Raw genomic sequence first — 111,632 nt, 5'->3', positions numbered from 1 at the left:
CTTTAATTATAATAAAAGTCTTTTAATGGTATAACTAAAATGACAAATAAAATATACTTTTGGGAGCCTTTTTGGAATCTTAATCTTTGAAGTGACCTAAGTGACAATGAATGACACTTTTGGGTAAGACACTAGTTTAAAAACACTCACAGAGTGTGATTAAAAGAAAAAATGAAAATAATATTGAAAAATAATTATACTTTTTTTTAATAAAACCTATACTTTTTACATTTTACTTGAATTAAAAAATTTATTTTTATTTTTATTTTTTTTTATTTCTATCATGTAAACCTAACACCCTAGTCCTTGAGAGTAGTCACAAGACTCATTCACATGCGATGCCAATTTCCAGTTGAAACTTGAAAGAGAAGGATTTGCGAAAACAGTGTATTATTTTGCGTTGCTAAAACCCTGTAACCCGACTTCCGTTTGGGTTTTTCACTGTGCCTATGGCGGCGGCAGCGGTGGCGGAGGTGAGGAAGGCCCCACGGCCGGGCAAGGGCGGGTACGAAGCGCACGGCCTGAGCGAGGAGGAGGCGCGAGTGCGCGCCATCGCGGAGATCGTCAGCTCCATGGTGGACCTCTCTCACAAAGGCCAGAACGTGGACCTCAACGCGCTCAAGTCCGCGGCGTGCCGCAAGTACGGGCTCTCACGCGCGCCCAAGCTCGTGGAGATGATCGCGGCGCTCCCCGACGCCGAGCGCGAGACGCTCCTCCCCAAGCTCCGCGCCAAGCCCGTCCGCACCGCCTCCGGAATCGCCGTCGTCGCGGTCATGTCGAAGCCGCACCGGTGCCCGCACATCGCCACCACCGGCAACATCTGCGTCTACTGCCCCGGGGGACCTGACTCCGATTTCGAGTACAGTACTCAGTCTTACACTGGTTACGAACCAACCAGCATGCGCGCAATTCGTGCGAGGTAGGGTTTATGTTAGTTTTGTCTTCTGTGTTAGGGTAAATGGAACTGATTTTAAGAGTGAATAGTTGAGTCAAATTAATCCCTATATTCTGTTGATTTTGTTAAGAGTGTATTGTGTTAGGATTTTGCTGTGAATCCTATGTTGTATTTTGTGTTAGGGTTACTAATCAGGCTTGAGGTTCGTAAATTGCCGATTGTGTGTTTCGTTCGGTAATTTGGTTGTTACTTGCGTGTTTCATCATGAAGAATAGTTGATAGAAATTAGAATGCACGTTTGGAGACACTAGACGATGTTTTTGTAGTTAAACTAGTTCGTGTGTATTTTGTTGCTCAAATAATTAGGGGTGTCAGACTTGAATTTTTCGGTCAAATGGATTTTTGTTGTGAAAACTAATTTGGCCATGCTTAAGGGGCATTAAACATATTTTTCATGTCATTTGGGATTAATTTGACTATTTACTAAGATAATAATTACATTAAGTACCAACTTACCAACTTAGTGCGGCATGGTTAGTAGATAATCTTGCGTTGTCTTAACTGTGTAGTTGGGGTTTGATTCCCATGTTTGTGAGTAATAAGTGTTGTTAAATAGTGGCCATGGCGGAATGCCATGGTGGGTTTTTGCCAACTTCCGTAGGCAATTTGTGAAGGGAGACCCACCATAAGGCGCAATTGTGTGTTTATATGGCGGAATTTTGGCCTTCCACCATGTTCCACCAACTGCCATTGATAACTGGTGTGTATGAAAAAAATATCAGTTGGGAGAGTTTGGCTCCTCAAATAATTTCAGCATCTCGCGAGATTAGTCGCTGCCTCTTGGTTGGGAGATGCCTTAGTTTCTCCAGTTTTTTTTTTTTACAATAAGTGATGATTATACTAGTAGTTTTGTAAATTTAGTGACTTAAGCATCACTGTTTGTGAGAAGGTTTTGTGCTAGTCTAGTTTTATTTTGTGTACAACCATTCTTTGAAGGGTATACATTGTGCCTTGTGCTAATTTTTTTATCATGATATACTTATGGAACTGGATTTAGGTATAATCCATATGTCCAAGCGAGGAGCAGGATAGATCAGCTTAAGCGTTTGGGTCATAGTGTAGACAAGGTTTGAAGCTCATTTTATATCTCTTGAATATTCCAATCCAAGTACATGAAATGAGAGTAGATTTACTGTGTGAAGTCCTTGTAACTATGGTTGTTGTTTTCAGGTTGAGTTTATCTTAATGGGAGGTACCTTCATGTCACTTCCGGCTGATTACCGTGATTACTTTATAAGAAATCTTCATGATGCTTTGTCTGGACACACATCTGCTAATGTGGAAGAGGCTGTGGCATACTCTGAGCATGGGGCAACCAAGTGTATTGGTATGACGATTGAAACGTAAGTTGTTAATATTTGTGAAAGTTTGGAGCCTTGGTCTGCTGGTCAAGTACAGTTACGTGTCTGTTTCTTTTTTTGGTTAATAAAAATAATGCATGGTAGATCAACAGCTTGTGATTAAAACAATATACTTCATATAATCTAAAAAGTTATCGCTCCGACATAGATTGGTTTAGTTATGGAATTTCTTGGGTGTTTCTGCATTTTTTTGTTTGAGCTTATCTATAATTAATTGATTTAGTGAAAACATTCTGGGAAATTTGTGTGGCAATAGCGTGGTGTAACACATCTATGATGAGCTTATCAAGTTCTGCACTTTTAAATTTATCAGGAGGCCAGATTATTGTCTTGGGCCTCACTTGCGCCAAATGCTTTCTTATGGTTGTACACGATTGGAGATTGGAGTCCAAAGCACCTATGAGGATGTTGCTCGAGACACAAATAGAGGACACACTGTTGCTGCTGTAGCGGATTGTTTTTGCCTGGCTAAAGATGCTGGTTTCAAGGTTTTTTACTCTTATCTCAATCTGCACACTCAGTAGAAAACATAACTTTTTCCTGACCAACCATTATCCTGTGTGTCCCTCATGCTGCATCTTTTTAGATAAAAATTTATTGATACATATTCCTGCACATATATCTTTAATGAACTTTTTTCCATGTTTACTGCATCATCATATTTGTATAGGCTAGAACTGTAGCAAGCTTTAGATAGATTTATCAGTATATAAGCCAACTTTTTGTATGTTTAAATGTATTGCCTGTAATATTTTTACATTTCTCTAGTTGTATTCCCTATAGAATATGGACTAGGTTAGTACATCTCATCTTATGAATGTTATCCCACTTTCTCTTTCTTCTCATGTAGTTTTTGCTTAATTTTTTTGGCTTTTGCTTTAGGTTGTTGCTCACATGATGCCTGACCTTCCTAATGTTGGTGTTGAAAGGGACATGGAAAGTTTCCGGGAGTTTTTTGAGTGTCCCATGTTTAGAGCAGATGGGCTTAAAATATATCCTACACTTGTAATTCGTGGAACTGGGCTTTATGAGCTCTGGAAAACTGGCAGGTATATATCAAATGTTTTCTTATTATTGGACTGCTTTTTCCTCAAACATCTCAATTTTCATCTTAGTATTTATTAGTTTTTTTTAATGTCCTGTAGAAATTAAAAAAAAAAAATTCATTAATGTAATTGTAGGTATAGAAACTATCCACCTGAGCAACTTGTGGACATTATAGCAAGGATCCTTGCAATGGTACCCCCATGGACACGTGTTTATAGAGTTCAGCGGGATATTCCCATGCCTCTGGTTACCTCTGGGGTTGAGAAAGGAAATCTGAGGGAGCTAGCATTAGCTCGAATGGATGACCTGGGATTGAAATGTCGTGATGTTCGGACCAGAGAAGCTGGAATCCAGGTTATTATATAGAACTGGTTTTGTTTGGGAATTTTCTGTAGTGGTTTTGTTTGGGAATTTTCTGTAGCAAAGATTGCAAATGCTTTGAAATTCTGCTGACACAATTTGTTCACTTGATACCTTTTTGGAGCACCAACAAACATTTTGTATTTCTCTTTAGGATATTCACCACCAAATTAAGCCAGAAGAGGTGGAGCTTGTTCGGCGTGATTATATGGCAAATGAGGGTTGGGAAACATTTCTATCATATGAAGATACACGGCAGGTAATTTGATCTTTCTTCCCTTTTTTTCTATTGCTAGTGCCTATTCTTATGTCTACTCAATCACATATTCTCCAAAATTTTCCAGCTTCTACAGTAGTTTTTTTTTTTTACATGTAAGGAGCGATATAGGACAGTATTCAAGAGTGTTCCTCTTTGCAGGGTACTTCTAAGAAAAACAAACCAGGATTATTCCTGTACTCTCTTGATTAAACTAAGTTGCTCTACTAGGGTACTGTGGCTGTCCTACTCAGGTTTCAAATGCTCTCAGAACAAAGGAAATGCCAATTATGCTTAAGTCTAAATTACATTAGCCACTTAAAGGGGATTCATAACCCAAATATAATAAAAAGTATAGATAAAATCTAATTAGATACGTAATCTTAATAAACATAAATTACTTTAAACTAAACATCTTATCCAAGATAAAATCCCCCAAAATAAGGAAAGATATCTATATCTTAAACAACACAAGTATCTATTTATCTCCAAAATCCATATTTTAAAAATAAAATAAATAATCCTAATTAAAAATTGTGACTTGTAAATGTAGTTCATAACTGGCCTTGTTCCTTCTTTAATTGCAAATCAAGAGGGATGTGTCTCAAACACAGCAATGACCTTGTGTGAACTCTCTGCTTGTAAACAGGATATCCTTGTTGGTTTGTTGCGACTGCGAAAATGTGGCCGCAACACTACTTGTCCAGAGCTTATGGGGAAGTGTTCTATTGTTCGTGAACTCCACGTTTATGGAACTGCTGTACCAGTTCATGGACGGGATGCTGACAAGCTACAACACCAGGTAACACTGTCTTGCTAATATGGAAATGACATAAACATGAATAGAAGTTTTCACATGATTTCATTGGATTAAATCATTAAAAAGTCTGATTAAATTCGTTGACTTTTTTTTTTGGATTCTGGAAGCTGCCTGCCAAGTTTTTGTATATAAAATTCTTTAGACATGTATAATAACCGAGAAAAAAATGCATTCTGATACTCATACTGTGGCCTTCTTAATAACATGTCCCTTTTCGTATCCTTTTTCTATTCTTTTACTTGACCTGCTTTGGACCAAAATTATTGTTTTAACAGGGTTATGGCACACTTTTAATGGAGGAGGCAGAACGTATTGCTTGCAGAGAACACAGATCAACAAAAATAGCTGTAATTTCAGGGGTTGGCACACGCCATTATTACAGGAAACTGGGATATGAGCTTGAAGGACCTTACATGGTGAAATATCTAGTGAAATAACATACTAGATGTTTCTTATGTAGTTTTGTCGCATTAGTTAATTATATGTTTTATATGTCAATCACAAGACATTCGATTGTGCTGAAGATCCCTAACGCTCCCTCCCCCAATGCTCTCGGCTAGATTGGTATTCATAATTATCTAGCTTTATTATGAAATTTAATAAACATATTTTTGGTAGGTTCCTCTTAAAGTTGCATCATCGATTGCACTCATGTTTGACTTGCATTCACTCTCTTACACAAGTTGCCCGTATGGGTTAATGCGAGTTTGTCAATTTAGAAATGTTTCCACTTGCTATCAATTCATCTCTCTATTGGTGAATGGACAAGACTCAATATTTTTTTTTATTAGTCAAGACTCAATAGTTTAATAACGAGGAGGCTGTATATATTTCGGTAGAGGGAAAATGATTTGTATCCTCTAAAGCAGCTCCCCAACCCCCTTTTGCCTAAAAAAATTAACCATTTTAACTTATAAATTCATAATGTCATTAATCAATCTTGTCGAATATTTAATCAAGTCCATCATATTATCATTGGCCAATCTTGTATGTGACTAACCAAGCATAAACTGATTATAGTTAAGATGTTGGCTAGAGAGAGAATGGAACTTATTCGAGAGGATCTAAATTTAGAGGTAAAATGACGAGTTCAACCTAAAAAAGTTAACAGGTATTATTCAGACATTAATATTTATATGGGTTAATTGTTACAAATATAACTGAATTTAACATATCATTTCTGTAAATATTTTAAATTGTAAAAAAAGTTTGTTTGTTAGAAGAAGATGAAAAAAACAAAATTGTGAAATACCTAAATTTTTAATAATTGATATTTGTATATGCTACAATCATGGAGGGGGGAAGAGCTATCTGCTTAGTACTTTTTCGCTGTGCCTGTGCCAGCCTGATGAATTCGTAGGACACTAGTAGTTATGTTTGGATCGTAATTTGTAACTTCTAGTCAATAATGGGCGTAACTTAATTATATTAGATGTTTCTATCGCAATAGTAATTTAGAGAACATTGGAAATGCCAGTTAAGATAATTTGCAATAGCATCATATTTGAAGTCCTAAATTGATCAAAAAATATTTGAGGTCCTCCTAATCTATGCTCAAAATAGTTAGGAATAGTTCTTACTTCTGTATTGCCCTTTCTTTAACTAGGAGACATACTGCTTATCAAGTACATGGTAATTTAGGATAAAATTAATTTTAAAGAATCTATTTTAAACATTAGGATTTGTGAGAGAAATTGATTACGAGCGTTAGATCCCATACATCATTTTACTTAAACTAATTTTTCATTCACCAAAAAAACTTAAAACTATTTTTTTTACAATAATATAGGTTAAGAAAGATAAGAAAAATATCTTGTCAAATAATTTAGACAATAAATAATGTGAGCCAGAAAAAATTATGAAATGTAGAATAGAAAGTTATTAAGTTAGACTCTATATATCTCAACATCCTCGTCATTTTTGGAGCCCTACACTCGTTGCTGTCGTGCATAACACAACGTACCTCGTCGTCTCTCTCGTTCATTTCCTTTATCAACATCAAAATTTACGTGCCCCCAGATTCGTCATGCTTAAATCAACCTTCACTCCCATTTTCTGGGTACTTACCCCCAAACCCAAACCTCCAAAACTTCCCCCCCAGGCAATCACCAACACCTTCTTCACAAGCAGCACGACACATGTTCGACACAATGCCCCTCTCAACCCCACCACCCCACCACCCCCTTCTTCAGCCTACATTCACCTCCCTTTCTGCCGCAAACGCTGCCACTACTGCGACTTCCCCATCGTCGCCCTTGGCTCCGCCTCGACCCAAACCAACGACGACCCTCGTGTCTCCAACTACATCCACTGGCTCTGCCGGGAAATCAGTGCCACCAATGTGGACCAACCTGCTGATGCCAGCACCATCACACCCCTTAAAACGGTCTACTTTGGAGGCGGGACACCCTCGCTGGTGCCTCCTAGGATGGTTGCCTCGGTTTTGGACACTCTGAGGTTGAAGTTTGGGCTTCGTGAGGACGCCGAAATATCGATGGAAATGGACCCGGGCACGTTTGATGCTGAGAAGATGCGAGAGATGGTGGTGCTGGGAGTGAATAGAGTGTCCTTGGGAGTTCAGGCGTTTCAGGAGGAGCTGTTGAGAGCTTGTGGGAGGGCACATGGGCTGAAAGAGGTTCATGAGGCTATTGATGTTGTCAAGTTGTGTGGAGTTGAGAATTGGAGTATTGATCTTATATCTTCATTGCCTCATCAGACGAGTGAGATGTGGGAGGAAAGTCTAAGGCTCGCCATCGAGTCACAACCAACTCATGTCTCGGTTTATGACTTGCAAATTGAGCAAGGCACGAAATTTGGACGATTGTAAGTCGCAGTTATGTTACACTAGCAGAAGCAAATTTTTAAATTACGGTTGTGATTGCAGTTTCATTGTGATCTTTGATATTGTGGGAAATTGCTAAGCTTGACATCAGATGTCAAGGTTTTTTGGCTCTTCATGATTTGTCTGTAATTTTCCACAACGTCGATGCAACTGCAATCTAAAAACTTGACATCGGATGCAGCTGTAACTACGGTTGCAGAGACCCCAAAAACCTTTACATTGCAGCAGCAATCACAGTTGCTGAGACCCTAAAAATCTTGATGTTGCAGGCACAATTGTGGTCTTTAAGACCCTAAAGATCTTGATGTTGGTGTCATCAAATGTTTTTTAAAACCTTGACCAGCATTGAGGGCTTTTTTTTTTAAAGTAATATAATGATTTGGAATCTGAAGGTGAAAATGTTTACAGGTACTCCCCAGGGGAATTCCCAATGCCTTCTGAAACACAATCAGCTGAGTTCTATAAGATGGCTTCAAGAATGCTTTCTGATGCAAATTACAACCATTATGAAATCAGCAGCTACTGCAAGAGTGGATATGAGTGCAAACACAACTTTATCTATTGGAAGAACAAGCCTTTCTATGGCTTTGGCCTTGGCTCTACTAGCTTTGTTGGTGGGTTGAGGTTTTCAAGACCAAGAAAGGTGAACGATTACATTAATTTTGTGCAGAATCTAGAAAATGGATTAGTAAATAGCTCTGTTAAAGGCCACATTAGTGGCAAGGACACAATCATGGATGTGGTGATGCTGTCCCTAAGAACTGCACAAGGCATAGACTTAAAGAGTTTCCAAGAATCGTTTGGCAGCTCTGTTGTTTTGTCTTTGCTTGAGGCTTATAAACCTTATGTTGAGAGTGGACTTGTGGTTTGCTTGGACGAGCATAGGAGAACCATTAGAATAGATGACCTTAATTCTTCTTTGAGCAAAACTAATGCAGAGGGAAGGGTGGCTTATATAAGGCTAAGTGATCCAGAAGGTTTCCTTTTATCAAATGAGTTGATAGCCCTTGCTTTTGGGGTTATTGACTCTTGGAAGGATATGCCTCCGTACAAGGAAGCAGAAGCTACTTGAAAGCATGAATGAATCTGTTAAAGCAACACACAAGTTATAGATGATATTATCTAACAATTATTTTGTGTCTATTTATACAGAGCAAATATTTGTTGTAATTCGGGGATGGAAATTCAAACACTAATGATGGGCATCCTTACATTCTATTGACATAGGTCACATGATGTTCATAACAAAATAATAGTTCATGAAATGGGATCAATTAAGATTATACTTAATTACACTTTTTACTTTTAACTTTTTTTTCTTATTAATTTTACTTTTGACAAATTAATTTAGCACATTTTATCCTTTAACTTTTTTAAAAAAACTTGCACATTTTACCTTTCCTTACCTTGTGCCCTGTACGAATGTTGGGTTTAAAATTTATGATTTTCTTATATTATTATATTTTTCTAATATATTTATCAATTTTTTAAAAATTTTATATATGTTAGTATATATATATATATTAAAATAGTTTTACGTGTCTCATTGAAATTTTTTTCCTACAAAAATACATATGAAATTAAGCATAGGAATGACAGTGGGTGGAGCGGACGTAGGTATCCATTAAGTGGATACCTGTGAATTTATTTAATATTTTAGGATATCCGTGGGTACTCATGGATATTTTTACAAAAATAAAAAATAGTTTAAAAATATTTCAACAATTTTTATTTATTTTAATATTTTCTTGAAAAATACTTTTAATTGTTACAACTAAAGTTATTCAAATATTCTACGATCTATATAATTAAAAATATCCACCAATAATTCTAAATAAATAAATTTTGTGAACTCCAAATAAAATCATCTAAAAATTATTCTCCAAAACATAAACTCAAATAAAAATGCACTGAAATATAAGTCCAAAAAAATATAGTAAAACATAAGTGCAAACAAAAAATGTATATAAATAGTATTTACGTATTTAAGTTTGGTAAAATAAAAAAAAAAAAGAATATTTGAGTATTTAATATGAATAAGTAACACGTATCAACATTTACGGCTCTCATGTTCATTAACAAACGGATAATAAATAACACATGTACCCACTAAAGATAGATACTCATTTAGTATCTACTGTGAATTTTTATTCGCGAATATGTCCATATGGATTTCATTATAATTCCTAGTCATGCATACTATTTTTAACTAAATATAAAACAATTTACTATATATTTATTTTTATAATATTTTTAATTAAATGATAAAATATAATTAAATGGTTTATCATAAATAAGTGGGATATCTCCTCACTTTAGTGATGTTTTTTGTATGTTTCTTTGTTATGGTTTTCTTTACAAAAAGTTGATTTGTTTTTTTTTTCTTTTTTTGTGATGTCATGCTTAATTTTTTTTTATCCATGGAGATCGCTCCTGCACACTTGATTCGGGCTAACAAAAGTTGAATAAAGTTATTTAGTTACAATAGAATTCTTTGTTTTATTTAATTTATCTTTGTAAGCTTTAATCTTCATCTAATTTTGGTTGAAATTGAAGGAAAAATTATATTAATGTTAATTATTTGAACTGATACTTGATAATTTGTTTAATTTCATATTAAATTATTTTGAAAATTTAATTTCAAATGTATTTTTCCTTTTAACTTGAATTAATATATTAAGCCATCTATCTACATAAGTTTTGCTTTTAGTTTTATTAAGGTTAATTGTGTTTTAAATTAAATTAGTTCCAAATAAAACCTGTTCATTAAATGTTTTTTTAACAAATGTCATAAGAAATGAACATTTATTAAAATAAATAAATATTTTTTTATTAAATTTCAATCAAATATTAACACACGGATATATTTTCATCAATGATAAAATTTTGTATAATTTTCATTTCAAGATCTAAATTTTTATAATGTAAAAAATGTTATTAAATAATTTTTTATAATTATTTTATTATAATTCATTAAATATTTTCATGAATAAATGTCATAGGAAATGAAAAATTATTAAAGTAAATGAATACATATTTTTTCGTGATTAAATTTCAATCAAATATTTATGAAGGGATATATTATCATCAATGGTAAAATTTAAATTTTGTATAATTTTCACGTGTAAAATCTAAATTGTAGTATAATAAAAAATTTGTTAAACAATCTGTATAGTTATTTTATAATAATTATTATAAAGGATACAATAATGTCATATTATTATCGAACTAAAATATACATCAAATAAAAATTATATAAGAAAATAAAATAAACATTAGATTCATATAGTTAATTCATATAGTTAGTGTAAAAATTTTGCTGCAAAGTATTGTTTATTAATTTTTATCAATTTGACTGAAACAAATATATTATAATTAAGGTAACTATTTAAAAAGTAGTTATTATTAATAAATAAAAATGATATTGATTACTTTGGAGGGAATAGATATAATGTTATCACATGATATTATTCCATATTTATAAAAAAAAATTATATAAAATAGATAGATAATAGATTTATTGATTTAGATGCATTCATTCATAGACTCAAGTTTCTTCCGTAGAGTTCTAGCATGTAAATTATTAGCATTATGAATCAAAACATAATCTAGTCACTACCAAATAAAGCCGCAAACCATCTCATATGTTTTTTGGATTTTGACAAGCATATTCTTCATTTTACCTCTCTACTTATGGTAATTAATGTCATTCAAATATTTCATTCTTCCGTAATAAGCCCCCATCATTCAATCAAGCAAAACTGCAAAATACCAACTCTGATGTCACTTATTGAGCAGGATGGGCATCAATGGAAGTACTACAAATACCAAGGGAGCAAGTTAACCTTTCTTGCTTGAAAGAATCCATGAGGAGTGGAGCTAATAAACTGTCACAAAACTATTATAGCAACCTAAACAAAAATCTGAATGTTCAGATAGAAAACCCACAATCTTGTGATAATAGCTCTGAAGTTTTTTTTAAAAAATGGAGCACAACTGAACACCAAAAAGATATATCTCACATTGAGTAAAGTTTCTCCTACCAAATACAATTGCAATGCCATTGCTCACACAAGGAAAAGCGTTGCACACTGCAAACGCCAAAGAAAAGGAATACACCTTAATTTGGAAAGTGATCTCACCTTGTTGCACATCATGATCCCTTAAGTGTGTTTGAATCGATCCAGTGATCTGCATCATATTCAAATACTCTTTCTCCACACATAACATCTATTGGTTGTGGATCTGTTTCAATGAAATGTGAAAACAAAAAGTATTGTAAATGTTTTTTTTTACAATGATCTTGTAAGTTCACATCTAAGATTTTTACAAGAAACCATCTAAGATTTTTAGATACCTAAAAGCTTATTTAACACCTAAAAAAATAGATGAAGGGGGGGGGGATATAAGTATGACAATTGTAAGAAGGAGAAGAAAAAGAGAGAAGTGCACGCAAGTGAGTTACTCAGGTGTTTGAAAAAGTAGAGTGACAAAATCATTCACATTATTTTATTGTGAGAAAAATAGGGAAATGCATATTTAAAATATATTATGAATTAATCTGTCATTTGATCTTTATGTTTACACCATCTTTACATTTCAGTTTGTATACTTAGAAATTATTCATTTTAATATCTACACATATATATTTTTAATATGTTTCGCTTATTGTACCTACTATCTTTAACATGTTTTAATTTTTATAATTTTGGACGAAATTTCCTAAAACGAATTAAAAAAATACCTTTTCATCTTATTAAAATTGTGGTCCCAGATTATTTTACCCAAACCAATAAAATATAATAAATAGATAAAAAATAATAATTTTATGAAATTAATCTTATATCATCGTTAATTTATTTATAAATTTTATTGTCCATCTTTAATATTGTAAGAAATATAAATAAAAAAAAATAATCAATATATATTTATAAAAACTAAAACAAATTCTTTAAAAAAGCTAAAACAAATAGTTTTTCAACCTAAAAACTAAAATGTCAGTAGTAAATTGGTGCATAAATGAAATAAGTAATTAAGCCCTAAATTATTAATAGTGTTGAACAAAATGAAAGGGTCTAAGCAAGGGAGGGAGGGCACTTTGATGCGGCGCGGGGTTTAGACTCTAGAGAGAAGATGGGGAAGAAGACGAAGAAACCCGGCAAAGGCAAAGAGAAAACCGAGAGAAAAACCGCGAGAGCCGAAGAGAAGAAAGCTCGCAGGGAAACCAAGAAGCTCTCTCCCGAAGACGACATCGACGCCATTTTGGTACTCTCTCTATCTCCGATCTCACACCTCAAAACAAAACATTGAAACTTGTATTTGACACAGTTGAGCATTCAAAAAGAGGAAGCTAAGAAGAAGGAGGTTCACGTCGACGACAACGTTCCCGCGCCTTCTCCTCGCTCCAACTGCTCCGTAACTTCACTCACTCACTCACTAACATCTCACCATTATGTTGCGTTTTCCGTTTGTTGACGCCTTGTTTTGCAGCTCACCGTCAATCCATTGAAGGAGACCGAGTTGATTCTCTACGGCGGCGAATTCTACAACGGGAACAAGGTTACGTGTTTGAATTGTGTTTATTTGTTGATTGAGTGATATGATATGTACCGAGTGAATTGTTGTTGCCGCAATGTGAATTTGTGCAGACATTTGTGTACGGCGATCTCTACCGGTATGATGTGGAGAAGCTGGAATGGAAATTGGTTTCAAGTCCGAATAGTCCTCCTCCTCGCAGTGCTCATCAAGCCGTTGCGTGGAAGAATTATGTTTATATTTTTGGTAATTCATTTTACTTTGGTGTTTAACCGAGCTAAATGGCGTCATGTGAACCATGTAGTTGATCTCACCTAATGGGATAAGGCTTTAGGTGTGTTTGAATTTCTGTTTAAAGCATTGTGAGCTCAGTCACGTTCAGTGGCCTTGGAACGTATGAAAACAAACACACAGTTGTTGATAATTGAGTTTACTAGCTTTTGCTGGCTGCTCCCAGTTGAAAATTTCGTGTGGTGATCGTTATTTTACTTTTATTTGTGCTCCAGGTGGTGAGTTTACGTCTCCAAACCAAGAGCGGTTTCATCACTACAAGGTTTAGCTCACATTCTCTTGCTTTTGTTATGTGACGAGAATGTGGTTTGGTGTATTGGATTTTGACTATTTGGTGATGTTTATGGATTTTTATTTGTTTAGGATTTTTGGATGTTGGACCTGAAAACAAATCAGTGGGAGCAGCTTAATTTGAAAGGGTGCCCCAGTCCACGTTCAGGACATCGAATGGTATGTTCACGTTCATGAGAAGTGATAGACTCATTCATTTACTAGTAAGGGTGTCAGATTATTGAATCTTTTATCAAACAGGTTTTCGGTATGTTTGTTTCTGAAAATGCATGCTATTCTGTTCAACTTGAATATACTATTGTCTGGATTGCATTGCAAATGTGAAAATAGAATCACAACTTATGCAAACATAGCATGTTTACAGTTCTGTTAGAACATCAAAATTAGGTTGATCCACATCACAGCTTGATTTGGTTCATTTCAATGTAATATTCCCATTTTGAGAGTGCAGTACAGGCATGTCAGAAATTAAATAACAAGAACAATTTATTATCTTGTTGCTGAAGCTGATTTAATTGCTAATATCCTTGTTGTTGAAGTAACAATTACCCAATAAATTGTGCAAGATACTGCTAATGGGAACACAGATGATTTGTGCTGTTTGGTCATTAAACACCTGCAAGGTTGGATTACTTGCATATCTCAATTCTTGGTCAACTGCCCCCATTTAATGGATTACTAGATTGCATGTTCCAAACAAGAATATCCATTCTTGCTGTGTCTGACTGCAGTAGCCAAGAGCCTATTTCATGCATCTTATTTTGCATACTTTAAGGGTGGTTGCTTTGCTCATTCTAATTGCTAAAAGCCTGAAACCTTGCAATATTCTCCCTTCCTCTTTTTTTCATTTGAATTTCTTAGATTTTTACAGAGAAATCCATGGCATGTCCACTCCTACTTATTTGGGCTTATGTGAAATTTTGTTCTTGTTGCTATGAGTAGGAACCTGTTTGTGATATCATAGTTATGAATTTTTATTTTAGTAGTTAATCACTGTGTGCTCCCCCCCACCCCCATCATATGGATACCCATATTAATCCAGTTTTTTTTGTCTTCATCATATATTTGTTTGTTCTAATGCTTTATTTTGGTTAATTAACAGGTATTGTACAAGCACAAGATTATTCTTTTTGGTGGCTTCTATGACACTCTTAGAGAAGTGAGGTTGTTAATGCTGCTTGATTTTTTTTGTTGATAATTATATGTATGTGATTTTCTTTCTCATTAAAAAAAATAAAACTCCACAGCAGATGAAAAGCTTGCCATAGCTAATAGTTAAATTAAGATGTTTTTGTTTTGAAAAGTGAGTTCGAATATATAATATCCATGATTCAACATAAATCTAATTAAGTCTACAGTCACTTTAATTCAGGGAGAATCAGAATTTGAGCTTCTAATAAACTCAAGTTACAGGATTTCTTTGGATTTTTTTTCTGCTTGTGAATGTATTATGTATATAGCATGTCAACTCAAGTGTTATAAGGGAAAGGAATTGTTTTTGCTTCTGCCACAGTTTGTTTGTATGTGTATGAGTATGACTATTGCTTTACAACAATTGGAACTGAGTGGACTCACATTGAATTTTCTTTTGTTTCCATACCTTATGGTTAGTTAGTTTTTTTTTTTTTTTGAGTGGTAAATTTGGCCAATGGTGATTGAACTTTGAGTTTGAGGTTAATATGGCAGCAATCATGATATGAATAAGGGTCATGAAGGTAATTTCACTTGTAACCCCCTTGCCCTTGCACATGAAGCAAGTAGAAATGAGAATTGAGGAAGGTGTAAGGTAGCATTTCTGTTGGATGAAATATTTAAAAGCAGAGTAAAGGAGGGAAGAGTGACAGAGATGGAGAATAGTTGGTTATGAGTGGGGTAAGTCTCTCAGGCTGGGGGCTCAATCTTTGGTTATGAGTGGGGTAGGTCTTTTTTTTCTCTCTCATAAATTTCATTTTTATTCCTTTGTTATTCCAAGAAAATCTATAATCACTGTTATGAAGATAGCAATACAGATTATACCCAACCAGATTCTCTGTTTTATTACCATTTTTATTCATTTCTTTAGTTCTGTTTACTGATTCTTATCAGGTTACTTTCTTTGCTTGCTGTAACATCAAAGTTTTATCTTGAACACTTTGATATTAATATACTAATGTGGTAATTTTCAAATGATTTTTGGATTTTTATTCATTTTTTGCCATTTCAGTGGCCTATGAGTAAAGTAATGAAGAGTGACATCATACACAGTATCATTGAATAGTCACATGAGGTTGTTTTGTGAAATCAAATGTATTAAGCCCTCTGAATTTTATCCACATTAGTTGATTTTATGGAATTTTGAGAAAATGAATTTGATGTTGTGTTTTAATAGTGACATACAGATGGAGGATGAATCAGTATTCAGAAACTTATTGTATCATAGTTGTGTAATATTAAATGTTATTGACCCTATATATTTTAGGTTTTGCATCTGATGTTCTTTGTGTATAAACATAAACGACGTTCTTTAAATTTTAGATTTTGGTATTGATTCACTTAATAGCATTTCTATGCCAGGTTAAGACTTTTCAATTGATTATGCAGGTACTACAATGATCTATTTGTATTTGACCTTGATCAATTTAAGGTAAATATATCTAAATACCTGGGTTATTATGTTAATATGTTATTTACTATTCAAGTTCAGCACCAAAACATCAGGCTGCTTGATTTAATGTAATAATGTTGATTTTGTGTTCATTAATTTTGATTAATGCCAATGTGATTTTATGCTATAGTGGCAAGAAATAAAGCCTAAGCCTGGAGCAATGTGGCCAACTGCACGTAGTGGTTTTCAATTATTTGTTTACCAAGATGACGTGAGTAAAATACTGGTCTCCCTTACATGAAGCTAATTTTTGTTTTAAATTACTTGTATTTATGTGTTAGAACTGGTATCATAAACAGCAAGAAAGATTGAATTTTATTGACTGAAATGGGGAAAATCTCTCTTGAAAAGTCTGGATCCACTCCTTATGTGACTCTGTATTCACCAAAAGTCCATAATTTGAAGAACTTCAAAGGTCTGCACCTCCCAATGCCCAAAGGCTCCAATTCTCTCAAATTCTGACAAGAGATCTTGCTTTCCACCTCCCCTCTTATTTATAGGCAACATGCCTTATTTCTTTAACCGACTATATTAACTATCTAATATAACTAACTAATGGGCATCTATCATTATGTTTATTACTGTAGTAAAGTTTTCCTCTATGTACTGTATGATTAATTTGTGTGGCTCTACAAAGTAGTTTTGAAGTTCAGAATATTGTCTTCTTAAGAGAGTTCCTTTCACATTGCAGATTTTTTTGTATGGTGGCTATTCAAAAGAAGTTTCATCTGATAAGAGCAACTCTGAGAAAGGAATTGTTCATTCAGATATGTGGTCCCTTGATCCTAAAACTTGGGAATGGAACAAGGTACTTTGGAGTTAAGTTTAATATTGAGTGAATTTGTATATTCCTCTTCTTAGGCAAGTTTGAGCCTTCTTATATCTTATAGTTTTTCCTTGCCCACTAACTAAAATGACTTTAGTCAGTGTTCAATAGCTGCACAAACTTCTTTGTTTACGCTTCAATTTGATTATGTAATATTTTTCTACAACTGAAAAATAGGCTCATACACACTGAAAACCATGCATTTTATTATCTTTTTGTACAACTGGTTTATTTTCATCATCTTTTCTCCCTTCATGACAGGTTAAGAAAAGTGGAATGCCTCCTGGTCCTCGTGCTGGGTTTTCCATGTGTGTTCATAAGAGAAGGGCTCTGCTATTTGGTGGTGTTGTGGATATAGAAGTTGAAGGTTAGCTTTTGTATTCATGATTATTATTTTTGCAATTTGTGACACAGCTTATATTTTTAAAGCAAGTGATTGGAAAGTCATCTCTATGACCTAATGTTTGTAAACAATTAATAAGATCAGACAGTCAGCTCAAATTCTCTTTTGAGGGGGTGTATTAAATGGTTTATGCTTAGTATCCTAATTGCACCAACAACTGTGCAGGTGATGTAATGATGAGCTTGTTTTTGAATGAGCTTTATGGATTTCAGTTAGACACCAATCGCTGGTGAGTCCCCCATTCCGTTGGCACTTAATATGTCATTCTAAATTTTCCGTTTATGAACTGAAACCTTCCGTTGACTCTTGATTCTACGTCATTGTAATTTTGCATTTTGCTCTGTAATTGATCGTTTTCTGCATAGCATAGGTGTGCTATCATATTTAATGCTTCTTGATTAGCTTATCTAATCTTGTTTGGGTAATAGGTATCCTCTGGAGTTAAGAAAGGAGAAGTCGACTAAAGATAAGGTAGATTGGATGTCATGCATATATACTTCTGATCTCAAGAAAATTGTTCCCCATTTTAAAACTCATCCTATGGACTGTTCTGCATGTTATATTTCTTCTTAATTAAATGGGTTTTGCAGCTAAAAAAAATTGAACAAAATTGTCCTGATGATGTCAACAAGATAAATCCAGCATGTACAACAAGAGAAGAAACTGAGGAGTCAGAGGATGAAGAAAACAACATCGACGATATATCCAAGAATATAGCATCAAACATGTCTATCGATGATGGTGAAACACTTACCAAATCCGAAGGAAAGGCCGAGGAATCCAGTGCTAAATTGGACATTCAAAGTTCTTTGCCTGAGGTTGTCTTTTTGGGCCATCTTATGACACCACTCCTATTTTTACCCAGATATTGATTAATGAGTTTTTTTCCCCAAATTTTTTAGGTAGTGAAGCCCTGTGGACGTATTAATGCTTGCATGGCCGTTGGAAGAGATACATTATACATATATGGTGGCATGATGGAGATTAAAGATCAAGAAATCACTCTTGATGATTTGTATTCTTTGAACCTTAGCAAACTTGATGAATGGAAATGCATTATACCGGTTTGTTATTTTTTCTCAAGTTGACTAGCTTTTTACCTATACATGCATATGTTCTATACCATAGGTATCAATCATGAACAGTGGTATGTAGCAGCTGACTCCAAAAACGCTATAGTGGTATAGCCCATAGCGGGATGCCCATTATTTTCAAACATTTTATACAGTTTATATAATTTATAATAAATACATATAAATGCTCAAAATTTAAAAAATAAAAATAATACTAAAAAATATTGACATGGTCATAATTAACAAAAACAGGTTATAGATCTTAGCTGTTAAGCAAACATACAAGTAAATAGTAACAAAGGATACCATGTCTAACTAAAGGGACAGAGACTGCTATGTCTCATAAAAATTGGTTAAGTAAAAAATAATTTCTTAGTTGTTGGCTGATAAAAGTCTGCTACTGCAAAGTTGGTGAATGTTTGTACCTTACCCAGTTCCAAGAGTAAAACTAGGTCTTTGAATATGAGCCATGCTGAATTGCTGATGCTGTTAATATAGCTTTTGTTGATTCGGCTTATTTAATCTAAGAATATATTGTGATTGTAATTTCCTACTTATATACACATTTTTACCTTATTTGCTATAACTTTACTTGGCTTTTCTTCAACCCAGGCATCTGAATCTGAATGGGTGGAAGCTTCAGATGATGATGAAGAAAATGAAGATGATGATGAAGATGAATCCGATGGTGATAGTCTGACTGATGAGGATGAAGATGACGAGGAAGAGGAGGAGGAAGAGGTGCAGATTCTAACTTTGTAATTCAAACAAGAAAAAAAAAATGAATGAATTACTCCCTCCTCTCCTATGTTTAACTGTTATGTCACATACTGAGAACCTAGTCAAAACCCTCATTTTTATAAAAATAAATAAGGCTACAATCAGCCTCAAAATAGTGTTAGGCCTTGCTACCTCGTGTATGTTATGGTCAAATGTCATCCCCTTATTTAGATTTCAGTATTTGGTGTAAGCTGAAATACTGAAATTAAGGTTCAAATGGCTGGCCATCAAATTGAATCTTTAGTGTAAGTGTGCAACTTCTCCAAATGAAGGGTTCTTTCCCTTTTCTCAATATACAAGGTTGAACAAAGGTAAACTGACATTTGACCGCACAACATCCATGAGCCTACATTTTTTATTAATTAATATATAATGTTCAAACATGTGTGTGATAAACTCTCCATAACCAGAAAGTTTAATTTTGTCCAAAGCAAGTTTTCCTACATTATTAATTTGGCTTTACCTTTTTGTCAGTAGGCTCAGAATGCATCCGTTCAGGTGGGAGATGCCGTTGCTTTAATCAAAGGGGTGGGAAAGAATTTGCGGAGGAAAGAAAGGAGGGTACGGATAGAGCAGATTAGAGCTAGTCTTGGCTTGTCAGATTCACAGAGAACACCCTCGGTAATATATTGATATTTGTTAAAGACATTTTAGACTGTTAATCAATCATTGAAACCAGTGAATATATTAATGTTTAATTTTTTTTTGAGCTTATGATTTCTTGTACTAGTTAGTACCTTTGTTGATTGATTGTATCTGGTTGTCATGTGCCTTTAAACGCATCTCTGGGCTTTCAATTAGTATTTTTCTTGTCCCACTGTTTTCTTAATTGAATTCTTGTTGCATCCAAAGCCAGGAGAATCCTTGAAGGATTTCTACAGGCGTACAAATATGTATTGGCAAATGGCAGCCCATGAACATACTCAACACACTGGAAAAGTAGGTTTTCTCTCTTTTCTTTCTCTAGTTATGTGATTCTCTTATAACTTCCCTTTAATATAAATTTTCTAATTCTCTAAATTAATCATTCCATTGTTATTCCCCCCCTATTGAAGTAACTGATCCCCTCTACGGGAGGTCAAATTTTGTGAGATTGAACGTAAATGAGTTATACCATAATAAAACTGTCCTTTGTAAAGTGTGTCTACCAACCTGTTTTTATTTGAAGTTCTATCCCCCCGATCCGTTTATTTTTTCATATAGACAAATACATGCGTTCATATAGTTGCACACTAATGAATGTGTCCTGTATTGTGGTAAATTCTGCTGGATCAATTCATCATAGGAACTCCGCAAGGATGGTTTTGATCTTGCTGAAGCTCGGTACAGGGAGCTAAAACCTATTCTTGATGAGGTAATGTTCTGTTACACACACATTTGGAGAGTAATTTAAATTTGAACCTAAAAGCCTTTTGCACCGTCACTACTTTCTTTTAAATAAGTTCGAAGTTATTTTCTTTGAACACTGCAGCTGGCTCTATTAGAAGCTGAGCAGAAAGCAGAGGAGGCCGAAGGACCAGAAACTAGTGCAAAGAAAAGAGGAAAGAAGAAAACTAGAAATTGATATATTTAGCACATGACGTTTGGGTGCCGTCGAGAATGTAATATGCAATTTTGGTTTAGTTTGATGTCATTATCTGCGAAGATTGTGCCAAGAATTTTGTGCACATAATTTATGTCGCATGGTCACGTTACATGTAATCAGTAACAAGCACACACCCAAAATTCAGTTACATATACTACACGAATTCCCTCCCTGAAATAGAGTGCAGAATGTGCAATAGAAAAGAGAAGAGTTAAACGAGTTTGTATGGCGCCGAATTTATCTATGCCCGAGTGAATTTAAAATTTCTGTTGTTTAATGGCCTTTCAAATATGTGATACATTACGCTTGCTCTCCCTCTGTCTCGAATATATGCTAATTCTCTCCTTCATAAGGGGAAAAAGATTCCAACTAATTAAAAGTTTGATCGAAAAATAAATAAAATTTGATCAATAATTATTTTTATCAATGATCGAATTTTGGTATTATTTGAATAAATTACTGTTCATTTTTGTGTGTTGATTGGTTAAGACTTAATCTAATGATAAAATGCTGATTGGGTGCTATATCGATGATCGAAAATGTATGTTGAAGATGGGAATATTCGGTTGAGTATAAATGAAGTTATCACTGATTATTAAATATTGCAAAGTATTAGTTGTTTTTAGTAGTTATCTGTAGTAACTTCAAACTTCACTTTATGAAGAGAGAAATTATATTAAGTATTTCTTAAAAGGAAGTAATGACATTTAACATCTTTTTATTTAAAGGCTGTAAGCTATTAGTATTTTAAAATAGTGAATTTATTAAAATGTTGCTGATTTCTAAATGTTGGAACAGATTGCATTTCCAAGTCCACTTGCTTTTATTTATGTGAATAGAAGCATGTGCTCTACGAAGAGGGAAGTAAACTAAGCACGTAAAAAGAAGAGCCTAACAAGACCACTGCTTTCTGCTACATAACTGTATTTCATAAAGCTCTTTGAAAAATTCCTTGGATTACCGTATCTTAAAAGAAGAACCCACCGCAGTCTCTACACTCTCCAAGGGTCAAGACCATACACACATTATATAAGAAACTATCTATATGTGTAAAAGTATAAATACAAATTTCTTTGCGCATGCAAGGATTATAATTTTATATAATTTCTTTTGAAAATTAAAGCTACCTTATGTTTACAAAGATAAAAATCCAAAAAGGGTATTTTAGTATCAGCTGCACGCGTGGCTTTGTTCTGCCTCTCTATTAGTTGTAGTAGCCATAAGACAGGCCCCAAGTTGGAACAAAATTAAAGGCAAAAATTAGCGTACATATTCTTAAAAGTTGAAACTTTATTTGCCGAAGTGGAATCTCACAAGTAACGAGAAAGAAGGATACTCCTAACTTCTGCACATTCTTATTAATCAGTGTCTTGAGAGATTATTTAAAGAATTAATAATAAAAAAGTTTATTAATCTCGTTTGAAATTTATTAAAAATCATAATAAAATATATTAATAATATACTTTAATAGAAAAATTCCACTTTTAATCAATTAGAACTTAGAAAAATTCCACTTTTAATCAATTAGAACTGGAATTTAAGAAGAAGAAAAAAGAGGAATGTTAAAACTTGTAAGTGGCATGTAATGGCTGGGATCACGAAATTATGAAGAATAAATTTATTTACTACCGATAATTATGAAAAAAAAGAGGGATGTTAAAACTTGTAAGTGGCGTCTAGTGGCTAGGATCACGAAATTATGAAGAATAAATTTATTTACGACCAATTAGGCTTATTTTTACTTAATTGCTCAACCAAATTAGGGAATTCGAACTCTTTCGTCTGTATTATAACTTTTTTTAAAATATGAATGATTATCATTGGGTAATTAAAAATGATTTAATTATGTGAACTGAAACTGATTGACGAGAAAAGAAGAAAACAGTACTTAGATAACTCAGAACCAACTTAAATAAACAGATTTAACGACTAAGGATTTAAAAGCCGAAAATACCCAAAATTTTAATATTGTCTGTAACTTTCATCAGGGTTTTCATATTTGTTTTCATGCATCATGCGCCTTGCTAAATCACTTCATACTTGAGAGAATTTTCCTCCATTACCTCTTCCTCTTGGATTCTGCATCACTCTCTTGTCATTTTTCGTGTTTTTGCCTCAACTATATATACATTTATGAATAAATCTTCACTTAATGTTCTATGAATTGATTATTTTAGTTCCCAATTATATCAAAATTTTATTTAATATAAGATTTTATAGAATGTTATTCATGATAATTCTTTTTTTAAAGGCCAAAATCAATTCGATTCATATTATGTATAATAAAATATTTGTAAATTATCTTTAAAATTAATTTTTATTCTTTCAAATAATTTTTTTATATTTAAAATTAAAAATTATTAATATATTCACCACATGAAATAAAAGAACGTTACGAAAACAAGTAAATAATATATATTAATAAAACGGTGATAGTTTAAAATATTTTTAAGTTTTATTCTTTGAATTAATTTAGATTTCATAGTTTTCATTCAATTTTATTTCTAGTTAAGTTTTTAAACTTTAAAATTTTAAATACAATGATGTATTTATTAAATAATTTTTTGTATTATTTATTAAATACTATTCAATATGTAATGATATTACTAAATTCTGTTTAAATAAATTATTTTTATCTTCTAAAAGTGTTATTCAACAACAATATAGAAGTTTTAAAATATTTTATCTTTTGAAATTTAAATATTAAAGAATTATTTATAAATCACATTTAAATTATTTTTTATTAATTAAAAAATTAATTTATAGATTTAGTACTATTATATATTTTTGCTATAATTAAAATGATTGTACCCAAAAACTAATTTTACATTGTATTTTTTTATCAATATATTCTTCTATTGAATGAGGTTTTTAGTTTAAATTAATTTAATTTCTTAAAAAAAATTAACTACTTTTATCTTTAAAGGAGTTTTAAGAATAAAAAAATGAAAATTATCTAACTTTTACTTTATTTTTAAAGTTCTTATGTTTATTATCTTGCCTTATGATGATTATGATAATATATGGATCATATCATTATCAGGTAAGGAATGGAGATTACGAAAATATTAAAAGAGTAATTTAATTTAATAATATAATTAGAATATGATGATGATTGAAGTTATTTTAGTTTATCAAGTAATTTTAAGCTCAAGTCCATATATATAGTTTATAACAAAAAATACAGATATGAGTCTATTACAAAATAGTATTTGTTTTAGATTTGGATATAATTCTTAACAAAATCAAGGAAGAGCGCGAGCATTTTATTTCCTTTTTTTAATTCGTGATTCTGACATATCTGTTATTTTAATATTCGATTGATTCTAACAAATTCACAATAAGACACACACTATATATGAATCAGGCTCATAAGATTCCCAGATGTGTATTGCCAAAATAGTCTTTGATTTGTCAAAGATTTTTATTTTGGATTTTTAAATCTATGTTCTTGTCTTTCATGTTAATAATTGGAAACAAAATCAGAGAAGAATCGAGCACGAGTATTTTATTTCGTTTTTCTAATATCGTGGGACTTCGTAATTTAAAGTACAGGCTATATTATATTGGAAGTGGATTGATTCTAACAATTTGACCCAAAGTTTGAACTTAAACGACCGACTGCATCATTGTTCAACATATGCTTGTATGATCCTCTTATCAGTTAAATCAATGCCATATCTGAAGTCTTTTGCCTAGGTACAAATACAATGATCCCAAAATTGTAAACTTAATACAATAACATTATAGGCGAATAACAAGAGTTGTAAAAAAAAAAGTCTAATTAACGAGAGTTTTAAAAATACTAAAAAGCATTTAATGCATTTATTAAATATTTAATTACATAAAAATAAATACTAAATGACTTCATATTTTTTATGTAATTATTTTTATTAAATATTTTAACTTTTTTTAATTAATATTACCTTGGTAGTTAGTCCTATAAGGGGAGGGGGGCGGGGATTAATTAACTTTAATAGGTAAATGATTATTTTTGCCAAGGTAAAATGACCCAAAAATTTAAAATGTGGTAAAAAAAAGTAGTAAAAAGTATTTAATGCATTTATTAAATATTTTTAATTACATAAAATAAATAGTATTAAATAACATTCATGTTTTTTATGTGATTATTTTTATTAAATGTTTTTTAATTAATATTCTCAATATCTTGGTAGTTAGTCCTTTCAAAAAATAAAAAAGGAAAAATCAATTAATTTTAATATGTCAAAATTAATTTTGCCAAGTTACAATGAACCAAAAAAATTTATAAAACTTTAACAAATTACATTATTTTAATCCAATTGACTTATAAGCTAGTTAAAAGACTAAATATTGTAAGTAATTGGTCAGAATTAGGGGTGGGTAAATGAGTCCAGGTCCATAGACTGGCCCGCGGGGTTCGTGGTCCGCGTGGGTTACAGACCAATTTTTTTAAACGGTCCATGATTATGTCATATTTTTGGGTCCGCTCTACTTAACCCGCGGACTAGGCGGATTTGGCCCACGGGGTTCGCGGGCTGTCTGCAGCCCGCATTAGGTTTGATTTGTGTGACCCTGACCTAATTATATTAGGTTTGATTTTCTCTTTTTCACTTTAAATTCTTTTAAAATAACAGATAAAGAAATATATTAGATAAGATAAAGATTTAAAGATAAAATTAAAACATTTAAATTAAAAGATGATAAAGATAAAAAAGGATAAGATAAGAAAAATAAAAGATAACATAAATAAAAGATTAAGATAAAAAAAGATAATTGATAATATGCTAAAAATCTTCTTTTTTATATTTTCTCAGTCTTTTTTTCTTTCGATCTATCCTTTTTATAGCCATAAATAATAAAAATATCAATTCTTATCATTTAAGCTAAAAATAATTGTTAAATAAATATTTTTAAAGATATTTTAATATATTGTTATTATAAAAAAATAGTTCACATCATATTTAACAGTTAAGCTAAGAACACTTTTTCTACTTACGGTTTTTCTCCCATCACGCAGTCACGCGTGCAAGTCATACGACTCTTTCCCTTACAAGGAAAACAAAACGCGACTCACACTCATGCAGGCATGCGACACACCACAGTGGCACAGCCTCGACCCATCACCGCGCCATCACGCAAAGTACATCTCTTCTGTTAGGGTTGATTCATTGTTGTTGTACTCTTAAATATGGAGATGGAGAAGACTCAAGTTACTTCAAATATGGAATCATTTGTTGTTGGAGATGTTTAAATTTCATATTTTAGATTTATTGCTTGGATTTTCTTTTGTTAAGATATTGTTTATTTTATTGATGTAATTGACTAATTATTGAGATTTTATTTACATTTGTATTGAACTTAATTTGATTGTATTGTATTTTTATTAAAATTGAAATTCTTTTAAAACTAGGCCTGCAGATCGGCCCGTTTAACCCGCGGGGCAGGGACAAACCAATTTATTTTGTCCGTGTAAGAAGCGGGGTGGACTGGCTGGTTCGCTGCCAATACGGACTTATGCGAACGGACCTTACGCGAGACGAGCTGGCCCGCTTACCCACCCCTAGTTAGAATAGTATTAAAGTATCCTTAAGTAAGATTTAAAAAATATAATTAAAACGAAAGAATGCTACTAAAAATGAATAAACAAGTTTTCTAATAGAGATTAATCTTAAGACAAATAAGGTACGGGTGGCTTCTATTGTGCGAGGCCTTCGTAGGTTTTGCACGGTGAGAAAGTTTTTTGAGCCGTGTGATTAAAATGAAGGATCAAATATGTGAGGGTACACCAAATGGAAAAAGTATCATGTTCACTCTTCCTTCCCCTCTTAGATCTCGTCGGCGCCACCCACCTCTAACGAGAGCACAACACTCCTCTTTGAAGTAGACTGATCTGCAACCGAGCGTGTTTGCCGCTGTGACAACAACTCCGTAATCAATGGTCTCTCTGTTGCAACCGTTTCTCTCTCCATCGCGCCTTCTTTCATTTCATCTCTAGATTTGGTCATAGACGCATTTTTTTTGTTATATTTTCTGTTTTCTGGCTCGTTTGAAAGTGACGAAGGGGGTATGTTGGAGAGCGTGAAAGGGATCCCTGCAATTGCGCAATAGTCGGAGAGCGTGACGGAGGCAACAACTGTGGTTATGGGAGGTGTGTTGTCGTAGAGAAGAGGAAAGAGAAAGAAAAAAAATTGATCCAATATAGATAGTACATAATAATTATAAAAAAAAACATCAGGCAAAAATACTAAATGGGATTCCTTTTACAAATTATTTACCTAAATGAGTATGTTTTGAAATTATTTACCCTGTGGGTCTATTTTTTTACTACAATGTGCCTCCCCGAGGGACGCGTTCCCCGTAAAGGTGACACGTGACAGACTAAGGACGCGCCCAGCGTACAGGCACGTCGGGTCGCGCTAGGGACCCAGTCGCGTCCAGCTGGCCCGTGGTCTCCCCCCCTCCCAAGCCACTCCTTCCCCCCTAGCCACAGCCAATGGTTTTTGTTTCATTTGAAGTTCATTAGCTTTCGTAGACTAGACAAGTTCAACAATCTGTATTTAGAAGAAAAAAAATTAAAATATAAATCAATTCATTGTCTCCCGAATCAAGTCAATGTCTCTTAATTGTCTTATAAGCTATTTAACACGTTTAATTTAAATTAATAAGAAAATAATATAATTTTTGTAATTTAATAATTTAATATTTGAAATAGTAATACAATTTTATTATTAATTTAAATTAAACGTGTTAAATAGCTTATAAGACAATTAAGAGACATTGACTTGATTCGGGAGACAATGACTTGATTTAGATCTTATTTTATTTTTCTTCTAAATACGGATTGTTGAACTTGTCCAGTCTACGAAAGCTAATGAACTTCAAACGAAACAAAAAGCACTAGTTGTGACTTGGGGGGGAAGGAGTGGCTTGGAGGGGGAGACCACGGGCCAACTGGACGTGCCTGGATCCCCAGCGCGACCCGACGTGCCTGTATGCAGGGCGCGTCCTAAGTCTGCCACGTGTCACCTTTACGGGAAACGCGCCCCTCGGGGAAGCGCATTGTAGTAAAAAATCATATCCACGGGATAAATAATTTCAAAACAAGCTCATTTAGATAAATAATTTGTAAAAGAAACCTCATTTGATATTTTTGCCAAAAACATCATATCTAACTGTCAATGTTCGTTTCTTACAATGCTTGACCTATGAAGATCAATAGAAAGCACCATAAGGTACTTAATTGGCTTACTAAACACTCTAGAGAACAAGAGTTGTAAAAAAAGTTCTAATTAGCTTTAAAACAGTAGCTAAAAAGTATTTAATGTGTTTATTAAATATTTTTAATGAATTAAAATTAAATATTAAATGAATTTTATATTTTTATTAATTAACTTTATTAAATATTTCCTATTTGCATTTAATTAATATTCTTAATACCTTGGTGGTTACTCCTTGAAAAAAAGAGAGGAAAAAAGTAATTAATCTTAATTAATAGATGGAATTATTAATGTGGTTAATATTATTACAAGTTTATGAAATGCTGATTATTAACAACTTGTGAAGCAAAATAAATTGCTATTGAAATGTGGTTAATTTTGCTAACTTATAGATAAAAGTGTATATATTGACTGAATAATGTGAGAGGCCTAACTTAACCTCAAAATTAACTGAAAGGTAAATGTTACTTCTCATTTCTATATTCTAATTTGATTTTATTTGTAGACGATGTGAGACTTGAGTATTTTTCAAATACACCTCATATTTCTTGGGTTTGATACATGAACAATGAATGGTGGATGACCCATTTGAATTGATATTGAATTGAATATACTTTGGTATCATGAGTGAGAGGTCTACCCCAAAAGCCAGCTAAAGGGGTGAGAGTTGCTTCTCATCTATATATTCTAATTTATTTTTATTTTTAGAAGAAGTGAAACTTGGATATTTCCCACTAATGAGTCAATAATTATATATGATTATATTTATTTGCTTTTAACCATTTATATAATGACATGTTTGGGTCTACACCAAAAGATCGATCCACGCTTTATCTTGTCAAAACGTTCAAATCGACACAAAAACAAAGAAAACAGTTATGTTAACCACTATTTCAGGTAAATTAAATGGTGATTATACGTAACCCAATGGCACGTTTCTCTTTTTTAATTTTTCCTATAAAATTCATGATAAGAAAACAGTTAAATGACCAACAAAGAAGGAAAAAGAAAAAAAAGAAATCGATATCATAGAAACCTACCAAATATTAATTATTTCCCTGCATTCTTTTGTTAATTGATAAGCACAAAAGGAGGTACCAGTTGGCATTTAGTGTATACATTTTTTAAACCAAAAGAACAAACCATATAAATAACTAGCCAGGTAAGCTAGGAATGATGAAACCAACCACCCTCAAAGTTGAACAGTTTCTTCTCTTCTTCATAACATAACCCTCTCTATTTGGTTATTTCCACACGTTAACATCAGTATATTCACTCTTGCATGATATCCACTTGCCCACAGAATAAGAAGAAGAAGAAGAAAAATCTCATATCTTTAAGCGTTACCCAGATATACCGTAACTTCATTCACATATTTCTCACGCAAACTCACCAAAAACAACAGTTTTAAAAGCTTGAGAAAAAAGTGTGAAAGATGGGAAGAGATCTTTGTGCAAGTGGGAAAATGGAAGGGTTGAGAAGCTCATGGTCCCAAATGGAGAAAGCCTTCAACGAAGCTGTTTCAAAGAGCTTTGTTGGAAGGTATTTCAAGTTGGAAGCAAGGAAGAGTTGTTTCACGAGGGAGCTTCGCGCTGCCACAGCCACTTTCCTGACCATGGCCTACATCATCACAGTTAACGCCACCATCATTGGGGTCTCCGGCGGAACCTGCACCACAAAAGACTGCTCGTCTATGGACTGTAAGGTGAAATCTGACATTGAGTACCAGAGTTGTCTGGCAAAGACAAAGAATGACCTTGTTGTGGCCACGGCTGTTTCAGGCCTTGTTGGGTCTGTTGCCATGGGCCTATTCGCCAACCTCCCTTTGGGCCTGGCCCCGGGAATGGGGCCCAACGCGTACTTCGCTTTTAACTTGGTTGGTTTTCATGGTACTGGGCCGCTCTCATACCAGACTGCACTGGCTGTGATTTGTGTTGAGGGGATTGTTTTTCTTTTGGTCTCAGCCCTTGGGCTGAGGGGGAAGCTTGCCAAGCTCATTCCTCATTCAGTGAGGCTTGGTTGTGCTGCTGGGATCGGGCTTTTCATCGCCTTCACGGGCCTGCAGGCCGGCCTCGGTGTCGGGCTTATTGGGCCTGATGCTGCTAATCTGGTTACCATCACTGCCTGCAAAGTTGTGGACCCGGAAACTGGGGCTTGCGTGGGTGGGAAACTGCAAAGCCCAAAGTTCTGGCTGGGCCTTGTTGGCTTCATCATCACAAGTTATGGGTTGATGAAGAATGTCAAGGGAAGCATGATTTATGGCATTCTGTTTGTGACTTTGGTGTCTTGGTTTAGGCATACTGAAGTGACTTATTTTCCAAACACCCCACTTGGTGATGCAAATTATAATTACTTCAAGCAAGTGATTGGCTTTCACAACATTGAATCCACTGCTGGGGTTCTTAGGTATGTTATTATATCCGTACATTTAGATTCTCTTTCATTTTAATTTTATTCTTTTTTAAAAATAAATTCCAATCTCATTATTTATCTCATTTAAAAGGTTTTAAATTGCAGTTACAATCATTGTTGCTTTTTCATTGCCAATAGAAAAAAACTGTTAGCATTTTCATTTCACTTCTTGACATTGCAAAAAAATTACAAACAAATGTGGTCAATATTTTGATCACAAACACTCCAAAAGCTTTGACATTATGGCCGAAATCGCGGTTGCAAACCGTATTTTAAAACATTTCATATCTATTAGTCTCTCTTTCATTATTTTTTCTCTCTATCTCTCTCCTAATTCCACCTTACACTCTAAATGGGGTGTATGTTTAACTTTTTTCCTTTACAGCTTTAGTGGTTTTAACAAAAGGGAAGTTTGGGTGGCCTTGGCTACCTTGTTATATGTTGATGTGCTTGCCATCACTGGCACTATGTACACCATGGCAGAGATTGGTGGGTATGTGGACGAGAAAGGACAATTTGAAGGTGAATACGTGGCATACTTGGTTGATGCAGGTAGCACCATTGTGGGTTCTGCATTAGGTGTGTCAACCACAGCAACATTTGTGGAGTCATCAGCTGGTATGAGAGAAGGTGGTCGCACAGGACTAACAGCATTTTTCATTGGGTTTTTCTTCTTTCTGTCACTGTTTTTCACTCCTCTATTGGCTAGTGTTCCTCCTTGGGCTATAGGACCCTCACTTGTGATGGTTGGGGTGATGATGATGAAGGTGGTGAAGGACATAGATTGGACCAACACAAAGGATGCAGTGCCTGCTTTTGCCACCATGCTCCTCATGCCTCTCACTTACTCCATTGCAAACGGGATCATTGGTGGGGTTGGACTCTACATTGCTCTTAGCCTCTATGACTATGCTGCAAGCATCGTAAATTGGTTGAGGAAGATGAGGAGAATGGTGGCCAAGGAACAAAACCAAGTTTCTGCTACTGCAGGTGTTGACTCGGCAGTGGAAATGATATGAATGTTATAATTTTGGTTATCAAACGTGGACTTATGGTGTTTAGTTTTAATTAGTAGTCCTTGTTTATAGATTTTAGTTGATAATACATGGGTTCTAGTCTAGAGTCGCAAGATGAATTGTATTCATATTTCACAGTGTCATCCTACATATATTTTAGCATAGTAGTTTGCTTCATGAGTGGGAACTTGATACTTGTGAGGGAACGTTGTTTGTATTTATTTAAGTTGGAGAGTAAAATTTGTGGGTTGATATTTGCTGTAGTGCCTTATAAGAGGATGTTTGGTTTTTCGGTGACTGGTCTCGAACTTTTGTTTGCACAAATTCCAAGACAAATTGGAGGGGCCACCCCAACACAAAGGAAAAGGGGATTCTCTTAGTGCACCATACATATTTCTTATACACTCAACAATTTATTGAAAATTTCAAAATTATCCCTGATTACTTCTTCTACGTTAGTTGTTTTTTTTCATACACCATTCTCAAATCCTTTCGGTTGTGCTCTTCCTTCCGTCTTGTGGTTGGTTTGATTGAGGTGAACTGTCGTGGTGGTGATCGGTCGTAGTACGTGATTATTGTCATCAGTGGCGGACCTACGTTTAAATGAGGGGTGCACTTGCACCCCTCATCTTTTAAAATTTATCAAATTTGTAAATAAAATCTTATATTTTTGTATTTTATTTTATCCATATTTATATCATTGAACTCATTGATTTTATTTTTTATAATTTGTCCCCACTAACTTAGGGTCTTGGATCCACCACTGATCGTCATGGTGACTGTTGCGATACAAAGGTGGAGGAGGTAAGTTTTTTTCATCTGCAAGTTGAATTTGTGTCATAATAAACATACGAATTATAAATCCGTAAGTTTCATATGGATGCGTATAACCTAAATATTTAAAAAATAATTAAAAAGAAAAATATTTTTAATGTTTTTTTTACAAATTTAGTTATACTTTTTATAATATTTGTGTAAATATTATTACACTAACTAGTTTATGCAAGTGTATAAAATATGAAAATTTAGATATAAATTTTTATATATATGCTTATCAAGTTTAATGTAGTAAAAAAATAATAAAATTGTGATCATATATGTTAAAAAACATATTTGTTGATATATCAACGTACTTATCTAGTGTAGAAGATTTTAAAATAAATTTTAACATTAAAGTTTTTAAAAATAAATAGATTTATTTATACAATAAGTTTGGGTTTTTGACTTTTACCATTAGGGCTAAAGGCCCGAAAGAAAACAATATTAACTTAGAACTAGCATGTTTGGATTAGAATCAATTTTCAGAGAATTAATTCCAAAATCATGTTGAAAGCTAAAATAACAAATAATTACTTCTATTTTTTCTATTTTTCATCAGAATTTTAAGTGCGAGAATCAACTCTAGTAGTGGTAGGTGTCGATCACAGTGTTTGTTTGAATTGCATATTCCAGAGGTAACGTTTCCAGGCTTGAATGCTTAGAAGTTTGAACTACAGACCAATACAAATGTTCGCGGCACTCATGCATTCCAAGCTGGTAGCGATAATAAATTTTAAAATATGTTTATGCTTTATTTATTTATAATCATAAAATGAATACCAACTAAAACAAGAACAAGAATAATAGAGGTTTCAAAATAGAAGCCAGTTTTTCATTGCCGCGAAGTCATTGTGGTATAGGAGCCTAGGATGTACTGTAGGCAAAAAAAAAAAAACACTGCAATGCATCTCTGTACTACTAACTAACATCATGACTTGTGGACTATACTTACAGCTAAGATACGTTGATACCTGCTCTCAGGGTCAGGCTCAACCTCAAAAATACACTCATCTTCAGGTTGAATGTTATTAGCTCTGCTAAAATCTAACCATCCATGTGTCAGTAACCGAGGTTGTTCATGGTAAAAGACAGGCCACAATCTCATCTGTGAATCCCGAAGTAACACTACCATCTTCTTATGCGTGAATGGTTTTACCCTGCGAGTCAAAGGCAGGTATTCGGGCAATTTCTGCAGTAAATACAAACTACAAATGGTCATCAAAACACACAAGAATGAGAAACCACATGTGATAAAGCTAATTGAGAGAAGTAAAATTTGGCATTCAAAATACAAAATGGCTCTAGGCAAGTGTGTAGCTATCCTATCATTCAGAAGCTGTAACCATAAGGATAAAACATAGATACAGTATTATAAATACTTTTAGTGTTGATCTCCAATCAAAATTAGAGTTTCATCTTGATAATCCAGCCAATAGAAGTTGGCATTAAAGGTCGGCACAGACTAAATCCATTGGAGAACAACACTAAAAGTACTTATAGTATTGTTCCTAAGTTATGTGCTAAACATAATCCCAGTTGGTAATGCAAAATCAATTTACAGCATAAACTATATAATATAACAATGCATAGAGACAAGTTCAATCAGGGCCGGTTAACATCGTACAAGGGAAACATTATCATTATCATTGGTCACCACACAGGAGAGAGGGGGTGCAGTTTTAAAGTGGCTCTCATCATCTTGATTAGATATGTCAGAGTCCTTAATCTCCTTTGGCAACTCTACAATGACACAAAAAATTATCCATGAGAAAGAATTTGGTAATACGAGTATAGAGAAGTGCATGCACAAAGTGAGTACAAATTTAAAACAGAATTGGGGGGGGGGGGGGGGGGGGGGAGATTCAACATCTGTTGCTCCCAATTCATCATCAAGAGTTACAAGCTCTTTCTTTAACTTTTCAGGGGTTTCACCTGTAATCATAGTGGTTAATCAATTAATTCAGGTAAATCAAGGGGCTTCTTACAGAACATACTTTAAACTGAGAACCTGTTAATGTACATTATTGCAGACAAGTGCATGTACCCATGAATAATGACTAATGACATATAAAGTGATAACAAAATTCAACAGAAATAGTGGAAAAGAAAACACCTGTTATATTCAATTTATCCATGGAACCACACAATTTGGGAGTCATGTCCATAGGCAATTTCTTCATTTCACCTGGTAATCATAATCACTGATTAATAATCTGGCTAAATTAAGGGCTTGTTTGAGAAAATAAATATAAACTGAGAAGATGAACCATTGTAAATATGACCATCTAAGTCATTTGAGATTCCATCGAAGTTCTGTTTGGTGTCACTAAAACCACAAATATGCAAAGCAGGTTCTTTTTTGGATATTGCTGCTTGATCACTTTCTGAAAATAAGCCAATGTGAAGTAAAAATAATAAAAAGCCAAATCTAGGAAATCATCACATGCATTACAAGAAATAAACATAGAAGCCTGAAACACCACAAGCGTGTAAAACAAAATAAGTTTTACTAGGACAATATTATCTGATCCAGTAACCAATTTAAATCTGTAGAAATGAAAATGAATCCACTGTTGACTGTAGTACCTAAGCCCTCAGAAAATTGGCACTCTTGAGCTTCCCCGTTGGACATGAGAGGAGGTGCAGTTTTAAAGTGACTCTCATTATCTTGATTAAATGGGTCAGAATAGTGATCCAACTTTCCCTTAGTCTCCTTTGGCAACCCTACAGAAAATTTATCCATCAGACAGAATCCGGTTATGTGGGTAAGTATAGAGGCGTGCATGCACAAAAACTAACAAATGAGTACAAAGTTTAAAACAGAATTGTGGGGTGAAAAATTCAATGCTTGTTGCTCCCAATTCATCAAGAGTTACAAGCTCTTTCTTTAATTTTTTAGACATTTCACCATCGATCAATTCAGGTAAATCAAGGGGCCCCATAGAGAAAATACATATAAACTGAGAACCTGTTAATGTACATTATTGCAGACAAGTGCATGTACCCATGAATAATGAGATTTAAAGTGATAAGAAATTTCAACAGAAGAAGAAAACACCTGTTACATTCAATTTATCCACGGAACTGTACAGTTTGGGAGTCTTGTCCACAGGCAATTTCTTCATTTCACCTGTAATCATAATAACTGATTAATAACCTGGGAAAATTAAAGTGCTTGTTTGAGAAAATAAATATAAACTGAGAAGATGCACCATTGTGGATATAAGTATCTAAGTGATTTGAGATCTCATTGAACTTGTTTTTGGTATTGCAAGAACCATCAATATGCAAAGCAGGTTCCTTTTTGGATATTGCAGCCTGATCACTTTCTGAAAATAAGCCAATGTGGAGTAAAAATAATAAATGCTGAATTTAGGATATCATCACATGTATTACAAGAGATAAACGTAGAAGCTTAAAGCACTAAAAGTGTGAAAAATAATGAAGATTTACTAGGACAGTTTTTATCTGATCCTGTAACAAATTTAAGTCTCTAGAAATGAAAATGAAGCTACTCTGTTAACTATAGTACCTAAGACATTGGAAAATTGGCACTCTTGAGCTTCCCCGCTGTACATGATGGCTTTGCTCTCTTTGTTTTCTTCAATATTCAAAGTTGAAGTCTTGTCATGTGTGCTTTTGTCTGCCTCACCTAGAGAAGTACTTCTCCCAGACATTTCAAATTCAGATATATCTAAGGCAGCTGCCATACTGAATATCCCTTCAAACATAGTATCTTTACTACATACGATTGCATCATTTTCAAATATGTGAGATCCGTAATCAACATTAGAAACTTTTAAATCTCCATTCACAATTTTCATGGTCCCATTAACACCATGGCTCTGGTCAAATTCTAGGCTTGTCGAATAACATGGGTCTTCATGGAGTTCTGATATGCACATAAGTTGGCCACTCTCTTCACCATTTTTTCGTACTACTAAGTCAACCTCACTGCGCTGGCTTTTCATTTTCGGCACATAATGTTGGGTGACAACTAAGGCATTGGATTCTTGACCAACCAACATACAATCTCTAACTGGAGAGCCACTTCTCCCCCTACTTCTTTTCTTCTGATTTCTTGTTTTAGGAAAATTAAGCTTTTCACAAGCAGATGGATCATAGATCTTGACATCAAAGTGCAAATCCTTAACGTAATTGAATACCAGAAGATATCCAACTTTAACCCCATGATTCAATGAAAAAGTACTCCATCCTTCCATGAAAGCAAAAGAACCATTAAACCCTGATACTTTTACATTCCATTGCCGCTCACTTGAATCATTGAGAGCAATTTTCTTATTAACCAAGTCTGACACAGTACTACTAAAAGCAGGAGGGATATACTGCAATTTAAAAAGATGTTGAGAAATAGTATACAAGATCAGAACCCATGGTCAATATAGAGAAAAATATGCCAAAAAATGTAGTGCAAAGATAATGGATGGACCAAAGCAAAACCCAGGCTGCGGTATCTGCTTTAGGCAACACAAATAATATGAATGAATGAATGATGTACCAAGCTCTATAAAAAGAAAAAAAATCACTTGTATATTGTTACAGAAGCAGAAAAGGGAAGCGCAATAGAAATGAAGATCAAGTATATATTGGGAAGAGTTCAAACCAAGATCTTATTTGGTCAAAAGGGATCAATTTTTTTTTGGTCTATGCATATTTCCTCAGCTAATAAAGACAATTCCGAGGGTCAGGAATTTTGGATCCTTTGGAAGAATCAGTATAAACACCTTAATAATAGATCACAAACAAATACTTTATCAAGTATATATATGTGTGTGTTATATGCAATACTTTATTAAGTTAAATAGATAAGTGGAGAATAAGAAGCTCTTCTCTAGTACTAACGTCATAATAGTGTGTGCACCATCGTGTATGCATCAACACTCAAATATAAATGGGACTGAACTTTGCACTTTGGTTGCAATGTATTTAATCCCTCGTCGCCGGAAAAAAAATGTATAGAGATTTCAAAATATGAAGAGAATCCCCAACTTAGAGCATTTAAGAAACAAAACGAACAATGAAATGAAACACAAAGCGCAAAGCAATTTGCAAATATAGTAGCATTAAGAAACAGAATTAAGATCAAACAAACTGTTAACGGCGTCATGGTTCAAGTGCAATTTACTGAAAAACAAATGTTTTCTCTTTGAAGAGTGTTTGGCAACACACTCTCTTCTAAACCATTTCTCTGTAACACTTTTCTCTTAACACACTCTACTATCAGATGAAATTTATTGAAAAGTTCAAAATCACCAGAAAACATTAAATAAATAAGATGTGAGACCTACAATTTGTTGTAAATTTCCCAAAAAAAAATCAACAAAAAAGAAAAATGTTCAAAATAGTTATGTGTCGTTAACATTTATCTTCTTCTTTTAAAGGAAGAGAAGCCTTGTGAATATGGGAGAGGGTTGAGAAGACACAAGGTTGATTAGATTAAAGTTAAACAACAAAGAAACCAGCTTCGAATCTAAACACAATAATAATAAGTAAAAGAGAAGGAATAAGAATGTTTGAGAAAAGGAAAGTACAAAATGTAGGAGAAGATGAATATGATACGAACCAAAGTTGTTAAATGTTCTCGTTTAGTGATGAGCTTGAAGAAAGAGGTAGGTGAGGTTTGTTTTGTTTTGTGGAACAGTAGACAGTTGTTGGTGCAGGCAGCACAAGCAGAAACTCGTTGTCTCTCGCCACACATTATAGTTTCTCTCTTCTCATCAACTCAGTGCTCAAATTTTCTCTCCTTCACACAAAAAGCAAAGCCCCAACTTAACACTTCGTGTGTTTTTTTAAAAAAAAAAAAAATTGCAGGAACAACAAGCAAGCTAGTAGCTAAGCACGAGAGAAGCTAGCAGAACCCAAAGGAAAGGAGAGAGAGAATGCCCTGCATGTCAATCAGCAGTCACGTTACCTTCTTTCTCTCAACACGTGACGCGACGAGCTAGATATGGCAAGGTCCCACGGGTATTCTCTTAACACTTTATAAAGTGCTTTTGGATAACACGTGAATTAATTTTACTCTACAAAATCACATGAAAATCTAATTTTTATGGTGAGAAATAAATAATTAAATTTTTATGATGAAAACAAATCTATAAATATTTTTTTATTTTTTTATGATATAACCGTGATTTTTGTAGATTAAAGTTGATTTTTGTATGTTATTTCTTCTTTTCACGTTTCTGACTTGACGTGCTGATTTGTTTGTCGTGTACGCTTTCTCTCACTCTCCATGGCAAGTAAGGTGCACGGTAAAATTGTTAAAATATCATTTGAATTTATTATATTTTTTCTTTTGCATTTTTTGTTTTTGTTCTTTTATGTTTTTTAAATTTATATTTTAGATGTTATCTAAAATGATTCTACTTTTTATTTTACGTTAACAAGTTTTGTTTGACACATGAGTTTATTTTAATAACTTTTAATTTATTTTCATAAGTTACTTTAAGTAGTTTATAGAAATAAAATAGCTTATAAGTTTTTAATTTTTTTCTTTTCATTTTTGCTCTCAATAATTTATTTGAGATATTTTTTTTATCTTTTTAATCATTTAATTAAATTCTCTAATGTTATTTTGCATTTATCATTTATCTTATCAATTAATCTTATAAAACACTCTCAATTTAATCACTTAGCTTATTAACTTATAAGCTAGTTTGACCAAATATGCATCATATAAAAATTCATTGAAATTGTCATACATGGTCTTTGAACCTAGATTCTTTTAATAGCCTAAAATATTGACATTGGTACACCAAAGTAAATTCTTAATTTTTCTTTGACCAATATAATTTATACACCATACTCATATTATAAAATTGAAATATTCAATATGTACCGATTCATGTGATTTAATTAGTAAATCACTAGTTTGATCAACAACTCATTAATCTAGTATCTTAACCTAACCAAGTCGATCACCAGTCCGATCATTATAAGAACATTGATGGAGATTGATTTAATGCATTTTTTGGGTTAATGACCTATTTGATCCTTGAAAGATGTACTTAGTGTCAATTTAATCTTTGAAATTTGGAAATCTCAAATTTAGTCTATAAATGTATAAATGTTGTGATTACTTAGTCTTCTTGTTAACCTATCGTTGTTTCTATTAACGTGAGTACACACATGACACATTGTTTGACAATGTGGCAATCCACCTGTGGAGGCGATGTTCTAGGTTAGTGCGCAATGACTCAAAGTAAAAAATAGAGAGTTTTTTCTTCTATGATTACAGCATGTTGGTCCGTGCGATTATGTGATCCATGTTCAATGGGTGGTGGGTCAGACTCAACCAAAGCTACATATTTCAAGAAAATGAAAGGTGAATGTGAGTTTGGTTATCTTTCACACAACAATGGTGATAATGTTGTTTATTGTCATTATGAGAAAAAAGTTGTGATTCAGACTTCAAAAACGAGTTGGAACCTAGGGAAACTGTTCTTACATGCCCATTGCCAAAAGTTGGGGAATTTTTGTCTAAACGTCTTTGGTTACCTCCCCTGTTTTTACATTTTTGTTTTATAATATTTTTGACTTTTTTTTTTACAGAATAATGGATCATGTGGTTACTTTGAATGGGTTCATGTCGGCGATGATGAGCATGGAAGGAAGACCTTATAGTGAAGATTAATTTATTGGTTGCTAAAGCGAAGATTTTGAAGAACTATTTTTTTATGTGTTTGATAATGATATATTACTTATTGTGGTTGGGTGTACAAAATGTGTTGTAATTTCATAAAGAATGTTATGTAGCGTTGTATTCATTTAAATACCAGTGATTTCAATTTCAAACTTTAAATCCAATTGTAATTGTAATTTTAATAATAGTATACTGTGAAGAAGACCAAAATAGAATGAAATCGGTTTGCAAAAATAACTAATATTTGTGACTAACTGACAAAATGGTCCCACACATTTGACACTTAATGTCAAAATGGTCCCCAAAAAACATAACCAAGTGTCAAAATAGTCCACGACGTGAATAATAATGTGCTTGCATCATCATTGCCAAAGGATTTATTAGCTTCTTCTTCAACATCATCATCTTCCCCAACATATATTTGTTCCCTCTAACTGGACACAACACATGCAATCCACATTTGACACATAGATGTGCCTTGTCAGCAACGACACGGCGATTAACGTTAACTCAAACAACAATGGATATCGACAAGACTAAATTGTTGCAATATTTACACATTCATAGATTAATTTGGTGATTTTCAAATTTCAATGACTAAATTGACATCAAGTGCAACTTTTAGGGACTAAATGAGTCATTTGCCATTTTTTTATTCTATAAAATTTTAACATAAAGCAATAAAGCATGTATTAATAACTTTTTTTGTCAGCAAAATATAATATAATATATATATATATAAGGGTATAAATAATACCCAATTCTGTTACAATTGAGATACAACTTTATTACATCATTTGGACCAATAGTTGGTTACTAATTACTCGGTAGTTTACTGCCACTTAATAAAAATTAACCAACTCATCACCATGAACAAAAATATAAACTTATGAAATTTAGCAAAGATTAAACATATCAATCCATCCATCCCTTATAAGTACAAATACCTTTCTCAACACTAGATCATTTGTAAGGCTCTTCACCCCAAAAATGGCCCTTCCCCATCATAGCACTTGTCACCGAGACCAACCCCACCTGCTAGGACCTTAGGTAAATGCACATCCCTAGATTAACATGCCATTATGCAAAAGAATATTGAAACTCAACAACTAATCTCGAAAGCTAGGACCATGCTGATAAAGTACCTTTTGAATGATATTTTGTGTGAGTTCGTGTGTCATTTTGCATATATTTTTTTGGTAGAACTCATATTTGGACACTAGTTTTATATTACAAAAGTACAAATGTTCAATTGAGTAAAAAAGTTAGAAATTGTATGATTTTATGAAGATTTGAAGACTCTGTACTTGATCATACTTGTGGTACATTTACCACGACTGGGATAAGCAGCACGATTACAATAAAATGATAACAATCCTCCAAATAGCATCAATGATCCAATAATTATTGTGGTAAGTTCACCACAATCGTGATCAATTCATGAGGGTTATGGTCAACCATGAGGGTCGTAGTCAATCCACAACATCCCAAAGCTTTAGTGTCACTTCCGATCACGACCATCATATATTTTATCATAGTCATAGTGTCCTTTCTCTGACTGATATCTTCAGGAAGCTATATATAGGTCTCTAGACTTTGTAAAAAACTCTTTGGTTCACTTTTATCTTTTTACAAATTTGAGAGAACCTTGATGGCATTTGAGAGTTGTGAAGCATGGACGACACCGTGGGGACGGATCATGATCATCGCTCCTACCTTATTGGTATGTCTATGTCTATTTTGCATAGGATTACTAGTTTTACTTTGATCAAGAGTGGCTAGTCCCCCTAGTTCATAGGTTATGATGTAATTGTTCAACTTTATTTTTTTCCCTATTCTTAATGAAATTCTTCATTATTTGGTATTAATTAATTCTCTTTGTTATCTTTATTGTTTATTTGGAACGAAAAATCTAATACTTAATTGATTGCATATTAGTGGTCATCTGCATGTAATTGATAGATCCAGGTAGATAATATTTTACACCAAAATGCACGATCAAACTGTGTGGATAATCTTCAATAGATTAACTAATCTTTAATTGATCATTTCTAAAATTCAGTATATCCTTTGATTTAAATTGGTAGACCTACTGTCGCAATGTGGGTCATGACGGAATGACAAAATAAAAAGATAAATAAATTGTTTTCCAAAAAATGGAAAATTTGGGGAGTTGGTATCAACGTTTATCTAAGGAAAATGTTTGAAAAACCAAAAAAAAAAAGGAATGATCTACGGTTTGAGAAAAAATATTTTGGAGTCGTTTACACTGGGAGAAGGTGTTAGCACCCCACGCATCTGTCATGAAGACGAAAACCTTCAATCAAACGTGCTTAAAATAAAGTGAATTTTAATTATTTATCTTTCCTTTAAAACATGAATTGTATTTTGTTATATTATTATTATTTTATTTAGAAGAGAAAATCAAATTTTTATTTTTTTAAAAGAAAAAAAAGGATAATATTTTTTAGTTTTTTTTTTTTGACAAGGGATTTGCCATCGCTACTATGTATCCCGAGGTGCAATGAGGAAATCAAACTTACATAGTTCTTTGTAGAAAAAAAAAGCACTTATGTGTTGGGTGGATTTTATTTTATTATTATATATATGTGTATATTGGTTTTGTGATAAAATTTGTGAAGTCAAACTAGTCAGAGACCCTACATGATAATTCGTAAAATTTACTCACACTTTATTGAAACATTGACAAGCAAGTCGAAGACCTAGCATGGAGTGCGTGTGACATGAAAAAGGAGAATTGAGTGATTATTTATTTGAGAATGTTGTCATTTTTAGAAAAAACTTTAGTTTTGTGGTAAACCTTGTGAACTCAAGCAAGTTAGAGACCCAACATGTCATTCACAAAATTTACTTACACATTATCAAAACACCACCAAGCAAGTCGAAGACCCAGCATGGAGTGCACAGAGCGTAAGCGTGTACTAAAGAATGCTAATGCGAATTTGAAAAAATAAATAAATAATTGGCATAGTGATAGGAAATCAAATAAATAGAATGAAAATAGTAAGAGATATAATAGAAATGGAGAATACACTTAGTAATTAAGGATGTGAGATTAAAACGTGGAAAAAATAAGATGAATAATGAGCTATTTGCAATACAATAGTAATTAAACTAACCAAGACAATGATAAAAAAAATTGCATTGAAGAATAAACGATAGAGACAATAAAGAAATACAATAAAATAAAGAATTATTCACTAATATGTATAATTTTATATTTTTTTTTTATATTCTTTACTTTTTATATTATATTTATTTTTATTATTATTTTAATGAAAGGCTTCACAATATGTTATTTAGCAAGGATTACCACTACGTTAAAGTTGTATTTTCTCATGGCATATGAACAATGATATTAAAAGGCCAACGGGTGGATTATATCAAACTCGTGCAAGCAATACTTTACTCTTTGGAACTTGTTAGGCCTACCATTTTAAGCTTGTTGCGATCTTCCTTGATCCTCTCCATAATGGTGCCCTTGACATCATCATTCTTGTCTTGTATTTTCTGGTTGTCACTATGTTTGAAAAGTGACATCTCTTTTCCTTAGTAACAAAATTTGTGCTTGAAGCTTGGTCGGGCGGCAGCTTCCAATCCTTGTCATCTTCCTGGTGAAGACGCTTTTGTTGCTCCCAACGAGTAATTTCCTACTAGTAGCAGTTTATGGTAGCTATGGAAGATGGAAAAATGGGGTAGTGAGTGGCGCGCCACCACCATACACCACACTTGTGTGTGGTTTTCTCCCTTTTTTTTCATGCAGCTCCTCTTTTGCTTTTATGCTGTGCTAAAGAGTGTATTTTTTTCACGTTTTTTATTTCTTTTTTTTAATGTTTTCTTTCTGTTTTACATTTTCTTTTTTTCCTTTTTTTTTGTTTTTTACTCGTTTTTTCTTCTTCTTTTTTTTTTCCTTTTTTCCGTTTTTCTTTTTTTCAAGTTTTCTTCTTTTTTATTTTTCTTCTTCCCTTTTTTTGCACTTTTCTTTCTTTTTTTCTTTTATATTTTATTTTTTTATTTCTTTTTTTTTTCTTAATACTTTTTCTCCTTGTTTGTTTTTTTGTTCTTTTTTTTAGAGAGGGGTTCAGACATAATTAGGGTCTGATATCTATGATCATTGGAGAATTAAATTAAGGCAAAGAGTATCCTCTAACCTTGATCATAGACTTTGGTTGATTTTGGAAACAAGTAATTAATTGGGAAAGAAATTTCATTGGGACTAGGATTAGGAAAAAATTGGTACTAGTGGGTTATAACCTTTGGTCACTCTTATCATCTCTTAAATCTTTTTTTGCATTAATTTGTTTGTTTTCTTCTGAAAACCAAAAGCATAAAAATATTTAACTTTTTTTAATCACCTCGATTGTTAGTTTAATAAACTTGACTAATTGAGAATACAACTAGTCCTTTGGATTCAATATCTGAACTTTCAAGTCTATTGTTATTACTGTGTGGCGTACACTTACCCTTGTGCAAGCCTTATATATTTTACTCATCAAGTTTCCAACATTGTTGTCGGGGATTAGTTGCGAAATTCCCAACTAATTTAATTTTGTTAAACCAAATAATTTTATTTATAGAAATTCTTTTATTATTTATTTAATTTTCTGTTATTTATCTTTATTTTATTCTTTTATTTCCTGTTGCATTTGATCTTCTTCTCTATTTTGTAATGCAAGCAAACTAGGTTCCAAAATTCACCACTGCAATACGAACTTGATATTATCTAGCTAATTCAAAAACTTCCTGCAAATATTTGTGAAGAGAGAGAAAGAACAATGACAACTAATCAAGCTCAGACACTCATGGACTACCTCACCCTTACTATGGGGGAAGCTAATATCATCTAGCTCCCTGATTTACCTGAGGGAGTCACATTTGACTTCAAGCATGAGTTCTTACAAATGCTCAAGAATAACTTGTTTAGTGGTGGTGCCCATGAAGATCTTGTGCAACACCTAAGGAAGTTCATCAAGTTGACCAACATGGTAAGACAAAATCGTGTACCAACAAAGTACATCAAACTCTATCGTTTCCTTTCTCTCTTAATGGGAAGGCATGTGATTGGTTGTGCTAACTACATGAGAACAACATCAATACATGGAACCAGTGCACAAGTTCTTTCTTAAGGAAGGTATTTATCTCCTATGAAGATGAATCGGTACATATGGAACATTGGAAACTTTGTGCAAAGAAAACAAGAGAGTCTACTTAAAGCCTGAAAAGGTTGCAAGAGATTTTTAGAAGTTGTACATGTTCGAATGACAATGTCGACAAGTGTACTGATTTGCACAAGTAGTATATAAAATGGTAAGACTGAGTATCGTATCCACAAGGAATTTGTTTCACTTAGACATTGTACATTCAGTAAGCAAACATTTGTATAAACTAAAAGCAAACTAAACATCAAGTTGAATTTTGTACTACAGTCTATTTGAGTATAAACTAAATATCTAGGATTATAGAAGCGAAAACAGTCACGTAAAAAGTGTTGGGTTGTTCTACTGAGTTCCTCTTGACGTTATTATGTATTTTTCTCTATTTAACATTATCCTAGTATTCTTATGCCAAGGAATTACTCAAACCAAGATCCCTCTAGTGAATGATCCTAACTCTCTTTAAACTTCGTCCTTGATCCCTCAACAAACTTAGCCTAAAAGAGTTGCAAGAGTTGCATTAAGTCTACAACATAATATGAATTATATCTCTGCACTTCATTCCAAAACATACAAATTTCTAGCTTGCTCTATCAAGTTCTAAGGATTTAAAGCATTTTCCAATGCTAAAAATCCTAAGTATACATACAAATGGGTGATCAAGCCATAAACATGTAAAAATAAGCACAGATAGAAGCAATGAACACATAAAAACAACATTAAATAGATAGTGAAAGAATATTACATCAAAGGTTCAGCAGAACTTCCCAACCAAGAGGCTTAGCCTTCCATTACAAGAAATATGCTCTCAATACAAGAAAGGAGTATAGCTTAGTGAAAGAAAATGGCAAAGAATGGTTGAGGATGTCTCCTTCAACCTCTAAAACCCTAACTTCACTCCTCTAACCTAAGTTCTTTTAGAAGCTCTATTTCTGTCACTTTAGCTTCTCCTTGTACTCTATTTTTCGACTCTCTCTCTAGTTTCCGCCAACTTCAGTGTTTTAAAATCTCACTAAGCGAGAGTAAGTGAATTTTGGCTTAGCGAGCTGGGCACTCTAAGTGCTAGAAGGGACAACGACCTCGCTGGGCGGGCTTGCGGCGCATTGGGCGAGCACATCTTTGACTGATCCTCTTCTAGGATTTCCCAACATGCTAAGCGAGCTGGATGTCTCGCTTAGCGGATGCCACTCGCTAAGCGGATCTGCCACACTTAGCGAGACATCAGCTACTTGAACCTTCTTTTCTTTTGGCCTGAAAACTGAAGTGGTTTCAACATTAATTCACAAAATAAGAGTATCTACTATATAAAATCACACCAAACATAAAAATATGTACAAGTCCTACAAAAAGAACCATAAATTGGAGGTAAAGTGCTAATTTCGTGCAAATATTCAATACAAAACTAAGTCGTGAATAGTGACTAACAGTACACACTATGACATTACTCAACAGAGACTGGTCCATATATTATATGGTAGAGTGTCCTCACATAATAGGATAAGCTTGGATGCTACTTATGGGAGCAACCTCATGCTAAAGCCCCTTGCTGATGCCATCAGAATCATTGAAGACATGTCTCTAATTCTTACACCAACTCAAAGGATAAAAGGATTGTAAAGAGATCTGTCAACTTGGTGGAGACAAATGAATTCCAAACTGAATTGGGAAAGCAGATGTTGGCTCTAACATTGAAGATTGAGACACGTATGAGAGCTAAAACTCAAGTCTCTGTTATTACACCTTCATTCCCAATCTGCGATAGATGTGAGATTGTGCATGGGATAGGAGAAAACATTGTTGATGATGGGTTAACTACAACCATGGATAAGATCAATTTTGTTTGGGGAAGAAACAACTTTTATAATCAATACCCCAACAATTTCAATCAGGGACAAGGCTTTAGGTAATGTTTAGGTCTCAAACCATGAAAAATCAAAGGCCTAGAAAAAAGAGAGACAACCTAGTCTTCAATAAATCATGGTTTTATATATGGTCCAAAATGACTAGAGAATGAAGCAAGTCAAATCCTAATTGACATATAATCTCTCTTGTCATAAAGACAACTTCTCTTCACAACCTGAACCAAATCCTATGAGGGAGAATGCCAAAGTTGTGATGACTAGAAGTAATAGAGTTTAAATAGACTTTGAGGAGAAAGAATACTCTCCTCCAAAAACTACAAATGAGGTTTTTGTTGAAAAAGACCAAGTACCTAAGAAGGTTGAAGCCTTTACTGATGGGAACTTATTGCTAAAGAAGGAAGGAGATAAAAAAAAGGAGATACTGACATCTCCTCGAGTAAGTCTACCATTTCCTTATAGAGTTAAGAATGACCAACGAGATGTGTAATTTAAAAAATTTCTTGAGGTTATGAGAAAAGTAGTTTATCACACGTGTGGAAGATAAATTTGCTCCATAATGCCTCTTTATCAAAATAAACATTATTGAACATGCAATGATTCCTTACGATCCATATAGACCAAATCAAAGCACACCAAGTAATACACCATCTATTAATCTATGAATATGATTTCAAACAAGAAAGATGTTGTTCAAAATGATTATCAACAGTAGTTGCATGGACATAGCAATAATTTAGCCATAAATCATGAATTACTTTACATTCCCAAAAACATGTGATTAACATATCCTTCTTACAACACACGAAAGACATAAAAGAGCTTATTTGGAGATAGTTGTATGTTCCTCTTTCTTAAATTATCTCTCTACTAGATCCTATTTTGAAATACTTTCCATAGCATAATTAGAACCTTTGATGGAACATCCAATTTCCATACTTGAACCATCTATTCATCCACCTCATCAACCCATCTTAGGTCATGTAAAACATTATATCTCGAGTTAACAGAGAAGCAACCTGGATTATGTTTTGACTATATCCACCTATCCCTTTCTTCTCTAATTGGTTTGCATCACTCCAACAAACCTCCCAAGTGTGCCACTTGTTAATGCTCCTATTTAAACCATCCCCTTCTCCATTTCAAATTCCAATGCCAATACTCATCTTCCCAAACCCCCATGTCTACAATGCAAGTATCTTGAAGTAATGAGTTATTATATGTTCTTAGAAAAAAAGATGTCAAATTTTCTTCACTAAACCAACAATTTAACCAAAACCTCGTCGTACTTCCATCCCTAATCCTTCACTCTCTCATTTTTTTCTAACCATTTATCATCATTCTCTTGACCCCCAATTTTTCTTAAATCACTCCACTAAGATGAAGCATATCTATTACACTCCCCTATAAGACCCTTCCAACCTCATACTTTAATTCAATGACAAGTTTCCATAGAGAATCTTTGTCATTGAACAAAGCCCAACACCATTTTGCAAGAAGAGACTCATTAAACAAACCTAAATCTTTAACACCTAACTCACCCTTTCTTTTAGGCACACACACTTTCTCCCACTTTACCCAACAAATCTTCTTCTTCCCACTCTCCTTACCCCATAAAAGCTCTTTGTAGCCTCATCGATTTTCTCTCAACCCGAGGAGGGAACTTAAAGAACAAAAGAAAAAAAGAGGAAGAGAAGATAATATTGACTTGATCAGGCACACCCTCATAGCAAATGATAAAATTGTGTTTCCACGACAACAATTTCTCCACATACACTCTTTTCTTGGATTAGCACCCACAGGTAACCCTAAATACATGAAGGGGAAGAACATCAATCTATAATGTAGAATCTCTGCAAAGCACTTAAGAGTCTCTCTTCCAGCCCCAATGGCCCCAAATGAACTTTTTAAAAAATTGACTTTTAGGCTGGAAATGAGTTCAAGGCATGTTAACATACTTTTGATTACCACCACATTTTGATTTGTTGCCTTCCTAATAAAAAGGGTGTCATCCAGATATTGAAGGAGGTTTACCTCAATGTTGTCCTTACCATTTGGGAATCCATCAAAAAGTTTTTTTGCAACGACCTCTATCATCATTCCACTCAAGCTTTCTGCCACAATTGTAAAAAGGAATAGAGCTAGCATATCTCCTTGCCTTAAACCCTTTTGAGGAACAAATTCCTCTGTCATATCTCCATTTACCAGTACAAAAATATGGGTTGAAATTAAGCAATGCCTAATCCACCAACCACTTGTCCCTAAAGCCAAGTTTTTGCATTATTAACGATAGTATTTTAATTTGTAGGGTCACGATTAATCAAATATTTAACATAAGTTTATTAACAATTATTAATGGCTAATCATTATATTTTTCTTTTATCATCCAATCAAGTTAAACAAAGATTACTAAAAATAATGGAATTGCAAGCTTTAAATTACTATTTCTTAACTAGTGAATTTGATATCCAAATTAAATAGGTCAAATTTGGGTAGGTTGGAACCAAAGAATAAAAAAACCCAAACTAATTACAAAATTTGGGTTTGATTTTTGAGTTCAAGTTAGGTTTACCTAGAAAGAGAGTTTTATAGTAATCTTACCAAACATAATTAAGATTGTTTCAGGTAAAAGATATATGTTATCTGAAATAAAACCACATATAGTGGTGCAAATTAATTTTACTCAACCTAATCAATAATTTGGGGTTTAAAGAAATATGCACTAAACTATTTTAAAGTCTATTTCATTGTATACTAGAAAAATAAAATATTACATTTTACTCAATATTTGAAAACAAAAACATTTATCCGTCATCAGAACCTCAATATTAAACTTCGTAAAATCCTTCAATTTGATGAAAATTTTTGTTTTTTAAAATTTTTTTTGAATACTTTTTATATTCCAAACCCACCTTAAATTCATAATTTCTTAAATTAGAAAAATAAGATATCGATTGATTTAAGTTAAAATATAATAACAAGTTTAATTACAACAATTTTGAAAAATTATAAGATTAAATTTGAAAATACTAAAATTTTTAATCGTTAATTTATTACAGTAAAAAAGAAAAATGATATTAATTAAGCGTGTTAAATAATTATCTAAAAATATTTAATTCATTAGAACTCACTTTCTACATTAAAGAATATTTCATTCCACCTTTTTTAGTTTTTAGTTTTTCTTGTGTTCATTGGGCTACTCTTCTTCACTCTATTTTTATTTGATATAGTCTTTAGTTTCAGATCGTATAGACATCATTTCATTAAAATGGAGAAATAATTTTATCCTTTTTGATAATTTATTTGACTCAATGTATTTTAAAAAATAATTTATTTTCAATTAAATCTTCTTTTAAAGGGAAAATTATTATTTCTCTTAAATATCATTATCAAATTTATCTAATATGAAAGGATTTGAAACAAGATTTGATAGAATAGGATATTTGTATATCTAACTCATGGTTTAAATATATAAATTTATCTTGAAAAAAGAAAAAATGAAATGAATTGATCTTAAATTATTATAAGATTTTACAAATTTTAATTTTGTTAAGAAAAAGATAAATAACTGTAGGAAAGATTGAATCTTCACATTATTAAATATGATGAAAAATATATTATTAGTCAACAAACTCATACCAACTAAGACATGAGTTTAATTCTTATTGTTAATGTGAATATTTTATTAATAAATAATTTGTAAGTATTATTGTAAATGGTGTTCCTAGTGGGTGAGCCTTTAAAATCAACTTATTTAATTTTTTTTATTATAAAAAAATAAGTTACTAAATTAAATTGAATTTTGAATCCCTGATCAAGATGTTTATGAAATCCGTGGTTGTATGAAAAGAAAATAAACGTTCGTTTTTTGGACAAAAGAGACCCAAAGGGGAATATATAAAAAAAAAACCGCGTTTGGGTATATACTTGTCCAATTCAATCCTCAAAATTTCAAAACAAGAAAACGACAAGCAAGAAAGAGAGAAAGAAAAAGTAAAAAAGAGAAAAAAGGAATGGAAAAGCCAACTACGCACCTGCTACGTTGCCATTACCCTCGATCCGCGTCCATTTCTCAAGCGAAACGGAAAAAGAAAACCTTACTAGTTAAGTACTCGTTATAGAGCAAAACCTTGGCAATTCCAATTTCAAAACCCTCGTTATCGGAAACGCGCAAACACACATACACGCAGTGATCGAGTTCGAAGAAGAGAGCAGGCGGCGCGAGCAAAACCACCGCCACCATGGTTAGGGCTCGCGATAACTGGGAGAAGCTGGTTCGCGCGACGCTGAAGAGGGAGCAGCATAGGAATGCGGGCCAAGGCCACGCCAGAGTCCCCAGCGGAATCGCCGGCGCGGTTCCGCCGTCGCTAGCGCAAACCACCAACATTGATTTGATCTTGCAGGCCGCCGACGAGGTTCAATCGGAGGATCCTAACGTCGCCAGGATCTGTAAGTGTTCGATTATTGCTTAACCGGAATGGAATTGCGAGTTTCGATGCTGCGTGCGGCTAATGTTGTTAGTGTGTGAATATGAGATCTGCGTGTGCATTATAGTAGCCTTGGAGTTAGTTTGATTATGCTCTGGAAGTTAGGCTTGTTTTTTTTTTTTTTTTTTTGATTTGTTGATTTGTGAAACTGGTATAATTGAGGATTGGGGAAAGTTGTTTCTTGCAGGAATTCGAGTTTAGTGGTGGCTGAAATGAAATATATGTTGAAGATGGAGCTATGCTGAGACGAGGGTGGGAAATTGGATGTGGTATGATAGTCATGTTTAGTGCCGAAGAAACTGGCTGTTATACAGTGTGTGAGGTGACTTTAGTGGATGTGAAAATGGAAGGGGGATGTTATGAACTGAAATGATGGAAGGAGGAGATAATCTGTAAGTGTTTAGTAGGATTTGGCAGTGCTAGAAGTGGGAAAGTTGTAGTAAACAAACTGAGGTGACTGGATGTTAGTATTGTTACGGTTGAGCTTTTTTGCTTGGTTATCGGATATTCATAGTCAATTGGGAGCCTAGCTTGGCAATCACTGATCAGGCTAAGGTCATTAGAGTCATTACAAGGGGTAGGGTTTGTTAGTCTAATTTATGAATACATTGCAAGATTTTGCAATATTTGTTACACATGCTCTTTAGAGTTTCCTTCATTTTTCCTCCTCCTTTTTTAGGTGGTGTACCTGCTTATTATGGGCTCATCTTTTCTTGTTTTAGCACTTAGTTTGTGTTCCTTGTCTTGTCTCTCACTCTTGGCTGTGTTTAGCAAGAGTAAATACCTAGACTTTGTTGCACTTGAAATCAGAGAGTGTGCCAAATTGTGTGTCTTAAAATTCCACCTAAAGCTTTAGTGTTCGCATGGCGGCTAATTAAGGATAGATTACCAACAAAGTTGAACCTTAGTAGGAGGCAAGTGGTGGTGAATGACACGACGTGCCCATTCTGCAGTAGTCATGAGGAGGATGCTGCCCACTTGTTTTTTCACTGCAGTAAGATCCTACCTCTATGGTGGGAATCACTATCTTGGATTGGAATAGCCACTGCACTTCCTCAACACCCAACGGAGCACTTTATGCAGCATGGGCATCAGGTTACTGGGACCACAAAGTCTACAAGGTGGAAATGTTGGTGGGTTGCAGTAACGTGGACCATTTGGCAACAAAGAAATAGAATAGTCTTTCAAAATCAAGGTTTCAACAGCAGCAAAGTTATGGATGATGCTCTGCTATTACTTTGGTCTTGGCTCAAGTCCAACGAGAAAGATTTTTCAGTTCACTTTAATCAATGGTCTTCCAATCTAACACTAGCTTTCTGTACTTAGCTTGGGAGTTTGGGGGCTGGACTCTTGTAGCATGGGTTAGGTAGCAGGGTGTTATGGTGCTGGCTTTGTTCCTTCTAATAATCATAGGAACCAGCTGGCCCCTAAAATTTGTAATTTCAGTACCACTGGTACTCATTATTAATATATCATATCTATGTTTGCTGAGCAAAAAAAAAACACTATGGTATATTTATGCCAGTTACATGTTAGGTACAGTCATAATTATAAGAGAAGTTACCTGGTGTTAATCACCCTGTAAGAAGACATTTTTTTTTATGTCAAGGCAATGACGATGCCTGCATTAAATAATAGCCATGGAGAGAAAGAGATGAATTGACACAGCATTAGCAGCCTGAGAAAGTATGATAGGTATTGAGGCATAAGATTTGCTTTCTTTCAGCCTAGGGACAAAATATAATTTCACTCACTTGCACTAATTAAAAAAATTTGGTTAATTGCTCCACACTATAATCCTCTGTTTAGTACTGCAGTGTTTAGGGTTTCACTCACTAATATGTGGCTTAGTTATTCTGTTACATTCTTTTTGCTCATACATTTATGCTTTCAAGTTTTAACATAACTTCCTTAATATTTTTCTCATGTATTGGGTAAAAATTTATGTATACCATATTACTATTTAAGCTTATGCCAATGTTCATGGCTTTGTCTTGTGAAATCTCAAGATATAACAATTTGTTGCATGGTAAATATTATATGTAATATGTGTCGAGCTTGAATCAATTGATAGTGCTCTTTTTGGTATATGCATCAGTATGACCTTTTACTTCTGATCTTCAGTGTGTGAGCAGGCATATAGTATGGCTCAAAATCTTGATCCCAACAGTGATGGTAGGGGAGTTCTACAGTTCAAGACTGGTTTAATGTCTATCATCAAGGTATTGGTTGTGATTGGTGAACTTTGAGTGATACATTGAACAGGAAACTTTTTGTTCATTTGATTTTTTTTTTCCTTTTTTTTTTCAAGTGACTTTAATGCAGTGTTATCAATGGCGGATGGCCAAAATTCTTCCATATAGACATGCCATTGTGCCTTATGGCGCCTTATGGCATGCCTGGTTGGCAAAAAATCCGCCACACCCTTCCTCCATGGTCGCTATTTAACAACACTGCTTTAAAGGGATTATCAGCTCACTTGTTTATGATTTTCATTTTGCCATCTTCTATAGCAAAAACTTGTTAAGAAGGATGGGGTACGGATTGATCGCAATCGTGACATTGAATACCTGTGGAAGTTTTATCAACACTACAAGCAACGTCATAGAGTGGATGACATCCAACGCGAAGAACAGAGACTGCAAGAATCTGGAACTTTTAGCTCCACCACATTGGGAGAGTATGTCCAACTCAGTGTTTTCTTAATTAAACCTACAAATATGTAGTTTATTTCTTCAGTACGATTGATGGAGGTTATTTCTTCTTTTTCGTGTGACTATAAAGCTTGATGCTTATTTTCAATTATTGCCCTAAGTTATTTTGGCCAATGGATAAAATCATCAACTTGTTTCATCAGAGTTGCTTGTATATATCAATGAGAATTCAAGGCTTGGTCTATTCATTCTGATTAAAAATTATTTTAAAGGAAAACTGAAAGCCTATGCTTGTTGGTGCTCTTTAATGAGTTTTATTGAAATGCTTTTTTGCTTTATTGGTTGCTAAAACTGGTTAGAGGTCAACATTTACCCTTGCATATTTTTCTTTTCTTGGGTGGGTAATTAAAATGTAATAGAAGTTTTCTGTGGCTAAGAAGTCATTGTGTTGAAGGTGGTGAAAAATAATATAATATGTTACTGTGTTAGTATGCAAAATAATAAGCTATTAGTGATGTGGAACTGCTGAAACAGGCAGATAGACTGTCAATCTACTTTCCTTAAGTCATATATGCGAATAATTATACTTATCCATAATTTTTAAGGTTGTGATATTGTTATTGGATGACCACTCTATTCTAACTAAACAAACTCTTAAAATATGCAGAAAGACTTTCTCATTTACTTTTTACAATTTTGTTGATTAAAAACCTAAGTTTATTTTATCAAGATTATGTTTTGCCCTGGTATAATATTTGGGTGAATTGTGTTAATGCTCTAGGTTGAAACTTAGATCGTCAGAAATGAGAAAGATAATTGCCACTCTACGTGCTTTAGTGGAGGTCCTGGAGTCACTTAGCAAGGATGCTGATCCCGGTGGAGTTGGTGGGCTCATAATGGAGGAGGTACTCTTTTTATGTTAAGATGTTTATCATAGAGCAAATTAACTTCACTGATTATGCATTGGATGCTTATTTTTTTTAAATATTTATTTTATTATTGACCATTAATTTGGTAGTTTTTCAAATTTATAAGCAACTAGTTTTCATTTTTTTTTGGATTAGTAGTTGACAACTTACTGATTGCTATTTGCAAATAGCTCATCATATTTGTCTTTCTTGTTTTCTTAGTTGAGAAAAATAAAGAAGTCAAGTGTGACGTTATCTGGAGAGCTGACACCATACAATATTATTCCTCTGGAAGCACCATCATTAACCAATCCTATCAGAATTTTCCCTGAAGTAAGTTGAACGCTTTAGAAGACTTGTGGTATCCTGTCTCTCCCATTTCAATTGGCTTGGACTTGATCTGTTTCCTTTATTGACAATGACTAGGAGTTACTGACATTGACTCATCTATTTATGGTTGCCTGCATGATTTCCGTAATATTATCCTGGAATTCATGTACTCTTTGTAGTAGTTTCTATAACTGTGAGGTTTGTTTCTTAATATCAGGTTAAAGCAGCAATATCTGCAATTAGATATACTGACCAGTTTCCTAGACTTCCTGCTGGATTTAAAATATCTGGACAAAGGGATGCAGACATGTTTGATCTTTTGGAATTTGTGTTCGGTTTCCAGGTTTGTAATGATTGTTAGAAAATTTTAATTTTCTATGTCGTTGCTGTTTATATGGCTAATTGTGTGGTAACTAATGCATATGTTTGAAGGTTCCTGCTGGATTTGTCATCTTTTTAAATTTTTATCAGTGAATACTGGTATAAAATGGTGGTTCATATTCCCAATATTAACATTAACAATTAGTAACATACCAACATTTACTACTACTGAATAACAGGGGAATTTTGTGGCACTAAACCTATGACGTGCACCTGTTCCAATAATGCCAAATACTGCTCTCTCTAACATTCAAATTTTTTTTTTTGCTCAGCCTCTAACATTCAAATGATTGTGGAAAAAGTCTGAAGAGTGATTTTTGAGGTTTGGGGTCAGCCACTCCTTAGGCTGGCCAGTGGGCACTCGATGTTCCATTTAATGTGTGCTTGGTTTTGTTTTTTTTGGAGAAGTAATTCCTTATTTTTGTCAATTTTCTCATAAAACTTTGTAAAAAAAAATGATTATTTTCTCTAGAAAAAGCTAAAGCATGTGCCTAGTCATTTTATCTCCTCTTTCTGTTCTGTTATTTCTTTTTATTGTGTTTTGAATTCCAACAAATCTAGATTGAATAATACAAAGTCGTTTTGCATCTTTTCTTCTGGTTTTCAAGCTCTAGCTTTCATTCAGTTTCATACTACACAATACATTTTTGTGGAAGTGTTTTAGATTATATTTGAAAGACAAGTATAGTTTAGAATTTTAATTTCAATTCCAATTCTATCATAATTGTATTTGTTCAGAAATATGGATTTATGTTTGGGTTATGTAAATAATAGGGGATTAGAATTAGAATTTTAAATTCATTTCCAATTCTATTATTTAGATATAAGATCTAAAATTTCAAAACAAAATTAATTATGAATCTCATATTTAAAATTATTTAAGATACTAAGTGTGTGGTTTGCATAGTCTTTTTTGTGAAGGTGAACTTGGGAAGTGAGGTTTTGATGCTTTTTACAAGCTTTAAAAAATATTCCTGGGTGTTGTTTGATTTCAGGAGAGTAGTATTTACCATGTTTAGCTTGGATCCCATGGTGAGGGGGTGGGTATGTAACTTATGTTGCATTCCCATGGGAAGTTAGTTTCTAACCTAACTATTAAATTCCATTTTCATTCTTACTTCTTTTTATTAATTTTGGACATATTCTCAGGAATATTAAAATCTAACCAAACATATTCCTTGAAATGCCATATCCAAGAATGTAATAATACATGTTGAAACAAATGTTACCTAGTAATTAATTGGGACTGGCCACTGGGTTGGGTTTGGGGAAAAATTGGTTGAAGCCAGTTAGTTGGGTTTGGGTTTTTGGGAAAGTATGTTCAGCCTGTACCTATCCAATTCAATAATATCCAGCTTGGTTTGGGTCAGGTTATATTCAAATGTATCTGATTTCATTGAATAAGGTAAGTCACAATAGAGAAGCATTACAAATATTTATACCCAACAGTCTAACCAACTGTCTTAGTGACAGTTGTTGACAGTTGTCACAGCTAATGCTTAGCTGTCCTTATTACAAGGAAGACTGACTAACCCAACCGAATACATCAGTTGAGTAATATACTCACACAAGGTCACACAAATTTAAACTTTTTAAAATACATTAAAAAAAACTAAAAATAGAAAAATAAGGGTTTGGGTTCGGTTGGAAACGTTTGAATTTATTGACCTGAGACTCAAACTAACCTGATTTTATTATTTTTTACTTGATGTGGCCTGATCGTGTGTGGAGGTGCGGAGCGGAACAGCACCCATCCGCTCCTGAAGAATCCATCTCGTCACACCTTGCAGTAATGGCTGTTGTAGTGGATATCCTGCAAATCACGCCCAAAAAGTGGATGTCGCAGCCGCTAGAGCTTTTTCAAGATGATCCTAAAAGAACTTTTTGTTTTGCCCTGAAAGGAGAGGTCTCACTTGTGGTTGTGGTGCTAGCCAACAAGGAAGTGTGGGTCGGGTCCTAGTTAGGGTTCTCAGGGTGTGTTTTGTTTTTTGATTTGTTGGGCATTAGAGAAGTTGTGCTGGTGCAGCGGTAAAGTTGTGCCTTGGTGACTTGTTGGTCATGGGTTCGAATCCGGAAACAGCCTCTTTGCATATGCAAGGGTAAGGCTGCGTACAATATTCCTCCCCCATACCTTCGCATAGCGAAGAGCCTCTGGGCAATGGGGTACGGTAGTTTAGAGAAGTGATGGATCGGTCCACTGTTCTCTTAATTTTACTATCTAATAAATTATAGAAGAATAATAACAAACAATATAATGGTATTAACAAAATTTAAAATTTATTTCAAGTATAAATCTATAACATAATAAACTAATTAATAATAAACAAAATAAAGCACAATATATAATATAATAAATAATAGTAATTAAAATATAATAATTACCAAATAAAACATAATATATGATATGATAAGCCAAATATTAATAAACTAGATAAATCATAATATATGATAATAATAAATTAAAAATAAAAAAATATAATCAACTAAATAACAACAGTTATAAAAACCAAATAATATATAATATAATGAGCTAAATAATTTTTAAAAAATCTAAGTAATATAATAATAAAAATATATATAATAAGTAAAAAAGAAAAGAAAATACTATTAAACAAGACATATATTGTTATTGTTATATAATACAAAGTACAAACTTATATAGGTGTTGACATCTAATATATATATATAAAAATCCTAAATAGCGGTCATCCCGTTACCGCTATTCTGCTATAGCGTTTTTGGGAGGCAGGCGACTGCTCTGTGTTGCTATCTGCTATTGACTACTATGATCTGTTCACAGGTTTACCTAAACCGTTTCACATCTTTAGCTCTTGTCCTTAGGTGTATAGTTGACCATTTTTAGGGTTTTGACTTAAGAATGGGAAAAGACTCAAGTTTGTTATTTTGTTCAATGGAAATGTCATGGTATTATGATTTTAATTCTTAAAGGACTTTTGGCCATTAAACAGAATTAATAGGAAAAATTCCCATTCTCAGGTCCAATTTCATGGTCAATTCGAGAAACCAAATGGGCACTTGTAGTTATGATTAAACAAGTTTTTTATTATGAATTTTTTTTGATTAAATGTTTTGGTTCCCAGCACGAGTTAAATACTCTTCTTGATTAGTCTTAATCTTTGTATATGCAGAAAGATAATGTAAGGAATCAGCGTGAAAATGTTGTTTTGATGATAGCAAATAAGCAGTCTCGACTTGGCATACCTGCTGAAACTGATCCAGTGAGTTATTTTATGAATTAATTTTGGTGCAGTTTTACTATCTGGGGTATTATTTAATTTTTCAGTTTGTAGACATTCTGTTTTTTTATTTTATTATCTGTCTTCAAAGAATAATAAAATGACCCTCCCCCATACCTCTTTGCATGGGTCATGGGTTCAAATCCAGAAACGGCTTCTTTGCATATGCAAGGGTAAGTTTGTGGACAATGACCCTTCCCCATACCTTTGCATAGTGAGGAGCCTCCGGGCACTGGGGTACGTTAGTTTTATCTGTCTTGAAAGAATACAGAATTATTTGTAATGACTTTCAGCTATTCCCTGAGGGTTGGCATAGAACTTTAGCATGAAATTGGTAAAGTCACAAAGAGATGCAAACTAGTTCTTGAGTTTAGAATTATTTGTTCTGGCAGTGTTAACTAGTTTTTGAGTTTAGAATTTTGTTCTTCGCAGTTGTACGCCTTAAATGAATTTGTCCTCTTTATCCATATTATAAGCATGCATTTCTTTGACTGTATTGGTATTTGGATTTAACTTTTGAGGAGCGAGTAAGACTTTGTCTTGTTTTCTTATAGCTCCTTTTTTGCTTTAGAGATGGTTAAATTAGGCAAGAGATTAACTGATTTTAGCACTATCATATATTTAAGTGGTTTGTTGTTTTGATGCTTAATGCATAGCTGTCTGTATTGCCAAATAGTGGCACTGTTGCAGAATTGAGTCACAGAATGCTAGTAGTTTGTAGTGGAGAAGGGGCTATTGGAGTGATACCCAAAAAACATCTTTTATCCATGAAACATAATGTTTTTTCCCTTTTTGCCGGGTGGGAGTGGGGGGGGGGGGGGGGGGGGTTCAATTTGGGATTTTGCTGTGTCTCCTTTGAATCAGAACCGGAACTTTACTTTCTCAGTCACTCGTGTGCACCTTGTTATGAAGTGCTACTCCGGTCTCAAATATAAACAAAAAAATCCATTGTATCTTGGTCTCAAATATATGCAAATCTCAACTACTTTTGCCTTATTTAATGCGACTATCTTCACAATACCCTTCATTTAATAGAGAGCTTATGCTTGATATCTAGTTTCAATAAAGGGTAGTTTGGAAAAAAAAAGTTTATTCTTTAATTGGGATTCACACAATTTAATGAACTAAACTAATTTTCTTAATTAATGTGAAATCAGTTTTTTTTTTTGCTTATAAATGACACCGGATGGAGTAGCACCTACTGTTCCTCTTTACGACTAGCACTCACCCTTCTCTGGCAACATCTCCTAGCATTTTCTGGCCAATTTGACATCTGCATCCTCTGCTCTCCATGGTTTCTGATCATCCCCGAGTCCTCTGCAGCCATATTTTGGCAAGCCTGTCACTGTTTCCAGCCAACTGTGACTGCTGCCACCTAGCTTTGTTCTGTCCCTGCTATGTACTGTTTTTTTATCTCTCTTAAGGTCATTAATTTCATTCTCTTGTGCTCTCTTCTAAGTTTTACCCTTTAATTTTTTTAGTTCTAAATTGCTGCCATTCCAGTACCTTCTAAAGCATTTTCAGAATGGATGTTCCGTGCTGCTATTTGGGATTATCAGATTTGACAGTGTTTGGGAAAAAAAACTTTGTATTCTGATAAAATGCAAAAATGTACAATTCTGCACTATCATATTTATAGTGCAGAAATTTTGTTGCATTCAGAAAAAGGAGAGGATGAGAGAGGAGAGAGAGAGAGTGAGAGAGGAGAAAGAGACAGAGCGAGAGGGGGGAGAGTGGACCACCGTGAGCAGGGGAGAGGGAGACGGCGAGCACGAGTGAGAGTAGGAGAGGATCCCAAAACGAACTACACGCACAGGTGGACAGGACAACTACACAGGCATCACCACTCAAATTGGAGGAAGAAGAATGATATCACCACGTACTACTTCACGCGATTCCCTGACCATACAATGGTGAAGGATCTGTGGACACACTTCAAGAAATGGGGGGACGAAGGGAGATCTTTATCCCTAATCACAGGAACCAAGGGGGGAGAAGGTACGGCTTTGCAAGGTTTAAGGGTGTACCTGATGAACACGAACTCGAAAGAAAGCTTGACAATCTCGTCATAGATGGCCTAAAACTGTACGTCAACCTCCCAAAGTATGTGAGACGAAATATGGGGATTGAAGACCACAAAGCCAACATGAGGACAAGACCAGAAGGACATAGCAATGAAGCGAGAATTGAATGCCGCAAGCCAGCACAGTTTAGGTTCCCACACAGGACATATGCCGAGGTCACAACAATCAATACGACGAACGCTGGACAGAGAAAGCAACCCAGACCTGCACAAACCAGACAAACCCACTCACAATCGTCGATCCAACTTCAGGTAGATTGGGAGAAGAAGAAATGGCTTAAAGAAGCTTGGGTTGGTAGGCTAAAGAAACTAAGTGCTTTCGATAGCATTGAAGAAGACATACCATGGGAGTTAGGTGTGAACGTGGTGCCGAAATATATCGGCGACGATATGGTCCTTCTTCTCGGACTCTCGGACAATAAGGCAGAGGAGATGATAAACAGTGAAGCCCAGTCATTGTTCCACTCCATACAAAAGTGGAACCCGAACATGAGGCCGGGCTACAGGCTGGTGTGGGCGCAGTGCTGGGGAGTTCCACTACAGGTATGGGATATCGACAACATTTGAAGGACTGTGGCTGCAGTCGGAGAGCTCGTTGAAGTTGATGACGAAGTCGAAGAGCTGAGGAGGTTGGACAGGGCGAGAGTCCTCCTTAGAACTCCATGGAAACCGTTGATCCATCATACGGTGGAGGCGACGATCAATGGTGAGACTTACCAGATAGTCATCGTGGAAGAAAGGGAGGCTGACGGTGGAATGCGAAATCAGTGGGCACGCAAACACACATACTCGTCGGAGGACATTGACTTTGACGACATTGATGACGACTCCGTGCATGCGGGAATGTTGAAAAACCACGACTTCCTGCACCCACGGAATGGGATCGACGATGAGGGATGGCCTGACGAGGCCCACAACCACTGTGGGTCTTTACCCGCAGGACCGACACTGTTTGAGTGCCCACCGGGTATTGACCAGCGGACAACGGCACCACTCCTGAGAATTCAAATTGCAAAGCGGCCTGAAGAGTACCAACAACCATCTGCAGGATATGCCTCTGCAGATGCTGACCCAAAGACTAGGGGGCTTTTGTCAGGGGCAGAAGATAGCATGCGTGACTCACAGAAGAAGAATCTAAACAGGATTAGGGGGTTTTTGTCAGGGGCAGAGAGCATAGAAGAAGAAATGTTTGGTGAGCCAGACCAAGGTCAAACGGAAGATGACCTCGTATTTACGAGTGGACCCAAAAATGAACCAAAAATGCCACATAATATCCTAATAAATATGAAAAAGTCAGTGTGTGAAGCGGGCCCATCCAAACAATCCCCAGCCAGCCCAAATCAGCAATGGAACTTTAGAGGGTCCCTATTGTTACTAAAAAATGCATATGAACAACAAGCCACCTCATTTGGGCTTCCAATTGAAATGACCCTTACTAAGGACACCAGTGCCTGCAGCAAGCAACAAACAAACAATAAGTCCTGCCAAAAAACAAGTGCGGTTAGTGAATGGAAGGTGTTTGTTAGGAAGAAGCGAAGCTGCCACAAGCAGGCCCAACACAGTGGCGAGCAATCCACACAGTGTGAGGTACCATTATCGGCCGCGACCTTACCTCCAGCAGCTATTGGGAGTCCAGAAGCCATTGGAACTACGAGGAAACCAGAAGAAGGAGACATCCAAGAGGCAGTGTCACAATGGGAATTAGCAAAAAGCATGGGAGTGCATACTGAATTAGACCAGGCAGCAATCATCAACAGGATAACTGAAATGGAGAATAGAGATAAGAAGGAGGCTGCTCAGATGGGAAACAGACAAAGTGCATCATGAATATTGTATCCTACAATGTCAGAAGTTGAGAGGGGGGTTAAATGGGCTGCAATTAGGAGGATGGTAAGGAAACACAAAGTTGACATGATATGCATCCAAGAATCCAAGAGGGAGTTAATTGATAAGGCTACGTGCCAGGCCTTATGGGGGGACGCAGATATCGGATGGGAATTCCAGCCAACAAATACAGCTGGTGGCCTAGTATGTGTTTGGAATGAGCAGGCATTCAGACTGGAAAGAAAGGAAATGGGTAGAGGATTTATTTTATTGGATGGAGTGTGGACCCAGGAAAATCAGAGAACATGTGTAGTGAATGTTTACTCTCAATGTGATAGCCAACAAAAGCGGATACTATGGGATTCACTCAAGCAGCTTAAACAACAAGATCCCGAAGGTATATGGTGTTTTATGGGAGATTTCAACAAAATTAGGCGAGAGTGAGGTGGATCAGGGAGGGGGACTGCAATTCTCGATACTTTCACCTACTGATAAGTTCCAGACGCACAAATAATGCAGTCAAAGGAGTAGCTATTAACGGGACATGGGTCGATGACCCCAAAAGAGTTAAAGAGGAGGTTAGGCGCTTCTTCAACATCAGATTCAGTGAGCCCGAACAGTGCAGACCAGTCCTTAATGGAGTAAGATTTGAGGGTATTACACAACACCAAAACCAGCTGCTGGTGGGAAGCTTTAATGAGGAAGAAATAAGAGCGGCAGTATGGGATTGCGGAAGTGAAAAAAGCCCAGGGCTGGACAGACTAAATTTCAAGTTTGTCAAACAGTTTTGGCATGTACTCAAGCCTGACATCAGCCGTTTCCTTGATGAATTCCATGCAAATGGGGTTTTTCCTAGGGGCAGCAATGCATCATTTATCTCCTTGATTCCAAAACTGAAAGACCCACAAAATCTAAGTGAATACAGACCTATATCACTTATAGGATGTGTATACAAGATCGTGGCAAAGCTCCTAGCAAACAGACTTAAGAAGGTGATGGCAAATATAATTGATGAGAGGCAATCTGCTTTTATTAGTGGCAGACATTTGTTGCACAGTGTGTTGATAGCTAACGAGACGGTGGAGGAAGCAAAGAGGTGTCATAAGCCTTGTATGGTGTTTAAAGTGGACTATGAAAGAGCATATGATTTAGTCTCGTGGGCATTTCTATCATACATGATGAGGAGAATGGGATTCTGCTCGAAGTGGATAAGTTGGACTGAGGGATGTCTTAACTCAGCCACGATCTCTGTATTGGTTAATGGCAGCCCCACAATTGAATTCCTACCACATAGAGACCTAAGGCAAGGTGATCCACTAGCGCCTCTCCTATTTAATATTGCCGCAGAAGGATTAACTGGCCTGATGAGAGAAGCACTGGACAAGAGCCTTTTCAGTAGCTTCCTTGTGGGAAAACATAACATACCAGTTAATATTCTACAGTATGCAGATAACACCATATTCTTTGGTGAAGCTACATGGCAAAATGTTAAGACAGTTAAGTCCATTCTGAGAAGCTTTGAGCTTGTATCTGGGCTAAAAATAAATTTTGCCAAAAGCAGCTTTGGGGCAATAGGGAAGAATGAGCAGTGGCAGATTGAGGCAGCACGATACCTGAATTGTAGAATCCTGTCCTTACCTTTTTCATTCTTGGGTATCCCCATTGGGGATAATCCAAGATATAGTGACCTTTGGGATCCTATAGTCCGAAAATATGAGAGAAAATTAGCTATATGGAAACACAGACACATCTCATTTGGCGGGAGAGTGACTCTCATAAATGCAGTCCTAGCATCAATTCCTATCTACTTTTTTTCCTTTTTCAGGGTAACTTCAAGAATAATAGCTAGACTGGAAGCAATTAAGAGGCAATTTCTATGGGGAGGAGGTGTGGATCAAAGGGAGATCGCTTGGGTTAACTGGAAGACAGTTTGCCAACCAAAGGATAAAGGGGGTCTTGGCATTAAAGATCTTAGGACTTTCAATTCAGCTTTGATGGGAAAATGGCGTTGGGATCTATTTCACAAGCAGGAGGAGCACTGGGCAAAAATACTAGTGTCAAAGTATGGTGGTTGGAGGGCATTGGAGGAAGGCACGAGAGGAAGTCATCAATCAACTTGGTGGAAGGACCTGATATCAAATCAGCAGCAACAGCAGAACCAAGTAATCAAAAGGGAAGTAGAATGGAAGGTGGGGGGTGGGGAAAAGTTTAGATTTTGGGAAGACCCTTGGACAGAAAATGCTATACCATTAAGGGAGAAATACCAAAGGCTGTACCAGATTTCATGCCAACAAAAGGAAAGCATCATGAATATGGGGAATAATACCAGCAGTGGATGGGAATGGAAGCTAGCTTGGAGGAGGATAACTTTCTTGAGGAATTATCACAACAACAGATACAGCCCCATAGGGAGGATAAATGGAATTGGAAACGTGACCAATGTGGATACTACACAACAAAAAGCGGATATGATCTGATTTGGGAAGAACAAATGGGAGCAAATCAGAATCCAGATTTTGTGGACCTATGGAAGCTCAAAATCCCTGCCAAATCACTGGTGTTTGCATGGAGACTAATTAGGGATAGACTCCCGACAAAGATGAATCTTAGCAGGCGCTAGGTGATGGTCAACTATTTGATGTGCCCATTTTGTGGAGGTGTAGTGGAGGAGGCTGCTCACTTATTTTTCAACTGCAACAAAATCCTGCCTCTATGGCGGGAGTCTCTATCTTGGGCCAATGTAGTAACAGCACTACCACAGAATCCAAGGGATCATTACTTACAGCATGTACTCGGGTTTTCGGAAGGAAAGAAACATACAAGATGGCGATGCTGATGGATAGCTATGACATGGACAGTTTGGAAGCATAGAAATAGAATAGTATGCCATAATGACACGTTCAATGGAAGCAAATTGATTGAAGATGCAGTCCTACTACTGTGGACGTGGATTAAAGCCATGGAGAAGGACTTTGCAATACACTTTAATCAATGGTCCTCTAACATCAAGGAAGCATTTAGTAACTAGGTGGGAGGGGGCTTTGGAATCATGTAACTATTACAGCAGGGCTCCTACAACATTAATATTTTGACTAACTGTAGTTCTGCCCAATTCTGGGGTAGCCCGGCTGTGGTTCCAATCCAGAATCCATTTTAGTCTGCTGTGGAACCATTGCATTGGGCAATCCAGCACATGTAATTTAGTACCTCTGGTACTCTATTAATATATATTGTCTATTTTTGCTGAGCAAAAAAAAATAAAAATATTTATACTGCAGAAGCTTCAGAACCTAATAGATGCCAGCTGTGACAGTTATAATTGACATGTAAATGTGTGTCTATTATGACTTATAATAGGTTTCTACCTTTTTCTTGGATAATATCATAGCTTTTTAAATATCTTTAAGTTCTGTAAACTCTTGGGAGTTTACAAGTCAAGTCTCCCAGTCAAGTTTATGGAAGCTTCATGAGTTTACTTAAATTCTTGACTTTGACAACACAAGCTAAAATCCTGCTTAGTCGGTGTTTAACTACTGCATTGTAGGTTTACTCAGTATGGTCCCTTGGTAAATGTACATGAGATTGCTTTGTTTTAATCCCTACTTTTTGTTCAATTTCTTATGGACTAGAGATCCATTGATAATCGTTGTTTATTTTTGTTTTTCAAATTGTTAATTTTTTACTCTGGTCTTTTGTTTTGTGGGATATACAGAAAATAGATGAGAAAACAATCAATGAAGTGTTCTTGAAGGTGCTAGATAACTATATCAGGTGGTGCAGATACTTACGAATTCGTCTTGCATGGAATAGGTTATTACTTCAACTCATGCTTTGAATATCTTATCTCTTTCATATTTTACTTGACCGTATTTCATTTCATGTTTCCTGCAGTTTGGAGGCAATTAACCGGGATAGGAAGCTTTTTTTGGTTTCTCTGTATTTTCTTATTTGGGGTGAAGCTGCAAATGTTCGTTTTCTTCCTGAGTGTATTTGCTATATATTCCACCATGTAAGTCTCTATTGTGCTCTTCAAATTTTGGGCCATGTTTGCCTCCATTAGCATTGTTAGTTTGTTACCACTAATAATTTTCAAACCACTTATTGAAATAATTTGTAAAGGAGTATACTTTGATTAGCTTCTCTGTGAAGTTCATTGAAATAAGCTAAAGAAAAGCTTCTGCAAAATTGAGTTTCCAGGCCAAATTTTACTCTCAAATATACTTTTGGGAGGTAACCAAACATGAACTGATTTTACTCATAAACATATTTTTGAAACACTCCCACTGGAAATCCAAACATACCCTTAATCTTCAAGTCTTCTAAAATAATTTTCTGCTAAAGTAGCTTGCAAATACCTTGTGCCATAGCTCAAAACTCAGTTTCTAGCTAGACCGAGCCACAACATTCTGTTTTTTACTCCTCCAATACTTAACTTCCTCGAAGAAAGGTGCAATATCTAGTAGTGGACTTCCTGTCGGTCAATGACCCTGTATTGTCAGCATCAATGTAAGCATCAAGAATTGCATTCCCATTTCTTCTGTTTTAAAATTTGTTTCATGGAGTTCCTTTAAGGTATTGCAGTATTCTATGAGTGGCCTCTAAGTGCACTTCTTTCAGAATTGCATAAATTGACTAACTATCAACACATGCAATGTTTGGCCTTGTGTGAGACAGATAGATTAATTTTCCAACCAAATGCTGATACATCTCCTTATTCTCCGCTGCACTATTTATGCATTGAACCTAGCTATACCATGTACCTAGGCTACTTGGAAACATAAATATTAAAGAAGCTTTTGTCTCCTAAATTTTTCCTATCTCCAACACTATTTAATTTTGTTTCTTCATAAAATTGATACTCTTGCATCAGTTTTAAGAAGATTCCTCTAGTACCCTCTTTTGATGATCATATAGATACCCCAAACAATAGTGGTTGGTATTTCGTCACATGTTTCATTTAATTGAAACAAATATAAAACAATTTTCTTTATTTTATATTTCTCGAGTGTTGAACTTGGCAAAATATTCGCAATTGATTGCTAAGGGGTACTGGTACCCTGACAAAAAGGAAGAATTTTAATTTTTAAGCCTCCTTGTTTTGTCAGATTTAGTTTTAATTTTTAAATACATCTTGACACAGTCATACACCTTTTAAAAGTAAATTATATGTTTTGAATTCAAAAGGACAGGCACAGGAACGTTGTCAAGCATTGTTTTTAATATCTTATTTATTTTTTGTTTTGAAAATATTCTTGTTCTCTTTTTTTTTTTTGTTTGTTTGTTGAATTTGAATATACCGTGTGTTGCTCTGTGCTTCAATTTTACTTAGCTTATGGCCATTTTCAAGATCTAAATATTTGATTGATATATAAGAATCTTATAGATTGTAATTTCAAATCACTTTTAATGCTAATTTTTTTTACCATTAATCTGTTATTTAGATGGCTAAAGAGTTGGATGCTATTTTGGATCATGGAGAAGCTGCACCTGCAGTCAGCTGCATAACTGATGATGGTTCTGCAAAATTCCTTGAGAAAATAATTTGCCCTATTTATCAAACGCTAGATGCAGTGAGTTGCTTTATTCACCCTCTTTGTATATTGCAATATTATGTTTCATATCTTCAATTTCTTACAATTTTCGAATAAGTTGATGGTGACCTAAGGGAGCTATAAATAGCTATAGTCCTTCATCATTGTAACAATTAATTCTCATTTTTCAGAAATACAATATTTCAGTTAAATATTCATTCCCTCAAATATCTATCAGTTCCATTGAATCTCTCTTCTTTCCAGTGTTGTCAATAGTGGATCATGGTAAGCCAAAATCCAATATATAGGGTCGGTTTGTTTAAACTTTATTTTATTTTTTATATAAAAAAGTCCTTTTTTATAAAAGTGCTTTTTAAAAAGCAGATAGGATTTGCTTATTAAAAAAAAGTAGAAAACTGTTTTTTTTTTTAAAGAAAAAGCAATTTAAACAAACACTTCAAACAACCAGAAAACTGCTTATTTTTATTCAAATTTTTTTTTCTTAGAAATAATTTTAAACAAATGGGCCCTATTGGACAACTTCGTGGGCTAATAGTGACAGTTGCATAGTGGTTGAAATATATATATATATATATATATATATTAAAACAGAATAATAAGAAATAAGAAAAAAGACGAACAAAAAAAAGCTTAAAATTTGGAAGAAACAGAGGTAAACAATTAGAGGAAAAAGAAAAATGGAAAGTTTAAAGAAGAAATAGCAAAGAGGGGGAGATTAAAGAAAAAGAAGGGAAAAAAACCATTACCTGAGAGGCTGAGTTGCTGGAGAATTTCTGGAGAGGCCGTGGATGAAAGAAGTTGATGGAGGAATGTTGTCTTTTCCTTACAGGTGATGTGTAATTTTCAGTTCTTAGTATTCAGATTTCAGAGCTTAACATGGAGGAACTAGTGACTTGGGAGACGATATATGCACAGGAGACACTTGGGGCTGGGGATTCAAAAAGAAATAGAACACTGGGCAGCGATTGAAAATAAAAAAGGAACCTGGAGCCCAAAACGAAATCCAGCTTGGGAATTAAAAGTGCACATGCAGCACAAACCCAACATGAATGGCAATGCTGCTTGAAATTAAAAAAAATCATGTCAAGGTGCAGCTGGAAATTAAAAAACTCGTGCAGGACTGCAGGTGCTGTGTGTCACTTTGTTTGGACACAGTACACAAGCTATGTTTTAACCAAAATGTAATCCATCCTGTGAAGCTGTTTTTTTTTTTTTGATCAGCAAAAATAATTATATTAATAGAGTACCAGAGGTACTAGAAGTACAATATATAACTCAGAATTGGTCCGGAAACAATTAAATTTTCACTGGACCAGAACTGATTTTATAAACAAAATAGTACAAGCTCTGCTCTGATGAGCTATGCTGCTCTAGAGAGAAACCCTATCCTGTGAAGCTGTATTAGAGTAGTAGAGTAGAATTACTCGTTTCTTTTATTTCAGTTTAGCATAGTTAGCCTTTATAGTTGACTCAACTAACCATGGGTTAGTTGACAGTTGTAATGATAGCATTGTACATCTGTCCTAGCTCTAGCATCTATACTAGAGTTGTAACTGTTTTTCTGTTGGGTTGAAATTATCAACTTCTTCAATTTCTGTTTAGAAGTTTTCTCTCTCTTGTTTATAGAAAGCTTTTAAGCTGCAAGATCATTAATGGCAGACGAACCTGTGATGCCTGACATTGCATTTTTTGTGTAGGCCACACTACTACTCCACTGTGATAGTGGATCAGCGAAGACTTGTGACGTTATAGTGCAATTGTGCTGCGATCTTCACTATTTTATAACACTCTTATTTCTTAGTTATTTTTGTTTCTTTCATAGAACTTTATTTTTTTCTCCTAATTTCTTTTTACGTTTAAATATTTAAGTAACATCTGGAGATTGTATGTGGTCCACTTATTGTTTTACATGTTTATTGTTTTCTTTGCTTTCTTTTTATCCATTCCATTACTTAGCGCTGACTCCCCCGACAAAAAATGTGCAGGAAGCTGGTAGAAACAACAATGGGAAAGCTGCACATTCAGCATGGAGGAATTATGATGACTTCAACGAATACTTTTGGTTAGCAGGACTGGTGCCATATGAAATTTTGGCTTGTTGGTGGACTTATTCTAATTTGAAATTATATGCAGGTCGCCTGCTTGTTTTGAGTTACACTGGCCAATGAGGCCAGATTCACCGTTCTTGCTGAAACCTAAACCGTCAAAAAGAACAAAAAGGGTTGGTTTTGATGCTTTCTTCACACATTTTATAACTTCTTTTGGTAGTTATTTTTGTTGATTTTATTTTATAATATGATATTTGTATAATTTGTTTTCCTTGTGTGTTCCATATGTGGTTTGCAGACTGGTAAAAGCAGTTTTGTTGAGCATAGGACATTTCTTCATTTGTATCGAAGTTTCCATCGTCTTTGGATCTTCTTGGCATTAATGTTTCAGGTTCGTTTTTTGCCATCCATCATTATATTACTCTGAAGTCTGAACTCTGATTATGGATGATTTATTCTAGCATAAAGTATGTCTCATTCTTGTTCCATGCAGGCTTTGACAATCATTGCTTTCAATCATGGACATCTAAACTTGAATACTTTCAAAACAATACTTAGCATTGGGCCATCATTTGCAATCATGAATTTCGTCAAGAGTAAGATGTTTGTGTTTTCTGTAGTTATTGCTTGTGACCTTGTGTGAATGGCCAGTGATTCTCAAATCACTATTTTTATGATGAATAGGTTTCTTAGATGTGTTGCTTACTTTTGGGGCATACACCACTGCAAGGGGCATGGCTGTTTCAAGACTAGTTATAAAGTTTTTCTGGGGTGGCTTGACGTCTGTGTTTGTAACATATGTTTACCTGTGAGTTTCGAAATCTCCCTTTACATATTGTTATATGATTAACAGTGTTGTCAAGCAGTGAGTGGGTTGAGGTGGCCTGCATTGTTTTGATGTGATGAGGCAAAGTGATCATGCGACTGAAGTGATGCTGATATTTAAAAAATCACTATAATTATTCTTTATTTTTTATAGACAAATTACAACTAAGATACAATTTAAATGAAAACTAAGCAATGTCAATACTTTAAAAACATATTGAGTTCATTTGGGATCAAACTATTTTCTTATCTTTTTAGTGTTCTGCCTATGGTTTTTTTAAAGGATAGGGTGCCTAGATTTTCAGAGCGATTGGCATGCTGTGTTGCATGTATCTTGATCATGTTTGGTTTTTTCCCTTTTTCTTTCATTGCCTTGTTTTTTTTTTTTTTTGAGGATTTCTTATTCTCTAGACCTATGTATCTTTTCTTTCATAATAAATTCTTTGTTCTTGAAAAGAAACTTTAACAATGTGAAGCAATCCAAATTGACAATTGAAGAAGCATAATAATAGTTGAAGCTGGGACTTTTGTGAGGATGAACAGTTCACTCACTAGCTTGATTTTATTACATTCAAACAACACATATATATACACTATAAGGAGAGAGACAACTTGACAAGACAAGACACACTGCTGTCTTCTACAACAAGCTAAACAGAAAAACTACTCAAGAGATACACATAATTATAACACTCCCCCTTAAGCTGGAACATATAAATCGTATGCACCAAGCTTGGAATATATAAACTGAATCCTAGGCCCCCTTATGGACTTAGTCAAAATATCTGCTGGCTGATCATTAGAATTAATGAACTCAGTGACAATCTCTTTGGACAGTAACTTCTCCCAAATGAAGTGACAGCCAATCTCTATGTGTTTGGTCCTCTCATGGAAGACTGGGTTTGAAGCAATGTGAAGAACAGCCTTATTATCACAGTATAACTTCATTTGCACCACTTCGCAGAATTTCAACTCTTCAAGAATTTTTTAACCCACATAAGTTCGCATGTAACCATAGCCATAGATCTGTATTCAGCCTCTGCACTAGATCGAGCAACAACAGTTTGCTTCTTGCTTTTCCAAGAAATAATATTTCCTCCAATGGAGACACAATATCTTGATGTGGATCTCCTATCCATGGGACAACCAGCCCAATCTGCATCGCAATACCCAGATACTTGTGTGTTACCTTTGTCTTCATAAAGCAATCCTTGGCCCGGAGCTCTCTTTATGTATCTAAGAATACGCATGACAGCATTCCAATGATCAACACGAGGGTTTTGCATAAATTGGCTCACCACTCCAACAGCAAAGGAAATATCTGGTCTTGTAATGGTGAGATAAATGAGTTTTCCCACAAGTCTCCTATATCTCTCGGGGGCAGGATAAATTTCACTCTGATCTGCCATGAGCTTCAGATTCGGATCCATAGGGCTATCAATAGGTGTACAATTCTGCATGCCTGTCTCCTCCAAAATGTTAAGGGCATACTTCCTTTATGAGATCACAACACCATCTCGTGATTGAGCCACCTCAATACCAAGGAAGTACTTCAAATATCCCAAGTCTTTGGTCTGGAAATGACTGAATAAGTGCTCATTTAGCTGGACAATCTTAGTAGCATCATTCCCTGTAATCACTATATCATCAACATATACTATCAAATAAACACATTTCTCAGGGGATGAATGACAATAAAAAACAGAATGATCAACTTCACTTCGTTTCAAGCCAAAAAGTTAAACAATATGACTAAATTTACCAAACCAGGCCTGAGGAGATTGCTTCAACCCATAGAGAGATTGACAAAGCTTACACACAAGATCATACTCCTCTTGAGCAACAAACCCAAGAGGTTGCTCCATTAAATTTCCTCCTCAAGGTCACCATGAAGGAATGTATTTTTGATATCAAGCTGATGGAGAGGCCAATGACACATGGCAGCCATAGCAAGAAACAAACGGACAATAGTGATCTTAGTTACTGGAGAGAAAGTGTCACAATAATCAAGGCCTTATATCTGAGTACAGCCTTTAGTTACTAATCAAGCCTTAAGCCGATCAATCTCACCATTAGACCCAACTTTAACTGTGTAGACCCATCTACAACCCACAGTCTTCTTGTCAGGAGGAAGAGGAACAAGTTCCCTAGTACCACTATGTTCAAGAGCCTGCATTTCATCAATCATAGCCTGTCGCCATCCAGGATGACTAAGTGCCTCATGAATATTAGAAGGGACAAAATGCGAAGATAGAGACAAACGATGATAACTCAGAAAGTTATAGATAGGATGAGGATTATGAGTGGATCAAGTACCTTTTCAGATGGCAATGGGCCAGTCTAAATCAGAGGGATGAGAGGAAGCATGGCTTGAGGATTGATTGAAGAAGGATGAGAATCATGAGGAGAAGCTTTAGGTACTGTAGAACCAACTGGCTGTGTCCTGCGTTGATATGTAAGAAGTGGTGGAGGAGCAACTTCAGTCGGATGTGGTGGAGAAGATGGAACTTCACTGACATTTTGGTTTGAGGTACCTAGAGGACAAAGAGAGGGAATTGGAAGTACATTCTGGATGGAAGAAGAATGGTCCATAGATGATGAGAAGAAGGGTGTGTCTTCAAAGAAGGTTACATCTGCGGACATATAGTATCGCCTAATAGATGGAGAGTAGCATTTGTAACCCTTTTGAAGATGAGAATAACCTAAAAAGACACACTTGATTGCTTGGGCAGAAAGTTTGTCTAAACCAGGAGAGAGATCATGGACAAAATAAGTACAACCAAACACTTTAGGTGGAACACGGAATAAATGATCATGAGGGAAAATGATTGAGTGAGGAATTTGATTTTCAAGGGAAGAGGAAGACATTCTATTAACTAAGAGACAAGCAGTAAGCACCGCATCCCCCCAATGGTGTGTAGGAACATGAGAGGCTAACATTAGTGAACGTGCGGTGTCAAGAAGATGACGATTTTTTCTTTCTGCTATACCATTTTGTTGTGGTGTATGGGGACATGTAGATTGATGTAGAATGCCTTTTGAAGATAAAAGGGAAGAGAAATCATGAGAGAAATACTCTTTGGCATTATTGCTTTTGAAAATCTTAATTGTTTTTTCAAATTGGTTTTCAATCTCATTGAGGAAGGACATGAAGATAGGCAAAAGTTCGGATCTGTCTTTCATTAAATAGACATAACAAATGTCAAGGGATCAAATCTGACCTGTATTATGTACTTTTAGTACCACTGGTACTCATTAATATAATATTATTTTTGCAGAAAAAAAAATTAAATAGACCCAAGTACATCTAGAGAATTCATCAATAAATGTTACAAAATATCGAAAACCAAAAGATGTAACACGACTTGGTCCCTAAATATCAAAATGAATGGTAGAGAAAGCTGAATTACATCTTTGAACAGTTTGTGGAAATGATGGCCTAACATGTTTTCCTAGTTGACAAGACTCATATTCTAGGACTCGAAAATTCTCCAGACTAAGGACCATCATTTTCAGTTTTGGTAGACTTGGGTGACCTAGACGATCATGCAAAAGTTTGGGGTTTGAAGTTGTAGAACAGGAAACAGAAAAGTTGGATTTCAAGTAGTAAAGTTCTCGTGATTCACGCCCTTCTCCAATCAGTCGACCCGTGCCATGTTTCTGAATAACAAAAGAATTAACGGTAAAGGTTATTGAGCAATTTAATGAACGAGTTAACTGACTCAATGAAATTAGATTATAGGGACACTGAGGAATAAGCAAAATAGAATCCAACTTTAATGAGGAAGATAAAGAGACTTGACCACTTCCTTGAGCTGCAACTTTGGAACCATTAGCTACAGTAACAAGATGAGGAATTTTTGGAAAAGAAATGGATGTAAAAGAGGACTTGTTACCAGAAATATGATCAGAGACACTTGAATCAAGTATCCAAGGATTGTGACCGTCAATAGATTGAGAAATACATGCTGTCGAATAACATGGTACAGAGGAAGATGAAGCATGGCTGTTGGATTTCTCAGATTTCAGCTTCAAATACTCTTGATACTCTTCATCACAAAACTTAGACTCTAATTTTTCTGTTTGAGCTACCTGGGCTACTTTGTCAGGAAAGCCATGCAGGGAGTAGCAATTCTCTTGAGTGTGGCCCATCCTCTTGCAATATGTGCATTGAGGATGTCCACCTCTTCCACTGCGACCTCCTCTACTGTTATGACCTCCCCTTCTCACGAGGTGCAACCATGGTTGACGTTTCCATCGTATTAGCTGGATTTTCTTCTTTTAGCGCATGAGGCACACGAAGCAGCCTAGTGATGAAAGAATCCATCGATGAAACTTGATCTCCAGCAAGAACTTGATCACGCACATAATCAAAGTCTGAATGTAGACTCTTCAAGATAAGAACCATATAGAACTTATCCAACTTTCTATTCACTTCCTCTAGCGAATCAACCACAAGGAACCTCTTCAACTCTTCCACTGCAGCCCGAGCTTTACCTTTGTGTGCAATCATGTCGTGACTGGTTTGCTTGAGGGCTATGACCTTCATTGTTGCAAAACAAACTCTGAATATCATTGGCAAAGATTTCTTGGGCCTTCTTCCAAAAGGAACATGTTTTGAACGATCTAAGGATTTTCAAAACATTTGCCTCAATTGATTGCCATAAGACAACACAGAGCTGATAATCTAGCTTTTCCCACTCAGGTTTTTTATTGTTTGGGACTGCCTCAACACCTTTTTCAAGGTGGTCATGGTGCCCTTGGCCGAGAAACCATAGTTCCATTGAAGCAGACCAAGATAAGTAATTTTTCTAGTTGAGCTTTGCCGTTGTGATGGTAGGAGTTCCGGAGAATGAAAGCTCTGGTCCAGACGAGGTCATTTTTACTCAAAGACCAAAAACCTAAAGGAGAGAGAAGAGGAAGGCACAAGATCACACGTTCGAAGCGTCAAAACTAAAAACTGAGGGCTGATATAGACTCAGGAGAGTTCGACGAGACGACTGGTGGCAATCAGGCGCGATTCTGGCCTCGGGAAGGCGGCGCGTGGCGGTCACGCGCCGGTGTTTGGCAAGCACTGGAGCGGCACGTGGCTGCCCTTCTGGTCAAGCGATCAGTTAGGCTGGGTTGCGCTCTTCGAGGCGCACAGAACCCTGTAGTCGTCGGTTGAAACGGCGGCCGGAGATGGAGACGGCCGACGGCGGATACGACCTGCTTTGATGCCAAGTTGAAGCTGGGACTTTTGTGAGGAAGAACAGTTCACTCACTAGCTTGATTTTATTACATTCAAACAACACATATATATACACTATAAGGAGAGAGACAGCTTGACAAGACAAGACACACTGCTGTCTTCTACAATAAGCTAAACAGAAAAATTACTCATGAGATACACATAATTATAACAATAATGTAATAATGTAAGTGCACATCCAACCAAATGCAACTGTAGGGGCCAGGTAATCGTGAAGGTTTAGAGAATAGATGGAGGTTGGGGGGGGGGGGGGGGGCTATGTAGCTTCTGCCTAGAATATGAATGGACAAGGGAGCTTCAGTTTCTGGACTGTAGGTGATGCATGTCTGATACTTCCACAGTTTTTTTCTTTCTTGAATGCCAGGTTTTTTAAAGCTCATATGGTTTTACTAGATTGAAATGTTAGATTAATACCCATTGGCCACCAAACATTTACAGTGAGGTTAACGAGTTGGCTGAAAATGCATGAACCACATTACCCTGATGTGGTTTGCTAATCAACTTTACTCTCAGGCCATCTGGAGCATTGAGGCTATTTTCTGCACTGCCTCAGGGCCTAGGTGGCTACATCTACCGCTTTTGACAACACTGGTAATTTAGAGTACATCTCAATTGTATTAGTTTTTACCATAATTATGCTCAATTGCAGGAAGGTTTTGCAGGAGAGAAATAGCAATAGTTCTGACAATTCATTCTATTTCCGGATATACCTTCTTGTTCTTGGTGTTTATGCTGCTATACGTCTATTCCTTGGATTGTTGCTCAAATTTCCAGCTTGTCATGCACTTTCAGAAATGTCCGATCAGTCATTCTTTCAGTTTTTTAAGTGGATTTATCAAGTGAGTTATTTTTACTATTTAATTGTAACCTCGTTATTTCAACTTATTTCACTTTCGGAAATGACTTGGTATTTTATGCTTTTTCAATAATTTAATTCAGGAACGCTACTATGTTGGACGTGGTCTTTATGAGAGGATGAGTGATTACTGCAGGTTGGTTGTCATGCAGAAAATGAAATGTTTTTGTGATAAACAGTTACTTATAAGATGAGAGACATATTTACTTGCTTGTACTGGGTTTGTAACTTTAATACTCTAAACCTCGAAAACAAATCCGATTAAAAAAAAATTGTGAACTACTGCTCTTGAAGCTTGTCAATTTACCATTAGCAGTGTTGATAATTTATTGCTTGTACTGGGTTGTTATTAATGTTTACTTTTTTTTTGACATTTTTTACTGCTTGTAACTTTTATGTTGTCAGTAGTGCTGCGTTTTGATATAGAATTTTTCAATTGTTATTTTTCACAATTCTGTTTTCTGAGTTCTGCAGGTATGTGGCCTTTTGGTTGGTGGTACTTGCCGTCAAATTCACTTTTGCTTACTTTCTCCAGGCAAGTCATTGTGTTTCTATATGTTTTTTATGTATATACGTTGTATGTATCTTGGTGAGGCTATTGAGCCGATTTCCGCTTTTTACATTTATACTTTTATTCTACTTTTTAAACTTTCCCTTATTTGAGTTTTTCTTCGAGATAAAAGTTGACATAATTTAAATTTACTTCCTTCATACATATGTAAAAATAAAGTAAAGTAAACATGAAAACAGTTTATTTTTAATTAAAAGACAATATATTTATAATTTTGATAAGATTATTTTAAATTTAATAACCTTTCCAATAAATAAATATTCTATTTATCACTATCTTAAACATAAGAAGAAATATTTTTATTTATAAAAACACCAATGCAATTTTGGAAATAACATAATGAGCTGAAAATACAAAATGGAAGAGGGAAGCTAATTCATTTTTCTCTTTTTACTTCACCTGATTATGGTTTCTATAGTTTATAATAATAAAAAGACAAAAAGTATAATAAATAAATTGTCAAGTATAAATAACTGTAAAAAATGGTGTTCAAAGCATAAGTCAGTGAAGGATATTTTGAGTAATTAAAGTTATTAAAAACTTAGAAGTGTAGATTGGAAAATATGATTGCTACAATTCTAGTGTGTGTGTGTGTGCCTGCAAGAGTGTCATTGTGGGTGTAAGCATACAAGTTTAACCATTGAAATGTTAAAAGAGTGTTACTGTCCATTATTTTTTTAATTTGTTTTGTTGAATTTGAAACAGAGTTATTATAAATTATCATTTATTTAAGGGGAAAAAAAGAATTTTAACATTCAATATTTTTTATATATAAAAGAATTTTTACATTCAATATTTTTTATATATAAAAGAATTTTTTTCTCCTGTTTAAGTTTTTGTAATATTTTAATTAAATACAAAGTTCATTTATTGGACGTGTTATTAAATTTTTTGCATAAATAAAACAAAATGTATATTTGTTCTATTTTTTGTTTTTTCCATATTTTTTTGGTATTCCATATAAAGTATGAAGCAAGAAAACTTGAATTATTTTTTTATTTCTGTTTAAGAAAAATATAAATGGATAAATTCAAAATATAGAATAAAAATTAAAATTTAAAAATATATAAAGCATGAATGGGCACATTAGTGTGTTTACAGCCTCACCAGTATATGAAGGGAGTAAACTTAAAATGATTTTTACTTTTGTTTAATAGAGAAACATAGACGAGGATAAATTGCAAAAGTTGAATAGAAGTTAAAAGTGAATAGTGTAAATAGGCATATTGGAGTGCCAATAGCCTACCTGATGTTTCTAGTGAAATGGCTATTTTTATTTTATATAGAGGACCAAATTTCATGTAAGTAGGTAAATAAAAATGCCATTAGTAATAGTATAGTAGATAGTATGCATTTATAAAAATAAAGATGTCATTAGTACAGTAGATAGAATGTGGAAAAGGAAAACATTTATGTTTACAATTTACTAATTATCTTCGATTTCTAATTCGTAATATTGCAGATTAAACCTCTTGTTGAACCTACCAATATCATTATTGATCTTCCATCTTTGACTTACTCATGGCATGATTTGATATCAAAGAGTAAGTATTTTCTGTTATACTCATTGGGTCAATTTTTAAGCCTTGGTGTTTCCTGTTCCATTTTTGCATGCTATGTATTCTAGAATGTATCTCTAGTCTAATAGTATAATTTTGTGTTTTGATTTGATTATTCTTTTAGATTATAGATTAATTCATTAAAAAAAGAATTAGAAGGTTGGTGTAACTGGAATCTTTTAGGAATATAGATAAGTAGAAAAGAAACAAAGAAATAAATATGGATAAAGAGTGGTACAGATAGATAAGGTGATCGAGCAAATTTCTACAAGTATAGATTATAACATAGATGAAATATGTTACAAGGTAAAAGTCTAAATAAGTGGTGTTCATTGTTGTAAATGGCAGATTGCAGGAAATATTGAAAAGCCAAAAGTCTGCTATAAAATATAGTGGATAGTATTACAGGAAAATAGCAGAAGTCACATAGCAGTTGAAAATGAAATGTAAGACATATATATAGACAGCAAAGGGAGAAAAAAAGTGGAAGAGAAAAAGAAACGGGACAAGAAAAATAAGAGAAAAGAATGGGAAAAAACTGGAAAGGGCAAATATTTATATAACTAGAGAATAAGAAAAAAGGAAGAAAAATAAAATCTAAAATCTCGAAAGAATCATAGGTAAAAAATCAGAGGAAAAGATTAAATAAAAAGAAAGTACCAAAAATATAAAAGAAGAGGTATTATTGCCCTTACCTGAAGTTGCCAAGAGAATGGACGGAGACTGACTGGAGATGATAAAGGGGGTGAAGTGAAGGTGGCTCCTAGGTCATTCCTTGTCCTTTATTCAGTTTTAGGTTGTGTCAAGTAACACCTAACAGCTCTATCAGATCTGTGACTGACCCCCCAAGACCCATGACCTATGCCACAACCACAAGATGCCTGCCTAGTGCCTGTGATGACACTTTTTTGTGGATGATGCAATGTGACAGTGTCGTGATAGCAGATCAGCTGGAATGTGCAAGGCAATAGCACTATAATGCCCCTATTGCCACTGTTCTACAAAACTAATGAACAAGTCATCATATTTTCACTCATTAGGGTGTTGATTCCTTTGGCCATGTTGTCAAAATAATGTATTTATCCAATGGGTTTCTCCCCGACTTCCAATTCCAAATGAAAATTGATCCAATCTTGTGGGATTGGAGTGGTACTGCCAGCGAAATACACCAATTAGAGTGTGTTTTAGTTTATTTGACTTGCTTATATGTTTGTTTGACCGAAATACAAGTGTTTGGTAAATCAGTTGATCTCACTAGCTTCTAGCACCTTTCTATGTTTATTTGAAGTAGTGTTTGAACCTATATTATGTTTTTTTCTTTCTAGTTTTCACCCTCAACATTTTAACATAATTTCTTATTTACTCCTCCTGAATCTAGTATTTCATGAGAGGACCAATTACATTGAAATAGATTTCCATTTTATTTGAGAAAAGATCTTATCTAGAGACATCACCACTCTTTTTGATAATTTGAACTAGTTATGTTGGTAGTATAAAATCATGTATAAAATAGTTCAAGTAGTAGTGCTGGAAACTATGTAAATACTGTTCAGAACAACTCTTATGTGTGTAGTTATTAATTTTGGTCCATATATTCAGCTTTGCTGTGTAATACATGGATTTCATCAGTCTCATTATCTCTTCTCTGAAAAGATCTGTCATGAGCCTACAAATCTAAAAGCTTAAACTGTTAGCTGAATACACATGAAAAGTTTTATAGACCCCGTCATTCAAGAGTCCTTTGGGATTGAGGTGGGGATATTACACAGGTCGAGCTACCTTGTGCTGAAATTTGACTTTTTATTAGGGCAGCAAGAATTGAACTCTTCTAGGCCACTTCAACATAAGATTTTGATACCATGTCACAAACCAACAATTTCAAAAGCTCAAGTTTGTAGATGAAGACATACATATGGTTTTATATTACATCTCTAACAATATCAAGAACATATTCTTTTCTAATAACCACTCAATAAAAGAGCAATGGCCATTTACAAATTTCTTTCTAATTTTTCATGTATCTGAGATATAAGTTTTTTTAAATCTGTTAATCACTTTGTGCAAACAGTTAACCCCTCCTTAACTAGCAATATCCATTTACTACTTTCTTAATAAGGATATTTTTGTCTGTTATGTCAAATCTAATGGTCCTTCTCTCCAAGTAATTCTCTTGTGGTTATCCTTCTTAATATAATTTGAAGCTGTCTTCTTTAGGTGTCCTTGATGTAAATTTTATCTCGATTTTTTTTTTCTGCTTGTATCTTGTGGATATCATTATTTGTTGGGAAAAATCTAAGTCCCACATCGGTTAAAAATAAAGCTAAATTAGAATATAAAAATGAGAGGCAACCCTCACCCCTTGAGCTAGCTTTTGGGGTTGAGTTAGGCCTATAATTACGTTCTTAATATTCTAAGATGGTATCGGAACAAATTCAAAATTAATCCAAAGGGTCACCCACCATTTGATATTCACGCACCAAAAAAGCCCAATAAGTGGTAGGGCGTCAGGGGTGTATTAGAAAAAACCCAAGTCCCATATTCAAGATTAATAAAAATGGGCCACCCACCATTGTTGTTCACGCACCAAGCCCAAGAAATGCTGGGCGTGAGGGGGTGTGTTGGGAAAAACCCAAGTCCCACATCGGCTAAAAATAAAGTCAAATTAGAATATAAAAATGAGGGGCAACCCTCACCCCTTGAGCTAACTTTTGGGGTTAAGTTAGGCCTATCCTTACATTCTTAATATTCTAAGAGTATTATACAATTAAGAAATTATGTTTTTCACTGATATATGCATGCAAATTTTGCAGATAATAACAATGCCTTGACTATTGTTAGCTTGTGGGCTCCTGTTGTGGCTGTGAGTATTCTTTGATTTAACTTCGTTGTCATCAATCTGAGAAAACTGTTACTTGGTCATGCTAATTGAGTGTTGGATTGGTTTATGGAGCTATTTTTTTGGCATACTTTAGGAGTAATTTCAAATAAAAACTAGAAAGGGGTTCACACCATTTGTATTCAGAGGAAGTATTAGGGAAGTTGATATCAGAGGAGAGTGTAGAAATATTAGGGAAGTTGATATCAGGGTCCAGTGGAGAAATATTATCTCACTTTCATTTCATATTTTCATATAAAATCCCAGGCTCTTGAGAAATTTTTAAGACAAAAACATGTCTTATTTACTATTATGATAGCTTTTAGTATTTAAAAATGCCGGTTATGTATGATACAATTCATATCCAATAATCTGGGATACTTATTGATATATGTTAAAGACTCCATTAGCCTCAGGCACAATTTGTGTATAACACATTCATTATAGCAGATAGATTCGTATGGAATGTATATCTTGAAATCAGAAAATGATATCTGTAAAGCACAAAAGACACAGGTCTGGGTAATATAACCAGAGGAAGTTTTTCTCTCATCTGAAGCATAGTACATCAAATGTTAATTGGCATTTCACTTTTATATGATGTTTTATTGTGTCGGGGTAGACACTTTCACAAGTTTAAATAACAGTACCCTTACATGCTGCTAACAACTATGCTTTTCGTGTAATTGTTTAATTTGCTGTTTTCATGTATACTTGGCTAGGTCTTACTTTGCTAATGCATTCAAATTCTACAGATTTATCTCATGGATATTCTCATTTTTTACACTGTCATGTCAGCAATTGTTGGTGGTGTGAGTGGTGCACGGGCTCGGCTAGGCGAGGTATTTGGGTTCCAAAGTGGCATCTGAGGGGTTTAGATTGTTGTTTATTTCCCTTTCAATTATTTTAATTATTAATATTAATTGTTTAATGAAAGGTGTTGGGTTTGCTATATTGTTAAGTTGTATTAATAAGTACATTATTTAATGATGAGAGAGAAAATGCTGAAAGAGTAAGCTGAAGGGTAATAAGAGAGTGACAGGAAAGAATAAAATAAGAATGACTATATTCTTGTCTCCTATAACAGAAGGGTCCCATTGTAATTCGACTAATTTCTCTTCATATTCCTCATACCTCTATGATACTTTTCTCCATAGGCTGCTTGGGAGTTTATTGTTACCCTTGCAAAACCAATAATATCTTGATAAATGAGAAGCTCAAAGGTTGCAACCAATTGAAAATATAATAGGATAGGAGATTAAATGTACTTGATTTCTGGTGTTCGTAGGTTAGCATCGGGATTGCTCAAGTATTAATTTAAAATTTTTTCACTTTTTACTCCTTATCAATGGGGACGCTGCTAGAGTAACTCTCTCATATATGTCCGAGAGTTTACTGAATTTGTGTCCAAAGGTGACCAGTTTAGCTGTCAGTTAGTTGGTTGCCTAGTTGTTAGTGATTTGTAGTAGTCTGCAACAGCATTCACTTTCTGTATAAAATACTAAATCGTACATAAATCAGTTGATGCAAAGAAATCTTATTTCTTAGTCCAAAGTCTCTTAAAATCTCTCTCCTTTCACTTGCTCATATTTTCTATCACATTCTTCAACTGCAACAATCATAATGGACCCTAACATTGCAGGTGCACTCCCTTGCTTGAAAACTCTTAGAAGATGTGTCAAATTTCCTCTGAAGAGGAATATTTACTTCTTTAACTTTTCACTTTGATGTGTTACTTTGGCACTCCTATGCTAGGGGGACCATGTGGGAAATGAGTAATGGACGAAGAGGGATTGATTTGGGTTTATATCAAACTTGCCTACATGGTAACAGGTGTGGGATATTAAGGGACCAAGATAGAGGCTATGAGGATACAAGGGAAGAGGGGGGAAATCAGACATGTATGCAGTTAAGGAGTGAAAATTAGACATGTCTCGACTGACCCATGGCATCTTTTGCTTTTCTGTTTTATGGATTTCCTACTGTCTACATCTGTTTTAAGGAGCTATTCTCCATTTTTTCTTTATGAAATCAAAATTCCCACAACTACAAGAATCTGTTTTATGAATGGACTGTCTGAAAATAATTATTTCTTATTAATGACTTCTTGCAGATTCGTTCAATTGAAATGGTGCATAAACGTTTTGAAAGTTTCCCAGGGGCATTTGTAAAAAATTTGGTCTCTCCACAAATAAAAAGGTGGGTTTTCTTAGATATAGCTGTTTTAACTGATGTATTTCTATATGGAAAGCTAGTAGTTACATTTATCTTACTTTTCTATTCATTCTTAATTTACATAGTAATTGACTTGGTGATATTGATCTGGTGCATCATCATTTAAATCTGTGGTCAGTGAATATGATGTTTCTTTCTTATTTTTACACTGTCCAGGTGGTAGATATTTCTAGTAAAGGCTTTTTGGTATTTTTCTATTTTTGGTGAATAGTAGATTTGATCAGAGAGATTTTTCATGTCATATTAGAGCTCTTTGGCCAGGCAAGGTTCATGGGGTGTTATTATTTGGGTATCATATTTTTCCTTTTCAGGGACAACTTGTTGGTCTGATGCATGGGGATATTTGAAAGCATAGAGAATAGACTAATAGAAATTATAATTTCTATGAATTGCTTGAGTGATAGCACTTAGCATACCTGATGTTTATATACATAAAAGAATCAAAGAATAAATACATTTCAGTTTTACAAGAACAATAATAAAAAATTAAAACTATTTTCTACGACTATTCTTTCGGATGATACATTAATCCACATAATTCCCGATGAAAATTAATCATTAACTATATTTCTGTCACAACTAGGGTGCTTTATTCCTTGCTTGTGTCCTGTATTTTTTTCTCTAATAATTTTTTTTATTATGCAAGTTTAGTTTTGATGTGTGCTATTGAATTGTGACCATATATAATATTTTTTTTAGTTGAAATATAGCTTTTTTTTTGGGCAAATTTGATTATGTTTTTGTGCTTTTTCAGGATTCCCTTGAGCAGCCAATCAACCCAGGTATTTTTTTTTTGTAGAGTTAGTTAAAATTTGTATTGTTTTATTGCTAGTTATTTTAGTTGATTCAGATCCAAATGGATCTGTGCAACTTTATGCTGTTTTTTTTCCTTCTTTTTGTTGAGCCAGGTGATAAACATTTGAAAAATAGCAGGATTTTTATTCCTTTGAAATTTGATTTAAACTGTCACAGAAGCCTCTGGCAAAAGTTTTTATATGAAGGAAGGGTTTAGTTTAGGAGAACTTAACTGCTTTTTTAAAAGAATTCCAGATCCAGTTGGTGGCATCATACTTTTTTATATCTTTGTAGCTACTTACAGATATCTCAGAGAGAGAGAGAGAGTATCACAAACAGAATTGAGGTGAAGTGAGATATTATTCAACCCAAGGAGAAATCAGTTACACCTCAGTATATATAGACAGTTACACAACTGTAACTGTCTACTAACCTGAGTTAGTTAGTGACAGCTGTCATACAGCTGTCCTAACAGATTAACTAACTAATTATAGACTAACTACTAACTGTAGTTTAGCCTTTACAGATCAGTTAAAAACAAAAAGACAAGTAGACTGAGTAAGTATACTCCTATATACCCCCCCGCAAGCTCATGAGGGGTTAGCAGAATGCTTTTCAACCACTCTGAGCATGGACCTGTAAGTAGAAAAGTTTGAAGGAGTCAAAGCCTTTGTCAACATATCAGCTTTCTGATCAATGGCTGGAACATGAACCACTTGAAGTTGCTTCTCCAAAACTTTTTTCCTAACAAAGAACAGATCCAATTCCATGTGCTTGGTTCGAGAGTGCATAACAGGATTGTGAGCAAGAGCCACAGTGCTCAGATTATCACAACAAATGACTGGTGAGTGATGAGGAATGTGCAGTTCAGACAGCAGGGACCTAATCCATGTGGCTTCTGCAGTGGCAAACACTAGACTGTGATACTCAGCCTCTGTACTGGACCTTGCAACAACAGATTGTTTCTTTGACCACCAATAAACTAAATTGGAGCCAAAGAAGATGGCTGCACCAGAAGTAGATATTCTGTCGTCAGGGTCAGATGCCCTGTCAGCATCATAGTAGCATGAACTGTAAAGGGAGGTCGAGTAGAGGGAGGGAGAATTTGTTTTACTGCTCTCCAATGCTGTTCTGATGGATCTGACATGTACTGGCAGATTTTGTTAACAGAGAAACTGATTTCAGGTTGAGTGATGGTGGCATTCTGCAAGGCTCCCACAATAGACCTGTATTGAGTGGGGTCAGGGAAAGGCTCATACCCTGACTTAGTCAACTTGCAGCCAGCCTCCAACCATTCGAGAAGAAATAGGATTGGCCTCATCCATTTTTGTTTTTCCCAATAAATCTCTAATGTACTTATACTGAGTCATAATTACCTTTCTGTTGGGATGATGGATAGTTTTTAATTACCTTTCTGTTCCAGGAGATCTTACCTCCTGTGGCTTTTTGTAGTACTTCTGGTACTATGTATCTTTTATTATATATATAATATATTTTTGGCCGTTCAAAAAAAAAAAAACTTATACTGAGTCAGAATTAGAGCACCATTGGGCTGAGGTCTGACTTCAATTCCCATAAAATAGTCAAGACTCCCCTGGTCTTTGAGTGAAAACTCAGTTTTGAGTTTGGTGACGACGGACTTGATGAATATAGGATTGTTCCTGGTGACAATAATGTCATCTACATACACAAGCATGTAAATAACAGTATTTTTGGAATCAGTGTAAACAAAAAGTGAGGGATCACACTTGCTGGACCTGAACTGAAACCGAAGAAGAGTGGCCTTTAGTTTATCAAACCAAGCTCGAGGAGCTTGTTTGAGACCATATATTGCCTTATGCAACTTACAAACAAGTTGTTTGTTGGGATCTTCAAATCCTGGGGGCTGACTCATGTAGATATTCTCTTCAAAAACACCATTGAGAAAAGCATTATTGACTTCTAGCTACTGAAGACTCCACTTATGAGTTACAGCAAGAAAAAGAAGAATTCTGACAGTAACTGGTTTGATGACGGGAGAAAACGTCCTATTGTAATCAAAACCAGGTTGCTGGGGAAAACCTTTAGCCACTAGTCTGGCTTTGTAACCCACTGGGGATCTATTGGAAGGAAGAGCAGTGAGGGACCAAGTACCATTTTTCATCAAAGCCTCACACTCAGTTTTCATAGCTGCCAGTCATTGTGGATTAGAAAGAGCAGACTTTGTAGATTTGGGCTCAGCATGAGCTAAAAGAAGAGTGAGCTGCAACCTAGGTTTAACTACACCAGCCTTGGCTTGAGTGCACATAGGATGAGTGTTATCAGGTCTGACAAGAACTGCTGGAGTGGGTGCTGGTGCTGAAGCTGATTTTGAGTCAACATCAGAAACAGAATCTGCTCCCACTGAAGTTGAAATAGCTGGTGAGGAATCATTATCCACTTGACCTGCAGGAGTAAGGTTGTTAAGAATGGGAGGAGTGACACCTGGTGGAGTTGTAGATAGAACAGTTAAGGGCTGTTGAGAGGAAGAAACAGCAGCAGTAGTGGAGGGTACTGAGTCTGGTTCTCCAAACAACTTAGGGAAAGGAAAAGTCAACTCATCAAATATCACATCCTTTCATCTTCAGCCGGGCACTTGTAACCCTCGTGAGAGAGAGAATAGCCTAGTAAAAGGCACTCCTGAGACCTTGGTTGAAGCTTATTCTGATTGTAGGGTCGTAGGAGAGGATAACAAGCACCCCCAAACACTCAGGAACTTATAATCTGGGTGTCTGTTGAACAATTTCTGATAAGGCACCTCTTGATTAATAGAGGATGATGGAAGGCGATTGATAAGGTACATGGTAGAAGTAACAGCATGGTCCCTGTACACAAGAGACATAGAGACTTGAGATAACATAGTGAGGGCAGTTTCAACTCTGTGTCTGTGCTTCCTTTCCACAACTCCATTCTGATGATCAGTGTCACACACCAAGTTCTGCAAGAAATTTAGTAAAGGGCCTGTACTCTCCCCCCTAGTCAGACTGAACAGCTTTTACAGGTAAATTAAATTGAGTTTTAACCAAAGTGTGAAACTGTTTGAACAGATCAAGAGTCTTAGATTTATTTCTCTACAGATAAAGCCAAGTGAAACGAGTGTGAGCATCAACAAAGGTTACATAATAGCTGTAACCAGTATTGCACTAGACAGGTGAAGGACCCCACAAATCAGTATAAATGAGGTCAAAAGGATTAAAATATATAGTAAGAGAAGGGGAAGAGGGAAGACGATGAGATTTGCCAATGCAACAGTGAGAACAAAAATCACAACCTGTTTTATTCATAATGGGAATATTACACAATTTGGATACAAGTTTCATAGTGTCACCACTAGGGTGACCTAATCTGGAATGCCAAGTGGCAAAGGAAAGATGATTATTAGAAAGAGTATTTACATGAGATACACTAGGCTTGATTCTATTTACACTAGGTGAAACAGAATCTGGAAAAGAAGCAGTTGATACAGGTTCTGAGTCAGCAGCAGAAGTGGTATTGACAGAGGGCTTGAGTTGCTGTCCTGCTGACTGAAGCAAATCAGGGAATTGATAGAGACCATCACAGCCTACCATCCCTTTAAGGAGCACCTCTTTAGAGACCTGAGATTTGACCAAATAGAATTCAGAATGAAACTAAAAAAATACAGAATTATCCCTACAGAATTGACTGACACTGATTAATTTTTTTGTAATGGAAGGAACAAACAGGAGGTTATTAACAACAAGGGGAATTTTGGGATTGAAAGGAGATGAGAAGGAGGATAAACCTGAAGAGGTGATATTCTAACCTTGACCATTACCAATTGTAATGTGGTCTGGTCCTTCAAAGGGAGTGGTTTGATGAATATTCTGAGAAACATTTGTGACGCGGTGAGAGGCCCGAGTCAGGATACCAACTCGAAGAAGGGGCTGAAGGAACACTTGTCAAATTGGCTTGAGGAAAATTAGTGTGCGGAGAGTACTGATTGTACTGAGACTAATGAGACTGTTGTGTCTGATGGGAATTAGTGGTCTGATTCTGACTTGGGCACTGGTTCTGATTGGAGTCAGCAGAGGTCTGAGACTGATTTTGATTTTGATCAGGATACTGACTGGGATAATCAATAGGCTGAGTGGTAACATAATCATCATTGCGATATGAGCAAATCGACCTCTGCTGCGGCCACCATTGCGACCACCACGACTAAAGTTCTGGCCGCTGCTGCCCCCGCCACCACGGCCAGCACCGGAGTTAACGTACCTACTGACACCGTTGTAATTATTATAGTTCATGCTAGAGTGCGAGGATGAGCTACAACCTTGAGCAACATAAGCCTGGGGATGAGAATCCTGGTGCACCAAATTGGAGCTGGAATTAGGTTTTGCTCCTTCAGCGAGATTAATCGAAGCAACAGATGAGGCAAGTGATTTCTTGTGAGCGATGCGAGTGTCATGAGCCAATAGACAGGTCGCGACTTCATCAGTAGACAGCGACTCAAACTTGCCACTCACAAAGGTGATGAGTGACTCCAAGTCATCCGGTAAACCGTCAAGAACTATGTCAACATGATTGGATTCAGACACATGCTCTCCAATCGACCAGAGAGAATCAATAGTGGTTTGAATGCGAAACAAATAGTCAGAAATAGAACTATTGTTCAGAAAAATATTGCATAAATCATTACGGAGCTGCCACTTTTTTGCATGAACAATGGAATGAAAGTGTGTGTGAAGCTTGTCCCAAAGATGCCATGCAGTTTTGCAACCAACAAGCCACGGAAGTACCTAGGCAGAATTAGTGGACTGAAGCCACGACAGAAGGAGCTGATCCTGTTGCTCCCAAAGCAGAAACTCAGACGAAACAACACCGGCATCACGATCGACAATGGTGGGATATCGAGGCGGAATTTGCGGTTCAATGAGATGAAAAAGATGATTTCCTTTGAGAGCAAGTTCAACCTGTTGACATCAAAGGCGATAATTGGAATTGGTAAGCATCTGTGAAATGGAATGCGAAAACTCCTTTGCAGTGATAACCGCCGAAGAACCTACCGGAGAACCACCGTTCCTAGGCGGAGGAGGGGGAGGAAGAGGATACCATATAGAAATCTCAGAGAGAGTATCACGAACATAATTGAGGTGAAATGAGATATTATATTATTCAACCCAAGGAAAAATCAGTTGCACCTCAGTATATATAGACAGTTACACAGCTGTAACTGTCAACTAAGCTGAGTTAGTTAGTGACAGCTGTTACACAGCTGTCCTAATAGATTAACTAACTAACTATAGACTAACTACCAACTGTAGTTTAGCCTTTACAGATCAGTTAAAAACAAAAAGACAAGTAGACCGAGTAAGTATACTCCTATACTACTTGTTTAAATTATTAAATTATTAATGTTTTTTTTTTTATCTATGCACTTCTATTTTTAGGAATTTTAGATAGAGTTTGGGTAAACTTTTTTTTTTTTGATCAGCAAAGATAAATATATTCATATATATGAAAAAATTGAGTTTGGGTAAATGAATGTGATTGATTTGGTGCAGGATTCTCAAGATATGAACAAAGCATATGCTGCCATGTTTGCTCCATTTTGGAATGAGATAATTAAAAGCCTGCGCGAGGAAGATTTTATTAGCAATAGGTTAGTCAAAAGAAACTGGCTGCTTGACAATGTGTAATAAAAAGAAACTTACTGTTTCATGGTATGTGGTAAAAACTAATGCGAAGAAAGAGACTGGGCACCATTACACATATTTTAAACTCTTTAGTATTTTGTTTCTTTTTACTTTCTTTTAGGGGATATTTTATTCTTCTCTAATTGTGTTATGATAAAAGGGAAGGGTAGTTAGTGCCTTTAAAGCAATTAGTTAGAAAAATAAGGGGGAATTAGGATTTCATTCAGAATTAGAAAGTTTGTTAAAATGGGGAACCCTTGTAGTAAAATTCCTTTCTCCTTATTTCTGTTCAATTTCATTCAATGGAATAAAAATGATCATTCTCTTGCCCAATGCCTTTAGGGGCTCCTATCAAATTGTTCCTTTCTTCTTTTACCTCTGATAAAATGCCTTTAATCTGTAAAAATTATGATAAAAGCATGCTTGCTCTGTCTCTTTGGGTTTCAATATCTTTTCTAGCTGGTTTTCTGTTTTTATAGGTTGCTTATTTACTTATTTTTTTAACTATTACAGGGAAATGGACTTGCTCTCCATTCCTAGTAATGCAGGAAGTCTGAGATTAGTTCAATGGCCTTTATTTCTTCTAAGCAGTAAGGTGGAAATTATTATGTAACATGAATTACTTGGAATGGATATTTGTAGAGACTTATATAGTATGCCATGGTTCCATGTGTTAATCTGAATAAATATAACTTAATGTTCAGATCCTGCTGGCGATTGATTTGGCTTTGGACTGCAAAGATACCCAGACCGATCTGTGGAACAGGATATGTAGGGATGAATATATGGCCTATGCAGTTAAGGAATGCTATTACAGTGTTGAAAAAATATTATATTCATTAGTTGACAATGAAGGAAGACTTTGGTATGAATTTCACTTCTCATCTTCTCAAATTCAGAAAATTTATCTATAAAGCAAGTGTCATGTTATGTACAATTCCATTTGGAATTTTTAAAGCATTTGACTGTTGAATGGGAGACCTTATCCCGACTAAAATATTTATGTCAATATCTTTGAGGCTAAAAGGTACTTAAATTAGGGTTATGGTTTCATATGTATAAGATTGGGGAACTTTTGTTTGGTTGTAAAGAGAGAAGTTTAGAGGCAGTCCATGCATTGGTAATTTTGGTATCCACTTGAAGAGTTCTTTCCAATAGCTTAGCTAGGAGGGAAAAGGACAGATGAGAAATTACTTTACTGACAGATTTCTAACAGAATCATAAAAAAAGATAAGGAAGATATTTTGAGAGAGAAAACTTGAGAAGCAAGAAGTGAAAAATGATATTAAGCCACTGAACTTTGTGTTACAGTTAGGTATATATAGGCTAGAATAGTCAGTTATAACAACTAACCTACTAACTAACTCAGGTAGTAAACTAACCCCTAACTCATTCACTTAACTGAGAGTGCAGTCAATACTGCAACTCTCTGTACATTACTCTAATATATACCCACTGAGCACATACTTGAATTATCCATTTCTCATTCCAAAATAATTTTTGTGTTTGGATGAGATTATTTTGTGTTCAGCAAAACATATAACCTAAATGTTGCTGAGAGAGCTTTTGATTGAAAAACTGTTTTTGTAGAAATTAAGCCAAATCATACATTAGCTAAGTCTATCTTTTCTGAATTTTTAATGACTATTACTGTGCTAAAAGAATATCATGGGACTTATTTTTCCTGGAAAGCCTTGTTTAGCTTAATGTTTATGTCTTGGATTTATTGACAATTATTTTCAAATTCATTGTTATTTCTACTTTGGCTACATGAATTTTCCTGTTGTCAGGAAAAAATATGACTAACAGTTTACTGGATGCTTGAAATATTAAAAAATTGAACTGCGTATTGAACTTAGTACCTGGTTAAGTTAAGGGTCTGCCATGACTTAACCATGACCTTTTCTAAGATATTGTGACAACAATTTCTGCTAGGCTAGCTCTGCAATCATGACATTGAACATGAAGATGGGTTTTAGGCATCTAAAGTTGTAATTAAATTTTGTTTTGAAAAAATTTTCTGAATATCAACTTCTAAAGTTTTCTGCTTTCTTTCAGTTCATTATTTTTTGCTTGAGCTACTGACATATCCATGATGAAAGATTTCCAATATTCTCTTTGACAGGGTGGAAAGAATTTTTCGTGAGATCAATAACAGCATTGTAGAGGGTTCACTTGTTATAACTTTGTCTCTTAAGAAGCTTCCAGTTGTTTTATCAAGACTTACAGCATTGACTGGACTCCTGGTAATACGTCTGATGAATACTTTGATTTTTATTAGTCTTGAAAGTGAACATTTTTGTGTATGGTGTATATTGATTTGCATGAGGAAATCATACAAACGTTTATGTAAGGAGAACAGAGTCAAATCTCCAAAGTTAAGCAATTGAAATCAGTAGCACCCGAACTATCTAAGGAACCAAATCAAACAATAAAAACAAAGGACAGAAACATTAAGAGTACTACAAACAACAATACACTCTCCATGCTGCAGCTTATATATCATTTGCATCCAATTTATTATGTATGTATGCTATTCTGTGACCCCTTGTAAAGATGTCTGTTGCCTGCCCTCACAACCTTAGAAAAACAACTCTTCATGATGTTTGAGATGATCTTTTCACGGATGAAATGATATTCACCTTGTGTTTACTCCTGTTATGAAAGAGTAGGTCTGAACAAATATACATAGCTGATTGGTATCACAAGGAAGCACAATAGAAAGGAAATATCTTACAATGTTTTAATTGGAGCAATTGTTTTAGCCATGTGAGAAGAGAAAAAAAAGATTTTATTTTCTGAATTTGCTTGAGTGAGTATATCACTCAGCAGAGTAATACATTAATAATAATAATAATAATAATAATAGTAATAATAATAATAATCGCCCACTATCTCCTCACTGATCTTGAGGCACTTGTTGCGGTGCCATTTGTGGTGCAAATCATGGTGAATTGTGGGATTTGCAGTTGCTCCTTGTGTTGTTGCTGCCTTGCTGGCCATGCTATGTGATCTGCACCATTTCTGGACAGCCTGTCACCTCCCTTCTGACCTCCCACTCCTCTATCTATGATCTCTCCCATAGGGAGTAAGTGTTTCGCACAGACGGGTGACACTTAAATGTTTTTTCCTCTCTTTTTTGGTTTTGATTTGTTGGGCCTCAATTTGAGTCCAAGTTAGCTTCTCTCTCTTTTATGCAAAACATAACATATTATAAACTAATTAAAGCTTAATATATGATATAATAAACTAAAGAATAATAGTAATAGTAATAAAAATTATAATAAACTAAATATAATAAACACTTATTCCACGTGCATTGCAAGGGTCCATATACTAGTATAATAAACTCAAGGCTTAAAAAAGTTTTTGGTCCCTATAAAATAGGTTTTTTTAGTCATTTAAGGACTTTTATTTTGATTTTAGTCCTTTAAAGATTTTTGTTTTGATTTTGGTTTAAGATTCAACTCAGCTATTTTAAAAAAATTTCCCACCCTGACCCTATGGGACCGTAAGCTTGAAAGTCAGTGTTTTAGGTGTTGATAGGTACATTCAGGAAGATACTTTTTTCAGAAATGAACCAACTCTGAACTTGTTAACAAGTTTTTAACTGACAAGTTTCACTGAGTTTTGGTTAGCCAACCAATTTTTTTCATTGTGTTTGTTTTTGAGTTGATTTTGACTGAGTTTGCATTGTTTACAAAGATCCTATTTAACTCAGTTTCTAAGTCTACAAATGTAACTTAGAGTTTACTAACAATTTCAACAACCTCGTTTATATTGTATGGAGGTAGAATTAAGTACCTTGTACTAACCTGAGAAAAGCAAATTTAGTGGTATTCTAAGTCTTTGATTGCACTCAACCTGAATGAATTATGATGAAAGTTTTATTATGATAAAAGATTTGAACACCTAAATCATAGAACCAAATAGAATATCTTATCATTTATTCGTGTTTTCAAGGTTTCTTTATATATATTAGTTGTGGATCATTCTTCATTACTTCCGTGAAATTATATATTTATTTCAGATTCGAAATGATCCTGAACTTGCTAAAGGTGCTGCAAAAGCTGTACATGACCTGTATGAAGTTGTTACTCATGAACTGGTATCTTCAGATTTAAGGTATATGGTTGCATAACTCTGATTTTCTAACCTATGTTTGGACTAGTATTTTTTTTGGTTAAAATTAATATTTCTGTCCTTTAAGTGAAGAGTTGATCTTGATTTTGCTCTCAATTCTGATATTAGTTTTCATGCCTATGCTTTTGTATGACATTTGTCCTACTGTAACAGGGTTAGATGTTAGTTAAGTTGTTAGAATCTTGGTTATCACTCCAGAAATTTGGTTATTCAGCCTCCATTGTCCTCTTCCATTTCTCCTTGATGGAGGGCGAGGTGGGCAATGCCCCAATTTAAAGTCCCATTTTTTTTCCCTATTTAACCATTAGTGAAATAGATTGAGGGTTCCTCCAGATGTTAAATTACGACAAACATATCTAAAATTTATGTAATTTCATCATCTAAAACGAGAGATCGAAATCTGAGCACTAAAACTCAGTTTTGTCAAATCTCGATTTCAAGCGCACATTTTTTTCCAGCAATTATTGAGATTGATTGAGGGTTCTGCTAGACATTGGACTGCACCCAACATATCAACATTTTGTACGATTTCGTTTGCTAAAATAAGAAAATAAATTGGATTGTTTTTTGTGACTCATTATCAACATTTTGTACGATTTCGTTTGCTAAAATAAGAAAATAAATTGGATTGTTTTTTGTGACTCATTTTCCTCACATTTTGATTTGAAAATGGACATTCTGCCAATAATTTATTGAATTTATTCGGGGCCTCCTCTTGCCGTGAATGTGCATCCTTCTCCCTAAAGTTTTGTTGTTTTGTGGGTTACACGGAGAATCAAATCTGTATCATGATGACCCAGTTTGTTGTTCTACTGATAACCCAGTCCCTGTTGAGGTTCTGGGGAACTAACGGTGAGATTTAATGGTGTATAACGGAAGGAAAAATGTGATATGAAAACCTAAGTTGACTAAACTCAAACGAAAGTTAGCAGTTGAAATTGAAATCAACCTATAATTTAGATGACAAAAATACTAAATGTCTTTCTTTCCCTGAATTTCCTGTACTCATTTTAATTTTCCAGGGAGAATCTTGATACATGGAACATTTTAGCTAGAGCTAGGGATGAGGGACGCCTTTTTTCTAAGATAGTATGGCCTAATGATCCTGAAATTGTAAGTACCTTCTATTTGCATACAAGTCATCTTTTTTTTGCCTGTTTAAATACATTAAAGTATTTTTTTTTCTGGTTTGTTGTAGAAAGAGCTTGTAAAGAGGTTGCATCTTCTTCTTACTGTAAAGGACTCTGCTGCTAATGTTCCAAAAAATCTTGAAGCCAGGAGAAGATTAGAGTTTTTCTCAAATTCATTATTTATGGATATGCCTTCAGCAAAGCCTGTTAGTGAAATGTTGCCATTCAGGTATATGCATGTGTAAGCATTAAGATTTTCTTTTGTTTTCTTTTTATCCTTCATATTCACCTTTTCCTTTTGTTTTTTGCTTGTTATAGTGTTTTCACTCCATACTATAGTGAAACTGTGCTTTATAGTACTTCCGAATTGCAAAAAGAGAACGAAGATGGCATATCTATTCTTTTCTATCTTCAAAAGATATTTCCAGGTAATGTGTCTTATCTCTTAGATCCCCCTTTGCTAAGAATAAACATGCGTCAATGTTCAAAACTCTTATGAGGTTCCCAGTTATCTCCTGTTATCATTCCTAAAGATTGATTATGCATGTAAATTTCAACACTTAGTTGAATGTTAGTTGGTTTTGGTTTGCCTGCAAATTTCAACAGTTCCATGATCACTCCGTTGTGTTTCACAATCATAGCCAATTTGAGATGGTGAAGAAATGAAAGGAAAAGTGAATTTATCTCATTAATATCTGTTGAGAAGAAGCTATACTGAAAGCTTGATCTGTTTGAAGATTGGTGAAGGACAAGGAATGGTTTTTGGTATCTTGAACTGGGTAATTTTAGGATTGACCTTGAATTATTTTCTATTGCAGATGAATGGGAAAACTTTCTTGAAAGAATTGGTCGAGGAGCATCCACTGGGGACGCAGAACTTCAAGAAAGTTCCAGTGACTCTTTGGAGCTTCGATTTTGGGCTTCTTATCGAGGGCAGACTCTTGCGAGGACAGGTAACAAGTTCTTAGCGTATATCTTATTTGTCTTCCTTTATGTTTCTATAGGACATAATTTGAGGCACGACTACTGTATTTCCACAAGTATTGGTTCCCTGATTACACCCAGCCTATGATGTTTCTTCATTCCCTTATTGTTTGGGTTTGCAGTGCGTGGTATGATGTACTATAGGAGGGCTTTAATGCTGCAGAGCTTTCTGGAGAGCAGATCACTGGGAGGTAGTTGCATATGAACATTTTGCATTGCAGTTTGTGATTCTGATTTTCATTCTAATGAAGTTTGACATGGATATTTGCTGGCAATCTGTTGTGTCAATAGTGGACAATTATTCTCAAAACAACTTCATTACAAGTCAAGATTTTGAATCATCTCGTGAAGCACGGGCACAGGCAGATTTGAAGTTTACTTATGTTGTATCGTGCCAAATTTATGGTCAACAAAAGCAGCGGAAGGCACCAGAAGCTGCTGATATTGCTTTATTGTTGCAGAGGTATCAATTTGTGTGCTTATTATTTTCAAGTGCATTCATGATAATATACTATGTATGGGTACGCATATTGTGTACCTTAAAATGTGTTTTCAGGAAGCATCGGGGCATTGAACTTCTTAATTTGTTTGCATAAGAATTTTATTATTTTAAAGTAAAAGCTGTTCTAATCAGGGAGGATATTGCTTAAAGTCGTCTCATTAGGATCATTTTTGTTCTCAAAGTTTTTATCGTGATATAAAATTTGTGGAATCACTATCACTGGCGTTTTATTGAGTAAACCCTCATTCTCGTCCTTGAGATAGTAAGCATTGATCACTTTAGTCTCTGACTTTATAAAATCCTCAATTTCCATAATATTAACATCCACTTTAGTCCTTTTTGGTGCAAACCAATAGAAAATGAAGTGAAAAAGGAATAGAATTAATGACTCTTTGCAAGATTAGGGGATAAACAGAAGATTTGTTGGAATAAATTGACCAATGCGTATAATTTCAAGGACTAGAATTAGAGCTTACTCTATTTAATTTCATAGTTATGTGTGTCAAGAATAGAGGATTTGTTGGTAAACCTCCTTAATTGCATTCACCCCTAGCCCACCTTAGTTGCGGCATCTATGCGGGCTGCTTTAGTTGCAGCCTCGGGTGGTGATTTAGCCTCATATTGTGGTGGAGGGATTTGGGTAGAATTCATTGGGTCATAGGTTCTAATCTCAGCACGGTCATTATTCACGTTAAAAGATAAATAGAGGATATGTTAATAACTTTTTTTTTTGTTTCATTTTTCTTAACTTTTTTTTGCTATCTATTACACAACATTAATATTTTGTCTCTGTTATCAGGAATGAGGCGCTCCGGGTTGCTTTCATTCATGTTGATGAAAGTACAACTGATGTAAATACTTCAAAAGTGTTTTATTCAAAGCTTGTCAAAGCTGATATAAATGGAAAAGATCAGGTGGAGAAAAACTTCTACGGATGTCAGCTTCTGCTCATCAAATAGTCTTAACTTTTTTTTATAAGTGCAACATATAATTTAGCATTTTCTTGCTGGTGGTGTTATTATTGGTCTTTTTTTTTCACGTTATATAGATTGCAACGGATATTTATGCTTAAAAACATTTGAATTTTCTCCGTTGCATAGTTAGCTTGGGTGATGTTCTAAAAATATTTCTATGTTGTTGATTGGTCATGGAGGGCCGTGTTGCAGATCCAAAAAGGCTTGGACTCTGCCAGCAACATTTTTAAATCTGTTATTTTTTGATTATTTTAGTTGTTTTTTATAATTAGTCATAAATGGATAAAATCAGGCTCAATAATAATTTTCCTTGTAAACTGAGTTCTCCAACCATTAGGTTCTCGAAGGCTTTTGGTGGGAGTGGGACAAGCTAGTGTTTGTGGCTATGGTTAACCATGTTTCTTGTTTATCATTTTCCAGAATTTATATATGATTTTGTTTGAGCTTGCTAATCCTAAAATTACTTCTGTCAGTATCTCTCTTCTGTCATTCTGTTGAATGTAATATTTTGCCTTCTTTTTGGTGCAATTCCTAGTTACCAAACTTTTCGTATTGTTGATTTAGTTCATAAAGTTTCTTATTCGAAGCTAAACAAAAATATGACTGCCATTGAATAATAAAATATTGTGCTTTTCTGTGGAATATGTATATTGTTTTGTGTTCATATTCTCTAGTTTCTGCTCTGTGCATGGTTCTTCAGAGGGAGTATTTCTCCCTCGAGGTGCAATTCTTTTCATTGCTTTTTGGCTTACTTTTCCCCTTTGTTTTTGTAATTTTCTTGAATATTATATGTTTTTCATCAAAGAGGCTTTTTTTTATTAATAAATTGCTTTTAATGTGGTAATATATTGTTAATTGTTGGCTTACTTTGTACTTGGAGCTTTGATAATTGTTGGCTTACTTCTAAATTATGTAATTAGTTTATTCTTTTTTACTTCATACCAAGAATTCTTTGTCCTGCTTTTTATTTTCATTGCCAATTTTCTTTTCTTTAGCCAGATTGAATGCTTTGTCAATCATTCTTAAAAATAGAACTCTCCATGCTAGTCTGGGATATCATATTCCCGCTTTGAATTATTAGGTTATTATTCAACTCTAACATTTACTGTTTTATCTCGTGTATCTTTTCTAATGCATTCTTTATTTTCATCTGGTACATAGGAAATATATTCTATTAAACTTCCTGGAGATCCTAAGCTTGGGGAAGGAAAGCCTGAAAACCAAAACCATGCCATCATCTTCACTCGTGGTGAAGCTGTTCAAACTATTGACATGAATCAGGTGAAGATATGTCTCATATGGTCATTTGTTCCTTTTCTCTTTGCCGTCTGTAATACCTTTTTTTGTTATTACAAGATGCTTTTCATTGTGCTACAATGGACAAATTAACAGGAATTAAGGAAAAGGAAGGTTCTTTCAGTTTCGTGCTTTGCTGTGTTGAAAATGTTATATATATGTTTTAGCTGTGAGGCTTCTCTTTTCATCCGAGTTCTCATATTACATTGTGCATTTTGAAATAACTGGACTTCCACCATAGATTTCAAACTTAATTAGCTGTACATAATGTGGTTATGTTTTTTTTTTTTTTTTTTCATTTGGTGGCTCTGTTAATTATGATGTGCTTGGGTCATTGAATGTTTAAAATTATTTGTATTTTTATTTGAATCTAGTATTTCTGTCACTTAATTTCATGCAAAAATAGATGCTTGTCTTTTTTTAAGCTTATGTTCCTTCAAAAGCCTTAAACATATTATCAAGTATGGTATATTCTGTATTTGTTTATGACTTGGCAGAACATGTGTTGTTGACCAGACAAATTATTTACTATTAGCTTTTATGCTATGACTGTTGTAAATGCACTTCATCATTGTTAATTTCTAGAAATGGGAGGGACATAATCCTGTTGTGGTCAAGGCATTCACTAGATTTTTATCCTGTTGAATGAATTTCGCTTTTACATGTCATTTGGCCTGTTGCATACTTATTGACCTTGGATTAATATGTGGTTCACCAGTCTTTAGTAGAGAAATCCCTCTTCCTCTGCCCCCAACTGTATGTATGTGAATGAATGAATGAGGAAAGAATATTTAATCTGATATCTTTTTATTTATTTTGAAAGGACAATTATCTTGAAGAAGCAATGAAAATGAGGAATCTTCTGGAGGAGTTCCATGCGAATCATGGCCTTCGCCCTCCAAGCATTCTTGGAGTGAGGGAACATGTTTTTACAGGAAGGTTGGCATCCACATATTATAAATTGGATAAACAAAGTGATACTATTAAGCTTTGACTGCCTTATCTTGCTTACATATTGCTTGGTTCATACGGCTGCAGTGTCTCTTCCTTGGCTTGGTTTATGTCAAATCAAGAAACTAGCTTTGTAACCTTGGCCCAACGAGTTTTAGCAAATCCTCTCAAGTAAGTTGTGTTTACTGTTTGATTGTCAATGGAATTGATTGGCAAAATTTTCTGATTATTTAAAACTGGCCAATTGATAGCATAATACAGCTGGACATTTAAAGCCAATTTCTTTGGAATTGTAAATATGTCATTTATTCCTGAATTAATTTAGCCAATTTATAATCCATTTAGCTAAAGCAAATGGATGAATATTAGCTTGTATTACTGTATTTATATGAGAATTGTTCACAAGAGAAGACAGTTTTTCCCCTAGACATTTGTGAGTTTGACATTGATAATCTGTACTGAACAAAATTAGTGTAATTAGTTAATCATAAATTTAATCTTTTTGTTTTTATTTTAACTTCATCCATTAAGAATGTTACTTCTAGGATTTGCTTCTTTATTACATTTTGAATATTTTGGGTTTGATTTCCTGTCAGACTATTGGCTGGCTATTAATGTAGTTTTTTTCTCTTCGATGAAATTATCTATGAAAGTCGTCTTTGGATGAAAATATGCTTGGATCTTGTCCCACACTGATACAAATGCATTGATCCAAGAACTCGAGTAAGCATCGAGCTTGAGAGCATTGATTGAAGCCAAACAAGGAGAAACTAATCTTGTTTCTACCACATTAAGAAGAGAGGATTAACGCGATCAAGGTCGCAATCTTCATTAGAGACATATTGCGGAGGGATGTGCAACTAAGCGATTGAGTCCAAGCATAGTAATCACTGGCTCAACTTGCTGTCACCGGAGCAAGAAGTTTTTATCATTTTACTTTTCGGTGGTTTGATGCGAAAAAATTGTTGTAGGGAATGAAGAAGAGGAAATATCTTTGATTTATCAGAACAATGCTGCATCAGAGTTGTTCGCAGGAGTCACACTGAAGTTGTTCGCCGAAGTTAGAACGCTGGAGTCAGAATCGCACCAGTGTCGCTGGTGTTAACCGGAGTTGCATCAATATTGGTGGAAGCCATGGAAATGGATCAGAGTGCTCTGGATACCATGTAGAAAGTATAGAGAAGAGAAAAGGGATTTGTATATTGCATTGAGAAAATATTACAAAAGGCACTGTAGTCTCTTAGAAGAGCAGTATTTAAACACAACTGTCAACCAACTATAGTTATAAAGCTAACTAGAGTTAGTTACTCATATACACTTTCATACTTTTAATATGTTTGGTTAGTATTCCAGAGTTCCATTTTATGTGTTGTTGTAGTTTAATACCAACTTTTGAAGAATCTAATTGTTAGAAAGCTGCCTTAATTGTGGTCCCCCCTAGCCTGCATAAGTTGCGGCCTCTTTGGAGCTACCTTAATTGCTGCCTCAAGGGCGGTGATTAAGTTCCACATCGGCTAGTGACATGGTCAAAGTAGTGTATATAAGTGGGAGACTACCCTCACCTTATAAGTTGGTTTTATAGGATTGAGTTAGATCGAAACTCAAATTCTAAGATGGTATTAGAGTCTATCCTAGATTCATTGTTGGGCCACCTGCATTTGCCACGCTTAAGGTTGGAAGTTTTGGGCATGAGGAGGAGTGTTGGAAAGCTGCCTTACTTGCAGCCTCCATTGTTGGGTTCACCGAGCCTGCCTTAGTTGCAGCCTCTTTGGGGGTTGCCTTGCCTTAATTGCAGCCTCAAGGGTGGTGGCTTAGTCCCACATCAACTCATGATATGGCCAGAGTAGTGTGTATAAGTAGGAGGCAACTCTCACCTTACAAGCCGGTTTTGTAGGGTTGAGTTAGGTCCAAAGCCAAATTCTAAGACTAATGCTTTAGAAATTGTTTGAATGTTGCCTTAATTGAAGTCGCCCCTAGCCTCCCTTAGCTGCAGCTTCTTTGGGGGCTGCCTTAATTGGATCCTCAAGGGTGGTGGTTTAATTCAACATGAAATAGAGATGACTTAATTTGAGTTTATAAAGATTTGTGATAGGAACAGATAAGAGAGAGAAAATAGATCTTGTATTATGACAAGAAATTTTACAATTAGTTACCATACAGAGATTCTAACTGACTAACACTGTTAACCTAACCATGACACAGTAATCATAGGTAGCTTTTAACTAACAGAGTTATACTCTTGCAAGCTTGGACAGTCATCACGTTAAGAGCCAATTTTGTAGGGCTGAGTTAGGTTAAAACCTAAAGTCTAAGATCATATTTGAGTGTTGTGGTTCTCCAAAAGTTATTATCATCCTTAAAGCTTAAAATGCCAATATCTTCATTTTTAATTTTATATTCTATCAAACAATGCATTTTTGTAGAGATTTTGTTTCAGTTCATCCTGTTTTTGATTGGGGGAAAAATCTTGCAGAGTTCGCATGCACTATGGACACCCAGATGTATTTGACAGAATATTTCACATAACTCGAGGAGGCATTAGTAAGGCATCACGTGTTATTAATATTAGTGAAGATATATACGCTGGTAAGAATGATACCTGTAATATGTGTTCATTTGGGGTTACCATTGATCTTCTAGCTTAATTCATGTCATGTACTTTTAAATCTGAAGTGATATTATGATATAGTATTACAGAAATTACTTGATATCTTCTTGAGTCGTTTAAATTCATGTTTATAATCTGTTTGAGAACTAGCCTATGATGATGATGATGCCTGTCTTATTATTGAAGAAGCCTACCTGTTTTAAAAATGAAGCTATATTTCTATATAGTCAATGCCTTTTTGAAATTCTAGATTTTTCTTGCTCTTCATACATATTAGAGTTTAGAGAAAATGTAGAAGGAAAAGAAATTGATGGTGAGCCTTGGCACAGTGGTAAAGTTGTGTCTTGGTGACTAGTAAGTAGGTCATGGGTTTGAATCTAGAAACTATTTCTTTGCATATGCAAGGTTAAGGCTGCGAAAATGATCCTCTCTCATACCGTCACATAGCGAGGAACCTTCTGGCCCTGGGGTACATTAGTTAGTTGGTTTTTAATAGAAGTAAAAGAAATTGTGAAACTGTCATTAAGAGAAACTGTACAGAGGATGAAGTCTTGTATAGCCAAGTTATATTACATGCTGCTGAGTCAGCAACTAACTAACTTACTGACAGAATGGATGACACTGAAATTACAGTGAAATGACAACCATAAGTTGTACATATTGTTTTATAACCTGTCCTAACTGAAGAAGAATTACTTGATTTTGTGTCCGTTAATGAAAATTAACAGTATCTTTATGTTTCTGCCATGAATGAGTGGGAATACGGGAAAAGATAAGTTAGTAATAAAAGTATTAGATAGAAATTTAAAGTAGCACCTATTGAAGAAAAGATGACAGTTACTCACTCAAGATGGTTTGTTCATGTGAGGAGAAGAGAAACTGTTACAAAAAAAATAATCTTAACCTAAATGGTGCTAGTCCAGTAAACAAAGGTACATGACCCAGGAAGAGAAACCGTTACAAAAAAAAAATCTTAACCTAAATGGCCTTATATTTTTTTTTTTTTGTTGAACTCAATGGTGAGATTTGATCCATGTAGTTGACCTATTAATGGAAAAAAAAGTTGTTGATTTTGATGTTGGAAGAAATGAAATAAAAAATAACATGGACAAAGGTAGACAATGATTAATCATTATCATCTAATGTTGGGAGATCTAATGTATGAATTTAAAACTTAATATTATAAAATGCTTAGATCAGGGCTTGTCTCTTGTTACCTTCTGTTAGGCACAATGGTTATGATATTCTACTTTGAATACTCTTTCTCTTCCTAGGGTTTTTCCATTTATATATTATTGTTTTATATAATTAATATGATGAATTCAAGACATAATATACTGCAGGTTTCAACTCCACATTGCGGCTGGGAAATGTCACACATCATGAATACATTCAGGTTGAAAATACAAGTGAACTGTGGATGCATGCTGCTCGATGTAACTCTTTTTCTTTTCCTAATTGTTGCCTTCTTCTGTAGGTTGGAAAAGGAAGGGATGTTGGGTTAAACCAGATTGCCCTCTTTGAGGGGAAAGTGGCAGGTGGTAATGGAGAGCAAGTGCTTAGCAGGGATATTTACAGGCTTGGACAACTTTTTGATTTCTTCAGAATGCTTTCTTTCTTCTTCACAACTGTTGGTTATTATGTCTGCACCATGGTATAGTTGTTAGGCTCTCAATTTTTTTCCTGGATAAAATGTGTCATTGACTTGTCTTGGTTGTATAATTAAATTTTATTCTATTTTCTATTGCAGATGACAGTCCTTACAGTGTATATTTTCTTATATGGAAGAGCATACCTGGTAATCTGATGGGACTTGTTCAGTTATCTTTCTGTCTTTCACCACTTTTTGTCCTTCGTAATAGACTAACAGCCTAATACTAGTGAGGTGCTGTTAGCAAAAGCTACAGCCCTTGTAAACTGTTTTCACAGTTATTCTTACATATACTCTAATACCCCCCCTCAAATCTTACATATACTCTAATACCCCCCGTCAAATCTTGCAGATATTGGAACTTTTTATCTTTTAGTCACTTTTTCAGCTTAGTTAGGTAAAAAAATAAAAATTATTCATTTGATTTTGCATGTTATATCCTCAATTGAGCAGCAAAAAATTATTTAAATTCTAAAATTTGGCTAAATCTCATCATTCTAACTTATTTAAAAACTTATTTTCTTCCTTGATGGTGCTTTCTCTTTTTTCAGGCTTTTTCTGGTCTTGATGAAGATGTCTCGAAGAATGCAAAATTGCAGGGTAACACAGCACTTGATGCAGCTTTAAATGCTCAATTTTTGGTCCAGATTGGTGTTTTCACTGCAGTACCAATGATAATGGGTTTTATACTTGAATTAGGATTGCTGAAGGTTAGTTCATCATATGTTAAGAATATTTAAAATATGTTTAGATTTTGTTAGAATATCTTTCTTGATTGTTACTTTATTATCTTGTAGTCGTATTGTAAGTGGATGTTAGAATATATGAAAATAGCTTTTCATATCTTATATTAGTTTCCTTATTCCTCATTCTCTCTCAAGTATTGTAAGTAGATTTGTTTTCTGTAGTTATGATAAGTATAAAAGGTTTTAGTGCTCAGTGCTCTAGGTTGTAAGAAAACCAATTGGTTTGGTGACCGGTTCCCTGTTGGACTGGTCGGTTTAGTACGGTTCTGACAACTATGGTTTCTGTTGTTACATTTTTCAAATATATTTTCTGTTTTATTACTTGAAGCTGCTTTTTTCTTGCTTGTTTCATGGATTTCAGTAGAGAGAGAGAGAGAGAGAGAGAGAGAGTTATAGGAATAAAAGTATTATCAATGTTCTGATGTGATACACATTGAGAGATCTATTTATATTATACAACAAGGCTTGGCGTGCAAGCTACTGAAACCTAACTACTCTAGTATCCCTAATCCTGAACCTATAATTAAAATTCAACATGATTGTGATGTCTTTTTTATAAAAATATGAACCTATTCTTATATGGTCTAAATATCGTTTGTCTTGACTCTTGATGAAAATGTTTGCAGGCTGTTTTCAGTTTCATCACAATGCAACTACAATTGTGTTCTGTCTTCTTCACTTTCTCATTGGGAACTAGAACTCATTATTTTGGGCGTACCATTCTCCATGGGGGTGCAAAAGTATGTTTCTTGTTATCATTTTGTTTTTGGTGGGAAGCTTGAATGTATAGTTGTTCCGAGTGACTTAATTTGTGTTTGACTTTTTCCCATAGTATCGTGCTACTGGTAGAGGCTTTGTTGTTCGTCACATAAAGTTTGCTGAAAATTACAGACTATATTCTAGGAGCCACTTTGTCAAAGCGTGAGTAATATCTTTTGTTGATTTCTAGTTTTTTGGTTTGTTTGGTTGAAAGAAAATGCATTATATTGAGTATTAATTCTGTGCAACGCAACAGGCTTGAGGTGGCATTGCTTCTTATAGTTTATATCGCATATGGGTATGCAGAGGGAGGTGCTGTTACGTATGTTTTGCTAACTCTTAGCAGTTGGTTCCTTGTCATTTCTTGGCTTTTCGCTCCCTACATTTTCAACCCCTCTGGTTTCGAGTGGCAAAAGTAAGTTGAAAGCTGTTTTAATTACGTCCATGAGTTTTAATGTTATATTATCTTGATAGTAAACACCTATTTTGGTCCTCCAAAAGCATAAATGTTACTGTATTTTATCCTCTGATGATTAATAAATCAGAATGTTCCTTCAATGTTAACTTTGGATATCAAGCCAAGGCTGGACCAATTGTATGTCAACAATAACATTTGTTGAAAGGATTTACTGTAACATGTTTTGTCTTGGATGACCATACTTAGTCTTTATTTATAATAAGCAAATAGAATCAGTTTTGATTACATAGGATCAATCTAGTAATGAGTTATAGGTACTAAATCCCTAATTTCTATCTAATAATAAATAGGAGAATAAAATATAATCTGATAGCACTCAATGACTAATCTGAAATTAAAAATATATATATATATCGACACTAAAAAACACTTTGATGTCTTTATTATTGAAGGAGAAAACTACGGCAATTTTGTATTTTGGGAGGACCAAAATGGATGTTTTTTATTTTGATTTGATTGCAGTTAGGCTTTTAAATCGATCCTTTTTCATGTTCTTGGAAAGATGAAATTATGAATTGTGTGAACTAGTGGTTATCTTTCTAATCTGATTAGCTGGTAAACAGGACTGTGGAAGATTTTGATGATTGGACAAGTTGGCTTCTTTACAAAGGAGGAGTAGGAGTAAAAGGAGATAATAGTTGGGAGTCTTGGTGGGACGAAGAACAGGTTAACACTGATTTTTTCACTTGATTTTTTGTATGTTTTGGGATCAAAATGGAGCAATGCTTAAATTGATTGTTTCTTGCTATATTTTTGTAAGGGAGTTTCACTTTTTCAACCATATTCACATTTATAATCAATGTTATTTAATTTCTCACTGACACTGGCTCTATTAATTTAATTTCTAACGAGTGCTACTATTTTTGTAGATGCATATCCAAACTTTGAGGGGTCGTATTTTGGAGACAATTTTGAGTGCAAGGTTCTTCTTGTTTCAATATGGTGTTGTGTATAAGCTGCATCTTACCGGAAACAATACATCACTTGCGGTAAAAAGAATTGGCTTCATCCATGAATTAGATTATTATCATGTATTTAGTCCTAACAAAAAGCATAATATAAAATTTCTGCTTTGGTCCTGTACTAATTATATGTTCTACTCGTGTTTATGTGAAAAGACCTGTAGCTCCTAGTATTTCATTGACAAAGAGCTTTATATACGACTCTTAAAGATTCTGATAAATTTTTGTAGATATATGGATTCTCATGGGCTGTCTTGGTTGGAATTGTCTTGATATTTAAGGTTTGGGCTTTTCCTAATAATTTGACCTTATTTGTATTTTCTGTTTTTGTGGGAAGCTTTTTTTATCTTTTCATTTTAAGCTTTTTGAAGCACGTCTTTTTTTAGGATTCTGATATATTCTTGCTTTGCAGATCTTTACCTACAGCCCAAAAAAGTCTGCTGATTTTCAGCTAGTATTGCGATTTTCACAAGGAGTTGCATCTATAGGCCTTGTTGCAGCTGTGTGTCTTGTTGTTGCCTTTACTCCACTGTCGATAGCTGACCTATTTGCAAGCATCCTTGCATTTATCCCTACTGGATGGGGAATATTATCCGTGAGTTCTGATTTTTGTATGAATTTTCTTGTGATAATAGATGCCAGTGTGTTGGAAAGCCACCTTAATTAGGGCCTATCAAAATTAGTTCAGTGTCTCAAAAAGGGTCATCACCAACAGATAGGCTGGCTGGCCAGAAAGGCTTAGTGAAACGTAGTGTACGGCCACTGGTACGCCGACTCTCTGGGGGTTGAGATCTCACATCAACTAGAGATATAGTCAATGTATTCCTTATAAAGCTAAGGAAGTCCTTACTTTACAAGGGGTTGAGATCTCACATCAACTAGAGATATAGTCAATGTATTCCTTATAAAGCTAAGGAAGTCCTTACTTTACAAGCCTGTTTTCTGGGCTTGTTAGGCCCTAAACCAAATTCTAATACAGTTTCTGAAGGGAATCCATCTAGAGATTATGTCTGATAACTGTGAATGCTGAGGCATAGCAATTAGTTATCATGAAGTTTCCATGACACCCTTAATTTTTGGTGCCCCTCCATCATGGTCTATTGAATCATTGAGATTTGTCTCACATGCATCCATTTGCCCATATAATACTTCCAAATGACCAGGGTTATTTAGCATGTTCCCATCAGCAAGACCCAATAATGGTGTACCGTAGAAATTCTCATCAGGAATAACATTATTTATTGAACCTTTTATATTAAAGCATCATGCTTTGAGGGTTGGTATTATGGCAACGTAGCCTAATAGGGACTCAAAATGCTATTACTATGAGCATTTGTTATTCCTTATGTCTGAAATAGAACATGCAAGAGAGTTTATTGACCATTAGACATATGGGGAGTAAATAGTCTAATCATACTCTTCACTATTGAATTAATATGATGTATTCGTGGTCTCAACTATCTTTCCACAACTCTTCTTTTTTTTTTTTCCTCAGCAAAAGTAATTATGTAATATATAATAAGAGTACCAGAGGTACTATAGGTACAGATATAGATTAGATACATAGCTGGTTCAAAAAGTAACCCAACATTTAACTATTAGGGACCAGCTACACCCAATAACTTAATGGAATCAGTTTATGTAAAACTGTCTATTCATTACCACTTTAATTTTTTTATTTTTGCATCATTGTTGACATTTGAAGTTAATTCCAGCTTCTAACATTTGTAAAATTTTCCACACTTTTCAGTTGGCAATTGCATGGAAGAAGATAGTTTGGAGTCTCGGCATGTGGGATTCTGTTCGTGAGTTTGCTAGAATGTACGATGCTGGAATGGGTATGATCATTTTTGCACCAATAGCATTTTTATCGTGGTTTCCATTCATTTCGACTTTCCAATCTCGCCTTCTCTTCAATCAAGCCTTCAGCCGTGGTCTTGAAATCTCTATCATCCTTGCTGGAAATAAAGCTAACGTTGAGAGTTAGCGCCATTCGTCTTACTCTGTATCCCTGTGGGGCTTGTATATTTAGATGTATATTATTTTGTAGTTCAGTGTTGAGTTATACATTTAGTCTATGAAAAAAAATGAAAGATGCCTTTTTAAGGGTGTGTTTGTTTTGCCTTGTTCAGCTGTTTATTAGTTTTGATACATTTTGTCTTTGATCAGTATTTGGCATTTTTGCGTATGTATATTATTTTGTAGTTCAGTGTTGAGTTATACATTTTGTTTTGCCTACGTGTATCTATATGATAGAATATTCATCAAGTCTAACAGATTACTTATAATAAATTAACATAGTGACCTAATTATAAATTTAAAATAAATCTAAGGACATAATTAAAAAAATTATAAAAATATGACACTATAGACTAATTTAACTTTTAATTAATTCACACTTATTTAGTTTATTAATAATTTGTATTGTTTTTCAAAATTATTCTTAAAGCTAGAGATTTATGATTTTATTTTCTTTACTTAATTATTTTTTAAAGTTTGAAATAAAGAATTATACCAATTTCTGCTATTAACTAAGTGTCTTTGTAAGATCATATTTTGATTCCAAAGTTCAAATTTTCATCTCCAAAAATTATAATTAGTTTGTCTATACAAGTTTAGCAATATTAATTCCATTGTTACCAAGAGATTGACTGTGATGTGGCTTCTGTTACAAAGGCTAATCTTTTGATGGAAAAGATGATGGTCTTTATTCCATTGTTACACTTTTTTGAGTTTGCAAATTATTGACTTAATATTTGATATTGAGTGGCCCATAAAGCAAAAACAAACCACTGAAAGTAATATTACAAAAATAAGGGTGTTGCTAGGTGCACCAACATTATTTCTTGTGCACCCAGCAATTGTTTCTAATTCCGTAAATGCCTCTGCGCCTTCATCTTCATTTTTAAGTTGTTGTTTAAGCTTTTTTTCATTTACAGTTTGCTTTCTCCTTTTGGTGTTGGTTTTTCATTGTTGAGAGAGGTGCCGCTTTGGTGGAGGTGAAAGTGTTATGGGTCAGTGGTGATTGTTGCGGTGGTTGGTTCGTCGTCGAAGGTACACTGGGTACGCGC

At 34.7% G+C, this 111,632-nt stretch overlaps 6 protein-coding genes across 11 annotated transcripts; 5 read left to right on the top strand and 1 right to left on the bottom strand.

The window, feature by feature from the left end:
- Window positions 1-306: 306 nt before the first annotated feature.
- On the top strand, window positions 307-5,464 carry LOC114409919 (elongator complex protein 3). Its single transcript, XM_028373587.1, has 9 exons — window positions 307-919; window positions 1,953-2,022; window positions 2,126-2,298; window positions 2,630-2,804; window positions 3,199-3,365; window positions 3,498-3,717; window positions 3,878-3,982; window positions 4,629-4,781; window positions 5,075-5,464. The coding sequence occupies exons 1-9, from the start codon at window positions 450-452 to the stop codon at window positions 5,234-5,236; spliced, it is 1,695 nt and encodes a 564-aa protein (XP_028229388.1). The 5' UTR covers window positions 307-449; the 3' UTR covers window positions 5,237-5,464.
- A 1,219-nt stretch (window positions 5,465-6,683) lies between these two features.
- On the top strand, window positions 6,684-8,931 carry LOC114409918 (oxygen-independent coproporphyrinogen-III oxidase-like protein sll1917). Its single transcript, XM_028373586.1, has 2 exons — window positions 6,684-7,622; window positions 8,050-8,931. The coding sequence occupies exons 1-2, from the start codon at window positions 6,826-6,828 to the stop codon at window positions 8,711-8,713; spliced, it is 1,461 nt and encodes a 486-aa protein (XP_028229387.1). The 5' UTR covers window positions 6,684-6,825; the 3' UTR covers window positions 8,714-8,931.
- Window positions 8,932-12,709: 3,778 nt separating this feature from the next.
- LOC114409917 (kelch domain-containing protein 4-like) lies at window positions 12,710-21,358 on the top strand. Of its 3 annotated transcripts, none has more exons than XM_028373583.1 (20): window positions 12,711-12,906; window positions 12,970-13,056; window positions 13,132-13,200; window positions 13,290-13,422; window positions 13,683-13,729; window positions 13,831-13,917; window positions 14,861-14,922; window positions 16,339-16,381; window positions 16,533-16,613; window positions 17,094-17,210; window positions 17,490-17,595; window positions 17,797-17,860; window positions 18,060-18,102; window positions 18,222-18,449; window positions 18,534-18,695; window positions 19,317-19,445; window positions 19,962-20,105; window positions 20,337-20,423; window positions 20,770-20,838; window positions 20,956-21,358. In XM_028373583.1, the coding sequence occupies exons 1-20, from the start codon at window positions 12,775-12,777 to the stop codon at window positions 21,046-21,048; spliced, it is 1,983 nt and encodes a 660-aa protein (XP_028229384.1). In that variant the 5' UTR covers window positions 12,711-12,774; the 3' UTR covers window positions 21,049-21,358. The 3 variants fall into 3 exon arrangements, with proteins under 3 accessions (XP_028229386.1, XP_028229384.1, XP_028229385.1); XM_028373584.1 differs by having other exon boundaries at window positions 18,264-18,449; window positions 20,956-21,291; XM_028373585.1 differs by lacking the exons at window positions 20,337-20,423; window positions 20,770-20,838; window positions 20,956-21,358 and having other exon boundaries at window positions 12,710-12,906; window positions 19,959-20,036.
- An 8,079-nt stretch (window positions 21,359-29,437) lies between these two features.
- Window positions 29,438-31,993, top strand: LOC114409916 (adenine/guanine permease AZG2-like). Its single transcript, XM_028373582.1, has 2 exons — window positions 29,438-30,674; window positions 31,066-31,993. The coding sequence occupies exons 1-2, from the start codon at window positions 29,704-29,706 to the stop codon at window positions 31,697-31,699; spliced, it is 1,605 nt and encodes a 534-aa protein (XP_028229383.1). The 5' UTR covers window positions 29,438-29,703; the 3' UTR covers window positions 31,700-31,993.
- A 1,306-nt stretch (window positions 31,994-33,299) lies between these two features.
- Window positions 33,300-38,483, bottom strand: LOC114409915 (B3 domain-containing protein Os01g0905400-like). 4 transcript variants are annotated; one of them, XM_028373578.1, is made up of 10 exons: window positions 38,448-38,483; window positions 38,100-38,279; window positions 36,048-36,861; window positions 35,728-35,844; window positions 35,574-35,645; window positions 35,102-35,239; window positions 34,783-34,899; window positions 34,629-34,700; window positions 34,140-34,255; window positions 33,300-33,704 (listed from the first exon to the last, which is right to left on the bottom strand). In XM_028373578.1, the coding sequence occupies exons 2-10, from the start codon at window positions 38,232-38,234 to the stop codon at window positions 33,444-33,446; spliced, it is 1,842 nt and encodes a 613-aa protein (XP_028229379.1). In that variant the 5' UTR covers window positions 38,235-38,279; window positions 38,448-38,483; the 3' UTR covers window positions 33,300-33,443. The 4 variants fall into 4 exon arrangements, with proteins under 4 accessions (XP_028229379.1, XP_028229378.1, XP_028229380.1 ...); XM_028373577.1 differs by lacking the exon at window positions 38,448-38,483 and having other exon boundaries at window positions 38,100-38,441; XM_028373579.1 differs by lacking the exon at window positions 38,448-38,483 and having other exon boundaries at window positions 34,798-34,899; window positions 38,100-38,441.
- Window positions 38,484-51,164: 12,681 nt separating this feature from the next.
- LOC114409914 (callose synthase 10-like) lies at window positions 51,165-110,799 on the top strand. The gene is made up of 51 exons (XM_028373576.1): window positions 51,165-51,660; window positions 53,823-53,920; window positions 54,212-54,378; window positions 55,134-55,257; window positions 55,483-55,593; window positions 55,808-55,933; window positions 59,121-59,210; window positions 66,848-66,945; window positions 67,027-67,144; window positions 68,577-68,705; window positions 70,673-70,749; window positions 70,821-70,908; window positions 71,034-71,126; window positions 71,229-71,331; window positions 71,420-71,543; window positions 77,461-77,650; window positions 77,751-77,803; window positions 78,142-78,202; window positions 79,701-79,782; window positions 82,608-82,657; window positions 83,428-83,514; window positions 84,786-84,871; window positions 85,662-85,689; window positions 91,246-91,343; window positions 91,891-91,972; window positions 92,082-92,242; window positions 93,503-93,623; window positions 95,408-95,502; window positions 96,543-96,633; window positions 96,719-96,879; window positions 96,969-97,078; window positions 97,469-97,603; window positions 97,757-97,825; window positions 97,926-98,097; window positions 98,936-99,050; window positions 100,272-100,391; window positions 101,230-101,345; window positions 101,445-101,528; window positions 103,831-103,943; window positions 105,309-105,361; window positions 105,443-105,619; window positions 105,716-105,763; window positions 106,168-106,326; window positions 106,989-107,102; window positions 107,195-107,283; window positions 107,378-107,536; window positions 108,163-108,265; window positions 108,469-108,588; window positions 108,792-108,842; window positions 108,974-109,156; window positions 110,312-110,799. Exons 1-51 carry the CDS (start codon window positions 51,453-51,455, stop codon window positions 110,546-110,548), a joined length of 5,727 nt encoding a protein of 1,908 aa, XP_028229377.1. The 5' UTR covers window positions 51,165-51,452; the 3' UTR covers window positions 110,549-110,799.
- The last annotated feature ends 833 nt before the right edge of the window (window positions 110,800-111,632 follow it).

The sequence above is a fragment of the Glycine soja genome, chromosome 4 (genome assembly GCF_004193775.1).
Source record: "Glycine soja cultivar W05 chromosome 4, ASM419377v2, whole genome shotgun sequence".
NCBI classification, from domain to species: Eukaryota; Viridiplantae; Streptophyta; class Magnoliopsida; order Fabales; family Fabaceae; genus Glycine; species Glycine soja.
Note: the sequence above shows the minus strand (reverse complement) of the source record. Positions and strands in the feature narration are given on the sequence as shown.

Bases quoted from the DNA above. Each gene is read 5' to 3' on its own strand.
- LOC114409914 (XM_028373576.1), top strand. From the start codon at position 51,453: ATGGTTAGGGCTCGCGATAACTGGGAGAAGCTGGTTCGCGCGACGCTG. The intron at 78,203-79,700 runs GCAAGTCATTGT...GTAATATTGCAG, and splicing joins CTTTTGCTTACTTTCTCCAG to ATTAAACCTCTTGTTGAACC. The intron at 92,243-93,502 runs GTATGAATTTCA...TCTCTTTGACAG, and splicing joins GACAATGAAGGAAGACTTTG to GGTGGAAAGAATTTTTCGTG.
- LOC114409915 (XM_028373578.1), bottom strand. From the start codon at position 38,234: ATGTGTGGCGAGAGACAACGAGTTTCTGCTTGTGCTGCCTGCACCAAC. The intron at 35,845-36,047 runs GTACTATAGTTA...GCTTATTTTCAG, and splicing joins CCAATTTTCCAATGTCTTAG to AAAGTGATCAGGCTGCAATA. The intron at 34,900-35,101 runs GTACTACAGTCA...GCTTATTTTCAG, and splicing joins CCAATTTTCTGAGGGCTTAG to AAAGTGATCAAGCAGCAATA.
- LOC114409919 (XM_028373587.1), top strand. From the start codon at position 450: ATGGCGGCGGCAGCGGTGGCGGAGGTGAGGAAGGCCCCACGGCCGGGC. The intron at 3,366-3,497 runs GTATATATCAAA...ATGTAATTGTAG, and splicing joins GAGCTCTGGAAAACTGGCAG to GTATAGAAACTATCCACCTG. The intron at 4,782-5,074 runs GTAACACTGTCT...TTGTTTTAACAG, and splicing joins CTGACAAGCTACAACACCAG to GGTTATGGCACACTTTTAAT.
- LOC114409917 (XM_028373583.1), top strand. From the start codon at position 12,775: ATGGGGAAGAAGACGAAGAAACCCGGCAAAGGCAAAGAGAAAACCGAG. The intron at 12,907-12,969 runs GTACTCTCTCTA...TATTTGACACAG, and splicing joins ACGACATCGACGCCATTTTG to TTGAGCATTCAAAAAGAGGA. The intron at 18,103-18,221 runs GTAGATTGGATG...TGGGTTTTGCAG, and splicing joins AGAAGTCGACTAAAGATAAG to CTAAAAAAAATTGAACAAAA.
- LOC114409918 (XM_028373586.1), top strand. From the start codon at position 6,826: ATGCTTAAATCAACCTTCACTCCCATTTTCTGGGTACTTACCCCCAAA. The intron at 7,623-8,049 runs GTAAGTCGCAGT...AAATGTTTACAG, and splicing joins GGCACGAAATTTGGACGATT to GTACTCCCCAGGGGAATTCC.
- LOC114409916 (XM_028373582.1), top strand. From the start codon at position 29,704: ATGGGAAGAGATCTTTGTGCAAGTGGGAAAATGGAAGGGTTGAGAAGC. The intron at 30,675-31,065 runs GTATGTTATTAT...TTTCCTTTACAG, and splicing joins TCCACTGCTGGGGTTCTTAG to CTTTAGTGGTTTTAACAAAA.